The sequence below is a fragment of the Telopea speciosissima genome, chromosome 1 (assembly GCF_018873765.1).
Source record: "Telopea speciosissima isolate NSW1024214 ecotype Mountain lineage chromosome 1, Tspe_v1, whole genome shotgun sequence".
In the NCBI taxonomy this organism is placed as follows: domain Eukaryota; kingdom Viridiplantae; phylum Streptophyta; class Magnoliopsida; order Proteales; family Proteaceae; genus Telopea; species Telopea speciosissima.
In genome coordinates, this window is record NC_057916.1 from 53,493,065 (window position 1) to 53,637,243 (window position 144,179).

At 40.4% G+C, this 144,179-nt stretch overlaps 2 protein-coding genes and 1 non-coding gene across 4 annotated transcripts; 1 reads left to right on the plus strand and 2 right to left on the minus strand.

The window, feature by feature from the left end:
* The first annotated feature begins 15,629 nt into the window (after nt 1-15,629).
* LOC122639982 (myosin-2-like) lies at nt 15,630-70,573 on the plus strand. Of its 2 annotated transcripts, XM_043833054.1 has the most exons (24): nt 15,640-16,319; nt 17,571-17,672; nt 17,766-17,909; nt 18,009-18,159; nt 18,267-18,294; nt 18,444-18,609; nt 18,826-18,889; nt 19,035-19,048; nt 19,134-19,218; nt 20,314-20,417; nt 20,532-20,670; nt 23,846-23,964; nt 24,137-24,289; nt 24,376-24,465; nt 32,221-32,298; nt 33,135-33,293; nt 34,746-34,949; nt 38,906-39,111; nt 39,191-39,326; nt 43,399-43,528; nt 44,824-44,970; nt 45,114-45,229; nt 46,523-46,735; nt 69,591-70,573. In XM_043833054.1, exons 1-24 carry the CDS (start codon nt 15,843-15,845, stop codon nt 70,068-70,070), a joined length of 3,705 nt encoding a protein of 1,234 aa, XP_043688989.1. In that variant the 5' UTR covers nt 15,640-15,842; the 3' UTR covers nt 70,071-70,573. The 2 variants fall into 2 exon arrangements, with proteins under 2 accessions (XP_043688998.1, XP_043688989.1); XM_043833063.1 differs by lacking the exon at nt 69,591-70,573 and having other exon boundaries at nt 15,630-16,319; nt 45,114-45,235; nt 46,527-46,729.
* A 1,360-nt stretch (nt 70,574-71,933) lies between these two features.
* Nucleotides 71,934-73,842, minus strand: LOC122642636 (chlorophyll a-b binding protein 13, chloroplastic-like). The gene is made up of 3 exons (XM_043836172.1): nt 73,579-73,842; nt 73,297-73,458; nt 71,934-72,620 (listed from the first exon to the last, which is right to left on the minus strand). The coding sequence occupies exons 1-3, from the start codon at nt 73,714-73,716 to the stop codon at nt 72,111-72,113; spliced, it is 810 nt and encodes a 269-aa protein (XP_043692107.1). The 5' UTR covers nt 73,717-73,842; the 3' UTR covers nt 71,934-72,110.
* A 53,996-nt stretch (nt 73,843-127,838) lies between these two features.
* Nucleotides 127,839-127,945, minus strand: LOC122649331. Its single transcript, XR_006331290.1, has one exon. It is a non-coding gene; the product is annotated as a small nucleolar RNA R71 (small nucleolar RNA).
* Between the last annotated feature and the right edge of the window lie 16,234 nt (nt 127,946-144,179).

Sequence of the window (144,179 nt, forward strand, 5' to 3'; positions counted from 1 at the left end):
AATACACATACGCCACTTGCCATTAGGCTTGGGCACCATAACTACATTAGAGAGCCATTCAGGATAAATGGCCTCCTCAATAAATCCTGCCTCCAGTACCTTGACAACTTCTTCCACCACTTTTCCCTGGTACTCGGGTGCAAAGGTCCTCCTCTTCTGGAAGACTGGTTGCAACGCTGGATGAACATTCAACCTGTGCTCAGCTAATTCTCGGTCAATCCCAGGCATATCAGTGGTTGACCATACAAAGACATCTGCATTGGCCCTCAAGAACTCCACCATGCGCTTCTTTCGCTCTCCCATCAGGCATGCGCCTACTTGCACGATGTGGCGATCCTCCCCCTCAACAATATCCATCGGAACTAGGTCCTCGGCTTGCTCTGATCTTTCGTGCTCGGTATCATCATGGGCATCTTCGAGTGTTACTTGGAGCATCTATGGCTCCTTCCCTTTTCCTCTCAGGTAGGCCTCATAGCATTTTTTTTAAGGTTATTTGGCTTCCACGACACTCCCCCACTCCTCCCCTAATGGGAAATTTCATTACGAGGTGGGGAGTGGAGACTATGGCATACAGGGCATTGAGGCCTAGTCAGCCGAGTATTTCATTGAAGGTGGAATTAACCTTCACCACTAGAAAGTTCATCATCACTGTGGACTAAAAAGGCTCAATCCCCACAGTCACCAATAGCTCAATAGAGCCCTCTACATGCACATGGGCTCCATTAAATCCGTAGAGTGGGGAATCCACCCTTTTCAACATCTCGGGTCTCAATTGCATTTTCTCAAATGCATCATAATAAAGTACATCTACCGAGCTTCCATTGTCAATGAGTATCTTGGCCATCGACCAATTGGCAATGGCCATCTTGATTACCAAGGCATCATCATGGGGAGACTAGATATCAGAGAGATCTTCATCCGAGAAGGTAATTTCCTGCTCGGTTTTTCTTTTCTTGTCTGGCATTTCAGCCCGGAACACGCACCAAGCATGATGTTTTATGGAATTCGAGGACTCTCCCCCCAAACCTAGTCCTCTAAAGATTGTAGCTATCTCTCTGAGTGGTGCATTCTTGGTATGGCGCCTGCGTCTAGCTAGATCCCCCTGTCTTCAGTGCCACCCAACCAAGCAGGAGATTTTGCCCTCTCCTCAGGTTCTCGGGTTCGGTTCCCTATCTTCTGTCGCCGCCCTCCTTCCCAAATCTGCTTAGACGGTCAATCTGGATCTGGGCTTCTATTTCATCCTTCAGTTGTCTGCACTCCTCCATGTCATGGCCATGATCTTGGTGCAATCTGCAGTATTTGTTCTTATTGCGCTCATGTGCAGGCTTTATCATCTTTGCTGGCCAGCACAGGGTTACCTGGTCCTTAATCTCATTAAGGATGTATGCCCAATTGTGTGTGAGGGCAGTGTATGTGGACTCCTACTTCGGATCGCTTCTAGGAACCCATGCCCGATCATCTCTCTTTCTCTTCTTGTCTTTCTAGCCATTTCCCCCATATTGGGAATCTTTCTTTTCCTGACCTTTCTTCTCGGGCTTTGTCTCTTTCTCTTGCTCGGCTGCAAGAACTTCTGCAAGATTGATATGTTTTTCGCAATGCGAGAAAAGTTCAGACATATCAACTAGCTCGTCCATGATTAGGGACTTCTTCAATTCAACATCTCTGATGCCACTGCGCAGGGCTTGGAACTTCTCAATCGGGTCCAAATTTCGTACTTCCAGCGCCTCATTGTTGAACCTTGTGAGAAAGTCTTTGATTGTTTCATCAGAGTGTTGCTTGATGGCTAACAGATTGGTTGTTGTCTTCTTGTGGACTCTGTTGCTCATGAAGTTGACAAGAAAGGCCCGTCCAAGCTCCACGAAGCTAGAGAGCGACCGTGGCGCACGAACCACTGTCTTGCCGAACCCTTCAAGATAGAGGGGAATGCCCAAAACATAATAGCGTCTGATGCCCCTTGAAAGAATAGTAAAGATTTGAAACTTTCAAGATGGTCCTCCGGATCAGTCGTGCCTCCATACTGCTTAATGGTTGGCATCTTGAAACCTTTAGGTAGGCGCTCCGTTCTGATCTCGTCTGTGAAGGCGAGATCAGTGGTGAATTGGAAGTCGTGGCTTGGAGCGTGATACTTTCCCTTCAGAACTTCTTGGATCTGCTCTTACAACTCCATCACTTTGTCATTCAAGGCCTATTTTGCCTTGGTCATCTGAGATTATTGTCTCTTGTTATCTCCCAGGGCTTCTTTACCCTTTCCCCGAACATTGTTTGCATCGCTATGATTTTCATTGTGTTCTAAGGGCTAGGTTCTCTCCTTCGTCTGAGACGGGTGCGGAGGTGGTAGTGGTATTCCTTATAGGATGTTACGCTGCATCTCCATCATCTAGTTCATCTAGTCTTGCCATCGAGTTTGCATTGCGTCGAATTGTTCCATCATCACATACCGCGGTGGATCTCCAAGGAGTCTTGGTTGAGAATCTTCTTTCTGGGAATCGTCCTCTTCTATGATTACATCGTCCCATCCATCGTGAGGGCCAGAGGGTCCCTCCGGTGCCCCTTCTTGAGCAGCGGCACAAGCGGTGGCCGCGGCGGTAGCAGCAGCAGCCTTCGAGATCTTCGACTGGTTGCGAGTGTTGGTAATCGTGGGATCTTTACAGGTTTTTCATGCTTCGTTCCCACAAATGACGTCAAAAATGCTGCACAAAGAAAGGTGCCTGCTAGGCTATGAGGTTTCCCTCTCTGCAACACTGAAACTAATAATGGAAAACGAAGAACTCTCTTGAAACAGTCTAGATTTCTTAATTGATTGATCTCCCTTAATTGGGGCTCAATAGCCTATATTTATATAAGTTTCACCCTAGTCTCCTTAACAATGATCTTCCCAATAGGTTTCCTTCCTTGTCCAGAGATTGAGTTGTTCTCGGTTAGGAATCTTTTCATACGTGGATTACGGTTACCATTCATAACACCTTTAGGACTTTCCTTAACCGCCTATGCTGATGTGGCTATACCGGTTTAACCGCCCTTCACGTGATACGTAAATCTTAGACGAAACGTGTTTCTTGGGCTTCACGCTTCCAGGTGTCACCCTAGGATTGGGTGGATAAAATATGGTGTATCAAGCCTTTTATTCTCTCTATCACGATTCTCACTTTTTCTCCTCCTTTGTTTTTGGTTCTTTGAAATGCTATCTAATTACATTTGCGATTTTCATTCTTTTCTGCATCATTTTGGATTCCTGATTCTACAATTATATGACCTAAATATTACATTCTAATAAAGAATCCTTATGATGTTGTCCCCTAGAGGCACTCATGAAGCCTAGGGTTGTCAAATAGTACAAACTTCCTTTTGTTTAAAGAAAAAGCAAAATAGGCATTTCCCTTCCCCTATACTTTGGCAAAACATTTGTAGAGTCATCCCTGATGCATTTCTCATCACTAGTCATGACTAATTAAATTTCAGTGGGTAGCCCTTCATTAAATCATTTTCGGTCATGACCCTCCTAACGCTTATTTTGGTTAAACTATATACATTATCTTAATACATGAAAAAGCAAGGAAGGAAAAGAAAATGAATCTTTTTTATGGTAGAGAATATAATGAATCTCATCAGACCAAATTCCATCGACAACCTTATTTGTACCTTAAAGTGGAGGAGTGGGGTACATTGTAGGGTACATGACAGCAGGTGTGGAAGAAGTAAATGGTGGTGGGGTTTCTTTTGCACATGGGTACATGATTATATTCTGCGTCCCAAGCCCTTTCCTTTAAGATACAGTTTGTTTTTATTTAACAAAAAGCCTGAAAAGAAATTTTCTACTAAAATAATATTTTTCATTATTTTTTAATGTTAAAAAAATTTTAAAAATAAGAAATTTAGGAGAAGGTTATTTGAGCAAATGGCATAGAGAAGCACACCAATGAGGTGTAAATGTCAAAATAGTATCGAGTATGAGAAGACAGTAAGGTCATTTCATGTTTAGAAGAGAGATAGATACATCATACATGGATACTAGTGTACCATGTGCCAGCTGCTTAGAGTACCTTTTTCCAAGAAAAATATTACATGAAGAAAATATTCATATAAAATATCATGTGCACCGAACTATTACAGAAAAAAGGGAACTAGTTTTCTTCAATCTATGGTGATGGGAATCCATTCAGCGAGGGAGGTTTTAGATAGGCACAGCAGCACAGGGTATTAAGAGGGTATTTTAGGGAATATATTAAAACCTTGGAAAATGTTCTCTATGAGGGATGCATAGGCCATGCCCACACATAGTGGGAGGTGAAATGATGGCCCTATCCACATGAAAGGCGGGAATCATGTCCCTCGAGATGCTAGCGCATACATTCTCATTAATTGTCATGTGCGTGTAGCCCTTGCGCTGCGCTCCCCATAAAGAACTCTCCCCCCTAAACCTTATAGGGATTTGTGAACCATAGAATGGTAGCTGAACCTTCACCACGTGGTGGAAGAAAACTTAATTTCACTCCATACTTGAATTGAAAAGTACAATGCCCTTGAATAAAATTGCAATGATAAAATAATATATGGGAAACAGTTTTTTGTTAAAGAGTCTGGCCTAGACTCCCATGAATCAATCTCTTTTCCTCAACATTAGGGGGCAGAGATGTCTTTTCATATATAGAAATGAGTTCTTTTTCCCATAATATATACATAACCAATTTAATTTATCTGAGGACTCAGATACAGATTAATTTAAACTGGATTGAATAAAATATGAAATATTGTTTATGAGTTTAAAACCTGAGGTCGAAGGTCAACTTAACTTATATATGGCCTTTGTTGCCGGCACATACACACACCTTTGAAGTTGATTTCCCAATATAATTTTGTTCTTCTCGGTCTACACACTACACACTAGACGAGATATTGCATGCATGAACATTACCCTATATTTATTGGAACACCTCCAACCGCCCTCTTCCCTAAAAATTTATACTTTCTTTAAGATCTCGCCGATGGTTGGGTTAGGTAAGGGGGGAGGCAGAGACATTCATTCCGGCCGGTTCTGCGTAGTTGATCTGCACGTCTCCGTCTGTGTGGACCCTACTTCGCCTCTCCTATACGGTGTCAATTGTCAACGTCAACCCACTCCTTCCTCCACCTCGCTCTCTTCGTGCGTGTAGATGGTTTAGCTAAAGAGATCTACAATATCAAACATTTTGGGTTACCAATTCGGTTCATTGAGTCCGTTGCTTCTCCCAGTTAAGGCTGTGGTTGGTTTTTTATTGTATAGTTTCTTTCTTTTCTTCTTATTTTTTTCAGCTTTCCCTGGCTTCTATTCTAAGGGGCCTTTTTTTAATTGGGCTTTGTTGAATATATTGAGTATTTATAATAAAAAAAAAATAAAAAAATTGGGTTTAAAAGTTAACACAACAAAATTCTCCATTCCATGGTTTTAGATTTTTAGTGCATGATGTTGGATCGGGTATTGGTCAGTTCTGAAATCGATATCGATATCGATATTGATATTAATATGTATTGGTTGTATTAGAGCATTTTATCTCTCAAAAAATCAATACTTAAGCTTTTTCTGACCGTTTTATCCTCTTTTGTTCCAATACCATCGATACAATATCAGTAAGATATTAATATAGGTCACAACCAAAATTGATATGAATTAGCCAGTTTTTGATGGCCTGATGTATCAACCCTTTGGTTCTGGATTATGTACTAGTGTTTGTTTGACTTCACTAAGCTGGCTTTTTATTTTTTTTTGGGAGAGAATTCTCTGAGCAAGTAGTCTTTTCTAAGGGCGTTAAATTTGAATTGGAACCGAAAATCAAAACCAGATCGAATAAGCCAAATCAAATCGGTTTGAGAATTGGATTTTAGAACCGATTCAGTTCTCGGTTCGGTTTCGAATCTAGCATAGGGACTAAATTTTAGAATGGAACCGAATTTGGATACTAGTATATTATAGTATATTATTTTATTATAATATATTAATACATTATAATACTAATATATTATAGTATATTAATATATACTATCGTTAGTATTAGATTTTATGCTACTACTATAATATTATAATATAATAATAGATTATACTATATGATACGTCATAGGACCGGCACCCAATAAGGTATTGACACGTGGAACCCCCCCCCCATGTGAGTGAGGACGAGGCGCTCCCACGGTCAGTTCATCCCACTGGGGACGAGGTAAGGTGGACCGACCTGGGGCAACTAGCGATCCGATCCCGAGAGGGGTCGCCCACCGAGGACGAGACAAGGAACGACCGACCTAGAGCAGATAATGACCCCCACGAGGGGCTGACCTCACCCCGACGCCGAATCCGGATAGGGCGATAGAATCAAACCCCGAAAATAGCGCGGGAAGGCCCTAACGGCCCTAAATCAATGCACCAATCTAAGCCTAACGTGGCATGATGGGCTGGAAAGCTTATCCCCAGCCCTGAAAAGGCTCTAAACCACCAAAACCCGCACCGAAAAGATTCCCTTTCCTATTAAGTCATGTCGCCGTCTACAAGACTCTCTCAATCACCTATAAATAACTGGCTAACCTCCTTCTATGATCATCTGATTTCAATTACTATCATCTGTTGCTAGAGAGTTCTGACTTAGGCATCGGAGTGATCAAGCCGGCTTAGCCTGGTCCTCTATTGCTGTTTTCTTCCTTGCAGGAACGGCATGCCCCCTCTCAGTTCTTGATGCAACAGATTGGCGGTGTCTGTGAGAAAGACGCTTGCAAACCTACGAAAGCTCTCATGGCAGGAAGTCAAGAAGTCATTCCCACCAATCCAGATGTATCCCAACAGGAGGGGGACCAGGCAATCCGGTGAGCGGCAAGAAACGCTCGCGGCAGAGCACATGGGGTGCGATTGACAACGCAGCAGACAATAGCCGTCGCGACAGGAGTGCAACCAGCCACTGCGGCAGCCATGGCAGGACCCAGCACAACCCCGGGGGAGACGCAAGTCAATGAGGAGTCCCTTCCCCCACCGCTGCCTCTTCCGGTGGAGATCTCGGGGGGTTTGGATCCAAATGCACCTGCAACCATTGGTCAGATCGACGACCTGCAACAGCAGGAATGCCCTCTTCAAGGACATGCTTAGGGAATTGTAGGTAGGAAGGGCACTCAACCTCGCGCCTGCCGCCATGCTTGCTCCTACCCTTCCACCACCTCCCCCGGGTATGTCGGTTCCAGCCCGAGAAACAGTAAGAGTCCCCAGGGGTGAAGGTACCCAGAGAAGCCTGAGCAAGGCCGGATCATCCCAGCTCAGTCGAAGGAGCGTGTCACCTCCGGGAGTAGTCCGAACCGGAGACCAGCCAACGAAGACACTCGAGAACCTGGCGCGCACTATAGAGCCATTTGTCACGACGAGCCAAGAAGTGCACAGCCCCACTAAACAGAGCCGTACTCGGCAAACCCACCAACGCACGCCACTGGAAGGGAACTCCAGACTAGTGGATCAAAGAAACAGGCATAGAGAAGATGGTCACAACAAACATAACAGCCAAACTACAGATGCTGGCACCAACCTGCTCGTAGGGAACGCGCTTGATCGTAAGCTCAAGGAGATCAACGACAAGTTGAAGGCCCTAGAAAAAGGGACCGACCCCGAGGAGTACTTTAGGCCGGGTCAACACCTGCTCTCGGCCGAAATAATGAAAGCAAAACTCCCTCGAGGGTTCAAGCCACCCAGCTTTGAAGCATACGATGGGAAGACCGACTTCAATGACCACATAAGCTACTTCAACGTGATGATGACAGTCTACGGAGGGACCGCCGTCGTATCGTGCCAGTCATTCCCAACATCCCTGAAGGGACCAACGGCCTTGTGGTTCTCCAAGTTAAAGTTGAACTCCATAAAAAACTCCATGGGGCTAGCTCGAGCGTTCGTGAGTCATTTCCAAAGCAGTGTGAAGTAAAAGAAGACAGTGACGAACCTCCTAGTAGTGAAACAGTGACCCGATGAATCCATACGCGATTACATCACTCACTTCAATGGAGAACCCCTAGAGATAAAAGACCTAGATGATGGAATGGCTTTCAATGCCCTGCAAAATGAGGTCACAAACCATGACCTGGTTCGATCCCTAGCCCTAGAGTCAGTCTATAATATGACCGGGCTACTCGACTGGTGCTATCAGTATGCCAACATGTTCGACATCATAAAAGCATGGAAGACGACCGACACTAAGGGGCCAGAGAGAGAAATACGAACGAGAAGGAGGAGAAGAAGGATGATAACAGACAGAGGTCAGATTGGTACTAGGACCGAGACCGAAGCCCAGATTACACCCCATTGACTATGTCCAGGACAAACATACTGATGGAAGTCCATGACAGGGGTCTCCTGCAATGGCTGAGGTCGATGTTCTCGAAACCAGAGGACTGGAAACAAAAGAAGTACTACAAGTTCCACAAAGATGTCAAGCACGATACTGAGGACTACCGGAAATTGAAGAGAGAGATAGAAGATGTAATCCAGAGAGGCCACCTTTGACGGTACGTAAAGGAAGAAGAGCAAAGGGACGGCTCGCGTGGTTGAAGGGGCATGAGCACGGAGACAAGCAGAGATGACCGAGCTTGAGAAAGGAATGAGCGAGACTAGCGTGGTGATCGGCGAGGCGAATGGCCAGATGACTGCAGGCCAGGGGCCGAAGAAAATAAGTCAACAGTGCCGGCAATTCTCACGATAATCGGGGGCCCTAGATAAGAGTTCACCAGGAAGACCAAAGCAAAGGCACGGTTCGTAGGAATGACAGAGAGAATAGAGAAAAAAGCAAAAATTGCTCTGACTATCTCTTTTTCAGACGATGATGTGGAAGGGCTTAGTTGGCCACACGATGATGCAGTCATGGTTCAGGCAGTTATAGCGAACAGGCCTATGCACCGCATCGTCGTAGATATCAAGGCCTCGGTGGACCTGCTGTCGTACAATGCATACTTACAGTTTGAGTTCGAGCCAGGAACTCTGAAACCAGAAAGCTCGCCACTGTATGTCTTCTCTGGGTCCCCTGCCCCAATTGAGAGGTCAATAGAATGGTGGTTCAAGTCGCGATGACTTGCAACGTCATCTTGGGGAGACCCAGTCTGAATGAGATAGGGGCGATAGTCTCTACTAAACACCTCAAGATGAAGTTCATCACAGAGAATGGTGTGGGAGAATGCCAGACCGAGCATAAAAAGGCCAGAGAATGCCATCATCTTTTTAAAGTAGATCAAAGGCAATTGCCGGGGGACGGCCTATGCCGTTGAAGTCAGCAACAACTGGGATGAATAAAATCGCCCACGGGGAGAACTAGTGGAAGAATTGATAGAGGTCTCGATTGATGATAACGACCCAACCAAGAAGGTCAAGATCGGGGCATTGCTAAAAGAGGAGGAGGCGAAGGAACTAGGGTCCTTCCTTAAAAGGTCACGCCGATGTATTTGCTTGGTCATCCGTGGATGACATGCCAGGTATTCCATGGCAAATTATTGAGCACGCCCTGCACTTGGACCCTGTGAGAAAGCTGGTCCAACAGAAGAGGAGAAGCTTCGCCCCAGACAAGCAAACAACATTGAAAGAGGAAGCAGAGAAGTTGAAATCATCGGGCTTTATCAGGGAAGAACAATTCCCAACTTGGCTAGCTAACGTAGTCATAGTACTAAAAGCGATGGAAAGTGGAGAATATGCATGGACTACACTGACCTGAATAAGGCATGTCCCAAGGATGAGTACCCGCTCCCCCGGATAGACCTACTAATTGACGCCACTGCTAGATACAAGAGGCTGAGCTTCATGGATGCATACTTAGGTTACAACCAAATCCTGATGAAAGAAGAGGATGAGAAGTATACAGCATTCAGAACAGATAGAGAGAACTTCTGCTGCCATGTCATGTCGTTTGGCCTAAAGAATGCCGGGGCCACATACCAAAGGATGTTGAACTCGATATTCAAAAATCAGATCAGGCGTAACATCGAGGTATACGTGGATGACATGCTCGTGAAGAGTGTTCGAGCCCAGGACCACATAGCCAACTTGAAAGAAGTGTTCGAAGTACTTAGAGAAAATCAAATGAAGCTAAACCTGGAAAAATGCACTGTTGGAGTCAGCTTGGGAAAATTCCTCGGGTACATGGTATCCCAGAGAGGCACGAGGCCAACCCGAGCAAAATAAAAGCAATACAAGAAATGACTCTGCCAAGGATGGTCCAAGAAGTTCAAAGATTGAACAGAAGAGTGGCATGGCCAGATTCATGTCCTGGTCTGAGGACAAATGCTTACCATTTTTCAAAACCGTAAAAAATCTTAGAGATGCGAAGGATTTTGCCTAGACTGACGCCTATCAAAAAGCATTTGAGGATCTAAAGGAGTACTTGATGAGACTGCCCCTACTGGTGCGACCTGAGCCAAAGGGGGAGCTACTGGTCTATCTGGCGACCTCTCCCGTGGTAGTAAGCATTGTACTCATAAAGGAAGAGACAGGGCAATAGAAGCCGGTCTATTACGTGAGCCATGTCCTCCTAGAGGCAGAGAGCAGGTACCATAAGATTGAGAAGCTCGCGTTCGTATTGGTGATGGCGGCGAGAAAGCTCAGACACTACTTCCAGGCCTACCCCATAGTCATGATGACTGATCAGCCCCGACGGGTGAAAAAATACCACCCATCCAAATTGCACTTCTTCAACATGAAATAAAAAGAAAAAAGTGGTAAGCTTGGCTCGAAGCTAATCTGCTTAAAGAAAATGTAGAATCCGAGGATGATCCTCCAGGAATTCGGGACCAACTGGCAAGGAGTTAGAAGCCAATGGTTGAATATCTCCTTTACGAGGCCCAAAACAGGAAGCCTTAGTCCATTATAAAAGGACATTTCATATAGACTGACCCAGGGACCTTGGGTGTGGCAAGCCATCTCCTCCTTGGAAGGAACCCTCAAGACAACCTCATCTAAAATCGCATACTTCTTCCTAATTCGAACTAGGTCGGATTGACGCAAAATGCTGGACACAATATACACACTCTGTTCTGGCTCGTCTGGCACGGACTCGTTGCTATCATCATCCTCATCTTCATCTTCATCATCATCCCCTTCGTTAGAGCTGACCTGATCATCTGGGGTGACCTGGCCTTGGATCCCATGGTTAACCGAACCCTGGCTCTTTGCAGCCAAAATGTCTACTTCCACATCCTCATCAGCCTCAACAACCAGACCAACAGTCTGGACATGTCTTTCTAGGTTGGGATGGGCAACTAGTATTTTATGGATTTCACGATTGGGCTCCACTTCTATACCCTGGTCAGGACGAACATTACCAAGGTCACCAAAAGCTGAGTTGAGGAGATCCTCAGCATTTAGACTACTGGGTGAGTCGGGGTCAAAACCCCGACTATAGCCCTTCATAGAAGCGCTTACCTCGGGCAATCTGTATTCACTACCGCTATAAGCCATGAGCAAAGAAGAACTTACTTGTAGCAGACCCGAGCAAGGATACTTCATGAAGCAAGAGGAGAGAAAAGCACTGATCTACTGACTACCCAAGCTAAATAAAAGTAATCGAGCAAGAGAGTAGCGCGACCTTCAACATCGAACAACAAATGAAGAATGAAGTCCAAATGCTCTCCTAGTTATAGCCTGAAGAAATGGAGATCCAACGGTCAGCAGGTGATGCGATGGACGGACGCGATTGAAAGACATTCCAGTTACCCGAAGCATAATTATGACGCCCCGACATGTGGCTAAATGATGGCACGCTACTCGAGAGCGAGTCAGAAAGAGAACCCCCAAATGAGCACGGCTCGGTATGACCCGACCTAAAATAAAAAATAAAACAATAGCAACGATGAAAGGGGCTGCATCGGAATTCGCTCAGACCACAATTGGACTAAGCGAGTGGAGGGCATTTGATACAACCAATCTTACTCAACCACTGACGCGATGACACGTGTCAACCTTGAAGGTCAAGTCGATCGGGCTGACCTCGATCTAGGGGTGACCAAGCCGACCAATGAGACACAGTGATTCAAAAGGAGTCGAGAATGACCCGAGCTTGAAGTGACCAATGTTCAGGGTGCCCAGTGAGAAGGTCAATACAATCATGACCGAACCGACCTTACTATGACCGAGAGGCAGTGCACTCGGTGATGGTAGGATTACTTCACCCAGGTCACGCGAACCGCGTGAGCTAGGGTCATGCGTCTGGGATGACCCTCCTAGACAGGTGTCAGCCCAGGTATAGCTCCACCTACCCATCCCCTAAACCAAAACGAAGGTCTATCAACAGCAAAAGCCTATGACGGTCCAAGGCGCAAAACCTATAAATAGCCAGACACCCCACAGGTAAGGGGACGATTCTAAGCTCAGGTTTCTAGATCCTAGAGTTTATCTGTGTGCACGATCTAACTTAGGCATCGGAGTTCATTTCGTCGGCTCAGACCGACACCCCCTACCCGAGCTTATTGTTTTACAAGACGGTTAACGACTGCAGATCAACAAGACTAGATCACGTCATAACACAAACCCCTTTTTTTTTTTTTTTTTTGGGTAATACACAAACCGAGTTACATCCGACTCTTTTTCGTTTTTTTTTCTTCAGGATAATCATCCAACCATATCCCGCCCTCACCAACGGGCACATATAATCCTATCTTATCTCCTATTCGTAACAACCCTATAACCTAATTGTGTATTGAGACTTGCAGTTCGGCATTTAAGCTCTAATAAGAGTCCAAAAGGTGCGATTGAGCCACTGAGGTGCAATTGCAACAGAAAGACTGAAAAGGAATGAAAGGGAACATCCCAAAAACAATTTTGGGATTTGTTGGGGCCTTGGGGGAGATGATAAGAGGATTAGGTAGAGTTGGCGGGTGGCCAAGCCCCACTCCAACTTTTGTTTGTTGACTTCAACCTTAACTCTTTTCCCCTTAATATTGGGGGTCCCACATTACTGCTATGATTATTATTATTATTATTTAATATAACCGTTATGATTAAGCACCTCCTTAATTATTTAACTTATATCGAAATTACTCAATTACCCTTTTCGTCTGTCACAATCATCATCATGGTTGGACAACTTTGAGTTCTGGCAATTTTGTTGTGTCAACTGTCAACAACTGCGAAGACCGAAGAGACAAAAAATATTTGAAAATCAAAACATCTAAGTTGCGCGCCTTCTATATTATGCCATCGGACGGTCTAAATTAAACCATAAAGAATCCAAGATTATCTACAGAGACAAAATGCTCGGTCTCTCGTTTTCAACCGTCAGTTTCAAACCTGCTTCAACCATCACCGTACGAGTTCCCTACTTAAATAGAATTCCCCAATATACCCTTAATCCTTATCCCAAGGGTACATTGGTCTTCCTATACTTCTTAACTCTTTCGATGAGGAGGGTACATTGGTCATTAAAAAAATTAAAATATTAATTTTGGTAATTTTGTTCAGACGTGAGGAAAAATCGTAGTTTTCCCCTCTCGTTCTTAAAGAAAGTTTCAAGACCAATAGTGTTACTTCGTTTGAGAGCTATAGGGGCTTGGTTAGTTGGTCTGTTCGGATTATTTTCCCTTTTGCTCCTTTTACAGATTTATTTATTTATGGGATAAATACACATACCCCCCTAAGTGGACCAAAAAGGACAGATGCACCCCTAATTGTCTGACAATGCCACCTGGACCCATCAAAATTCAAGTATACATCCCTAATTCACAAAATAAGGTCATTTTGGTCCATTCTGTTAACTGCAAACAGAAACTACTAACTGAACAACTATGAAAGGACAATTATACCCTTAATAAAAACAAGAAAATGAAACAAGAAAAAAGAATTTGTAAAATACCAAAAATACCGAAATTGCCCTCCCTTATTTCCCTTTCATCTTTTCATCTTTTCTCTCTCACTTTCCCTTTCACGATCGAGAGACGCTGTAACCTAACTGGAGCTTAGCCAGTGGCGTTCCCCCCATCTCTTTCGTCTTCTCTCTTCACCCTTCAAGGACATTCCCATATCCCTAAACCGTACTTGGAGGTTTGGAGTTCGATTTCTGTAACGATCAAATTGGTGGAGGTTTGAACATCACCGGCTCTGCTACTCGCCGGAGACAAAGAACAGAGACATTCCCATATGGGATATGGGATGTCTGATAAAATATCGTACAAATTTCTGCGGTAGGGTTTAGGGATATGGGATGTCCCTATACCGATAAAATACCGTACAAATTTCTAGCGGCTGAGACAAGTTGGAGTCTAAAGCCAAATTGACATCGCAAACAGCTTCGACAAGCCACACGATATCTCCATGTCATATCCAGATATCCTTTCTCTCTCATCACGTCCTTATAAAACTTCAATTCTTTAATTTATCTGGATAATGCTGCGAAAGGAAAACAGAAACATGTTTTAGGTTTCAAATTCTTCATCACAGAGCCACTTATACCTTTTTTTTTCCCTGAAATCTTTCTTAAAATGTCAATTCTAATGTCGTAGTAGACTGGTTGTCAGAAATTCATTTCCAAAGTTGCTTAAAAAGTCTTGATTCTATTTGGATAGATTTGTCTTGGCCAATTTTCATTAGAATTCAACTATAATCTTCACTATAATCTAAAGCTGACACGTTCGTCTCTTAATTCTTCTCTCTGGAGTAGAAGATGAAGATTTGGTGAGTTTCTTCGATTTGTTTATCTGATTCGACGATGTTGCCTGTTTGCTCAGCCACCCCGATTTGTTCACGGTGCTGCTACTCGACGTTCGTCTATTAATTCTTCTCTTCGAATGGGGGGCACCACTGAACTGCGGTAGGGTTTAGGGATATGGGATGTCCCTGTTCTTCGTCTCCGTCGAGTAGCAGCACCGTGGAACTCGAAGGAACATCGATTGAACACTTACAGTCGGGTGAAGAGAGAAGATGAAAGAGAGGGGGGGGGGCGCCACTGGCTGAGCTCCAGTTAGGTTATAGCGTCTCTCGATCGTGAAAGGGAAAGTGAGAGAGAAAAGATGAAAAGATGAAAGGGAAATAAGGGAGGGTATTTTAAGTATTTTACAAATTCATTTTTCTTGTTTTTATTAAAGGGTATAATTGTCCTTTCACAGTCGTCCAGTTAGTAGTTTCCGTTTGCATTTAACGGAATGGACCAAAATGGCCTTATTTTGTGAATTAAGGATGTATACTGGAATTTTGAGGGGTCCAGGTGGCATTGTCAGACAATTAGGGGTGCATCTATCCTTTTTGGTCTACTTAAGGGGGTATGCGTATTTATCCCTTTATTTATTTATTATCTCTATGAGAATGCGAATAAGCGGTTTCTACAAGGGATAAAACTGGCCAAAAAATGGGACCTATCAGGAAGTTTTGAATTTCTCATTAAAGAAAAGTTTCCTTCGAAGGAGGTTTAGGATTCTTTGAATGAAACGGAAGATAGGTTTTGGAGAACAAAAGTGTCAGTTTTTCTAAGCTTCAATTGCCGTGGAAACCTCAAAGAGCGTTGCTTTCAATCCGCCGTTGATCCTGTGTTCGTTGGAGCTCGTTTTGGCAACCTTCCTCCATGTTTTATTTGTTTACTTCTTGGACATTAAAATGGCGAGAAGATTCTGTCGTCTTTGTCAGCTAATGCAGTGAGAGAACGTGTCTTCTTTTCTGGGTTTTTTCGTTTCTTCCGAAGAAATGATTTGCAATTCGTGCTGAGGGTACTCTCTGTAAGAAATTTAGGGTCTTTTGGACGAAGTTTTTGAAATTCAGTGATCGAATTGTCAAGCGAGGCTTCAAAAAACGAATTCTGGGTGACGTTGGAAATTCGCGGATGCTTTTCTCTGAGGAATTCTCTTCGTAGGACGATTTGAGATCCGTTATAAGAGGTTTCGGAATCATGTTGTCCGCAGTATCGCCTTCGACCGCTGCTCGTAGTTCGCTGGAGGAAATGCTGGAGTCTCTCCGGCGAAGGGATGAGCGGCCCAAGGACATACCCCCAGCATTGCCCACTCGCCCCACCTCTAGAGCTCGGCTTCCCACAGCAAGAAGGTCGTTACCTCTTAACTTTAAAGTTGGTGATTCTGCTAATGAGTGCCTGCCTAATGTTTCCAAAGAGAAGGAAGAGAAGGGGAGAGATCGGGGTCTTCGCAGGGGAGACAGAATATCAGCTTCCAGACGAGTCAGTTTTGGGAGCAAAAAGATGAAAGTTGACCGGCCTTCAGAATCGCCCTATGCTAAGAAGTCAGGTGATGAGGAGAATTATGGTGAAGTGATAGCTGAAACTGGTTCTAATAACGCAGCTGCATCATCGACCTTGCCACAATCATCTGAGGAACCTGAGTGGGGGGACAATATTAGCTATTTTCTGAAGAAGGTATGTCATCTCGTGCTTCTAAGCGAATATAGGGCCTTTCAAGCTCAGTGCATTAAATTTATATTACTCCAAAAAACAACGGATGAGTACGAGTCAGGGTTCTTTTTTTCCTCTCTAGTTACTATGCTTTCGGCTATCTCAAAAGTACTACGATTTGGGACTCAAGTTAGAGTGAGGAGTGAGGACTAGTTTCCAAACTCTATGTGTAAACATGGTCTCTGGAAGATTCTTCGCTATAATGATGTATTGGATTTAAGTCTTAATTATACTTTGGCAGTCTCCAGAAATATTACCATATCTTTGCTTGTGTCAGGCATATGTCGAGAAGGTGACATTCAGATTGTATAATCCTTCTTGGCTGAGGCTTTGTGATAAAAGGAAGCACAGAGCAGTATGGGAAATGTAATTGGACCGTATGGTCACTGTCTAGTTCAGAGAGAGATTGGGTTTCTGCTTTTATAGTTACTTCTTTTTCTTAGACTGTCTTTGCATGTTGAGAGATAGAGTAGCCTTGTTCCTGCTTTACCTTGTAGACATACTTCCCCTGTTGTTTCCATGACCTTTTATACGGAAATTATAATTCTCAGGTGTGTGTACTTGTGGGTGGGTGCAGCATGATTGTGTTAGAGCATAGTATTTCATTTGGGCTGATAGTTTATCATGGTCCTTTATTGTGTGAAATTTTTAATACACATTTTCTTTATAGTTTTTCCAATTAAAGAAGTGTCTTCCTGTCTGTTAGGGATATTTACCGAATGAGATGAATGGTAATCAGTGATTGAATTCAGTATAGATGAAATAAAATATTGATAAATTTTAGTAAAAGCACTGAAATATTACAGTTTCAACTTTCAAGTGGGACCGATGATAGAAACTAAAACTATTTCTATACTTTCTTCAAAATTAACTGAAGTTATAAATGTAGCTTGATATCAACAGCTATCATCAAATTTTTAACCAAACTGAATGAAATGTTTTGGTCGTGGCCATGACCAAATTAAAGCTTTAATTGGTAGGTAATATAACACTGTTTGAACAGCACAATGAAGGCCATCTTTTTAATTTCTTCCCATTTGCTGCATGGATACTTATGCCTCACTATTATGTACTACTATTTTGTTGCTGTTGAACCATGAATCTAATAACTGCATTTGGTAGAATTCCTTACCCATTGTATCTATCCTAAACTTGGTCTTACTTGTTTGATTGCTTTGGTAAACATGAAGATAATTTGAAAGTGCTTTGTCTCAGAAACTTCGGGTATGGTGTCGGCTCTCAAATGGCCAATGGGAATCAGGAACGATTCGATCAACTTCTGAAGAGGATGCTGTTGTTTCACTTTCAAATAGGAGTGTGAGTTCAAATTGTGGCTATCTTCTTAAAAGTTATATGAATATCCATTACCCAATGTCAAGCACTTTATTTATACATTGACATTACCCTCAGGTTGTGACGGTGCCCATGGGAGATCTCCTACCTGCGAACCCTGATATCCTTGAGGGTGTAGATGATCTTATACAGCTCAGTTACTTGAATGAGCCATCGGTCCTTCACAATCTTCGATACAGATATTCTCAAGACAAGATTTATGTAAGTGTCATCTATGATCTTTTTCTTGCTCAAAGATAGAACTTGTTCCTAGTTCCACTGCCATACTTCTTTTACCAATTCATGTTTTTTGTTCTGTAGAGCAAAGCGGGACCTGTTATGGTTGCCATCAACCCCTTTAAAAATGTCCAACTTTACAGAAATGATTTTGTCACAGCTTATAGGGAGAAACTTACTGACAGTCCTCATGTCTATGCTATAGCTGATACTGCGTTCAATGAGATGATGAGAGGTACTAACCTTCTAGAATACCTCAATTGCTATGCTGCCATGCATGAAATATTTATGACTCATTAAGCCATCTTTTTTTTTTCCTCATGCTTTTATTTGTTCTTGCAGAAGAAATAAACCAATCTATCATCATAAGGTAAGTTGTTTGAAGTGGGAAGCTCCGTCTTGCCAATCTATCTTGAGATCTTTTAGTGTCTGTCTCCCTGTTTGTTTGCCTTGAATTTGCTTTTCATGTTCCATGAACTAATCATATCTTGGTGAAAAAATTGTGATGGTTTATTGCAGTGGGGAAAGTGGAGCTGGAAAGACTGAAACAGCTAAAGTTGCGATGCAATATTTGGCTACACTTGGAGGTGGCAGTGGAATAGAGTATGAAATTCTTCAGACGAATTGCATATTGGAAGCATTTGGCAATGCAAAAACATCCAGGAATAACAACTCTAGTCGATTTGTGAGTTCCCTTACCCCCCCCTCTTCATGATGCAAGGTACTTTGAGATTTAGTGTTGTTTTAAGCTTAGCGTTTTATGTCTAATTCAGAGCAGGCGTGATATTTGATCCGTAAGATTTCTGGATGGTTTGTGTCTTTTATTTCCCTTAGTATATTCATTAGGGCTGATAAAATTCTTGGACTGATAATCGAACACCCTTTCCATGATGTAATACAGGGGAAGCTGATCGAAATTCATTTTAGTAGAACAGGGAAAATTTGTGGTGCTAAGATTCAAACTTGTAAGGATGTTGATACGATTTGTTTGCCATATTTGCAAAGCAAGTCCATTGTTGGTGCTTTTTTTCTTTTGAATAGTAACTGACTTGAGTCCCAATTGTGTTTCTGTTCTTCAAACATCGTCTGGCTTTTGAAAATTTTGGACAGTTCTGCTTGAGAAGGTACTGTTCTATCTGAGCTTTGGCTTGTCTTTTCCATTCATTTTCGTCTTGCGATTCTGAAAAGTTTCTTGTCTCTTGTGAGCAGTCTAGAGTGGTTCAGCTAGCTGAGGGAGAAAGATCATACCATATCTTCTATCAACTTTGTGCTGGTGCTCCACCATTTCTAAAAGGTTTTAATTCATTCTTATTGTGCCATTGTTGTTTCCGTTTATTCTCAAGTGTGTTTGGGTGCGAAGACTTGGTACATTTTTGGTCTGTTTAAGGAGTCCTTTCTTTAGGGCTAAAGTTTCAAGCAAATTTCTACCTTTTTGCAATTTATGATTTGATGTTGATGAATAAAGCCATAGCTTTGCTTTGCTGCATATCTGACAGAAGGTTCTAAATCTCGGTTTCGAGGCTTGTTTCGTTCAGGCCCGAAACCGAGACGTGCTGGATCTCATTTCGAGGTTTTGACATTAGGTTTCGACCTTGGGCCGCCCTGGGTTAGAACCCATGGTCAAAACTTGGGTTTCAACCATGGGTTTCGTTTCGTCAGGCCTGAAAGGCTGAAACCTAGACAACTCAGAGATTTCGGTCAGTTTCAGCTGAGATTTAGTTCCATGATTGGACACACATCCAGATAGGCCAGTATTCCATTATGATAATACCAGAGCTTCTAGGTCATGTCTCAATCATATTAGCAGATTTTGATCATCTAATTAGTGTACATTTTTATGGATAGTTTATTATGTTTGATTGGAGGACAAGGTCTTCCAATCAGGTTATGGCCAAGAGTATCTTCCTGGGGGATGTGGATCTGACTGCTGGGATATCTTCCACAAGTACAGAGAGGCAGAGAGGATGGTTTTATTCCATCTATCTGAAATGACCCCAAACTATTTTCATATGTCTGTACTTCCAATTATTATCTAGTCCTTGTAATCCTTTAACTTAATTAGGTTACATGCATTCTTATACCTCCTATTGTCTCTCCATAGTCGTCATTTCTGAAGTATCAGAACATATGTTTCTATTTGAAAAGCTAGAATTGTTGCTATTTTTTTTTATATGAAGCAGGCCTTCTCAAGTTCAAGGGTCTGAGTTAGAGGAACTTTAAATGTGTTGGTACAGGATTGTGTTATGATTCTATGATATTTAGGTTGCATATTGGTTGTGTTTTTATCTTGGGAAATCCTGTCACTGTATTTGGCGTTGATGCTAATCTTTTAGATCCATAGAGAATGTGTTTTATCATACTCAATGTCTACTTTGGTACAACTTGGCAGAACGGTTGAACCTTAAATTGGCAAGTGAGTATGAGTATCTTAAGCAGAGTAATTGCTTGACAATTGATGATATTGACGATGTCCAGAAGTTTCATATTCTAATGGTAAGTTGATAAATGGTATTTAATCTGTGCATATGCTGGGGACCCTCAGTCTTTGAGTTCTTGCCTTTAAATATGATGATTTATTTCTGTTTTTTTTTTCTTTTGTTTGACCAGGAAGCATTACATATTGTTCAACTTGGCAAAGAAGATCAAGAGAATATATTTGCAATGCTTGCTGCAGTTCTATGGCTCGGAAACATTTCCTTTCAAATAATTGATAATGAAAATCATGTCGATGTAGTGGTAGATGAAGGTAAATTTTGATTTTTTTTTTTTTTTTTGGGTAAGGGTGTTTAGACATGAAAACTTGTGCTGCGTTTGGTATGCATTCTTGGAACGCGTTCCAGGTTGATTTAAAAAATTTGGATGATAAAAATAGTTGTTTTTATCATAGTTGTCACGGCGTCATGGCGATCCAAGTCGGTGGAGGGGTGTCACGTCGATATATCGACATGTCGCCCGCCATGGCGAGCATGTCGACCATGTTTTATTTTTTATTTTCTCTATTTTTAATGGTTTAATAGATGTATACTCAAGCCATGTTTTATTTTTTCTCTATTGTTTCTCAAGTTTTAAGGATGGCAATCTTGTAATTAAGCAGAATCTAAGAAACGGCATAAAAGGGTTTTGATTTAATGACTAAGGGTAAACTTGGAGGGATGTGTAAAGTATGGACAAAGGGGAATAAAAGAAGAGAATGTTACTTTAGGAAAATGGAAAAAATAAGGGTTTGTAATAACCCACGATCGGATTTATGGTTATCTTCAACCTGGGACGGAAAAAGGCAAAGTACGAAGGAGATAACTCCTTCAACTCTTCTTGGTCCAGTCTAAACCTTCAAGCAAAGCATCGCCACATCAATTCCAGCAAGAACTCATCACAGAAATCAACTAAGCAAGGAGTATTTAATTCCTGGAATCAGATCTGGCGACTTCTTAGTTGCAAAACAGAGACAGAGAGACAGGAAGAAGAAATCGAAGAGGGAAAGAGAGACAGGAAGAAGAAATCGAAGAGGGAAAGAAGAAATCGAAGAGGGAAGGCAGAAATCGAAGAGGGAAAGAGAGATAGGAAGAAGAAATCAAAGGACGCCATGGCGTAGGTCGCCATGCAGGCTTCTCCAGCGCCAGGACGCCATGGCGACGCCATGACAACTATGGTTTTTATCATCCGAAAATGCGAAATTAACCTAGAATGCATTCCAAGAATGCATACCAAACACAACATTGGTGTTCTTTTCAGGGAACCTTCTTACCTGGGTTCTTATTTTATTTACTAGGTCCCTCGACTCCCCCTCTCTTTTTTTTTCCATGCACCAACACTGGTCCATGATGGATATGGCAATACTACCCTCCTAATTTCTTGCTAGAAACTTGAAGCAAACAAGTCTACATTTTCCAAATAGTTACTGATTATGTCAGTGCTGAGCATACTGCGTTGTGGATCCTGGTGCAAGGTCAATTAGGTCCAATATCTTCTCAACTACTAGCAAGTCTACTAGTTCATATTAAAGTAATAAAAGTGTTTTTCATGTTAAAAAGTAGCATTAATCTGGAAAAATAGAAGTATTGGAAAAAGGTGAAAGTAAAATATCGCAAAAAGGTAAGTAGTTTTAAATTGATCCTGTATTGGTGGACTTCAAGTCTTGTAATTTTACTCGTGGTTACTTTCTCTATGCTTACATAATCCCTAGGTTTTCCTTATTTAGGTCACGTGCTTTAGATTTCTCCATTTCTTACTTTTCTGTCTTATTTTGTCTAAAAAAAGGGCGTACCCAATGCACGAGGATCCCGCCTGCAGGGTCTGGGGATGGTCATAATGTCCGTAGCCTTACCCCTGCTTTCGCAGAGAGTCGTGACCACTTGGTCACAATGGAGCAACCTTACCATTGCGCCAAGGCCCGCCCTCTACTGTCTAACTTTGTCTCATTTTCTTTAATTTATTTAACTTATCCATCAATACGATGTAGTATTTTTTTTTCTTGGGGTGTGCATTCTTTTAATTGTGTGATCATTCTTTAAGTCTTATCCAAGCATTCTGCAGTTCATGCCAAGAGTAGTATACAAGAGTTCAGCTGTTATTAATGGATATAATGTATAATCTTTGATTCTGTTTATACAGATGCTAATTTTAATATAAAAATTGAGGCATGTTAGCATATCTCTTTTACTCTTTGAGAATGGTAATGATCTTCCTAGCGTTTAGATAGACTACGATGATCATTTCATTCATTTTCCCTTCCTTCTGAATTTGTCTCCTCGCTCTCCGTCTCTTGGAATCTTTATTCTTGCACTGGTGGCCTCACCATTAGTAATTCCTTATGATCTGTTCTTCTTCCTTCCCTTTCAGAAACCTGTAAAATCTACTTGTTATCTCCCACTGATCTGGGAGATTAGAAAAATAAGGAAGTAATGTCAGGAATTTGAATGCCCAGAAAATTCTAATGAAGGATCCCCAATGTTTTTGTGGGAAGTTTAAGAATTCAGAATGCTCTCATACTCTGCGGCTGTTCGTAGGAGAAAACTAATTGGAGGACAGAGATTCATAACTGGATTTCTGTTGATTCCACTGCTCATTTTTGGTAGCGACTGGAGGCTGTAGTTTTTCAATCACTGGAATTTTGTAATGATTGTAGATGCTTCTGGAGAAAAATTTGGATTATGATTTGATGATTGCAGCAAGTTCTTGTCAGTGTTGTTGATGATGGGAGGACAGGTGGTGATGTCGTGAAGAAGTGGTTAGTGGATGGCTGTAGGGGAGTAGACACTGGTAATTTTTTTGAGTGGAGAGGAAATATAACGGGGCAAGAAAGGGGATTTAAAAGATGATAACTCATGTATTCGTAGCATTGTCAATCTCAAGGGTACTTTGCTCTATACAACATAGGGACTCTGGTACCATGCCTCGAGTCTCAACTCTCACATATGTTAGTGTTGCATAAAACTTGGGAACATTGCTCTGTGCATGTGTGTGTGTGTGTGCATGCTCATGCAGTTTTAGAGGGTGGGATTGGTAAGTGTTGTCAAAGCCCTCATTGAAGAAGAGGGCTTTTTGCTGTTGTGAAGAACTCGCTCATTAGGACGAGTGCTTTGATGTTGGTGCTAGCGCATGCATCCTTTTTCAGCTTGCTTTCTTGACATGAGCGCCTGAGGGAGAATGAACAGAGTGGTTGGGAGAAAGACAAACTAGCAGAAGAGAGTGTTTTGGGTGGTAGTACTCAAGGTGCTCGTCACATTAACAGTGGCTTGCTTATTCATGCTAAAATTTGTGTCTAGGATTCTAGGGATGCTTGCTCTGCCCTCCAAGCCCATATCTTACCATAATTAAAGGATTGCAATAGTTTATGTAATTGTGAAAATATATGAGTAGTAAGATGTTTCACTTTTTATGGCTGCATCTAGTTGATTATTTTGTCCTAAATATTGTTACAGCTGTGTCCAGTGCTGCCAAATTGATGGGTTGCAAGGACCAGGACCTGATTTTAGCTTTATCTACTCATAAAATTCGAGCTGGCAATGATGATATTGTGCAAAAGTTAACACTACAGCAGGTCTGTTAAGTGCTTAACAACAGCCTAGTCTCTCTCTCTCTCTCAGACACACACACACACACAAAACACAAGGTTATTGTTTCAATTCAACTAAGCCTTTCCCCAACTAAATTTGGCACAAGGTCTTTGTATAGATATAAAATCTCCTTATTTACTGTTTTGTTTAGTTCAGGCCATTGATACAAGGGATGCATTGGCAAAATCCATCTATGCAAGCTTGTTTGACTGGCTTCTTGAAGAAATCAATAAGTCTCTTGAAGTAGGGAAACAGCGTACAGGGAGATCCATTAGTATCTTAGATATCTATGGATTTGAGTCTTTTGAGGTATGCTTTTTCTGTTGCCGCACAACTTAGTTGTGTTCTGTAACTGAATATAGTTTTCCTGATTATTCTGTCTGCACATTTTTCAGAAGAATAGCTTTGAACAGTTTTGTATAAACTATGCAAATGAGAGGTTGCAGCAACATTTCAATCGTCATCTCTTAAAACTAGAACAGGAGGTAAGCAACTACGCATCTTAGGTCAGTTGTTTCATGTTTGTAGGACATAAATAATGCCAAATTTCTTTGTTTGAGCTCAAAGAAACTTTTTAAGAGTCTCATTTCAGTGATGTGGCTAAGAAATTTGAACATAAATATGGTTTTCGTCATGCCTTGCCAATTCTTGTATCCCCCCCCCCCAAGGTTTAAAGTATCGGTATCGGGTATCGTCTCGGTCGGGCGATTTTAAGAGACGTATCGTATCGTATCGGAGATACGTATCGATCGGTGCAGAAACGCATGAAAATGATCAAAATACACATGGAAATACACTTTTGGACACAAAAAACAATATAAACAAGCAATTTGTGTCATATATCATGCATATATACTAAGAATTGTGAATAATCAATAACCAGACAAGTGCAGCACTTAGAAATTGTTATAAAAGATTAAAAGATGAGATTTCTTACATGTAGAGTCACTCTATTGCCATGAAGAATGTCGAGGTGGATCAAAGTCATGTCTGTAAGGGTCTTCAAGAATAGGAGCGACTAGGATGATGTTGTGTACTGACCGAACATAAGCACAACACTGAGCCCAGTCGAAATACTGATGGTAGTGACTCTCCCACTCATAGTAGAATCGTATGTACTGCTCTGAAGTGACTAATGTCGTGAAAGCACTAGGTTGTGGTTGTGCTTGTGCCTCTTCGTATCCATAACTTCCATACCCTATAGAAGCCCCATGTCCATAGCCTGAAGAAGAACCTGATGCATAATGCCCATAGCTTGATGAAGCACCGGCATAATCAGAACTAATGCTAAGTGACTCCATGCCACTCATAAGCACATCACTATCATATGGATTGTGGGAACGCTTGCCCTTCCGCGGCTTCCACGAGTAAATTTTATGGCCAGTAGGCCAGGACCATGATCCATATCTTGGGTAGTATGTGTGTATCCTGCCTCACATGTGAATTGAACCCTAGCATGATGTTGTGAAGCCTCATGGCCACCATTACCACCAACACCACCACTACCTCTAGCACCACCACTACCTCCAGCACCATGGCCACCACCACCACTACCATCATCATCATCATTATAATCGTCATCATCAGCAGCAGCAACACAACCACAACCACCACCACCACCACCACCACCATCACCATCACCATCACCATCACCATCACCATCGTCGTCTTCATCCTCATCATCAACATCTTGTTTAGTTCCTCCATACGGATGACTTGACCTCGTCCTCCTAATTAAACCTTCTTCAGAGCTATTGTCGTCCTCTTCAACATTAGGACAAGGATCTTGTGATCGTGGCTGTGTTTCATCATCATCCATCTGTTGAATGATGCTATCTATGACTGGATCAGGTTTGGTTGTCTGGCGATCCTCACCAATACCTTATTGGTATCCTCTATCCATGCTCTAACTGGATCTTCATCGTCAAGTAGCCCATCACCAATACCTTATTGGTATCCTCTATCCATGCTCTAACTGGATCTTCATCGTCAAGTAGGTGGTTGATGTCGATTGAGTTGACATCTACATCATCTCCTTCTCTTTCCAGCTCTAAATATTTAAGCTTCAGCTTCATGTTGTAATGGACATACACTAGCTTCTCCAATTTTGAATAACTGAGACGATTCCGGGGTTTGGTGTGTATCAACCCGAATGTACTCCAGTTACGTTCGCAGCCACTAGAGGATGCCGTTAGGGATAACACTCGAATTGCAATTCGAGTTCAAGTGTGGAGCAGTAGTACCCCCATAATTGAGCCACCAATCAGCTGCACAATAATAAATGAAATATTAAAAGATAAAACCTTAAAACAAATTTTAAATGATATAATAAATTAGGTAAACCTAACTTACCTGGGCGTTGTGTGCTCCTAGCATGGATAGTCATTCTATTAGCAAAACCACGAGTGGCCTCTCGAAAATACTTAGTCTAAAGAGGTATTAAAAATTAAAATATTAGTTCCACCAATCACCACTGAAACTCTTATTTGACATATTCTTGGTTTCAATCATTTATACAACTAATTTAGCTCTAACCTCATCCAGGGCAAGTGTAGCCTTGGCCACATCTGGCTCCATTCTATTCACAACATTCCTTAGGGCACGCAATAGATCCGGTCTACACCCTATATCATTGGTGTATTGGATATCCGGATTCAAATAATATGCACATGGTTTGTAATTGATGGTTAGAAACCTAGAAATTCTAATAATAAATAAATAAATAGTAACTTAGTAAGTGTTTAAAATGAAACCAAAGTCATCTACTTATAAGATTACCTGTCCAATGAACATCTTGAATCAACATCTTTTCCCATCGATCGGATATAATCTTCAAATACTTCTTGTTTGATGTTAGGCTATTGTCATGTATTTTTTTCTTCACTACTCCCATGGCCTCTACCATCTTACCCATGGTCTGCTCTTTATCCCCATCAACCTCTCGAAGAAGACAAAAGAGTGGCATCATAACATTATAAAGTCGGCCCATCGCAGCCCAAAACTGTGAGGAGGTGACAAGATCTTGAACAAATCTCCCAATTTCAGACCTTGCATAATTGCTAGTCAACCACTCAGTAGAGGTGAACATCTGCAGCAGCCCATGCTTTCGGGAAATGAGGCTATCAATTGCAATGTAATTTGTTGCAAATCTTGTTGTTGCAGGCCTCATTAAATCCTCTTGTGTGTAATTCCTCATCAATGCCAAAACCCAACTATGGTTATAAACATAGTTGTCATGGCGTCACGGCGATCCAAGTCGGTGGAGGGGTGTCACGTCGATATATCGACATGTCGCCCGCCATGGCAACGGCGAGCATGTCGACCATGTTTTATTTTTTATTTTCTCTATTTTTAATGTCATTTAGTATGATATAATATATATATCCTATAACATCAAAATCAACATGAAAGTGTACTACTAATATACTATGGTTTAATTCATGAAAGTGTACTACTAATATACTATGGTTTAATTCATGAAAGTGTAATATCCATTAATGCATATGAAAGTATGAAAACATAGATTAGTGACTGTGCAAGCTTGCAACTGCAAGGTAAGAAGAATGAAAAAAAAAAAAAAAAAAAAAAAAAAAAAAAAAAAAAAAAGAGAGAACTATTTGCTGTAAATCTGTAATAAATCCCTGCCCCCACCTTCTGCCTCTCGATTCTTTCCCTGTCTCTGTGTGTGTAATTGTATATGTGTGGTTGTGTGCAGGGCAAGAAGAAGGGAAAAAAAACACCTTCTCTGTCTATGTGCAAGCCTGCAACTGCAAGGCAAGAAGAAGAAACAAAAAACCGAGAGGTCCATGATTGTGTGCAAGCCTGCAATTGCAAGGCAAGAAGAAGAAAAAAAAAAAAAAAAAAAAACAGCGACTGTAAGCAAGCCTGCAACTGCAAGGCAAGAAGAAGAACTGAAGAAGAAGAAGTTAAGAAGACGAAGAAGAAGAAGAAGAAGAAGAAGAACTGACGGAGAGAGTTGCCGGAACTGAAGAAGACGAAGAAGTGAGAAGAAGAACTAAAGAAGAAGAAGAACTGAAGACGAAGAAGAAGAAGAAGAAGAAAAGAAGAAGAAGAAGAGTCGCTGGAGGACGGAGGAGATTGGAGAAGAAGAAGAAGAACCAAATAAATAAAAAATAAAAAATAACTTACCTGGAGGTTGCCTTTCTTCTTCTCACTTCTTCGTCTTCTTGACTCCGTCAGTCTCAGTCTCAGTCTCCGTGTCTCTGTCTCACGAAGTCTCTCCTCTGTCTCGACAAATCACTTTGTGATTTCTAAAACTCCCAAATTCCAATTCCAATTCCAATTAGGGATTTAGGGTATAGTAGTAAAGTGTACTGTTTAATGTTTAATGGTTTTAATTTTGTATGTTAATGTGACCAATACAAATCAAGGAAAAAGCATTTAAGCTTTTAAATGGTTTAAAAAAAAAAAATATTAAAACCTAAGTTTTTTACACAAATATCGACCGATATGCCCATATATCATGGTATGGTGTCCATGGCGGTGTCATGGCGACGCCATGGACGCCATATCGGGCGATATTTATACATAAGCCATGTCGAAGCTCGATATGCCATCTTCTCTAGCGCCAGGACGCCATGGCACCGCCATGGCGACGCCATGACAACTATGGTTATAAATAAAGTTGGTGATTTTCCTTGCATTACCAACCAACCGTTGGACCTTGGGCAATTCTCCTATGTCCTTGAACATCAAATCTATACAATGAGCCGCACATGGTGTCCAAAATAGATGTTGCCTCTTTAATATAAGCAACTGACCAGCTTTTTTGAAATTTGTTGCATTGTCAGTTACTATTTGGACAACATTTTCTTCTCCTATCTCCTCCACAACTTCATCCATTAACTTATACAAGTAATTGGCATCTTTGATTTCACTAGATGCATTAACCGACTTGTGGAAGATCGTCTTTCCATCACAGAGATAAGAAAATTGATGATGGATAATCTTGTTGGTCTACTCCATCCATCCACATGATAGTCACTTTATATAGTGGCCATCTCCTGAACCTCTCACATACTCATGCACCTTGACAATATCATCCAAGTAAGGCCCAACAATCTCATAAGGTGTGGGTGGCTTAACATTTTTCCCACACGTGAATCTCCTTTACCATGGCCTGAAGTGGGATCTTGGCCTTATGTGGTGGAATCATAGAACGTGGAACCATCCGGAGATTGCTCGCCTATCCTTTTACTAAGTGTTTTGGGTTGAAAGCTTTCTTCAATCCTCTCAGATCCTTGGTCTGTAGACATTAGAATCCATGTCTCTGATATTTGGGCTCTTCTTTCTCTTACCCTTACCACTCTTTGTAAACCGGTCAAACATTCCCTTCACACTGGTTGCTCTACTAAGGCCAACAGGCTCCTTACCCTTACCTACAAATGGACGACAAGAGGAGCCAATACCAATATCTACAGGGCCCTGGCTGGGTCGAGCTGATTGACTTCTGATCAATTGCTCAGCTCTCCATTGTTCCTCTCTTGCTTCATGTCTTGATTGTCTCATCGCCCATGCCAACTCTGGGTCCTCCTCTGCTTCCATATCCGATCCTTCATAAGCTTCAAAATCTTCCATCAAATTTTCCACCAATACATCCTCATCCTCATGTGCTTGCTTGGATTTTTTTTTGAATCTCTAAGGTGTTTTTGCATTGCCCTGCTTAACTCTACAGGGCACTTTGTACACTTGGCAACATTTCCATATCCTCCTGCCATGTGCTCTTTTTGCCGAGTTACCCCACCTCTAAGATGTTGAGTGTCACAGAAGTTGCACTGTGTATGCAATCTGTTGTTGTTTATCTTGGTACAATAAGACCACCCAATGTCTTGTTGTCGCGGCATCGTCCTAAACACCAAACAAAAGTAGATAACTATATAAGTATTAAACTATATTAAAATCCACACATCAATAATTTATACAAGTACATGTCTATATGATGCATGTCATGCATTGCATCATTGCATGTACTTACTACTTAGCAAAGTTTCCCTAAGCAAAATTTAAACATTTTTATATTTTCTACAATTAGTTTCACATTATTTAATTTTTCAAATGATGAAAAAAATGACATAATAATCTAATATACTACATTAGCATACAAATAATATGAATCTAACTCTTCTCTTCTATTTCAGCCAATGATACATTTTATCAAACTATAATGAAAGAGTAAAGATGAAAAAATTATGATTTTTTGCATTTTTTAAAGTATTTTATAAATTCAGAAAATAACAAAAAAATAAAATAAAAATACAGATTTTAGGGTAAAAATATAATCTTCATGGAATGTGATAGATCTATACATAATGTAGTACATATATTATATACATTAGCATATGTTTTAATTTTTTGAAGGAAAAAAAAAAATCATTTTATGGAAGCAATTTTCGGTTTTGGGTAAAAAATGCAATGAAACATGGATTTTGAACTCAAATCTTTGTAAATGTATACAAAGAATGCAATACTAAGTTAGTTTAACACATTCCCTTTGAATCATAGCAAAAAAAATACCAAAAATCAAAGATTTAAACAAAAAAATCAATTTTTTTTCAAAAAACCTACCTTTCCCTTCAAGAACACCTTTTGATTTCGAATGTGGGTTGTTGGATGCAGCAAATGCTCAGATTTCATCTCCTTTAGGATTGTTTTTGGCAAAGGAATCAAAGCCCTAAACAAATCTGCTCGAAAAACCAAGTTTAGAGATGGATTTTGATGGTTTTCTCAAGGCTGGAAGTGAGTTTTTTCCGCCAAGCTGCTGCTGCTCGAGTTTTTCTGCTGCTGAGAAGACTTTGGCATGTGTTTTTTTAAGTGGTCAATACGTCTCGATACGTATCGATATGTATCAGTACGTATCGATATGTATTGGTCGATACGTATCAATACATACCGATACGTATCGACTGTATCGTATCGTATCGATATGTATCGGTCGATACATACCGATACATTCGAGACATTTAATTTTTTTTAAAAAAAAAAGACGTATCGGCCTGTCTCGTCTCGACCACGACCGATACGATATGAGACGGTCCGATACTTTAAACCTTGCCTCCCCCCCCCCCCCCCCAAGATCAAATCTGCTCTCTAAAGATGAAAGATGAAAATGGAAGAACTTTTGAAATCCAATGACTTGCCTTTGCTTTGTGCAAGCAACCAAGCACTAAAGCAGAATCATTAGAAATAATTGCATGAAAAGTGATATTTACCTGCAAGGTTCGATAACTCTTTTCGCTGTTTCGGTCAGACAGAGATGAGCAAAATACCGAAATGTTCACCAAAATTTTGCCGAAACAGTGTATTTTTTCCCATGAGTTTCGTTTGGCCATTTTGGAGGGCAAACAGCCAAAATGAGAGAAATACTGAAACAAAGTGACTGGAATTTCGATGAAATAGTGCACTTTTTAGACCGAAATGAGCAGAATTTCGGCGAAATAGTGCTGATTTCGTTTCGCCTCCTGTTTCATCTCGGACATGCCGAAATTTCGAACTAATTTACCTGTTCTTTTGGTTTCCTCTTCAGCTAACTGAGGTTTCTGTTTTAGGTTTAACACCTTAGGTCTTGTTGCTTTTGCAGGTGTGGAATATCACACTTTTGCTTTCGCTGTTTGTTTTTGAAGATTGAAGAGTAGATTATAAACATGCAGATTTTAAGAAACAATATACCTTCTTTATTCATAATGATTCATGAGGTATAGGAACCAAATGACATATGAGTAAAGTGACCTAAAGGGCTAGTAGAAGTGAACTATAAAGACCAACTGACCAAATAGCCTGCTCAAGCAAGTCCAAATTTAGGTTCAACATGGCATAGCGGGAAGCCATATCGGGGCCCAATTGGACTAATTGGGACCATTTTCTAGACTTCTTTGAGGTTTCATGTGGCTCTGCTCCTGCACCATTTTGTTTATCTGAAGTTTTTGCTACTGATGCCTATTCCTGTAGCCATGTTATCTTGTTTGGTGTGGGTGATGTCAGCTTCTCTATTTATTATCTCTTAGTGTCCTTCTACTTTCTATGTGCATCTTGTACCAGCATGTGTAGGCAGTGTAGCTGTATCATGTGAAATATGAAATCATAAATGCTCCACTGTGGTTCTGACTCACCTTCAAATACCTTTTTTGGGCCTTCCTCTCATGATTTGCTTGCATCAATTTCATGTGCTTGTTCTTTTGTACTTTGATGTAATAGTAAAATTGCACATTGTGTATCTAATACAGGAGTATTCACACGATGGTATTGATTGGACACAAGTTGATTTTGAAGACAATCAGGACTGTCTAAATCTCTTTGAGAAGGTGTCTCTTTTAAACTTGTTCTTCATATCCTTTTTTAAAATCTCCCAGTTTAAAGGCTTAATATCAAACTGTTAACACTGAATCCTGGGTAAGAACCCAAAATTGATCCCAGTTCCAGGGTTGACTGAACGGGTTTAAAAATGTCAGGTTGCAGTGGTTTGACCCAATGGTGTCAAAGAGTGGATGCCATTATGTCCCACTGATGTCAATAGTGGGAAGCCGATTGAGTCTTCCCAGGGGCGATTCTACTACTTGATATTATACTTTATATAAGCACTTTCCATCATGGAGCATGATGGAGGCTGAGATTTCATTACTTTGCAGATAATAGACAACAGCCCATTTAATTAAGTTTTCAGAATGTAGAAAATTATCTATTTGGGATAATCAATATGCTCATTAATGAAGTACTAGTTAATGTTATCTTTACCTTTTTTCTTTAAATTGAAAGTCCAAACTAGTTATGACTGATGTATTGCCATGCACTAACCAGGACGAAGGGGTGCAAATGTCTGGTTGAACTGTTTGCCAAAAACCAGGATGGCTCAGCAGCCAAACAAATCAAAATCATGTGTTGCCTGTGTGGGTTTTTGAAACTGCTTGACATTTATAGACGATATAATCTCTAAGATGCTTTCAGTGCACTAAACCTAAATATATTGGAGTCTTAATTTTGCACTGTTACAGGCTTCTCAATTTATTTTTTAGTATTCTTGGTAATTGTCCTGCTTTTGAAAACTCCTGTTTCTGTAGAGTATCTGGTGTTAATTAGTGTTTCTTAAGTGGCTTGATTATTTTTTATGTACTAATTATCTTCGCCACAATGTGTCTTGCAGAAACCATTGGGCTTGCTCTCTTTATTGGATGAAGAGTCAACTTTCCCCAAAGCTACTGATTTGACCCTTGCCAATAAGCTCAAGCAGCATTTAAATGCTAACCCTTGTTTTAAAGGGACAAGGGGTGGGGTTTTCAGTGTTCGTCATTATGCTGGAGAGGTCAGTCACAAGTCATGCTGACAGCTTAGAGATTCTTAAACTTGGGCCTTTTGTTTCTGGCAGGGGCTCAATTTATCAAAATCAGACTATGACAAAGTCAACCTAGTCATATGGGACGAGTTTTGTATCAGTTCTGATTTTCTAGAACACAGTGTTGATTCTTGATTCTTGCTGTGATTCTTACAGCATATGAATATATTTCGCAAGTGATTCCCACAGAACTGTGGAAGGGGTTCGTAGGATTAAGAAGTGAATGAAAGAATCGCTTGTGGAGACGCAAATTTGTGGCAAATATGTTTCTGGTCACAGTTGCTCCAGAGATTCAAAGCCCCTTACAATCACTCTGGGGAAGTGATACAATGCACGTATTCAGTTTCCTGCCAAGCAAAAAATAAAAAATAAAAAATAAAAAAATCACTTATGTTTATGTATACATTTACACTGCCCTTCCCTAACAGTTCGAGCTTTTGGGTGAAATGGTAGTGAACATGGAATCAGAGCAGAGAGGTCAAGTGTTCGACCCCCTTGGAAATGCATTGGAAGAGTTTTCCCGACATTTCTTCCCTCCTCAGTGCCCCGCGAAGGAAATGCCGCGTGAACTCCACGTGCAAGGACCATGGGATCTTGGCCTGTACGTGCGGGGGAGTGTTGATGTATACATTTATGCTGCCCTTCACTAACAGTTTGAGGTTTTAGGTGAAACGGCAGCGAACAAATTAATTGACTATTTGGTGCTTGCAACTTTCTTGACATTTGGAAAGTGGTATTTGCAATAATTGTGTTTAAAAAACTGATAGTTAAAGAAAAAGATCCTTATACTTCATATATGAGAGAAGACCATTATGTAGGCAGAAGAACTCCAAAGAAAGTATTGTAGTGAAATTTCAATCCATAATCTTAAAGTTAATGACATGGTCATCAAGTGGTAAACACTTGAAATTTCATAGTTGCAATCTGTCAAAAGGAAAACTATTCCATGGCTGTATGGATGTTTGCCAAGTCCAGTACTCCCTTCTCAAATTCCTACCTTTCATTGGTTTATTTGTCCTTTATGTAACTTAATTCCACCTAAATTTTTTATTCTTTCTTCCTTCTTGCTCTAATTAATTTTGAAATTCTCAGGTTTACCCATCCCTCACAAACACCGGGAGTTCATTTTACTTTTAAGATTCATAACTGTTCACAGAAACTCAAATTGTTTCAGAAAAGTCAAGGGGAAAATGATGGAATAGGAAGTTCACATGAAGATAATCTAAATATGTAAGCTGGACCAAAAAAGATACTCATTGGCATAAAAGATTGGGGATAGGGGTAATGCAGAGCTTGGTTAATCTGTGACGTCTGTGACTTCATGATCTTTACAATTGCAATTTGAAAACTTTCTGATTCAGCTACCTGTTGGTGCAGTTTATAAGCTTTCCCTTTCAGCTGCTGACATGGGATTTTTATCAGGTTCTGTATGATACAAGTGGCTTCTTGGAGAAAAATAGAGATCCCCTGCACTCTGATTCCATTCAACTTCTTTCATCATGTAGTTGCAAACTACCTCAGTTGTTTGCTTCCAAAATGCTTAATCAATCTCAGAAGCCAGTAAATCCTGCATGGCGGTTAGGTGCTTCTGATTCCCAAAAGCAAAGTGTTGGGACAAAGTTTAAGGTAATGATACATTTATATACTTCATCTGGAGAAAGTTACACAAGTACAAAAATTTTTGATGTTGAATATCATTGAATCCAATGTTTTGACTAATCCTTATAGGGAAGCCTTTTCTTGTATGGAACTGAAAATTACTCTGTTGTGAGGGCATGAATGGACATGGTCATCATTCTGATTAAGGGTAAAGGTACATGCATATGGTGTTTGGATAAACATTCATTAGGTATAATAAGAATTTTGAGCATTTGACATGTATATGCAAAACTCTTAGGAAGCATATTTGGTTCTTATAATAAATTTAAAGCACTTGTTAGAAGCATATTTAACTAGATTCAAGGTCTAAATGTTGAGGGGCCATTGCTTGGAACAATGGTAAAAGGTTCAGGCTTCCAGGGCAAATGCTAGGGTTCGAGTCTTGAGCATCCACTCTGCGCAAAAAAATGCCGAAGGTTAGGACCCTCTCCAAACTCACCCCTCTCTGAACCCCACATAGGAGGGATCAGCACTGTGTGATGGACTTTTTTTAAAAGGTCTAAATGATGGATATTTGTAATGGATTTTCTGATCTTTTGCATGATCTGAATTCTGAAATAGGATTAAGGTGGTAATGATTATTGCTACTGGGCAATTCTCGTACATATTTTCCTGAAAGAAGCTAGCCATGAGAAAGAAAGAAAGAAAAGAAAAGAAAAGAAAAAGGAAATAGTCATGCACAAAACTTGACATATGCTCACAAGGCTCTTAGCATCCACTTGCTTATAAGTGAAGTGAGTAAAAGTGAACTAAATGAACAGATTTTTTTTTTTTTTGGGGGGGGGGGGGGGCATTTACTTCCAATGAAACACCCCATTTCATTGCAAGTTTTCTTTTTTTTTTTTTTTTCTTTTAGCATTGCATTTTACTTGACTTAAACCATGAAAAGTTCATCGACTTCACTCTCCGCATCACGCCATCACCTTTACCAAATGGTGCCTTAGGAAATGTAAAACACTTAATAAGTGGTGTGTTTGACTAGATATAAGACACACTGAACATAATTCGTATTTACCTCTTCTATGAATTTACTGGATTTTCTGATAGCAGGATTTAACCTTCAATGGTTTAAGGCTATTCTACCTTGTGGCAATCATCCTACACGATTTTATTGTGAAAAGAGCTCCCTCCTCCACCCCCCTAGTAATTAAAAGATTAAATGGAAGTCCAAATCAACTTACCAAAACTAGGTAGGGGGAAAGAAGGAAAAAAGAACTTTGTTACCAAGAAAATAAAAAATAATCGTAGCTGCACAACTGATATTAGCAAGAAGCATTCAGCTTCCTAATCATTGTTATATTGGTAGGTTGAAATCAAACACAAATTGATTGCATTTTGGGGCATATTAGTAAACTACCTTTCTTGTGACATGACCCAACTTGGTGCAGGGATGTACCACCCAACTAGATATCCATGTACCCACGGTAAAGCTCATGGAAAAACCCAGGGCAGCATACACTTTCATGTTATTGGAATCCCTATATCAGACAGTCTTCTTGTGGTTGTTTGGTACTTTTATTCTGTATCTTCACTGCATAGCTTGAAAGCAGTTCATAATAGCAATTAAATTCTAGATGATTAAGGGTTATTTAGAATGTCATTGTAATGTTAAAGGTGTACGTTAATCCATAGTTCAAAATTTTGATCAAAATACTGAAATTTCGATGGTTTGTCGACGAAACGAAATTAGTAAACCACCAGTGGCCATAGTTTGAAATTTTTGTGAAATACCGAATTTTGATGATTTATCTCAGTAAAAACCCTAGTCGAAATGAAACCACCAACCCCTTGACAGGTTACAAGGTTTCGATTGAAATTTTGGCGAAATGATTGAAACAGTTTAAATTTCACTTGAAATGGTCGAAATTGTGTGCTGCTTTCCAGTGTTATAGACCTCTTTTCTCATCCCTACCTTGTTTTGTTTGGATCCGTGTAGCCGACCCCATTAAGTTGGGATATGGCTGAGTTTATTGTTGTTGTTATCATTGAATGTTGTATGGTATTGAACTAAATTATGTGTAAAATAGGTTATGGGAGAGAGAGTTCTCTGTGGGGGAGCATGGAGCCCTGTGTGCACGCGGTGCGGGCATTTCCGCCTTTCTTGGGTGGCAGGTTGGTCATTACACCTCCTCTGTGTCTGGGTGCAGTGCGCACGCTCCCCCACAGAGGTCGTTTTCCCATAGGTTATATAAGGGAAATGATACAGCAGGCTAAGGTGTACACTAGCAAACTACCACTTTGATTTTTTTTCTTCTCCCAATCTAATGATTCAAGCATGTGTAAATATGCATAAATAGGCACTACAAGAAGTTTCAGAGTAAAATTCCATTATTCGGCCACCAAAATTGTGTGCTGCTTTCCAGTGTTATAGACCTCTTTTCTCATCCCTACCTTGTTTTGTTTGGATCCGTGTAGCCGACCCCATTAAGTTGGGATATGGCTGAGTTTATTGTTGTTGTTATCATTGAATGTTGTATGGTATTGAACTAAATTATGTGTAAAATAGGTTATGGGAGAGAGAGTTCTCTGTGGGGGAGCATGGCGCCCTGTGTGCACGCGGTGCGGGCATTTCCGCCTTTCTTGGGGGGCAGGTTGGTCATTACACCTCCTCTGTGTCTGGGTGCAGTGCGCACGCTCCCCCACAGAGGTCGTTTTCCCATAGGTTATATAAGGGAAATGATACAGCAGGCTAAGGTGTACACTAGCAAACTACCACTTTGATTTTTTTTCTTTTCCCAATCTAATGATTCAAGCATGTGTAAATATGCATAAATAGGCACTACAAGAAGTTTCAGAGTAAAATTCCATTATTCGGCCACCAAAATTGCCATTCGAGTTTACGTGCAAAATGGATCAAATTTCGAGCCCATTTTGCAGGTTTCGACGAAGGGTTTAAGTCTTCGGTGAAACCAACATTTGGAACCTTGCCAGTGACTTAACAGGTTTACGAGGTTTTGGTCGAAATTTCAGTGAAATGACCAAAATGGTTGAAATTCGCTCAAACTGGTAAAAATTTTGCTCAAAATAGTCAAATTGGTAATGCTTTTCAATTTTATGGTTCTTTGTTCCTATTGCATATTTTAGCTTTCATTGAATGTTGTATTTTATAGAACTAAATTATGTGTAGAATAGGCTATATAAGGGAAATTCAATAGGCTACGACGACGTACGTAAGCAACCTAGGGTCTGAAGCCAAACTACCACTTTGGGGGTTTTGTTTTGTTTTTTCCATTCTAATGATTTCAACATGTATACACATGCTTAAATAGGCACTACAAGAAGGTTTAGGGCAAAATTCTTTCATTTGGCCACCAAAATGGCCATTTCGAGTTGACCTATGAAATAGACCAAATTTCGAGCCCATTTCACAAATTTGGAACCTTGCCTTAATATCCGTGTTATGGCCTGGTCATTAGAAGTTGAAACTTTTATTTTGGCTTGATTTTTGTGAGACTTGATTTAGCCTGTTAGAAACTTTACTTGAATTAATATTGCATGGAGGTAGTTGTTTTGATGTTGGAAATTTTTTAAGGTCGATAAATATATTGGGACTATAAAAAGAAAAGGACATATTTAGATGGAGAAGAAGTTTAGTAAAAGGCATTGTGCAAAACAACTTTCTACCTCTTAAATGTGAGGCAGCAATAGTTCTTATGATCACTTCTTGTTATTTTGTATGAAGTGTCTTTTTATATTTGAGAAATGTTGGTGGTTTTCCTGGATTGACCTGCTTAATAAAGCAGTTGTCATGGCCAGGAATCTTATGCAGACATTATACTTTGTAACGTTAAAAAATGTCCATTTATTTCCCATCTTCCATCTACCCCTTGGCAAAATTTTCTCTCTGTTTTACTGCCCTGTTGAAAAGGCTGTCACAGATACATTGATTATGCAAATTCTAAATATTCTGTTGATGCTTGTAGGGTCAACTGTTCAAACTTCTGCAGCGGTTGGAAAACACCACACCTCACTTCATTCGTTGCATAAAACCAAACAGTAAGCAACTTCCTGGTCTATATGAACAAGATCTTATCTTACAGCAGCTCAGATGCTGTGGAGTCCTGGAGGTTGTCAGGATATCAAGATCTGGTTACCCAACACGAATGACACATCAACAGTTTGCAACAAGGTAGTGATAAAAAATCGTAGTACTATTTTTCTTTACCATCCTGATAAAATGAATACTGAGTAATTCCTTTGTCTTTCAGATATGGGTTTCTTCTTTCAGAGAATAGTGCATCCCAGGATCCATTAAGTATATCGGTTTCCATTCTTCAGCAATTTAATGTCCTTCCGGAAATGTATCAAGTTGGTTATACAAAATTGTTCTTCAGAACAGGGCAGGTGTGCTATTTTCCTTCACATATTTTTTACTTTATTCCTCAGAAAACAGCTAGAAGTTGTATGTCTCCTCCTGAAATTTTATATTATGCTCAGTAATTGTAGGTGTTCTTGTCTATCGCTGATCGAACTTTTAGCAGTCGGCCAATGCAAACCTGCATCATTTATTTAGGCTTTCTGATCTGTCATATTAACGTCACTGTTAGAATTATTAGTCTTGTGGGATTAGAATCTTTCCTTTTTCTCCAATGTGCGTTTTGAGTTCTTTACGAGTTTCTTAAAGCCAATTTCACTTGTACAGAAACATATTATCAGTGATTAAATTGTTTATTCTTCTAATTATAAATCCCAATTCTGTGGGAAATTCTTGATAACTCTGCATTACTCTTCTGAGCATAAAGAATCAATTTCCTTGCAAGTAGCTATGTTATTTGGATACTTCTTACTATGAGTCAAAACTATATTGACACCTCCCTAAAGTGCATATGCTGTATCTGAGTTGTAACCTTGGCCTTTACAGCTAATGTAAGCAAGAAGTTTCATTTCTCAGAAGCAGGAAAACATTTAAGCGGTTTTGAAGATCTAGGAAATTGTTATTAGATTAAATTACACGGACCTCCCCTGTAACTATGCCTAATTCAAGGGACACCCCTGAATTTGAAAAAACTCCACAGACCTCCCCTGTAACTATGCCTTGGTTACACTCGGCCCCAACTTCGTCCGTGAGTTGCTGTTAAGTAATGACATCATATAGGAAATAAATTATAATGACTAAGTTACCCTTATTTGGAAGTAACATTACCCTTTTGCCCTTTCAAATGATTTGCCCCAAATAGCCAAGGCTTTTCGTTTTTTCACTTCCTTCTATATGCAACTCATATGGAAACTCCTTCGAGGAAGAAGATCGACCAAACTTAAAGAGCTGCAGAGCTGCTGTGTTTGTTGCCCCAGTTGGTGAAATACATCCACGAAACATTTCTCTGCAACTCCTACATTACTTCAAATCCCTTGGATTCACCATTCATCGTCCTAAGTACCTTCCTTTAAATCGTGTGTCAACTGACGCCCTGCAACTGTTTCAATTCGGTCTCGATACTCTTACTAGTTGGACCTGCAACCCTCAGTGCCCTACAAGCCTCTACCACTACCGTTGCAAGCCATACCCAACCCACCGTCCCTACCATCACCCTGAAATTTCTTCACCAGTTTCTATTATCATACCTAATCAGATCTAATCATTTCAAGCATCAGATTAGAATTTTATTCTACCAATCCTTACTTGAGCCCATCACTAGCAGATCCATCTATTTGATCTGTATTAAATGGTGTTGCCTCTGGAGAATTGATATGTTTAAAACTGATTTCGCTGGAGGTAGATGGGTTGAGATAAAAATGAAGTTAGGATTTGGGATTAGGAGATGGGAAAGAGAGAGAAATGGGGAAGATGACGGTTGTGGGTGAAGTTATAAAAAAAAAAGAATATAAAGAGAGGAAGATGGGTTTGGTAGAGGTTATGGTGCTGATGTGTTGGTGGTGGTTTCAGTAGGAAAGGGGGAAAATCAAAATCAAAATAAAAAAAAAAAAAAGGCAGCAGAAGGAGCAGAAGAAGTGGAGAAGAAACCGTGACAGCAATGGATTTCTTCCTGGCTCAGGGGCTTCGGCGTTACATCGCAATGGGGATCGTCTTAGGATTTTCAAGGAAACAACCACTAGCTCAATGAGGAAATCACAGGTCACGGGGGTGGTCGTCCCGGAGAAGATGATCGGCTTAGGCCAAAGTTGTTTGATACACAGAAGGAATAGAGAGCACGGGAAGGACTCGAGAGGAAATGCAGTCAGAACCTCCGTTGATGGTGCTCATTCAGCTTTTTAGGTCGAAGTAAGGAAGAAGAAGAGAAATAGGTGTTTTAGGTTTAAGGGTGGTAGGGTCATTTCATGATTTTAAGTGGTTTTGGTGGAAGGGTAGTAGGGTCATTTCATTATTCAACCTAACAGTCTCACGTTTTGGGGCCGACTATAGTTTTTAAACTAACAGGGTTGTCCATTGAATTAGGCATAGTTACGGGGAGGTCCATGTAATTTACTCTTATTATTATTATGGTTTCAAGTATTGGGATTGGATTGATTGACTCAGCCGAGTCATGGGATCAGCAGAGCACGACCTAGGAATCCAAATGGTAGACAAGTATCGAGTCAAATTGGATTGGGATGGCCTAGTGTGATATGATCTTCAATCCAAAGCTTTAAATACTTGTGTTAAGTACCCCCTACCCACTGGCATGGTAGGAAATTTCGGTCGACACGACCAAAATTTCGCGAAATATTTCGGTTTCGATTAGAATCGAAATGAAATGACTATCGAAATTGCAGTGTCAAAATGGACCAAAATTTCACCGAAATATTTCGGTTTTGGCAGAAAAGGAAATGGGATCCAAATACGAAATTTCAAACCTTGTGCACTAGGTCCTATTATAAGCTTGATCACTTGGTAAGGTGGATTCTTGGCTGTAGATTGGTTTTCAACTCATGCAAGTAGGGGTGGCAAAAAATTGGACAAGGTCAACTCTAGCTTGGACATTGAGCTGGGGTTTATGATGTTACCAAGATCAATCCAAACCAGGATTCAAAAAAGGGTCCTATTTCCGAGACTGACTTGGCTTTGATATTCGCTGTCTGGATGACCTAGGCTGTCTAAATTAGGACATTTATAATTTGTTTGTGATATGAGTGTCACTTTTTGATGCAGTCTGGGAAGTGAAAGAAGAGAACCAAGCAGGAAAAATTAAGAGAAACTGTTATAGCTGCAAATTGAATCAAGCAATACAGAAAACCGTACTCAACCCTAGATTGCTTTATGCTAAACACCCTTAAATAAAGACATAGTTAACCCCTACTAATGACTTACAACAAAGGTCAAAATAAGTAATTTAAGCAGAAATAAAACTGGGCTCAAAACAAAGAAAAATGGGATCTGCAAATTGGACACAGCGGAAATCCTTGCTTTCATCACTTGGACTGAAACTCCACCCAATCTCTCTCTTGCTTCGATTCTGTCCTGGATTGATGGGAAAACCAAAAACAACATTGAGGCAAGAAACAGGTGTCAATTTGGTCATTTCGAGTTGCTGTTACTCCTTCTTAGAGCTACTCTGAATGTTATCTGTAAATAATCTTCAATCTGGTTCACTTCACTTGTTAAAACCTTTGTACTATGGAAAGTGTTAGTTCAATGGTAGTGCAAGGCCTAGTGCAACTGGAACTCTGGAAGCTATAATCTGCCATGTGACAGCTTCTGTAGCACCCAATTTTGGTGCAAATGTAGGTCCATTCCCTCCTCTAATCCATGTGACAAGTCTCTGGCAAGGAAGAGTTTAAGTTTTGATGGTATATTAAAGCTTAAATGTGGTTATAAGGCAGGTCCTGTCGATTCGGATCCAATTCTGATTCGAATCGGCTGATTCTTCCAAGTGGCCTATAAATCAGTCTAAAACTAGTAAAAAAATTTAAAAAATTGAAATACGGATAACTTCAGGAGAAAAAGAGGCATTTACCTATTACGTAGATGGTGTGATTAGATTTTTTTTTTTTTTTTTTTTTAATTTTTTTTTTTTTTTATAGTTATTTTCCGCCTTCAGTTTTATGTGAAAGATATATGATTCAGGATAGAAAGAAAATTGTTATCACAAAAACCAGAAAATCCAACCGTAGGTCTAGGATCTATGCACCACATAGATGAAGTTCATACAGAAATCAAAGGCCCAATGCATACATAACCCCACCCAAGGCTTATTTCCAATAAAACATGCCCATTATGTGACTTATCTGCATCACCTAATGCAGGAAAGAGTGATCCATGTTAGGTGAGAGGTTGCTTATTTATACTTTGATTTCTTTGCCCTGGAAACAACGCTTCTATCTGTGCAGTAATTTTACGATTGCTCATTTTTTAGGTTGAAATGATGATTGACCTTAACATGTGCATATTTTAAAGATTTTGTTTCTTTCTTTTTCAAATTGTTATTGTTAGTTCTTCCATCTGGCTGTCTAATTTTCTTATATTTTGGGTGATTCATAGATTGGTGCATTGGAAGATAAAAGAAAACAATCAATGGATGCAATTCTTGGTATCCAAAAATGTTTTCGTGGTCACTTAGCGCGCTGTTGTTTCCATGATCTCAAGAGAGGAATAACCACAATGCAATCATGTAATGCACCTGTACCTTTCTGTTTTTGATGGTTCCATCTGAAAACATTCATTTGATGGTTCTATGATCACATTGGTTGCATGTCATCTTCACATTGTATGACCTTGTATCTTTGACATACAGACTGGGTATCCGCCGTAACTGTCGAATTATGTATGATTTTGTCTTTACAAAGGAACTAGGCATTACCTTCAACACAGTTGCCAAGGCTGCAAGGTAACCCAAGGTGGTGGAGGGGTGCCTAAGCGCTTAGACGACAAGGCGCCCAAGTGTTATTTTTTTATTTCCCCTCTTTTTTAACATTATTTAGTATGATACAATATATACCTTATATCATAAAAAAATCAACATTAAGCCACATCAAGTCATCAAAATAAACATTAAGCCACATCAAGTCATTAGAAATCAAACATTGTCACCTCAAGTCATCAAAAATCAATATTAAGCCACACCAAGTCATCAAAAATCAATATAGAACTAGAAGACAGGAGAACTGAAGAAGCAAGCTATTGGAAGTTTAAAACAATCAAAACATACATTTGGTTTACACTGTTCTTAAAATTGGTCATTGTCCTGGTATAAGTAATTAAACTACTCTCGATTTAGAGTTTTACTGGTCAAATGATTTTCATTTTACAAGAGACTTTTTGTATTAGGTAGAGCACAAAACCAGATTTCCAATAAATCCAAGATTGCTTAAATCTGATTTATTGATGGAGTTATGTTTCGGTCAAACCTTATTTGATGTGTGCGAATGTTGTCAAAATAGCTCTCTGAATGAAAATATTTTTTTATATATCAAAACAAATGAATATTTTACAGCACTTTTGGTTTTTTAGCAATGTTTTATTATATTAAGATTTATCGAATTTTTAGATATGAGAAAACTCCAGCATTAGAAACTTGCAAATTTCACCTACAGCCAAAAATCCAGTTTTTGTTCTTGAATTGGGGGGTTGACTTTTTTATCCTTTTGGAATTTGATTTTTTTATTATTTTTATTGGATTTAAATAGGGAGGTATTTGCTTATTTATGAATAATATCTCAAGTAAAAAACATTTACTTAAATGATATTTAGCATAAATAAGGGCCAAACCTAGGTCAATAATACTAAGGCGTTCAATACCACTAAGGAGGCAGTCTCCTAGGCCCCCCAAAATCCGCCTGGATGCCTAGGCGGCACCTTGAGAAATATGACCTTCATCTTTACCACCTCAATTTGCAGAGACTTAGTGCAATTTTGTTTTATGGTTTCACACATTTTTGTTCTAATTGAAACAAAGATCCCATGCAGTTGTCAGGGGTGAAAATGCAAGAAGGTGTTATCAGATTTTAACAAAGAAGCAGATGGCTGTTGCTCTCATACAGAAGCATATGAAAGAGCAAATTGCTCGGAGAACAATTAATGATCAGCAGAATGCAGTCATATGTTTGCAATCTGGTATAGCTATTGTTGCTGTTGTTTGTGTATTAGTTTTTGGCTGGTCAATCTCACATTTTGTGCTCTTTAATTTACTGTTCTTTCTTTGACTCTTTCTCATCTCTCTTGTATAATTCTCATTCACAGTATTTTTGTTCCTGCAGCAATCCGTGGTTGGTTGGCTAGACGATGTTTTAATGGCATGCAGAATACAAAAAGATCAAACCTAAACAATATAAGTGTTGAGAGGAAGCCAGACTGGAAGATTTCAGAAATGAAGGTAATCATAAATTAAATATCTGGAAAACAGTACATTTATTTTGTTTCAAATAAAGATACATTTGTCTTATAGATAACTGTTTTGGGTTAACACTATAATGGGTCATGGCCTCATGGATGTGCTGTCATTTCTGTCACTTATTTGAAAATCAAGTAATTCGTTCATATTATTGTATTAAATCTTTTGTTATATAGGAGTTCACAACTTAAAACCACAAGGAGGATTTTTGAACTTAGTTTGCCAAGATTTTTTTTATTGTGAATCACAACAAACCTAGACATGGATGGGATGGAATCTCATTGTGTTTGATGTTTGTTGATAGTGTAACTTTGGTTGATGAGACTAGAGGGGTAAACACTAAATTAGATCAAAGAATGTTTTAGAATTCAAAGCCTTTAAGATAAGTAGATGTATGACAGAATAATTGGAGTGCATTTCTGTGATATGGGAATAAGGATTGAGTTGTCAAGATTGACACTGAATGGATCCGATAGAACCACTCCCATCGCTAGGCCTACTAGGCCTTTAGGAAATCGCTTTAGGGCCGCGCAGCGAGCCAGGGAAGATGCAGCCGAAGTCTCTAAGAGTGATTATTCTTATTATCTTGGTTCATTTATGATTAAATAAGATAAATTGTAGGCGTTTCTCATAGAATTAGAACTTGATGATGAAGTAGAGGGGAGATTCATAAGTGTTGTATAATCAACATTTCGCATTAAAAAGAGTAAATTTTGTGGGATGGCTATAGACCTGCAACGCTGTATAGTGCTAAATGTTGGTCCTCTAAAGTGTTGTGTAATCAGCATTTCTTAGTAAAAAGAGAAAAATGTACTTGAAATGAGTGTATAGGAAATATGGATATTGAGATGGATTGGTGGCAAGAATAGAAAGATACTATATATATAAAAAAACATTGTGGAAACTTAGGAGTTGCACCATTTGGAGAAAAATACGGGGGAGGTTCGATAGAGATCGTTAGGAATTGAACAACAAAGACAACATAGACAAGAGAAAGCACCAGTAAGGATTGATATATGTACTTGAAGGTGGTTAGAGGAGGGAAAAGCCAAAGATGGTTTACATTATCCACCTTTTCTGTGGTGATTTTATTTACATTTTCTGCATGTGGCTTTCCTCTTGATTCTTGCAGTTAGGTTTCTGAGGCATCTGTTTGTGTATTTCTTTCGGTCTGTATAAAATGATTTTTTGCTTTTGAGGGTATGACTAGTGATAAAGGGATTCATATGTTTGTATGGTTTCTTATGCCTTAGAAAACAAAATTTTCTTTGACAGGTACTGGACCAAGATCAAGTTCAGGCTCAATCTTCAGTTTTGGCAGAACTCCAAAGGCGGGTTTTGAAGGCTGAAGCAACAATAGGACAAAAAGAAGAGGAAAACGCTGCATTGCGGCAGGAACTTAAGCAATTTGAGGTGAGGTGGTCAGATTATGAGGCAAAGATGAAATCCCTGGAGGAGACATGGCAAAAACAGATGACATCTTTGCAGGTACCTACTTCCCCTCTATCTTTCAAAAGTAATTTTTAAAGGAAAATTTAGTTGCAAGAAAGTACGTAAAGAGAGTATAGGTAGTTCTGTGATGCTTTGGCATCAACGCTTAGGACATCCCTCTTTTGTTGTTATGAAAAAAAATTGCCCCACTTGTTTTCTTCTATTTCTAATTCCCATGTATTTCAATGTGAACCATGTTTGTTTGCTAAACATTGTTGTTCTCATTATCCTTATCGTGGTAATCAGTTTACTATTCTCTTTTATAGTGAGTGTTCTAATTTTTTGAGGACATGCTCCTACCCATAGAACTAAAACTCGGAACTCGACCCCAACTCGACCCCTTGGAAAACCGAGTTGACTCGAGATATCTCGAGATCTCGATCGAGTTGGTGCATTTCCAATTCGAAACCTGGTTTCGGTGGGTTTTAGACCTAGTTTGGGTCTGAAACTTGGTACTCAGCCTATTTTAGGCCATTTAAACACAATGCCACTATTAGATTTGCAAAAACAAAGTCCAAATATGAGTTTCACTTTGGAACCTAGGTTGGTAGGTGACGACGTACTAAAATACCCTACTCTACACATAATTTAGTAATAGAAAGCAATCAAAACATTCAATTAATGTAAAACAACTTAAATAAGCATTAGAAATGTTAAAGTGTACAATACATCAATCTGTTTAACAATGTTACATTACATAAAATGTGATTGATTAATGAATTCAATCCCAAAACTACCCACATAGAATTCCCATGGCATAGTGTTGCTGTAGTGTTGCACTTAGTTTGCCACAACATTCATATAAGTGTTGTCATCAACATATGCCAATTCCCCTATCCTAGGGTACATGGGAGGCGGTTGCCATGAGGTGTGAGATCCACTGCTACTGTCATATTGAGGCATGTATGGGTGTGGCTGGTTTGGAATTGGGAATATGGGCCCAAAACTTGACCTTTGTGAAGGCTGTGAGCTCATTTTACCTTTGAAAAATGCTTCAAATTTGAGATGAATCCTTCAATTTTGTAGCTGAATCAACTCTCCGGTAGGTTGTATGTTTAAATCCAGAGGTAAAATGAGCTCACAGACTTCACAGGGGAAGAAAAGAGGTTCTGGACAGAACTCAATCGAGATATCTCGAGTTTGTCAAGTTACGATACTTTTAAAGGATAAGATGGGTTGAGATCTGGGTCGACCCGAGATCTCGACCGAGATATTACACTTTTAGAACTCTTATTAAGTCTCGTCTCGACCCCTTGGAAAACCGAGATCTCGCGAGTTTTAGTACTATGCTCCTACCTCTTCTTTAGTTGCTTATCGCTATTTGTTTCATTTGTCTGCACCACGTGAGTCTTCTTGTTGAAACATAAAAGTGATGTCTATAATGCTTTCAAAAATTTATACCAGATGATTTGTACTCTATTTGTTACTAGACTCAAAATTGATCGCTTTGATAGAGGGGGAGAGTATATGTATGGAGGGTTCCAATTTCTTTTTAACCAATAATGATATTGTCCATCAGCTTGCTTGTGTTGACACCCTAACAAATTGGAGTAGTTGAGCAGAAAAATTATTATTTATTGGAAGTTACTAGGAGCCTATTGCTTAGTATGCATGTCCCAAAGACTTTCTAAACTGGAGCTCTCCTTACTGCTGTTTTCTTGATGAATCGTATGCCTTCTAGTATTCTTGGTTTCAAATCTCCTATAGAAATTTTGTCTCCCCATCTGCCTTCTCTCTTCCTCCCAAAGTATGTGGGTGTGTATACTATGTGCATGTTAATAAGTTTGCTTGGACTTTAAACTTGATCCTAAAGTTCTTAAATGTATTTTCCTTGGTTATGCCCATTTTACGAAAGACTATAGGTGCTACCAACATCCTCAAGGAAGCGACTTCTCTCCAAAGATGTCACATTCGTTGAATCTGTGCCCTTTTTTACTCCCCATAGGCCACCTCTTCCGGGGGATAGTAGTGAAAGTAAAGAGGTTGCTATTGTTGTCCACTCTTTTTAAGCTTTGCCTATTCCTCCCTTTTTTTTATGTGGGAAAGCATGAGGATGTGGATGTTGTTGATATATTAGACATTCAAGGGGTAGCTGGTACTGAAGGGGAACCTAGCATTGAGATGGGAAGGTTGACAAGGAGGAGGTATTTGTATACACAAGAAGGGAAAGGAAGACCTGTCAAGAATCCTCTTTGGATCCACATCCTGAGCCTTTCCTTTTCGAGTCTGGTAATACTTCTTCCCTTATCTTCCCATTGCTGTTCGGACAGGAACAAGAGCTTGTACTAATCCCATAGACAAGTTTGTTTCCTATGATGCAATCTCTCCTACAGGTGATGCTTTTTCAGTTGCTCATTCCTCAACTCCTATTCTCAAGAATGTCACTGAGGTCACGTCTGGCCTAAACTGGAAGGAGGCTATGAGTGAGGAAATGATGGCCCTTGAGAAGAATTGCACTTGGGAGATTGTTGATCTTCTAAAGGGGGGGAGCCTTCTCAATCAAATACCGATCAGATGGCACTATTAAGAGATATAAGGCCAGATTGGTGGCCAAAGGATATAGTCAAGTGTACAGAATTGACTATTAGGAGAGATTTGCCCCTGTGGTAAAAAAAAATCGATAAGAATCCTTTCATCGTTGGCAGCCAATCGAGACTGACCATTGTATCAGTTGGATGTGAAGAATGCATTTTTGGATGGTGACTTGGAAGAAAAAGGGCACATGCAAACCCCTTTAGGATTCAAGTTTCCCTCAACTGAAGGGAAAGTGTCATCTTAAGAAAGATCTATGTGGCTTCAAATAGTCCTCGAAGGCTTGGTTTGGGAGGCTTAGACAAGCTATTCTGAAGTATGGATACACCTGGAGTCAGACTGACCATACTTTATTTACCTGAGGAGGTAATGGTACCATCACAGCCCTAAGCGTCAATGGGGATATGACATTATGGTGGGTGGGAATGATCGGGAAGAGATAAAGAGACTTAAGTCTTACTTAGCTCAACAATTTGAGATTAAGTACCTTGGACCCTTGGAATATTTCTTGGGAATTGAAGTGTCAAGGTCACAGAAGGGGATAAAAATCTACCAGAGGAGGTTTGTGTTGGATTTGTCGAAGGAGGCTGGATTGTTGGGTTGTAAACCAACAAACTCACCTATTCATCAAAATCACAAGTTATGTGAAGACTGTGCACCATCCCTAATTGATACAGGGTAGTATCGGAGGATAGTGAGGAAGTTGATCTTTCTCTAACTCGCTTTTCTTACGCTATTGGGGTAGTAAGTCAGTTTATGATGCTCCCAAGAGTGGGCATTTTTGGATGTTGTGTGTCACGTCCTCAGGTGTTTGAAGCCCAACCTAGGAAAAGGGCCATTGTAAATCAAACACAACCATTTGGGGATTGAAGACTACATTGATGCTAATTGAGCATGATCTGTTTCTGATAGAAGATCTATATCAGGATGTTGCACATTTGTAGGTGGTAACCTAGTTACATGGAGATGCAAAAATAGTTTGTTGTGGCTAGATCAAGTGCAGAGGTAGAATATAAAGCCATGGCTCATGGAGCTTGCGAACTTCTATGGTTGAAAAGGTTGGTTTAAGAGTTGGAATTTGATATTGAGGGATCCATGTGGCTGTATTGTGACAACAAGACTGCTATAAGAATATCTCGCATTCCTGTGCAACACAAGTGTACAAAGCACATTGATGTTGATTGACATTTCATAAAATAAAAAATTGACCTTGTCTACATCTGCACTTCTTTTGTGAGGACAAGTGACCAATTGACCGATATCTTCATCAAAGAGATTAATTCTCTCTAGTTCAGTACCCTCTTGACCAAGCTGGGCATGTATGACTTTTATTCCCTAGTAGAGGGACTGTTAGGGTTCATGGAGTAAGGGTTTTATGGGTACTTTGTTAAATAAGCTTGTATTTTTTACCTCCCTAGGTATTCTTATATTAGTGTAAGGGTGTTGATGTGATCTTACATGGTTAGTAAATATAGGGGAGAGAAATTGGTTGTCTCCCCAAGCATTCTCATCTTATTTCCTGTTATTAATTTGAATTTTATAGTATTCCTAGATTGACATATCACCCTACTTTATAGTGATGATCTTTTGGAGAAGATGATAGCCCTTAGCTGATCACTCACTCGATCAAATGCCGTGGCAACACTATCCCAAATTTCTTTTGCTGTAGCTTTACATATGAACCGTCCACCAATTTCAGGTTTTATAGAGAAAATCAGCCATGTCATTATAGTGTAGTTTTCTGTTTCCCATTTTTGCATGTGGGATCACTAGAACTTGGAGCCCTGATGTGACGACCCAAACCCGGGATAAGGGTATGAGTACAACCCTCGCGGGCGGTGATCTTACGATTGGTTTCTTAACTTAGCATGTGTCTAAAAGTTGGCTGAAATTTTTTTTTTTATTAGCATACAAGCATGCCACTTTTTCTAACTATGCGGAAGATTATCAAGCAACATATCATCGAATAAATATATGTTTTCATCCAAATTTGGTGGCAATTCCAAGTAATCATTATATGTTCATCCCACAAGCATAAGAGCTAACATAAAAAAAAAAAAACAGTATCCAAGTCAAATTGTGCTTCATCTAACCATTAGATCCAAATTCAATCAATAAAGTATCCTAATATCAATTATTCAAATCTTCAAAACTATCAAGCATCATAATCGCCATCCTGCTGCTCTTGGTCACCTGTGCAGTCTGTGCACTGACATGTTCCATCAACTGTGTCTGAAAAATAAAGGGGTGAGCTCGACAGCCCAGCGAGACAAAGCATAGATAATATATGCATTACTAGGCACAACTTATACATACAAACAATGCATGAACTATGGTAAAAACTAGATACATTAATGCAATTCTGTTTGGTTCTACTGCATGTGCACATCTAGTAAAGGTGAGGAACACGACCGTTGATCTGACGGCTGCCATTTCTTGCATTACCCGGCTGAACACTATCAGGAGTCATTTTTCTTTTACCCCGGCTGACCGGACTGGGTCTGGGATCAAGTACGCTCCCCTGTGGGAGGTCTAGATCCGGTTCTGGTTCTGGAGGACAGTGTGCTCCCCTGTGGGAGGTTTTATCCTCAATTCTGTTCTGATGTCCTCATCCAGCACCTAACCCCCTGCTGGAAAGGGGTGCGGTCTGGGTTCTAGGTCTGAATTCTAAATGTCTGATTCTAGGACCTTATGTCCAATTCTTTTTATATTCTGAATGAGGTTCTATCACATGCTGTCATGTGTTTCATCACATCATATAATTCTAAACTCATGATACATACATGGCATGTCACTCATATTAAAGCATAAAACAAACATCCAATACTTGTAAACATCATAAACAATCACAAAGCATCTGAAATATAAGAGATAATGGTTCACTCACATAACATAGTATAAGAGGAATATTAATCCATGTAAAATCCATGATTATACTCACCTTGGTACTTGAATAGAATTACACTTTTACCAAGTCTTTAGTTTCTCTCCCGTACAATGTACAATCCCTAGATATGCTCATCTACCACATCATATTAATCTTCTTAGATTCTGTCCCATTCTGCACATAGTCACTTCCTAATGCCATAACTTTTAACACAGACATCCAATAGGTGTAAAACTTATATACTATTAAACTAGACTTAAAATACCACAATTCATAAGAAGGACCCATCTCCAGAATAAGCCTCCAAGGCCCTTCCAATCCAAACCCAAACTAGGGTACTGACAGGAACTTTTTCTACTAAACAGAATGCCCTTTGTGCACTAAAAGTGCATTAATCAATTGTTAACAATTATAATGGATTTCAGTTTTTGATATGTTAAACTAGACTTATAAATACACAAATCATCAGAAGACAAACTTAATTTAAGGTCTCTAAGTCTGCTAAAAAATTGAGCACAACTCGGGTTCATAACTATAGCAAAACCTGCACTCAGGATTGTGTACAGAGCAGTAAAAATATAATTTGTCCATCTTCCAGAAATCAATTCAATCGGGTCTTTTTATGGGTGAAACTAGACTTATAGGGCCACGTTTCTTCAGAAGGGGTCACCTTCAAATTTGGCCCATAGGTAACCCGAAAATTAGTCACAAGGACAGACAAGTGTGCTGGACAGAATTACATTAACCTCAATGTAATACCCAAAATACATGCACTTTCGGAATGGATTAGGGTCTTAAAATACATGCATAGGAAGGTCTATCAGTCTATTTTGTAACCATATAAATTTAAAATCCTAATCCTAAGCCGTTTAAAAACTCTGATTTTTACAAAAACGGTGCACAGAAAAATCTGTGCAGAAAATATCAAGAATCATAGTCTCCTAAAGATTATCATCGTTGCTAAAGACGCAATACAAGGTCTTAGAATACGATCTTATAAAATTAATCTAGGTCTAGTATCTCTTACCCTAGGCAAAAATTAAATTAGGTTTAGAAGAACTTACTTCTTGTTTGTGTAGTCCCAAATTTACTTGAACTCTCTAAGCTTTCACTTCTTCTATCTTTCTTCTCTTTCTCTTCTTCTTCTTTTCCTTTCTTTCCTTACTTCCACGATCTAGGTTTGGGGTTTCCTTGGAGTCAACCCTTTTATTTCTATCTCCTCTTAAACGGCTACTCCTTTCCTCTTTCTTGTTTATCTCCAACTCACGCTCTCTGTTATCTCTAACTCACTCTCTCTCTCCCTCTCTCTTCTTATCTCTTGTGAAGATTTGTTTCCTTTTGTGAGTCAAGTTTCTTTTATTTATTTATTTATTCGTATTTTCCTTCTTATGTGCGATGACCCTCTTTCCTTCCCTCTCGATTGTTCTTAGTCTATCTCAATTTATCTCTAATTTCCCTTTGATTCCTAATTTATCTCTAATTTCCGTAAATCTCCCAATTGGACTTGCTTTCTTCCAAGTAATCCGCCATATAGTCTACTTCTCCTCTTTTTCTTTTTTTATTATTTTATTATCATCATTGTTTATTCTTCTTTTTTTTTTTTTTTTTTTTGGCATCAAGTCACGAAATCTCAAGGTGGGGCCCATAAGAGGGTTCTTCCACCAAGCTGGCCGAACTTCTCTCCTTCAAAATTGAATTTACCTCAATTTGATAATAATTCTATTATAAACAAAAATTATACTTAATGTGTTGCACACAAGAATTGAACCTTGTACCTTCCACAAACAAAGCAACTACACACCGATAAGCCATGACTACATGTATGTACATAAAAACCTAAAATTTTATAAAACATTACTTTTTGCATTAAAACACATTTAATGACTAAAATAATAAACTCTAATTAATCATATAGCATAATTACCATAATACCCCTGGGATGAAATTACTATTTTATCCATAAGGTTGAGACTCAAAGTTTATGAAATCTGGGGTTTCACATCCTCCCCACCTTATTTAAATTTCGTCCTCAAAATTTGATGGTACTACTCTCTTAAATGTAATTTAATGTCAGTAATTTATTCTTCTCGGAAAGAACAGTTGGGATTCTAATAGATATAAATAGAAGTTCCAACCTTTCGGTTATGATCTTGGACCTGTGGTTATGGGCCCACATACTCCTAGATTAATAGAGTAGAAAAAGACAAAATTATTAATGGTATTCTGAAATTGCAACTTTAGGAAAGAGTAGAAAATTAAAGTGTACCTCAATTTGTAAATATCTCAGGGTATTTAGCTCGCATATCTTCCTCCCGTTCCCAAGATGTTTCTTCAATGGCATGATTTCTCCAAAGCGCCTTGACTAGGGGTATCGATCGATTGTGAAGCACTTGTTTTTCCGGTCTAAAATCTGAATTGGCTTCTCTTCATAGGTCATGTCCACCTTTAGGTCGAGTGGTTCGTAGTTCAGTGTGTGTGAAGGATCATGAACATATTTCTTCAACATTGATACATGGAAGGTGTTGTGGATGTTCTTCATGGCATGTGGGAGAGCCAGCCTATAAGCTAAGTTACCGACTCACTCTAGAATCTCAAACGGTCCAAAGTACTTGGGGCTTAACTTTCCCTTCTTTCCAAACCTCATCACACCTTTCATGGGTGCCACACGAAGAAACACCATGTCACCTTTATCAAATTCAAGGTCCTTCCTCCTGTTGTCTGCATAGCTCTTCTGTCTGCTCTGTGCAACTCGAATCCGTTCACGAATCAGGGCTGTCTTCTCACAGGTTTTCTGAATTATTTCTGGTCCTAGTATGCTCCGTTCACCTACTTCATCCATGTACAAGGGTGACCTACATTTCCTGCCGTAGAGTGTCTCATATGGTGCCATACCAATTGTAGCCTGGTAACTGTTATTATAGGCAAACTCTATTAGTGGTAGATGCCATTCCCAGCTTCCCTGTAAATCTAGTACATATGCCCTGAACATATCCTCGAGAATCTGGATAGTCCTCTCAGATTGCCCATTTGTCTCAGGGTGATAAGCGGTACTGAAACTCAGTTTCGTGCCTATAGCTTTCTGCGGACTCTGCCAAAATCTGGAAGTAAATCGGGAATCCCTATCTGACACGATGGATACCGGTATGCCGTGCAATCTGACGATCGCACCAATGTAAATGTTGTAATATGGGTCCAAGGGTAAATCTGTCCATGGGGTATTCTTGTATGTGGGTTTTAGTCCCACATTGCTTAGTTATATTTTTTGTCATATGATTTCAATATTATAAATAAAGGCTGGGCTATGATCATATTGATCAAGCCAGTATTCACGGAATTCCACATGGTATGAGAGCAAAAAATATTCCGGGGATATGGGAAGTAAATTTTTTTCATTTTTTTCTCTTCTCTTTCTTTTCCGCCATTCTGCCCTAAAACCACCCACAGCTAGCCCCTCCACCACTTCCGCCAGCCACCAACAGCTACCGCAAGCCATTGCCAACCCTCCACCGCCTCCGCCAGCTACTGCCAACCACTGCCGGCCCTCTCCCTTCCTCCCGCCACCTCCGCAGGTCCCTCCCTCCTTTTTCCGCCACCTCTACACACCTTGGGGGAGGGGCTTCCACCTTGTTCGAATTTTTTTTCATCCCTTGGTGGTGAGTTGACTCCCACCAAGGGTTCGTTTTTTACCCTATACATGTTCTGATTTTTTTTGGGGATTTGTCTCTGCCTATTTTTCTCCAGCCACCATGGCTGACGAGTCCGAGATCACGACTGTTTCGACTGGTTCTGATGATTCCAACCAACGGGACTTTGTTCCCTTTCCGGTGAATCCCATAAAGTTGAATGGCAGCAATTATCTTCTATGGTCTCGTTCCTGTTTATTTGCTATTGGTTTCCGTGGGCTCTCTGGTTATATCACGGGCACTAAGGTCAGGGGCCTACAAAGGCTGGATCGGCTCAGGATCGATGGATGAATTTCAATTTTTTGGTGATGTCCTATTTGGTTAATTCCATGGACCAGACCATTGCTGGTCGATATCTGCTCCTTGACACCGCTGCAAAAATTTGGAAGACGGCTCATGACACATACTCTCAGGTTGGGAATGCAGCCCAATGCTATGAACTCCGTCAAAAACTCCATACTACCAAGCAGCTGGAGTTGTCTCTGTCCCAATATTGCAATACCATGTGCACACTGTGGCAGGAATTGGATTTTTTGGGCACATTTAAGGATACCACGGATGTTGACGCGACGACTTTCAGGAAGTGGGAGGATGGTCTATGGCTGTTTGATTTTTTGGCCAGCCTCAACATTGAATTTGATAATATCAGGTCCAATATTTTGAATCAGGATCCTCTTCCCTCTTTGGAGCAGGCCTATGCCATACTTTTGGCTGAGGACACGAGGCGCACTGCCATGGTTCATCCTGTCACCCAGGAACGATCAACCCTTGTTTCTGGTTCTCAATCTTCCCGTGGAAATTCCTCTCGTCCTCCTCCTACCGATATACCATCTAGTGATCGCCCGCCTATTAAATGCGATCATTGTGGGAAGGACTGGCACACCAAGGACCGATGTTGGAAGCTTCATGGTCGTCCTGCGGATACTCGTGGGTGTGGAAAGGGGGGTTCCAATCGGCTCAGTTCCTCTCGTGCTAATTAGGCTGCTACTGAAGATCCATCTGAACAGTCTCTTTCCTCTGTGATGGCTGAGTTGCACAATCTGCGGGATATGATGAATCGCTTGGACACATCTTCGGCATCTGTATCTCCTTCCATGGCGGCTTCAGCTTTGTCTCTACCTGCTCCTTCCAGTGCACCTTCTTCCACAGGTATTTCTTTTGGTGGGAATCGCACCTCGGTCATGCCTGACTCTTGGGTTATTGACTTAGGAGCAACTGACCATATGATAGGTTCTTCCTTTGTTTTTACCGCATATACTCCTCTTTCAGGCCAGTCAAAGGTTCGGGTTGCTGATGGATCTCTATCTTCTATTTCTGGGAAGGGATTTCGTTCAGTGCACCTCCTCTCTCACTCTTTCCTTTGTTTTACATGTTCCTAAGTTTACTACTGACTTGCTGTCCATTAATAGTCTAACTAAGGATTTGAACTGCAAAGTAATATTTTTTCCAACTCATTGTTTATTTCAGGATTTGGAAACGGACAGTACGATTGCATGTGGTAAGGTGTTTGGTGGTCTGTACGTGCTTGAAAGTTCCCGGACAGCATTGACATCACAGCCAGCATCTTCTACTTTTGATTCTGCATTGCTTGAGTTGAATAATTGGCTTCGTCGTTTGGGCCATTCCCCGATTGGGGTTTTATATGCTTTATTTTCTAGTCTGGTAAAACAATGTAATAAACATAATTTTTCTTGTGATGCTTGCACTTTGGCAAAGCAAACTCGGAGTATTTTTCCTATTTCAAACAACAGAAGTTTGAATCTTTTTGGTTTAATTCATTCTGATGTTTGGGGCCCTGCCCGTTGTGTTTCTACCTCTGGGTTTCGATGGTTTGTCACATTTATCGATTGTTTTAGCCGGACGACTGGGGTATATTTGATGCATAGTAAGAGTGATGTGTTCAATTGTTTTATGTTATTCCACAAAATGGTCCAGACGCAGTTTGATGCCAAGGTGAAGATTCTTCGCTCAGATAATGGCAAGGAATATATGGATGGTGCTTTCCGTTCCTATTTGGACAGCCATGGGATCATACACCAGACTTCTTGTGTTGACACTCCCGCTCAAAATGGAGTGGCTGAACGCAAGAACAGACATCTACTGGAGGTAGCTCGTTCCCTTATGTTCACCATGTCTGTCCCTCCTCGTTTCTGGGGTGATGCCGTGTTTACAGCTACTTACCTCATCAATCGACTTCTATCTCGTGTCTTGGGTGGCTATTGTCCCTTGGATATGTTGGTTGGCAAATCCACCTTTGTGGTGCCCCCAAGAGTGTTTGGCTATGTTGTGTTTGCACGAAATCACCACGTCCATGGTAAACTTGATCCCAGAGGATTGCGGTGCATTTTTCTTGGTTACTCACCGACTCAGAAGGGCTATAAATGCTACCATCCTCCTACCAGAAAGGTGTTGGTTACCATGGATGTTGTCTTTCGAGAGTCGGAGGCTTACTTTCCACCTCTGGTACCTCTGCAGGGGGAGACTCAAAGTAATGAAGAGGTCTTGCTGATTGCTCCTTTAGATGTTGAGATACCAACCATTGAAGATGTTTCTATAAGAACAAGAAGTGGGACGGAATGAGCAACAGGTGTAGGGGGAGAGACTTTTGAAACAGAAATACACTCGGGGAACTGATTTTCCTACAGATGGTCCTCGGTACAAAGAGAAAGAAACCACCACTGCTGCACCACCTACGCAATCGGCATCTGTTCCTACTCCAAATCTTGCTCCTAGTCATACTGCGGGTAAGCCCCCTCTTGATCCTAGTCTTGATTTACCCATTGCTGTTTGCAAACAAAAAAGAAGTTGCACTCAGCATCCTATCTTAAACTTTGTGTCCTACTACTCTCTAACTCCTACCTTTCATGCTTTCATATCCTCTTTATCCTCTGTCTCTATACCAAACACTTGGCAGGAAGCAATAGCCGAACCAAAATGGAAGGAGGCAATGAATGAAGAAATGCTTGCCCTTGCGAAAATCAGACCTGGGATTTGGTAAGTTCTCCATATGGGAAGAGGCCTGTTGGTTGTAAATGGGTCTTTGTTGTGAAGCACAAGGCTGATGGTTCTGTGGAGAGATACAAGGCGAGATTAGTCGCCAAAGGTTTCACTCAAACCCAAGGAATCGATTATCAAGAGACTTTTGCTCCTGTAGCGAAGATGAATACTGTACGGGTCATCATTTCTTGTGCTGTTAATCAAGGATGGGAACTTCAACAACTCGATGTGAGGAATGCCTTCCTACATGGAGACTTGGAAGAAGATATCTACATGGAGGTACCCCCGGGTTTTACCTCTTCAGAGACTCAGGGGAAAGTGTGCAAGTTAAAGAAGGCCCTGTATGGTCTGAAGCAGTCCCCAAGGGCTTGGTTTGGCCGATTCCATAAGGCTATGATCGCATATGGGTATAAGCAGAGTAATGCAGACCACACATTGTTTGTTAAAAGAGTGGGACAGCAAGTTACCCTTTTGATTGTCTATGTTGATGACATAGTAATTACAGGCAGTGATGCACATGAGATTCAGAAGCTAAAAGTTTATTTGGGCATGGAGTTTGAAGTCAAGGATTTGGGCAAATTGAGGTACTTCCTAGGGATTGAGGTTGCCTATTCAGCCAAGGGCATATCTCTCTCTCAAAGGAAATATACCTTGGATTTATTGAAAGAAACAGGGATGCTTGGGTGTAAACCAGCAGATCCCCCTTTGGAGCCCAACACACATTTGAAGAGTAAGGAAGGTGAACCAGTGGACAAAGGCAGCTATCAGAGGTTAGTGGGTCGATTGATTTACCTCTCACATACCTGGCCAGACATCACATTTGCTGTAAGCCTTGTCAGCCAATACATGCATGATCCTCACTCTTCTCACTTGGAAGCAACATACAGAATTCTCCGTTACCTCAAGTCAGCTCCAGGGAAAGGAGTATTGTTCTCTCCACACGGCCATCTCCGGATAGAAGCGTACACTGATGCAGATTGGGCTGGCAGTCCTGATGATCGGAAGTCCACATCTGGATATTGCACATTTGTTGGAGGTAACCTAACTACTTGGAGAAGCAAAAAACAAGCTGTTGTGGCTCGATCTAGTACTGAAGCTGAATTCCGAGCTATGGCACAGAGTATTTGTGAGCTTCTTTGGCTCAAGGGGCTTCTTCAAGACTTAAGGATGAGTGCTGATCTTCCTATGCAACTCTACTGTGACAGCAAGTTAGCAATCAACATTGCTCATGTTGGACCAAACATGTTGAGATTGACCGGCACTTCATCAAAGAGAAGCTGGAACAAGGAATTATTTATATTCCATTTATTCAGTCTAGTGAACAGTTGACTGATATCCTTACCAAAGGAATCAGTACAAAATTGTTCTTTCCTGCTGTTAGCAAGTTGGGCATGTTTGATATGTATGCACCAACATGAGGGGGAGTGTTCTAATATGGGTCCAAGGGTAAATCTGTCCATGGGGGTATTTCTTGTATGTGGGTTTTAGTCCCACATTGCTTAGTTATATTTTTTGTCATATGATTTCAATATTATAAATAAAGGCTGGGCTATGATCACATTGATCAAGCCAGTATTCACGGAATTCCACGGTAAAGTTGGGCAAACTTGTCCATGTCATAAGTCATCCGAACTGGCAGAAAGTGAGCTGACTTGGTCAGTCTGTCAATTATAACTCATATCGCTTCATGACCTTTGGACGTCCTCGGAAGTCTTGTAACAAAATCCATGGTAATATGCTCCCATTTCCATTCTGGAATAGATAGTGGTTCCAACAACCCAAATGGCCTTTGATGTTTTGCCTTAACTTGTTGGCAAGTTAGGCACTTCTCTACATAGTGAGCAATTTCTCTCTTCATGTTGTTCCACCAGTACGTGGTCTTCAAGCCTTGGTACATCTTGGTACTTCCATGATGAACTGTATAGGGCATACAAATCCGGTCACCCAATCTAAGAGTTCCATTTTTCGTGATGACATAATCCATCCTCTTTCCTTCTTGAACTTCCGTCTTGATTTTCTCTAGGCACGGGTCTTCACTTTGGGCAGATTTTATTTTCTCTATTAAAGATGGTTGTACTATCAAGTTGGATAGTATGGCTGAAACATCTCCTACCATCACTTCTAGGTCAAGTTTTCTGAAGTCGTTAATGATGTGTCGTTGCCTAGTCAAAAGTGAAGTGGAGTACCCCTAAGGATTCCTGCTTAAGGCGTCCACGACCACATTTGCCCTCCCTGGATGGTAATTAATTGTGCAATCATAGTCTTTAAGTAGATCCAGCCATCTTCTTTGCCTCATGTTGAGCTCTTTTTGTGTGAAGATATACTTAAGGCTTTTATGGTCTGTATAAATTTCGTACTTCTCACCGTAGAGATAGTGTCTCCATATCGTCAGTGCAAACACCACAGCTGCCAATTCTAAGTCATGAGTGGGGTAATTTTGCTCATGAGATCTTAGTTGTCGAGAAGCATAGGCTATGACTTTGCCATTTTGCATGAGTACACAACTTAAGCCCTTGCGAGATGCATCAGTGTACATTCCCTGATTCTGGAGGAACTGTTAGCACTAGTGCCGAAACTAGCCTCTTCTTTAACTCCTAAAAACTCTGTTCACACTCTTCTGTCCAATCGAAACAGGCGTTCTTCCTGGTTAGCTTGGTCAAGGGTAGTGCCAAGCGTGAGAATCCTTCCACAAATCTCCTATAGTAGCCACCTAGGCCAAGAAAACTTTTGATCTCTGAGGCATTTCTTGGTTTAGGCCATTTGGTAACGGCCTCGACCTTACTGGAATCAATAGAAACCCCTTTTTCTGATACAATGTGACCCAGAAACACCACTCTATCTAGCCAAAATTCACACTTCTTGAACTTGGCGTAAAGTTGTTTTTCTCTCGAGATTTGTAAAACTGTAGACAGATGTTGTTCATGCTCGGCCTTACTCTTAGAGTAAACTAGTATATCATCAATGAATACAATCACGAACCGGTCCAAATACTCATGAAAGACTCGGTTCATAAGATCCATGAAAACTGCAGGTGCATTTGTCAATCCGAAGGGCATAACCATAAACTCATAATGGCCATATCTAGTTCGAAAAGCTGTTTTAGGCACATCTTCACTTTTAACCTTCAATTGGTGATACCCAGACCGTAGATCAATCTTGGAAAATACGGCAGCTCCTTGCAGTTGGTCAAACAAGTCCTCTATACGGGGTAGAGGATACTTGTTCTTTATGGTCACCTTGTTCAGTTCTCTATAGTCTATGCATAGCCTCATCGACCCATCTTTCTTCTTAACGAAAAGTACCGGAGCACCCCAGGGAGACACACTAGGGCGTATGAATCCCTTGTCAAGTAAGTCTTGCAATTGCTCCTTAAGTTCTTTTAGTTCCGTTGGAGCCATTCTATGGGGTGCCTTGGAAATTGGTGCTGTACTCGGAAGTAAGTCTATAGAAAATTCAACTTCCCGATTCGGGGGTAGTTCTATTAGATCTTCTGGGAAAACATCGGTGAAGTCCCAAACTACCAAAATATCTTCCTTCTTCGGTGCAGTTATCTCTGTGTCAATCACACTAGCTAAAAAGCCTGTACAGCCTTTTGCGAGCAATTTTCTAGCTTGAAGAGCTGAGATCATAACTGGTGTCGGTGATTTGGACTTTTTTCCTTTGAATCGGAAATCGGGTTCCCCTGGGAGGTTGAAGGAGACTTCCTTCTCACGGCATAAGATCTTGGCATGGTAGTTAGACAACCAGTCCGTACCCAAAATGGCATCAAAATCTTTCATATCCAGTAGTACCAGATTAGCAGATAATACCCAATCACCAATTGCTACATTACAAGTGTCATACCCCATGTTTGATGTCATAACCTCTCCCGAAGGTGTGTGCACTGATAGGTCATATTCCAATAGTCGAGGTGAAACAATTAACTTTGTTGAGAATGCATGAGATATAAAAGAGTGTGTGGAACCAGAGTTAATAAGTACATGAGCTGGAATACTATGAATAGTAAGTGTGTACCTGTCACCACCGATGGTGAAACCTCTGCATCTTCCTCAGTCATAGCAAAAACTCTAGCCTGTGTATTGGGCCTCTGGTTAGCTTGATGATGACCTTTCTGAAATGATTGTTGTCCAGGCTTGTGCTGATGGCCTATTGCAGTCTGGTTGTTCTTCTATTCAGGGCAATCCTTTGCCATGTGACCCTCCTTGCCACACCTAAAACAAGCATTCGATCGGGCCATGCATTCTCCAGAGTGGGATTTCTTGCATTTGGGGCAAACAGTCCTCTCTTGATAATGGTGAGTTGTCCTTTGCTACTTGCTGTGATTGTCATAGTTTTGAGTTGGATAATGGTGAGACCTTTTCTTCTGTGTGTTTGAAACACTCGGAGGTACAAACCTCGAGTTGTCTTCAACAATTTGTGCTCTCTCCACTACCTCTGCATATGTAGGGCACTTATAAGCTGCTACAATCCTCTTCAGGTCAGAACGAAGGCCTCTCTTAAATTGTCGAGTCTTCCTCTCCTCGGTATCAACTAGGTGAGGGGCAAACTTACTGAGGTCCTCGAATTTTAACTCATAATCTATGACAGAGAGATTATGTTGCTTCAAGGTCAAGAATTCTTCCTCTTTCCTTTGTCTCAAACTGGTGGGGAAATATTTCTTGTAGAAGACCTTTTGGAATCTGGCCCAAGTTAGGGGTTGTCCATCTCTTTCTTCAATGCGATGTGTAGATTGCCACCAATCATCTGCTTTGCTCTGTAGCTGGTACGTAGCACACGCCACCTTTTGCACATCAGTGAGATTCAACAAAGTGAAGTTCTTTTCTAACTCCCTGATCCATTTTGTTGCCTTCAGAGGGTTAGAAGTGTCCCCTTTGAAATATGAGGGTCTAAGTTTCCGGAACTGCTCAATAGTGCAAGTAGTGTCTGCCATAGGAGGTTGAGGAGGTGCCCTACCTGTTTGTTGTTGATATATTGCGTTGACCAAGTTGCCGATGGCCTGTACCAGATCAGGTTGGCCACCCGGAAAAGCCCCTGCCAGAATTGGTGGAGGGGAAGGAGGAGGAGGCGGCAAGCCTAAGTCACCTGAACTGCCTGATTGGCCCCTTCCCATAGAACGAGGACGTTCACGAGGAGGCATGACTACCTATAACAAAACAAGACTAATGAATTACACAATACTAGGTTTCATCATAAAGATAGTCCTAGATATGCATGATTATGAAGAACAACTTGTGTCTGTACAGTATGCTTTTCTTAATTAGGTTCTGTTTGGTTTAGTGATTATGCAGCAAAAGAGACTTTTGTATTGTTTTTTTTTTCCCCTACGCCACCAGTCTCTAGGTCCAGTTGTCTAAACTTTTGCTCTGATACCATGTTGTGACAACCCAAACCTGGGATAAGGGTATGAGTACAACCCTCGCGGGCGGTGATCTTACGATCGGTTTCTTAACTTAGCATGTGTCTAAAAGTTAGCTGAATTTTTTTTTTTTAATTAGCATATAAGCATGCCACCTTTTCTAACTATGCGGAAGATTATCAAGCAACATATCATCGAATAAATATATGTTTTCATCCAAATCTGGTGGCAATTCCAAGTAATCATTATATGTTCATCCCACAAGCATAAGAGCTAACATAAAAGAAAATAAACAGTATCCAAGTCGAATTGTGCTACATCCAACCATTAAATCCAAATTCAATCAATAAAGTATCCTAATATCCATTATTCAAATCTTCAAGTCTATCAAGCATCATAATCGCCATCCTGCTGCTCTTGGTCACCTGTGCAGTCTGTGTATTGACATGTTCCATCATATGTGTCTGAAAAATAAAGGGGTGAGCTCGACAGCCCAGCGAGATAATACATGCATTAATAGGCACAACTTATACATACAAACAATGCATGAACTATGGTAAAAACTAGATACATTAATGCAATTTTGTTTGGTTCTACTGCATGTATACATCTAGTAAAGGTGAGCAACACGACCGTTGATCTGATGGCTGCCATTTCTTGCATTACCCAGCTGAACACTACCGGGAGTCATTTCTCTTTTACCCCAGCTGACCGGACCGGGTCTGGGATCAAGTACGCTCCCCTGTGGGAGGTCTAGATCCGGTTCTGGTTCTGGAGGACAGTGTGCTCCCCTGTGGGAGGTCTTATCCTCAATTCGATTCTGGTGTCCTCATCCAGCACCTAACCCTCTGCTGGAAAGGGGTGCAGTCTGGGTTCTAGGTCTGAATTCTAAATGTCTGATTCTAGGACCTTATGTCCAATTCTTTCTTATATTCTGAATGAGGTTCTATTACATGCTGTCATAGTGTTTCATCACATCATATAATTCTAAACTCATAATACATACATAGCATGTCACTCATATTAAAGCATAACAAACATCCAATACTTGTAAACATCAATCCATGATTATACTCACCTTGGTACTTGAATAGAATTACACTTTTACCAAGTCTTTAGTTTCTCTCCCGTACAATGTACAATCCCTAGATATGTTCACCTATCACATCATATTAATCTTCTCGGATTTTGTCCCATTCTGCGAATAGTCACTTCCTAATGCCATAACTTTTAACACAGACATCCAATAGGTATAAAACATATATACTATTAAACTAGACTTAAAAGACCACAATTCATAAGAAGGATCCATCTCGAGAATAAGCCTCCAAGGCCCTTCAAATCCAAGCCCAAACTAGGGTATTGACAGGAATTTTTTCTACTAAACAGAATGACCTTTGTGCTCTAAAAGTGCATTAATCAATCATTAAAAATTATAATGGCTCTCAGTTTTTATATGTTAAACTAGACTTATAAATACACAAATCATCACAAGACATAAACCTAATTTAAGGTCTCTAAGTTTGCTAAAAAATTGAGCACAACTCGGGTTCATAACTATAGCAAAACCTGCACTCAGGATTGTGTACAGAGCAGTAAAAATATAATTTGTCCATCTTCCAGAAATCAATTCAATTGGGTCTTTTTATGGGTGAAACTAGACTTATAGGGCCACGTTTCATCAGCAGGGGTCATCTTCAGATTTGGCTCATAGGTAACCTGAAAATTAGTCACAAGGACAGACAAGTGTGCTGGACAGAATTACATTAACCTCAATGTAATACCCAAAATACATGCACTTCCAGAATGGATTAGGGTCTTAAAATACATGCACAGGAAGGTCTATCCGTCTATTTTGTTACCATATAAATTTAAAATTCTAATCCTAAACCGTTTAAAAACTTTGATTTTTACAAAAACGGTGCACAGAAAAATCTGTGCAGAAAATATCAAGAATCACAGTCTCCTAAAGATTATCATCCTTGCTAAAGGCGCAATACAAGGTCTTAGAATATGATCTTATAAAATTAATCTAGGTCTATTATCTCTTACCCTAGGCAAAAATTAAATTAGGTTTAGAAGAACTTACTCTTTGTTTGTGCGGCCCCAAATTTACTTGAACTCTCTAAGCTTTCACTTCTTCTTCTTTTCCTTTCTTTCCTTACTTCCACAATCTAGGTTTGGGGTTTCTTTGGAGTCCACCCTTATATTTCTATCTCCTCTTAAAGGGCTACTCCTTTCCTCTTTCTTGTTTATCTCCAACTCACTCTCTCTCTTATCTCTAACTCACTCTCTCTCTCCCTCTCTCGTCTTATCTCTTGTGAAGATTTGTTTCCTTTTTTGAGTCAAGTTTCTTTTATTTATTTATTTATTTGTATTTTCCTTTTTATGTGCGATGACCCTCTTTCCTTCCCTCTCGGTTGTTCCTAGTTTATCCCAATTTATCTCTAATTTCCCTAAATCTCCCAATTGGACTTGCTTTCTTCCAAGTAATCTGCCATATAGTCTACTCTCTCCTCTTTTTCTTTTTTTATTATTTTATTAACATCATTGTTTATTCTTTTTTTTTTTTGCATTAAGTCACGAAATCTCAAAGTGGGGTCCATAAGAGGCTTCTTCCACCAAGCTGGCTGAACTTCTCTCTTTCTAAATTGAATTTACCTCAATTTGATAATAATTCTAAAATAAACAAAAATTATACTTAATGTGTTGCACACAAGAATTGAACCTTGTACCTCCCACAAACAAAGCAACTACACACCGATAAGCTATGACTACATGTATGTACATAAAAACCTAAAATTTTATAAAACATTACTTTTTGCATTAAAACACATTTAATCACTAAAATAATAAACTCTAATTAATCATATAGTGTAATTATCATAATACCCTTGGGATGAAATTACTATTTTACCCATAAGGTTGAGACTCAAGGTTTCTGAAATCTGGGGTTTCATACCTGACTTCTCCAGTCATGTATCCTAGTTTCCCATGATTTCTCGAGGATACATACCTTAGGAAAGCTGGTTGGATACCCTAACCAAATAGGGAGTCCACACCCTTCTCACACTTCTTTTTAGATGTAGGAAGTTTGATTTCAGATATCGAAATTACATCACAACCGTGAAGTAGCTCCAACCATATTAATATCTCAAGGTAGAAACCAAATCTTTCACAATTTTTAGTCTTCAAACAACAGAATGCATCAACCAAAAACAACTTCCAAACAAGAAAAATCACTGAGATGCACAGACAGAGTCCACAAAACCAGAAGAAAATATTTGCAGAGTTTGGGGTTGTGGAGACTTGCGACCAAATATCACATGGTGCAGCTAGGATTTCCAAAGAAAGGACTCTTGGGATACCCAAAGGGTTTTGGTCTTATTTCCAACAGACTTCAGACGAGAAGGAAAAAGAAAAAATTTCCTAGGCCTGGTAGTAACAGTGTAGTGCTCAGGTCTTCCACAGATTTGATCCAATCATCCAAACATCATCTTCTGTTCTTGTTGATGAAGTTCTTCGTTCTCACACTAAGATCCTTACAAACTGCTTCTTCAGTGCTGTCCTTGGAACCCTAAGTTACAGTTGGGTTCCGAAGTTTGAAGGAAGAACAGGATCACTTGATCGACATCTAAAACCAGCTTTGCTCTGATACCAAGATGCAAGAAAGCACGTAAAGAGGATGGAGGAAGGAGGAAGTATAGAAGAGAAGACGATTTCGGGAGAATAGATTTGAGAGAGCTATTAACCTCTCTCCAAATTTTGTAATAAGAGTTCAAAATGAAATACCTATTATACCCCTACATACAGAAATATTTCTCCATAAGACAACAATACATACAAATACACAATTCCCATAATACCCAATAGTAAGTATTCTAAAAAATTTCGATCTCTCCTCTCAACTATGCTGACAATTATAGTATCTGCTTTACCATGCCTATTTAGATTGCCACTTGAGAAGTAAATTTGTATTTCAAATTTGCCGTGCACTCGCTTTAAACTGGACAATATGGTTGTGTGTGAAATAGAAAACACATCTTTTAACCATTCAGACCTATGCATATGACTGATGTGACATAGGACTTGCCAATCTATGGACCTGTTTAAAGTTTTTTCTTTTGAATGCAAACATCAACTTCGGTGGCTAATATTTTTTTCCTCCCTTTTCTTTTTTCCCTGTTAATGTAATAGATGGATCATTGTATCTACTTATCCATATACTATTGCAGGAAAACAATAATGCCACCATCTAGAAGTTTTGTTATTTATTGTCATGTCTATATTTGTGAACTATATATTGTAGGTGGAACACTTTGTGTTTGGTCCACCATCGTTCCTATATTAGTTGTATCTGCTATTTCTGCAAACAAAATTAAATACAGTTCGATAGCATGTTGTGATAACTGCTTCCAGCAAATAGGGTTCCCTTAAATTTCGTTGAAAAATATTTATTTATTTGGGAAAACTAAAAGGGTTAGATACATATTCTGACTTGGAATAGAATGTTTAGACAGTGAATGTTGATTTTTAAGGTGGGGTAAAACCATCAAAAAAGAATTTCCGTGGGGAAATTTCAAGAATAAACTTTGGACTATCCTGTAGCAATGTAAAATAAGCACTCAAATGAGTAGAAGTTATGATCGTGATATATTTTAGGGGAGCGAGGGAACTTTCCATTTGGTAGCCACTCAGTCAAAATTTGGATACCTATTCTTTTGATTTTTTTTGTTTTTGTTTTTGTTTTCCCCCCCTTTTAAACAATTGTATGCCTTGTTATAGGAGAAAAGGTTTTCTGGATGCCTGCTTTGATAGGTTTAGCGGGCTGGGTTGCCTGATTTGAGCAATATTTTCCCAATCAGAACTTTTGGATAGATAGGGCATCCTATTTATTAGCCACATGTCAAATTTCAATTTCATTTCAATAATATGGCCCAAATTTTTTTTGTCTTCCCCTTGTATATTAAATGATACACATCTTGACTTTTTAGGTCAAAATAGCCAAAAAGTTAAAAGAGGAGTTTACCTTTTCCTTGTGGTGAGATCCATTTGGACAGAAAATATGACTCATGTATAGAGGGCGAAGCTTACCTGCTTATGTTTTTTTGGTGCAATCTAACCTTCCAAGTTGTGGATATGGCATCCATCTTGCTGAGCCTTGCAAACTGTTGGTTAAAATAAAGTAAAAAATCTGAAGAATATGGTTCTGAAAATCTCCATATATCAGCAAAAGATGCTCCAGAACACCTATTCTTCAGTGATTAAGTGGCCTTCCCTTAAAATGACTAAAACTGATTCTCTCTTGATTTTGTTCAGCGTGTCTTTCTGGGCTCCCCAACTAAATAATCCAATCTAGCACATGACTAAAATTACAGTTTTGTGGTGATGATGCAGATTAGTCTAGCTGCAGCCAAGAAGGGTCTTGCAGCTGATGACATTGCAGGCCAACCTGGAAGGGCTGATGCTTCAGCATTGCGTCACTATTATGATACTGAGGATACTACATCTATGGGGGCCTTGATTCCTGGTGGCAGCATCCCTGCCAAGTTGCCTAACCACACGTCTGACTTTGCACCTGGACAAGGGTCTAATGGTTTGCTCAATGCAGTGAGCCACCTGGTAAAGGAGTTTGAACAAAGGAAGCAGGTATTTGAAGAAGACACAGGGTTCCTTGTAGAAGTAAAGTCAGGGCAGTCTGCTTCCAGTCTGAACACTGATGATGAGCTCCGGAAGCTCAAGCTGAGGTTTAAGGCATGGAAGAAAGAGTTCAAGATTAGGTTACAGGAGACGAAGGCAACACTTCACAAGCATGGGAACTCGGAAATGGAGAAGAGCCGTAAGAAATGGTGGGGGAAGGGCATGAAGTTCATGTAGAATATTGTATTTCATCAAGGTTATTTGTCATCTTTACTGGCTCAGTTTTAGGCTGTGCAATCTGCACTGGCCAGGGTAAGAAGTCTAGAGTCAGGTTTCTTGCAGAGTTGCAAGGCATGGACAGAAACAAAGACCTTTGAGCAGCATTGAGCGGTAATTAACTAAAATGATGCACAAATGTGCTGTTACCATTTTCTCGTGCAGTTCTCATCTTCCTGCAAGCATTTGTGATGTAAACAGATGGGTTTGAGAGATTATGGGGAGGGGGCATTCGGTTGTATATTTACCATTTTTGTTACTTTGTTGTGGAGGGATCGAAAGTGTTTGTTTATAGTCCAAAGGGTTTTTAGGACTTCTTTTTGTATATTATGTTTCAGTTTATGTAATCTCCGATAGATCGTATTTGTAACCTGATAGTATCAAAGGGAGATGATGTCTTCTATACCATCCTGCTTTGTAGGAAGTATTACATGATCCATTATGAATCACAGGAATCAACTTTATAGTTGTCATTTCATACGAAGTTAGAAATCTCAATTCTTCATGTAGACCATTATACTTGTTTAAATCATATGCTCCAGAATCCACTTGGGTTATCATGTGGCTAGTCTTGTTGAGACATTTTCTTTCATGTATGTTTTAATGTCTTTGCTGGGTTACAAGGAACTTGATTTTTGAGGAAGATGAAGCCTTCAATGGTCCAACCTTGAAATACTTTGTAATTGCAGCAATATCTAGGCTTCTTCACAAGGCTCAGTTGGTTTTGGGTTGGTTATGTGTCAAGTACATGTAACATGGTTAAAATTGTCATTCTGTTGGGATTGAAGTTTATAAACTGTATATTTTCTTTACGTGGAAAACCCAAGAGACAAGTAAAGGAAATCACATAGTGAGTTGGTGAGGTAGAGTTTTTCTACCTAGTGAAAAATTCTCTGATTCTCTCATATGGATGTATGCATTAGTAGACTTGCATTCTGGATGTATGCATTCTTAAATTCCTTCTATTTGTGTGTGATTGTTTGTTTAGTTTTTTCCTTGTGTTCACGCATCCCTGCCAACGGGCTCAACTTTGCAACTTGCGATTGATTTTCAAATGGAGACTAATTAAAATTTAATGTACTTTTTTGAAACCATGAGAAAGTTGTAGCTCAACTTTGCAACTTGCGATTGATTTTCAAATGGAGACTAATTAAAATTTAATGTACTTTTTTGAAACCATGAGAAAGTTGTAGCTGTCAAAAAATATTTTTGTCTGGTATTCAAAACAAGGCAAAAAGTTTTATGGATGGTCATAGCAATAGAATATTATAGGTGACTCATCTAATTGTAACATGTGGATTGATGATGTGCCAATTTTGACAATTGGTTATCGTAAAGAATGGTTTGAATTGACTAGTTGCCAATCTCATATTTACATTCAATCATATACTCTCTCATTTACTGTCATGCACATTCTTAGTAGTCTATGCATTGTCATGCATTCTCTTGATAGCTCTGGAATTTAAAAGTTTTATTTTGTCACTTGGCCAATTCCAATTAGATGAAACTTAATATGTGAGTAGGGGACCTTTGCGGCTTTGCTTCCCATGGGATTGCGTGGCTGATGTTTTGCTCTTACCTTGATCAATCCAACCAAAACTGTAACTTTTTAAACAATCCTCCAACCTGAACCCAACCATTTCCTGGGTTAGGTTTTGCATCTTTTCTATTGGATTAATACATGCTTTGGGGGATTTACTGTTTGTTACTACCTTCATTGTTTTCAACTAGACCTCACCTAATCCTACTTGGTCCATTGTTACTTCTTCATTAAGACAATAAAGAATGAGGAAGAAAACATGTGATATATCATCAATACCGCACCAAATCCATAATTTTTACAAAATATATCCATTCTTAGTTTCTTACTGATACAGATGAGTTAACAAGATCATTCTTCAAATCCTATCACTTACCATGATAATTGATAGCGTAGATAGACACTGATCGTTCATTTTCATAAAAGAATAGGGAGCTGAGTGAGTAAATGACATAATTAATCTAGGATCCTGGCACAAACTTGGTGGCATAGACCCAGGCATTGTTGGCCACAGGGTTGTCAAGGTGATCCAACAGGTTTTCTAGTGGGCCTTTGCCAGTGACAATGGCTTGGACAAAGAACCCAAACATGGAGAACATGGCAAGCCGACCATTCTTGATCTCCTTCACTTTGAGCTCGGCGAAGGCGACTGGATCATCAGCAAGTCCCAAGGGGTCAAAGTAGGTTCCACCAGGGTAGAGATTGTTTCCCTCACCCACACCTTCAAGGCCATTGATGCGGAAGCCTTCCACAAGTCCCATGAGCAATACTTGGAATCCCAGCACTGCCAAGATGCTCTGAGCATGAACAAGGTTTGGGTTTCCCAAATAGTCAAGCCCTCCTTCTGAGAAGATCTGAGCTCCAGCTTTGAACCAAATTGGTTCCTTGAAGTCCACTCTCACCCATTTCTCAAGCACTTCCGGAGTGATGCACCCGAGTGCCCCCAACATTGCCCATCTCCCATGGATTACCTGAAACCTCATTTAATTAATAATGCATAAGAGAGAGGCTTCATCCAACCAAGCCCATCAGTCAATGTTAATGCAAACACCAAGAAATACAAACAAACAAAACAGAGCAAGAATGACACAAAGTTTTGACGTGGTTCACACACTAATTTGATGTGCTACATGCATGGGAGAAAGTTGTAGATGATTCGTTATGTGACGGAAGAAAAAATACAACGGAGATCTCTCAAGGGCACCCAAAACTCGCAACAAGAACATTCCCCAGAAAACCCTAACTAAAAAATGCCTAGATCTCACTTATCTCTCTCGCTTACACAACAAGACAATAAAACAAGATTATACTCCTTCAAGTTGAGTCGATCCATTGGGTCGTACCGTAGGGGTAAACCACTGCACCCCTATACAAGATCAGTGATGATATTGGAGGCCTTGGGTCCAAGCCCTCCACTACCATCACAGACCTCACCAAATTTCTCCGTTGGGTTGCCACAAAAAATTGTGGGAGTGCGACACACTTGGAAACGGTTACAAGAATTTAAGACCAACACTCATCCATTAATCTATATCCATATAATGATTGAATGCTAGCACACACATGGGGAACACATTACAAAAACCAATAACCCAATCAAAATCAAGGAATAAGTACTATTAAGAAGGGAAGATGTAACTGAGTCACCTCAAGAGCCCTGTTCCTGGCAAAGGCCTCAGGATCGGCTGATAATCCGGCAGTATCCCATCCATAGTCACCAGGAAATTCCCCGGTGAGGTATGAAGGAGTCTGAGCAGAGAAGGGTCCTAAATACTTCACACGGTCCGGTCCATACCATAATTCATTTCCCTGTTCGAATTTCAAAATTGAATCACTTGCAGGGACTTTAAATCGAATAAGAAGCAAAAAAGATGATTCTTCTTCCAATGAATTAATCCAACAAGAAGGTGGCAATAAGCAGTAGCTTACCATGGTGAACTTCCCTGTGCCCATAGAGACAACTTCTCTAAGTGAGGTAGCGTTGGATCCTCGTGTCTGGCCCAGAAACGGGGTTGGTCTAAGGACAGTGCTGGAGCTGGCGGTTGCTGCCATTAGTGTGGCCGCCATAATTGATTTCCTTTCTGGTTGTTTGAGTTGCCGGAAAGCAGCCGGCGGGTTGAGAGATAGGTTAGTTTCAGTTAAAGAGTTTTGTAAGAAGGTGGTGGTGATGGTGGTGGTATGAGAACTGAACTGTAGACTTAAACTATGGAAAGGGAAGTTAAGAGTATATATGCTCAGAGATGAGGGGGACTCGGAGCAGAGTGGGTGGTTTAGATCTGGAACAGGAGGAGGGAAGAGGAATTGTGGTGGAGATTTTGAGGTTCTTGGCAACCAATGAGAAGTCCTTAAGGATTTGAAGTATCTCCCCACTCATCATCTTTCTATCCACATTTTATCTGTTCTGTATGTTTTTCAATTCTAAAAAATCATCAAATGCTTGGAACATTTGTTGAAGAAAAATATGCCGATTGAATGGTGGGAATGGCACCTTTACAAGCCAATCGAGTTGTGCTTGTGCCTCACAAGAGATGGACATAGTTTTACCTTATAAAAACAACAATAGTAGACATAGCAAACCTTCCGATGATGGTCGCAAAATAGGGGTGCAAATTTGGCCTTGCCCACTCTAAGCCTGAATAGGGCCTAGGTTGAGATACACTTGTACCGAGAGCAGGTCAGGATTGGAAATTTATGGCCCTGAGCCAGGACCGGGCCGGGCTAGGGTTGATGCCTTGCGCTGAGCCCTGCCCTGTCATTTTTTTTTTCTTTTTCTTCTACATCCTCCTCATGTTCTTTCTCTTTTCTTTCTCCTTCTTCTTCTTCTTCTCCCTGGCCTGGCCCAGCCCCTGCATTTCCCTCCCCCTTCCCCATGGCTAGGGCCAATCAAGGTCAGCCTGACCCAACCTTGAGGGCGGGTTAGTGTTAGATTTTTTAGGCCCTGAGTCAGGGCTTGAATGGGTCTAGGCCAAGCTAAGGTGACTCAGGATGGGTTGGGGTTTTAAAAAGCCCGGCCCAACCCGTCACTATTGCAACTGTATACAAATCATGATATTGATTGATAAAAGGGGCAGTTGGCCCTCTGGTTAATATGGACCACCAAGTTGGCCTAAATTTGGTGTATGATGATGTTGCACAAAATGGTCATAGGCATCTGTTGTACCGCATCACCTTTCAATCGACTTGGTCCCCAAGCTTAGCTTGATTGATTAAGTGATCTTAATAACACATTGATCTCTTTCTTTACCATATCAAAATCTCATCGTTATCTCCTCTAATTCGCTGCCCCCTCCAATTCCTCACATGGGGGGTGGAAATGACCATCCTACCCCCTGCCCGAAAACACTGCCCAAGGTTGAGTCCACTCCCCCCTATTAGAGGAATTGGAGGTGCCCGCGAATTGGAGGTGATAATTATTTGTTCGCATAGTCAAGGTGGGTGGAAAAACATGGAGGAACATCACCACCATTATAGGAAATAAGAGATAAGGGACCCGGATCCTCTCCAACGCATATCCAAAGGCTTGGAGCACCTGGGCATGCACCTCGAGTTCTTCTAACCATCGGATGCACATTGGAAGGGCTGGCATACTAGAGAGGAGCTCTTTCCAGAAATAAGGATTACCACGACTAAAAAGTCAAAAACAACCACTAAATCTTTTTCGAGCAGTTTTCTTTTTTAATTGTCAATAATTCATCGCTAAATTGGTGTTGCTATTGCAATGTGGCCCTTTTTTTTTTTTTTTTTAGTAAAAATCTAGTAGACCTGCTAAGGTTTGTTCACCTATCTTGTAGCCCCCCCAGTAATATAAAATTTACTTATAAATCCATATGATGGACGAAATACTCGTTCTGTTATAGTCAACAGGTTAAGTGATGATGTCAGCATTTTATATCCCAAAAATACCCTTGTACATCTTTAATGAAAAATGCCAGAGTGAAAATTACAATTCTATCCTTATATCATCTTTAACCTTAGAATTAAGATTTGGAGATGCTGACCGTTGGAAAGAAGACCGTTGGAGTTGCAGGCAAAGCGATGAAGCTCTAACACCATGTTAGGCGATTAAAATCCATCTCTTATTCTAAAATCTGAAGCTCATCTATGTTAGCTTCATCCCTTTCTGAAACTGAAGCTCCTACACATCCATGTTAGGCGATTGAAAACTCCAACTTCTCTCTCTACTCTCCGGCCACTGATATTCCAGTGATAGAAGATCCTGCAACTTTAAGGTGAGTAAAGTAAACCCCTTAACCCTTCTCACTCCAGATTAATCTCTAGTCTCTACTCTTTTGCCTTTTTGTTTTGTTCACCTCATCAACCGTAAGGGAAAGAGAATGGAACCCTAGGTTATTTGAATCCTTTGAATTTTTCCCAATTGAGAAATTTTTTTTTCTAGGCTAATCCCATTTGAATTTTTTTTCCTGTTTAATATTCCCTTCTCACTCTAGATTAATGTTTCGAATTTGTCCCACTTTGGTTCCATCGACTAGAGTGAAAAATTGGAACTTTTGACACTATATTTTGAATTTTTCCCACTATTGCAGATAAGAATGGCCTCAGCTTCTAGTACAGATAGTTCCTTAGGTTATATCAAATTTGAGAACAAAAAACGCCACTGTGGACATAGAGCTATAGTGAAGATATCAAAATCGGAGAAAAATCCAAGAAGGCTATACTACAATGTGAAGTGGATGCCAGTAACTTTTAGAAATGGGTGTATCCAAATGATGCTCCAACAAAGTCAGCTCTGATGATAGATTCACCAAGAAACAACCCTGTGGTTGGTGGAAGTGAAAATGAATAGCTCCAGTTGAAGAGCACAGTGAATCAAATGCACAAGATGCTTGTTATAATGATGTTTGCGGTTCAATTTATATTAGTGTTGTCTATTATTAACTTTGTAGTGATGATTGTAAAATAATAGATGGAAGTTGTATTTACATTTTGTTTGATGTTCTATAAATTAGTGTCTGGTTCATTGTCAAAGATGGAAAATAACAGGTGGTAGATCCCCTCCCAACATCTCAATCCCTTTAAAAATTTTAAAAGCATGAAATCCATTGGCCTTATTCTTGCATTTGCAAAACATAACAGACAACAAAACAAGTGCAGCAGATACAATTGTCCATGAAAGAAGAGTAGTCCACACTTCAGGACTACATAGCTAATTCCTTGTTCTCTTCTGGCTGCTATCATCCAATGCCATGTGAGGAGAAAGCAAGCAAGCTGTAGGAGTGTGAATGGTACCTATAAAATAGTAACTTTAGAGGGAGTGTGAATGGTACCTATAAACTTTAGAGGGATTGTGAATGCTACCACTAAACTGTAGGGATTATAAGTACATTTCCCTAAGATGATAATTGGTAATCAGAACATAAATTGCCTACCTATTCTTAACTACCAAATATTGTGATAAGAACAAGTTATTTATTGCATACATGGTGAGGATGTTTGAAATCAGAACTGAGCTAATAGCTTGCATACTGAACCAAGTAGCAGTAGCAACAAGCAAGCAGCAGCAGCAATAGCAGCAATAAGCAAGCAGTAGCAACAAGCAAGCAACAGTAGCAACAAACAAGCAATAGCAGCAAGCAAGCAACAGCAGCAGTAGCAACAGCCCCCCATCAATAACCCTATTCAAATCCTAGGCATATGCCCATCAATATCCCTATTCAAAACTTAGGCATATGCCCATCAATATCCCTATTCAAAATAACCGATGAAAATAAAACCCTAATAATATGCATTCAATCCAAGGCAACACTTGATGAAATTCCAAAGTCACACCATTACAAAGTCTAGTATACCACTTAACACAAGAGTCACACTTCCAAAGTCATGATAAAAACCCAATAAAGAGTCAAACTTCCAAAGTAATGAGACAAACAACCAATCCAAAGTCATAATACAAACATCCACTTCAAATTCATAATACAAACCCAATAAAATTCTAGTAAAACTAAATAAAAGAAAGTCTCATTTCTTCTTCTTTGCTGCCATTCTCTTTGCTCTAATCTTTGTTGCAGCTGCATCCATTTTGGCTCGTGTTCTTGGTTACTCTTCACAGTGGTAGCTGAAGAAGACTGTGACCTGGTCACTCTCTGAGAATTGCTGATATCACCCTGGCTCATATTATCATGATTTCTCTATATAAGCAATAAATATATATGGTTAGTTAAACATGCAAATACAAGTGTTACAGGTATATATTGAAGCATAAATAGTTATACCTTCATACCAACTGTCTGACTAGCAGATGTCCTTTTGTCCTTCACTGGAGGTCCCGTACATTTCCACTTATTATGACCTACCATGTTGCATCTGCTACATCTTCTCTCATCTATCTTGAATTGCTTCTGAAACCCCTCTTGCACCATAAAATCTTGTAGGGCAGCCCTGAACTTGGTCACATTATCAAATACCTGACCGAATTGCAATTTCACTTTTCCTTCATCTTCATTTACATCTTCATTGGCAAACTGTCCATAAAATTCTTCAGAATCATACCCATCCAATCACCATCACTCATATCTCCTTTCATTTCATATTCAAAATCATCTTCATCACTCGAACTATCTTCTTTTTCATGTTCTTCATCCCATTCATTGTCACTATTATGTACCCATTCATCATCAGTAACATCACTCTGGCTACCAACATCAACATTTTTTGTCAAACCCATTCTGGTACATGCTACATTCTCATAATTATCGTTCAACCCCATGGGAGTTGCACCACTTCTATTAGGGCTCCCTGTATATCCAATGGCAACACTACTAGCCCTTGAATTATCAGTAGCAATAGGCTTAGCAGTAGTAGTGGCAGTAGTAGTATCAGTACCACTACTAGTGGCACTGGTAGAAGCCCTACATACAGCTGAACCCCTTCTCACTGGATGTTTTTCCCTTCTAGCTAACCGAGGTTGTTCTCTATAAACAATGTGATTGGGGTGCCCATTAATTGTATAGAAGCCTTCAGTGTCAGACAGACTATGTTCCAGATCATAAACATATAGTCTAATCATATTCACCCCAAAATTAGTATATATGTTATAGACCTCTACATCATTTGTCAACAGCTTTTCCTCATTATTCGGAAGTATAGCTTTCACCTTGAAGGTCACATCATGTTCTATAGGGACATGTTTGATTACTCCATTGTATATGTCCAAGATCATGTCCAAGTAGCCATATGTATCATTGTCAACAAATTTTTTTTTCTTACCATATACCAATTGTACTTAATTTCATGTAACACAACCATTGCTGTACAATTGACAAAGTGTAAATTATAAGAAACTACAATTGTACTAAGCTACCCTAATGCATGTTAAAATATCATACAAGCAAGAAGGAAGCAGATTACAACACTATGGTATTCAAATAGAACTAAGCATTAATGTATAATAACCATGAGATAAATCAAATATATGGTAGCCATTACTGAATATCAAGCAGGTATAGGATTTATGGCACACGAATTAGGAAATTAGGAAACATAATATACTTACAACGGCTACTGTCAATTGAAGCAGGATAGTAATTTAGGGAAATCGGCAACGGATACCTTCAATTGTCTCCAACCTTGAATGGGTACCTTCGATTAAGAGGGGAAAGTGATTTAGGTTAAAATGGAATAGTATTTAGGGTAAAATTAAGGAGAGATTTAGGTAGGGCAAAGTGTACCTTCGATTATGGAATGCGATTTACTAGTCCTTCATCACAGCAATGGTGACAATAGCAATGCACAACACTTGAATGAAGAAGAGGTGAAGAAGAGGATGGCGGTGGTACTTCACAGTGATATGGCTACTGTAGGATGAAGAAGAGATAGAAGGAAATAAGAGGAAATGTCAACATCCTGGTCCTTCCTCACGGTAATGGCGACAACGGCAGTGCACAACACTTATGAGAAAGAAGAAGAGATGAAGAAGATGATGGCGGTAGAGGGCAGAGGGTTGTTTGATTTCAAACCTAGTAGAGGATGAAGAAGAGGAAGAAGAGTACAGAGAAAAGAGGATCGATTAAGGAGGAGGATAAGAGTAATTTTGACATTTACTCCTTTATGGCTTGTTGACATCATCAATTGACCTATTGACCATAACGGAACGAGTATTCCGTTCATCATATGGATTTGTAAGTAAATTTTTAATTACTGGGGGGGCTACAAGATAGGTGAACAAACCTCAGGGGGTCTACTTGAGGTTTACTCTTTTTTTTTTTTTTTAAAATTCGCCCATGTATGAACCTTTTAGCGGCGGCTATATGTTCTTGCCACTAGAACAAACCTTTAGTGACAGTGTTTTAGCGCCAGTAAATGTTTTATTTATATTTATTGGATAATTTTTTTAAGGAGAAAGGAGCTTTTATATATAAATAAAGAAAAGAATAGGTATTTACATTCTAATGTATCTTCTACCAAAGGCATCCTTCTATAAGAGAACAGTTAGAGTCTCAGGTAGGTTGTTTAAACAAAGATCGATCTCCTGAGGAGTTTGTACAAACCCAGCAAGAAAGTCCACACATCTATTAGTCTCTCAAACAAGATGACTAGAGGTGCATCTATTGAACCTCTGTGATAAATCCAACATATCTCCAATAACATGCAGAGCATGCCATGGGCCTTGGTAAAGGCCATTGATCATTTGAATTGTGAGCTTGATCATTAACACGATTTAGAGTAGGGTTTGTGCACAGGGGTACCCCTCCCCGAGCTTTAATCATGTATGTGCGTCGCTTCATTGTCGGCTTGGCCTTGTGCATTTGATGGGTCACAATCTTGCAGGGCTGCAAATCTATTGCCTTCATTCCCATAGGAACCCGAACCATCGTCCAAGGACTTCATGATGGCTTGTACAGATGTGTTGTGCACGGGCTGCTTCTCATTTCGACAAGCACTAATTTGGGAGGAACGGTTGGGAGACGTGGATTAATCATTAACATGGAGAGGCGTGGGCGACGTGGTAACGTTGGGAGGCATGGGTGGATGGGTGACAGGGAGAGGTGGGGGTGGAGTGGTGACTGTAGACGCTGGATTTTGCCACCCCCCAGCGATGACGACAACCGGATGTGAAAGACTGGCAATGCCCTTTAAATACTCTTTCCCTTCAGAGTGACTTGGACACCCCCTATTCCACCTAGTTTCCATCTGTGGTCCCCCCGCATCCCCGGAATGACCCTACACGATGCCCTCTCTTGAAGCCTTGACCCTGTGGCATCGTGTGCAGTCACGGCATTGCGCAGCAGCACTGCACCCTGCCGCGACGATGCCGCATGGCTGCACCGTCAGGTACCCAAAGTGAATTTTTTTTATTTTCGGAGCTGCCGCCGGTTATGTCGCAGCACCGCCAAATGGAAATTTTGCCTATAAATACCCCCACCCTTCATTTCAACAAGTTCCAAGTTGAGGAGAGGGGGGACCCCCAGAGCTCCAGTTTTCAGTTTTTTCCCTTTTTTCGAGTTTCAGGACCCTTCCCCTATCCGATTTCGAGCTTTCAAGCCTTGTTCCTCTGTCTGGAGTCTGGGTCCTCCAGACCCGCCTTTCCTAACCCGTTTCCTCCCAAAACCCCAAAGCCTCCCATGGCCTGGTCACCCTACCCGACATCCTAATTCCTAGTTTCTGAAGTGCTTTTCGACGCCGTTATTCTGTCCAAGATCTCTGTACTTGACATCCGTACGCCGTTACGCTGCCCGACATTCAGGTGATTACTCTCCAAATATTTCCGATGCCATTATTCTGCCTGATATCCAGGTAATTACTTTCTGATGCCATTACTCTGTCTGACGAAGGACAAAGCCAGTCTTTTCCCTCCACCTGAGCTGGTGGACGCGATTCACCCTGTATAATTGCATTGGTTTAACGCATACAAGTATTTAGTCCTTTCATTGCTTTCAATTCTGTAACAATGTAGACTTTTAAATTATGCCCTGGTAGTGTAGAGTAGTTAGTTTAATTAAGCAGTTTGTGCATCATTTTAGCTATACATGTGGAAATAGGACATTTTATGAAGGAAGAATATTCGAAAACCAACATCTAGTAGAAAGATCGATTTTATCGGGCGAGGTGGGTGCCTAACACCTTCCCACTCTCGTAACCTGACCACTTACCCCGAATCTCTGACCAGACCAAGCAAAATCCTGTAGCCCTTCACAGGGCTACACCAATGGGTCCTAGGCCCTAATCCTAGGTGGCGACTCCATTTCACTTGATTGTATGATCCCCATCCCCCGATAAAACATAACCTTCGAGAAGACGCATTCCTTCTCTCTCCAACCGAGGAGCATAACCCAAACCCTCGGTCCGAACCAAGCACCCCAAGAGGGAAACACGGGCGTGGTTTTGGGAATGGATCCTCACAGTGACATGGAAAGTCGTGGGTGGATTGGTTACGGAGTGGGAAGTGGAAGGCTTATCATTAGAGTGGGGTTTAGAGGTAACTATCTCCAAGGTAGTTGGATCAGTTGATGGATTGGGCTGCACACATGTACCAGGCTCTGTAGAAGTTACATGAACATGCCCAAGAATCGTGGGAGTGAAACCTAGGACATAATCACTCCTCCCTTCCACGGTGGCAGTAACCACCTTGCTCCTATTACTGAATGGAGACTGGCGACTTGCCGAAGATGAGCTGTTAACACCATCTACAACGTTGGCTGCTGGACGAGTGGAGGATGGCGAGGCCTTGGTAGGTAACACATAGGACTCTAAATGAGGTTGGTTGTCAAAGTCCCTCGGCAGTGGACATTTCCCTTTATTCCGACGATGTTGTGCCGATTGCCATTGTATGCCCTCCATCAGGGTTTTTTTTAATGGATAATAATACCTTATAACAATGGTTTTTTACCATTAAAAATTTATTTTTTAAAAAATAATTTATTTTAGTGATAGTTTATTTACTGCCATTAAAAGTAAATAATTCATTTCTAAAAAAAAAACCATCTATCAAATAGGCAAGGTATGGGCCATTACATTCCATGACCCATAAAAAATAAAATTGACTCCATGACAACTCCAATGGGGAGGGCTACCAAATTGTTAGGGTACAAGTCATATTATGGTCCAGAGAAGGTGTTAGGTATCCTGATTTGCCCAGTTAAACTGGTCTTCCTACTACTTGGCCAAAATATAAAATAAAGTGTAAAATATAAGAAACCATATAAAACATGAATAATAAATATATGCAATTATAATGGTCAGTATACATGAATTTATAATCATAAAACATTAAACAATATAATAAGTTAACTTAGACTACTGTTTGTCAGTAAAACTAAAAATAAAAATCCTAATTTATAATATATAATATTATTTTAATGCCATTGTATACAACAAAAACCTTAAATCTAATAATATGGAAAAATGAACTAATCCTAACATATAAAGACATGAAAAAATTAATTAAATGAAAAACCTAAATATACATATTTATCCTAAAAGAATAATAATAGAAATAAAGAGGGTAAGATGACCAAAATATCCCTACATGCAAAATCTAATCTCACACCCAAAATAAATTTGCAAAAAATTATGGAATGAAAAACTAACATATTATATCATGTTTGACAGTAAGAAACATGAATAAATCTTAGAAAACAAAAATATAAATTTAGGAAATTCGTACATAAAAAATAGCTTACTTCCTCGAATGCAAATATGCATGGAATAAAGAAAATAATGCAAAACAAAATCTCTAAAAACTATTAAAGAGAGTCATGTACAAATCGCAAGACTACCAATACCCCGCTTTGGCACAACGGGCCTCTTGGCCACATGGTAAAATTATTCCTTTCGTCCTTGACATTGCACGGAACTTCATTAATTTTTGTTCATATTTAGATTGTGTTTGGTATGCATTCTTAGAATAGATTCTGGGTCTTAGACGCATTCTGAAACATTTTACCTCATGGCCGCAAGGTAAAATTATTCTTTTCATTCTTGGCACAACAATTAAGTTGTGCTATTGCAATTTGTTGGAAACAGGATCAAAACTTGGAAAGCCTCTCCTATGAAGTAGGGGTAAGGCTACGTATATTTTCCCCTCCCACACCCTACAGTAATGAACCACGTGCACTGGGGACATTTTTTTTATTCTTGAGATTGTATGAAGTCTCATTTAAGTTGTATTTGATACATATTCTTGTAATATACTCTGGATCTAAAACTCATTCCTTAACCTAATTTTTTTCAATTTTCTCAATTTAGAATATTTTCTTGATCTGGAATCTATTCTAAGAATACATACCAAATACATCCTAGAAAGATAAATGGTTTAATCTGATATGATTTTCCAAACACAATCTTAAATGATAATTAATAACTGATTTAATTCCTAACTTGTATTTAAAACTTTCTTGTTTCTTGTAAATTTGCAGACCCTATTCAATGCCCGTGGGATTCGCTATAAGGAGGAGAAGAGAGGTCCGAGAAACAATGAGGCCTTCTTGAAACCCAAAAACGTTATCAAGAAACCAAAGTAATAAGATAATGATGATGGGGTAATGTTGTAGGTGGAATAAAGGTTATCTATAAAGTGCATGAAGAATTAAGGCCAATTGAGGACAGGTAGGAGGTGAGGATTGGTTGTGCCTTCATGGGTAGCTTCTTATTGGCTACTGAGGAGCCGAGGTAAGGGATAAGACTGTAAATAAAGATGTTCAGTTTCTTTTCTGGCCTATATTTATGGAAAATTATTACTTCCCTTTCCTTTCTCTGTCTTAATGATCGATGCCCAGATGATCTATATAAAATCGGTTCGCAATGAATCTTCTCTCCAAAACCTCCCTATAAATAGGGCACTCTCTCATTTGTTCCTCAGCATCATCTCAGCTTCTCTCTCTCTCTACCTGGTTTCCCCATACATTTGCTTCTGCAATAGAAAGGTCGTAAAGACTCTCTTTGTCACACCCCAAACCACCCCTTGGGAGGATTAGGTAGGTGAACCGAATTGCGTAACGGCAATCCGCCAAATCCCACGGATCTAGAAGTAGTTATTACATTCATGGTTCCACATTCATCACTTTACCATAAGCAAGATCAGAGTGCTGCAGATAAACTACAATTACAATAACGAAGAGAAAGCGTAGCGATATGGGAAATGATGATAATATATACATACATATGTTTGTTCTGATACATTCCCCAAACTACCCACAAACTGAGAAGTAAAGCTGACAAGAACAAAAGCCAAAGAAAATACATACATATATATATCGGGTGAGCTGACTCAACCCCCAAAAAAAAGTAAGAAAAACCACAACTAAACCACAAGCAAGACGGGGATAAACTCCTAACAAGAACAAAAAGGAGTCCCCAAGACAAAAAGCATCAAGTGCACTCTTCAACAGTCTTCATCAATGACCACTGAGAATGCACGCATCATCGGCACGACCTTCATCGAGGTCCACACCAATATCATCATAATAACCAGGGCTCTCCTCCTCGTAATGAGCCTCCATGCCACAGCGGCATCCACCTACAGAATTATCTAAGAAAAACATGTATAACAGAGTGTGAGCCCCACTAAGCTCGTGAGCAAAACATATCATCATGCATGCACGTGTAACCACAATCCATATGATCCTACATGATATGCAAGTCCAGATTGATTATTAGCCACCTAGCAATACAACTAAGTCAGGTAAGTGCTACTACAATCCCCAATACATGTATCCTTGGTGCAGGCTTGGTTACCTCTTCCCGCGATACACCCATTGAGTTGTCGGAGAGGACCAGTCAGCTCTCGCATTCGTTCACCAAGGTCAGCCCGACCAGCTCTCTGTGATTAACCTGTGGGGCAATCCATCCCTTTTCTCTTTTCTTTTCTTTTCTGGCTTATAGCCCATATTCACCATTCCGGTGCAAACATATTTCTTTTCTTTTCATTTCTTTCTTTTTTTCATATATACATATGGTCACCCTCACAGGCATCCAACACCTTAACCCCTGTTGGCAAGGGTGTGTAGCACGGGTGATGAAACTCTAACCCCATGTCTATATGGCATCGTATGAGTCGGGCGGTGTCAACCGTATCCCATACTAAGGGCTACCACCGGCCTCATTTCCAAGCCGACTATGACAACTAGTCTAACATTCACAATCATCAAATAAGATTCATAGTGTTGATCAACAGACAGTCAATGTGTAGTAATTTGAGTAATTGAACAAAATTAGATAACACAGCATTTATAATTTAAGACTCTTAACTGCCGGCATAGTAGCACAGTTACACATACATATATGATAATACTTCACTCACCTGGGTCTGGTTCTAAGAACTCGGTTGCAAATTCAGTTCCAACTACGGTCTGGTTATAGGCCTCGAGCGCGGGATCAAATCCTAGGTATAAATCAGAAATTTTCATTTTAAATATTCCAATCTATCTTTGGAGATCCTAGGGTTGATCTAAGCTTACTGAGTTGACCCGGTGTTCAGTTGGTCTTCACTTGGAATTCTCTGGGCCTTGCACTGGGCCTTAGGTCTATGTCCCGGTGCATCATCCAGAGATGGTGGCCTAGGGGTAAAATGGTCATTTATAGTATTAGTACCTGACCCTAGGTCATAATAGGCTTACAGTGCTGTCCCCAGCTTGACAGTGCTGCAGGACCAAGCACAGGCAGGGTTCCTAAGTCTTACAGGGCCCACTTGGGTTCCCAAGCATTCCCTCATATGGATAGATGTGGGGAGGGGCATTTAGGTCATTTTCCATCTTCCCATGCAGTTACCTGACCAATGGGTGTGGTCCCCTAAGTCAGAACATCAAAACATCAGCAATTCATTCACTGGGCGATGTCTCTGGGCGTTGGGTGCATCGCCCAGAGATTTCAAAATGAGATTTGGCCGAGTTTCCAACATTGCTGGTTATGGCCAGTGATCAAATCCTTCCCCTATACATGTTAGGGTATTAGGTGACCCCAGGGGTGATCTTCATTTTGGTCCATGTGGATTTTCCACTGGGCCCACTACTTGGCTGCCAGAGGTTGCCCAGACAGCCCAGTGAATAGTATCACAGGGTTCTCTACAGTTGCAGATCTGGATTTTGGCCACATGCAAGGCTGTATTCACATATGAAATGGTAATCTAGGGCTACCACCTAGGGCTAGGTCCCATGCAGCCAGGGCTTGCATCCAGGGCTCCAAACAACCAATTATCAGTGCAACTGGGCAGTGCAGCCATGCACAGCCAGATTTCGGCTCTAAGACCAGCATAACAGACCTGTAAAATTACTTAAAATTCCCAGATCTTCCATGCTTCATACATGCATGGCAGATCTGGTCTAGTTCTAAGCAGTTACTAAATGTTATGGGCTGCTAGAGAGTAGAAACTCATTGAAATAACAAGCATCCAAGGGAGCAGCAGGTAGGGGCAGAGATATATACCTGCACAGGTCTATGGCTGCTCGATTCTAAGCTTTGGATGCAGAGCTGGTTCTCTTCTCTCCCTTCTTCTTCTTCTTCTTCCTCTCTTTTCCCCTCTTTTCTTCTCTTTTCCTTCTTCTCCCTTCCCCATGATTTGAATAGTAGCCAAGGGTTTAAATGAACCCATGGCATTGCTATTTATAGGCCTAGGCTGACTAAGGCCTGTTTGGCTGGTTAAGGCCCCTTTTGAAAATGCATTTTTGACTGCATTCTCAGCCATTCTGGGCACACTGGTGGGGTCGACAGTGGTCCAGGGGTATGAGGTGGTCCCTCAGACTCCCCTCAACCTTTGGAGGGTGCCCATGTCCAATAGGAGTGGTCCCCATAATTTAAAATCATTTAAATATGCTGTTTTGCACTCTGGGCGATGTCTCTGGGCTTTGTCTGCATCGCCCAGAGATTTCAGCAAGGCTGAATCTCAGTGGGGCTTGCACAGGGGTTTAACCCATGGTTAGGGTATTGTCCCCACATGCCAATTAGAGTTTTTTACACAACTTTCCAGGGGTGGGTCTCACAGTTATGGAGAGGAGAGAGATTACCTGGAGTCTAGGCCATACATAATGTTGTGAGCTGTGCAGTTGCAGGGGTCAGCTGTCCATCTTCTGACAGGTATGTAGGAAGACATGCACAGGGTTTCTTCATCAATCCAAATCACTGGAGTGATACTCCACAGTGTTCTTGGTTGCCTGGTCATGGATTCTTGTCCTTCAATCAAAATTTGAGCCAGTCAGGAGTAGGGTTTGACACTCTCTCTCTCTCCCCCGTTTGTAACTTGAAATGCTCAAATGGGTATTTTTGGATGAGAAACTTCAAACAAGGGAGTTAATCATTTTTCAAAGACGGCCATGGGATCACTCAACAATTGGAAATGGATGCTTTAGGCTTTATTAATGGAGTGAAAAGAACTATGATATTCTATTACTTCCAGTGTTTTGGCCCTCTCTCCTTTCCTACAAACCGTGTCCATGCACGTGGGCTTCTATTGTGTCAGGTTTCCCTGCTACTTTTGATTTTAACATCGATTACTGCCGTTACAACCTTGCATGGATTCAGCTCCTCTCCAATGAGGAGATTGCCCAATGAATGCCCAATGAGGTCTGTGTGTGTGATTGGCACTCTCCAATCCAACTGTTAGGAGAAAAGAACCCATTTTTCTCAGTTCTAAAAGCCACTTCCCACTTTACCCGACGGATCTATCCAAACCCGATTTATCCACTTCCCATTTCCATCCTTCATCATCATCTTCTTCTCCAATGACATCACTTGACCCTCTTTAAATGGCAGTGCTCGATCTTGCTGTAGGGATTAATCAAACCCATTTGTCTAGTGTGAATTGAGAAATACCAATAATCCAATGTAGAATTTCCAAGCAAATAAGAGAAATAAAATTGCAAGAGAACAATCACACAATCAACATCAAGAATTTTTACATGGAAAACCCTCCAGTATAGAGGGAAAAAACCACAAGGCAAATCTTGCACCAATCCACTATGAGAAAAATAGGAGTACTATGTCTCTCTCAAGTTTTTGCCCAAACTTGAGATTTACAAGCAATTGGAGACAATACAAAAGGGATTACCTCACAAGAATCCAAACCAAGTTCTCACCACAAACACCACAAATATCTCACAAAGTCTCCTTGCTTTGAAGAGATCTAAAAATTATAGTAGAAACACCAAGGGTCCAAAACCAATCCCAAGCTACTTGCTCTTTCTTTCTCCTTCTTGTCCTTACTTTTTTTCCCCTCTTTCTTTGGTTTTTCTTTTCTGCTGTGAGTTCTTCTCTTGAGAACCGTACTCACCACAAAAAAAAAATGAAGCCAAAGAAAAATGGCTTTTCAAATTCCACTTGCAAACCCCATTGATAATTTGATGATTCAAATTCTGGGCATGGGCTGGACAATAATTGTCCTGGGCCCCACCAACATCTCCTCGTCTAGCCCATGAGGAAGGAGATCCATCATGTGACTCCTCTTGGAGTCCATCCCAACCAAAGCTATGCAAAGCTCAAGCTTCTCCTTGGGAACAACCTTGGTCATCATATCTGAAGGATTCTTCTTAATATGAATCTTCTGAAGTTGAAGTAATTGCCTCTCCACTACTTCACATAGCCAGTGATATCTCACATCAATATGCTTCGTGCGGGAATGATATATAGCATTCTTGCTTAAGTCCATAGCACTCTGATTATCACAAAATACTACATACTCTTCTTGCTTCAAACCCAATTTACCAAGGAAATGCTTCATCCACAACATCTCTTTTCCTGCTTTTGTAGAAACAATATACTCAACTTCAGTTGTTGGTAGAGCAACACATTTTTCAATCTGGACCACCATAACACAGCTCCCCCTGGAAACGTAAATAATATCCCTGAAGCGGGTTTTTCTATCAAGGTCACCTGCCTGCATCTGTAAAGCCTTCTAAGACTGGTTTGGAACCCCTAAAACTCGAACACAACTTGTAACTACCTCTCAAATAACTAAAGATCCACTTCACTGCTTCCCAATGTTCTCTACCAGACTTAGCAAAAAATCTGCTCACTGCAATAACTGTATGGGCAATATCCGAACGCGTGCAAACTATTGCACACATTAAGCTTCCAACTGTAGATGAGTAAGGAATAACTGCCATCTCTTCTTTTTCTTCTTTAGTGGAGAGACAAATCTTCTTACTCAGCTTGAAGTGACTTACAAGAGGTGTGCTAACTAGTTTAGCACTTTTCATGTTAAATCTTTCAAGAACTCGCTCAACATATTGTTCTTGTGACAACCACAATTTCTTTACTTTTCTGTCACGAACAATCTGCATTCCCAAAATTTTTCTTGCAGGACATAAGTTCTACATATCAAAAGACTTGAACAATTCATCTTTCAACCTATCAATCATCATGCAATCTTGTCCTACTATTAGTATATCATCAACATAAAGAAGAAGTACAATGAAGTTACCATCAAAGAATCTTCTAAAATAAACACAATGATCTACAGAGGTTCTTGTGTAGCTGTGGTTCACCATAAATGAATCAAATTTCTTGTATCACTGTCTTGGTGCCTGTTTCAATCCATATACAAGCTTTTCTTCAACCTATAAACCATGTGCTCTTTCCCTTTAACTTCAAAACCTTATGGCTGAACCATATATATTTTTTTCCACCAAATCACCATGGAAGAAAGTAGTTTTCACATCTAACTGCTCCAACTTAAGATCCAAACTAGCTGCCAAACCCAAAATAACTTGAATAGAACTCATCTTCACAACTGGAGAGAAAATCTCATCAAAATCAATTCCTTTCTTCTAACCAAAACCTTTTACCACCAATTGAGCTTTGTACTTCACTAGATTTTTTCACCATCTTTCTTGAGCTTGAATACCCTTTGTTTTTCAATGCTTTTCTTCCTTTTGGGAGCTCTACCAAATCTCTTTTTTAAGGAAATCATCTCATCCTGCATTGTCTTGATCCAATTCTCTTTGTTTTTATGAGATTGTGCTTCCTAAAATTTTTTTGGCTCCCCTTCACCAATAAGTAAAATATATCAGAACTAGGATATTTGGTTGATGATTGGTGCCCTATTGTAAACCTTCTGACATGAGGTTTTGTAATCTCTGATGGAGGGGGCTACTCCCCCTACTCAACCCCTTCTGCTTCTGGCATATCTTCACCACCAATTGTCTCTGACTCATCATTATCACCATGTTCTTCTTGCACCTCTCCCCCATCTGTGATACTATCTGATGGAGAAGAAATTGGTGTGGGATTAGGAGCACCATGAGCCTTGATCCGAGGCTCTGTAGTCTTCTCAAAATCTACTAAAGTCTCATTCTTATGAAAGACTGCATCCCTGCTTCTAATAATTTTTTTCTTTTCTGGATCCCATAACCTATAACCAAACTCTGCATCTCTATAACCAACAAACACATATAGAACTACTTTATCATCAAGCTTTGTCCTCTGTTCTTTAGGTACATGTGCAAAAGCTTTGCAACCAAATACCTTTAAATGAGAGTATGAAACATCTTGACCTGTTCACACTTTCTCTGTAGTATCAAACCTAAAGGCACTGATGGAGATCTGTTGATTAGGTAGCAAGCAGTATGAATAGCTCCACTCCAGAATGGCTTAGGCAACTTAGCCATTTTTACCATGCATCTGACCCTTTCCACAATAGTGCGGTTCATCCTCTTAGTCACACCATTATGCTGTGGGGTATCAGGAACTATTTTCTCATGTCGGATTCCATACTTTGAATAGTAGCTTTCAAATTGAATAGATGTGCATTCACATCTTTTATCAATATGAAGATACTTCAATTATTTTCTTGTTTCTCTCTCCATCGTGGCATGAAATCTCTAAAAGTGCGAAAATACCTGGTGTTTTGTTCTCAAAATATATACTCACACTTTTCATGAAACATCATCAGTAAAAGTAACAGAATATCTATTGCCACCTAGTTACTCTACCTCAATGGTACCACAAACATCAGAGTAAACCAAATCTAACACATTAGATTTTCTAATGAAAGACTTATTAAATGATACTCTATGATGTTTCCCAAATAAACAATGATCACAAGAATTTAATGATATACCTTTGGCAAAGGGAATGAGAGACTTCTTTGCCAAAATTTGTAACCCCTTTTCACTTATGTGAGCCAGCCGCTTATGCCATAAATTTGATGAAGAATCATCTTCATTTGCATTCAACCCATCCACACACACACCTTCATGTATGTCTTATATAGTGTATGGCATGCTTCTCCTATAGAAAGTATCAATGATCCCTTGGTAAGTTTCCATCTTCCATTGCCAAAATAGTTTTAATATCCGAGCCGATCCAAAGCATTGACGGAGATAAAATTTAGGAGTATGTCTGGAACATGTCGCACACCCTTCAAAGTTAATGTGCACCCAATGCTAGTCTGAATCCACACATCACCAATTCCAACAATTTTTGAGTAGCTTCTATTTCCCATAAGTGAAGAACTCCATTGTGGAAGTGGCATAAAAGGATACCGCTGAATCAACAACCCACTCAACACCATAGTCTGCAACATGGTTACATTCCTCTTCTTCAAAAGAAAGCACCACCAAGTCTTCAGAATCAAACACAATGGCTATAATATTTTTATCATTTGAATTCTTTTGATTTTTCTCCTTTTTCTGTTCCTTTTTCAATTCCCAATAGTTTTTTTGTCATGTGATCTTCTTTACCACAGTAATACCACTTTCTGCCTTCTTTAGGTTTTGACCTGCCCCTGGATTTACTACGATTTCTTGGTCCCTTACTATTACTCCTACCCCTGTTCTCTGTAACAAGAGCCTGTGAGCTATCCAAACCCATATCTTTTCTTTTGGTTTCTTTATTGAACATGCTATCTTTTACCATGCTTAGTGATTACAGATCATCTGGAGTAGATTTGTTTAATGAAACAACCAAAGTCTCCCAATTGTTAGGAAAAAAGCTCAATAGCAGTAATGTTTGCAGTTCATCTTCCAAAGTCATCTTCACTATAGCCAACTAATTCACTAGGCTCTGAAAAAAATTTAAATGTTCGGCAATAGAACATCCCTCTTTGAACTTCAAATTGACAAGTTTTATAATCAAGAAAACTTTGATTTGTGTAGTCTTCCACTCATAAAATGTTACAACCGTGCCTAATCTAGGTCTAATTTGAACTTTGTATGTAGGCCTAACAACGGAGTAACAAGATGACACCGAAACCACTTCCGAATGGCTGATGGTGAGTAACTGACCATGACTTATTTAAATTAACCATACATGGTAGTTAATACATTTGAACCATTTAAAACACTTTAACAAAGTCCATGTGTGTGTACGAGAGCATCGGATAAAACCCTGGGTCAATCGGAGCTAAAATCAACTCTTGAGGACCATGGGCAGAGCCCTATGGATGATGCATACATCAACCTCAGGCATTAACCGTAAGTGCTATCATGCCCAGAAATGGGTGTTTGTGAGTGTGGGCCCCACATGGGTATGAGTGGTGCTTGTCCCCCCTATGTTCCTATGAGGTGTGGGACATACCTAAACCACCTATACCCTTGCGACACCCAGCCTATGGGTCCACCTAGGCCAAACTAAGGTTTGAAGTACTTTTAAGTTAGTACTTAAGTGGACCAACCCAAACAGGCCCTAAATGAATGGGTTTTATTAAAGGCATCCTCATTCCATCTCTCTCATTTCACACTTTAAGAGAGACAGAAAGGGAAATTGTGGTAGAGAAGAAGGGAAGAAAGAAGGAAGAAGATGGAAGGGAGGGGAAGAAACCTTGCTGTCTCTCATCCCTCTTGAGCTCTCCTCCATTCACTTCATCACTTAGGAGCTCAACCAAGCCAAGGGAAATCGTGGGAAGGAAGAGAAGAAGAAAGGAAGGGAAAGAAAGGAAGAAGAAGGATTGGTGAGGCTCACTCAGCTATCTCACACCCCTACTTGGTAAGCACCCTCTCCTTTGATTTTGACCTAGGGTTTTAGGATATGGGGTGGGGATCTAGGTTTTAGCCTAAGGGCTATGTGAAACCTATTGGGAAACTATGGTGTGGATTGTCATTATTGGAAATTACACGCATGCCTGTAGTGGTGTTCATGTGATGGAAGTGTCTGATAGTGGCTTGGCAGCTCAGAAGAGGCTATGGTAGTGTCCAGTGACTCAGGGAATTTTTGGTAGCAATACAGAGCATTGCAAGCATGGACAGCAGTGATACAGAGTGTTTGGAGGTGTTTGGTAGCTTATGGATGTTTTGAGTTATGTACCAATTCATTCTTGTGTCCTAATTCACAGGTCACCACGGCTATGGTACTTTTAGGGATTTTCTCAGTGGGTCCCATGGTAGAATTTGGAATATCTTTGAACTGGATAAAGTTTGTTTATTGAGTCCTCTTTTCATTGGTTTAAACAGTTTATTATTCTGATGTTAGATAAGGGAGTTATGAATTTTTTTCGTATGGGTGCGCAGAATAGAAGTAAACTTGAAACAAATTTGAGCTTAAATCATGCTCTCGGCAGCAACGCAAGTTTATTTTTTTTTCTCAGGGGTTGAGATTTAATTATCAAAAGTTGGATGAGTGTGTAAATTATGGTGAAATTGAAGAGGGCCTCATTTACAATTTTAAAAATTTCTTTAATGTTCCAGTACCTAGAAAATTCCATTTTGGCTTCATCTAAGCTGCTGTTGTCCTAGATCGTATAGCCAGGTTTCTATGAGGCCTTTTGTTATACCCATACCCCAACCATAATAATAGAACAACACCTTGATGAGTTATGTGTGATAGTTATATGCCAAAGGTACCCAATTATACCCCTCTCGTGTGTATGGACCCCCTCGAGAAGACCCCACCCCATTTGGAGTGCAATTGCCTTGAACTTGCCTCAGCGGATGATCCAGCAGGAATCCAACGGATGATACATCGTCCGCTCTATACTTCATCCACTGGGTGTAAATTTCCCAAAAATTGTGTGGCCTTGTGTTGGGTCATCAAGACTCGAGCCTAGGGCTCCACCTTGGGTTAGCTGACCTACGAATGACCTAATGTGACCATCTTAGAACTAAAATTAAAACCCTACACCCTATTTGGGACCCCAAGCACCTATAACCCATTTTGGGCACTAAAACAGTCCAAACCCAAACACACCTTGATTCCCTCAGCTAAGCTGAGCTAAACCCTACCCCTCCTCTCATTTCTCTCATTTCCAAACCCTAAGAAAGAGAGGAAAACGTGGAGAGCGCTTGGAGAGAAGAAGAAGGAGAAGTGAAGGAGGAGAGAAGAAGGATCCTAAGACCATTTTGAGCTGCTCTTGAGCTCATCTTACTCCCTCCACTCAGCCTAGCACCAACCTTGGACTTGGAGCTCGTGGGAGAGGTGCATTGAAGCCCAAATCTAGCCTTGGAGCTTGTTCCCTTACTGTACCAAGCTCGCCTCATTGTAAGCATGTTAAACTATGAAGCTCCTAGTCTAATCTTATAGCATTTGATAGAAATGTCACCGAATCTCTAGCCTAAGCTTAGGGCTTCTTATTTTATAGTAGTTAGAACTTCTATTATGTTGATTTAATGTCAACTAATGACCTCTATTGGCTGGTTCCCTATCCCATAGCTAAGCCACCATGAAACCCCAAGCTTGAACCTTCTAAATTGGGGATTCTTATTGAATGGAACCCACACACTCATGGGGATCCTAAAAGGATCAAATCCATAGGATTAGTAGCTCCTATGGAGGCTAAGAACACCCCTCATAGACCTTTGATTGGCCCCTTGGCCATTGACCAAGGACTGGTTCAAGCTCAAGCCAAAACTCGACAGTTTTGGCTACATCGTTCGCTCGGTGAAATTAAGCATCGTTGGCTCTAATAACTTTGGACTATTGCCTACATAATCCATTATCCTGTGGATGATGCACACAGTCCGCTTTATGCCATCGCCCGCTCAGGCCAGTGAATGCTGGTTTGGGAGTTTGACTTCAAACTTGATGCCCAGACCTTCTCTCACCTATTGTATGATTGTTTATGGACATGTTAGGGTAATATACACCTATGGCAGAGGGTGTATACTACACAAGATCCATGATTTCTTACGCTTTGATAATTATGAGTGGATTGAACATTTGATCTATTTTATGGAATGTTTCTCATTAGGCATGTGCTTAGGATATGCATAATGATGTGATGTGCTTGTTATGCATGCTATGATTTATGGATTGATGCGAACATGATGGTATATAATTATGATATATGATACTATGCTGAAAATTTATTTTGAATGTTATGCGATTGATGATATGAAAGATATGGAACATGAATGAGTGATGGAATCTAAGTGTTGTGAGTATGCGTCGGACTTGGGATTGCCATGAGAGTGTTGTGAGGAGAGTGATGTGAATAATAATGATTATGATTTGTGTATGATGGATTGGGTTGGGATGTGATTGACCGACCGGCATTTTGGCATCACACTCAACATGCTACTATTATCTAGTATATGTGTGTAAGTTAAAGGGGACGAGAGGGTAGCTGGGTCACTGTGATTGGCACTACAGACTCGACCTCTAGGCTACACATGTGCATACCTATGCATCTCAATAGTTGTTTTCCAGTTAGGATATAATTTACCCAATACTACGACCCTTTTTGGTAAGGATTTAGGTGTCGGGAAAACCCATGGGTCCCGACCGTGTTTTTTGGGTAGCCCACCGCGAAGTCCAAGCACCGATAGTAATTAGGGCTGGGCACCAGGACGGGATTTGTATCGGGGGTTAACGAACAACCTAGTGGAGAGGTCCGATCTCGTAGGCTTCCATTGCAGTGTGGGTTTAACATTGTTGGAATGTCATCCAGATTATGGCACTGCTTGTCGACGATGCTACCTGTGCTATAGTAGTACTTGACCCGACTTAGAATCTTATTGTTAGGGGGAAAATGAACAAAAACATTCATGCATCATATGTGATTTGCGTACTTTAGCATGCATTATTGATGTATCTATTGATGTATGCTTGTGTATGGTTTAATCGCTCACTGGGTTTATGGAAGCTCATCCCTCGGGAACCTTTGTTTTTAGATGCTGATACAGGACATGCTGTGGAGACCGATAAGGAGTCCCGATGGCCATACTTGGCTAGCATTGATGTTTGGGGAGACCCTGGTTGGACACTCATGCCTAGTCATGACATTGTGGGGAGACCCGATAAGAAGGGGCATGAAGGTGGTCATACTTGCAAGATGGATGCTCAGGGAGAATAGTGGTGTATGATTTGAAACACTGTTTATATCTTGTTATGAGAATGCTATGGATAACTGTAATTAAATGATGGTGGATATTTACATTTGGTCCTTTCTTTATATAGTAGACCTTATAGTAGTTGGTACTTATTAATGCTTGGATAATTTGATGCAAACTGTATAAATAAATTATATGATATCATTTAGAAATCCTTAATCATATGTTATTAGTATCTTAATTCTTCCGCTGTAACTCTGAATTTATTTCTGATCTTTAGTCTTGGAATGGTGAACACGGTATTGCAATGTATCAATATTGTGATTAGGTGTGGAATGCGAGGGTATTCTCATCACATGGCCCTAGTTTGGGTTTGGGGGTGTGACAACATGGTATCAGAGAACTTTTGCTTTACCCTATTCACCGTTCAATTCATTTCATCTTAACCTGATATGTGTTAGGAATCGAAATAATAAAAATCTTTAACAAACAAATATAAGAATATGATAGAGACATGATGTTGATTGTAAAATTAAAAGTTCTATTAGATAGAAGCCATCCTTACATATTTATGGCCGTCCAAGGCCGACATAATTCAAAAGAAAGAAGAAAATACATTAAAACTATATCTATCCTATCACTCTAAGAACCTAGAAACCAACTTAATAAAATAAAGAGCATAATAAAATAGGAAAAAATAAAGGGAAATCCTAAAACTACTCTTGCTGGGGTCCTTTTCCTTTGTCCTTGCTCTGAGCTTGATCTGCCCCTTTAGAATGACGTACTGCCCTGTCTGGATCTCTCTCCATCATCAAATGGGACTTGATGTCAGTTAGTCTGTCATCGGTGTCATCAAACCCTACATTCATCAATGCAATAACATCATTGTATTGATCATTCATCTTCCTTTCTAGGGCAGCAAACCCTTGCATCATAGTCTGCTACATGGCAGAGAACCTCTGCACCATATACCCCTAGCCTGGTACACCTGACATATCACCTTCGTCGTCGTCGTCAGATCCTCACGAATCTATGAGTTGGATGCCCTAGAACTTCTCCGTCCATGACCCCTTGTGGATGATCGAGTTGCTCTGGCAGTGGGTGCAGCTGGTGGTCCATTTCCACCTCCTTGACCCTGGCCATCACCCCCATTTGACCCATCATGGTCACTATCATCATCACCTCCCTTTAGAGCTTCTCTAGCCAACTATGCCCTATCAGGCGGCAATTATGTAAACTTCCCTCTCGCCCTGTCATGCCCATTTTCTTTAGGGCTGTCATGTTGAAGGGAGTGACCTTCTTACCCCTTCAATCATTATCTAATGGCACATGGAAGTGGTGCAAGAGCTTAGTTATCAGGTTACCCCTCGAAGGGATGATTTCCCCGATACCCCATGGTTCAGATGATGATAATGGGGAGGCATAAAGGGAGTCCTCTGTAGAGGCAGAAAGCACAATAACTTTGTATATTGGACACCTACCAAGAAAGAAAATAGACATTAGAAATAATAACATTTAAGTTGAGATGTAACTTAAATGGATGAGAAGATTTATTTCTATCTGATCTTTATGCCCACCAGATGGGACCACATTTAGCTGTGCTAGGCGTGCTAGGATGCGCAAGGATGGGTAGTAGTCCTTGATAAGGACTCTATCATCTATTTCTATGGGCCGCAAGACTTTGAGAATATCAAGATACTCCTCATCCGAGAGGAAAGCCTTGTACTCACACTTCGGAGGCCCATACCAAAGTGATCCCTCCATCGATACCTCCAAGATCGCTCCCAACTCGATCATAGAGAAAGAGATGTCTACCCCATTGACCCGAGTAGAAATCTGGCACCCCACATTACCATTGTCCACCATCTCGGGGCTGGCATAAAAGTAATGCACCAACACTAGATAGAAGTCATCCTCGGGATAAAGTATGTTTGACCACCTAGGGTGGCAAACCTCTCCTCCACTCGGAAGGATCGAAGGTCCTCCGGGACAACCTGCCTCTCAGGGGTAACTTGGATGTGCTGAAGATCACCCCATAAGTCTTGGTTCTCCACCGAGGTGAACCAATGAGCATCAAACTCACGAGGAGGGGACTGTGGTCCCCTTGAACCTCTTCTTGGGGCCATTAATCTATACAAACAAAATGCCAAAGACAGGAGAGCAATTAGGATTTCAGAATTTAGAAATCATAAATTCATTAAAGGCAAACCATTCAACAATCAGAATGTATTACGATGTAGTTGTGCCCTAGGAATCATTTTATGATACAAAGAATCGCCCAATTTGGGGTAAACCCATAAAATCCCTAAATTACAAAATTTGGGGAAAACCTAGATTTTGGGCAAAACGAGGAAAAGTTAAGATGATTTGAAATCTAAACACATGTTAGCATGTAATCGATGTGTGGACGCCTAATCAATAAAAACATTAACCTGTATTGCCCTAAAAATGCAAAAATTTTGATTTGGGTATAAAAACATCTCAAAAACCTAGTTTTGGTTAGGGAAGAACAAGCAAAACAATAAACATGAGTCATAACCAACCCAGGTTTGCAAAGATCACATGTATTCATGGATTAATCATGTATAGACATCAATAAAGATAATATACCTCAAAGAAATCCAAGTAAGAACACACAAATCCAACCTAAAATCGATTTCAAGGGGTTGAAATAGCAAAATAGGATTGGGAGATGAAGAACATACCTAGAACAAGGATTTGAGGTGTGGATACGATGCTGAGCTTTGGATCACAAGGCTTTGGATATTGGAAGTCCTCCTTGGTCGCCCTAAGTCCTCTCTTAAAGTTAGAAGGAAGAGATGTGGAGTTTTGAGCCTAGCAGATTGTGTTTTTAAAAACAGAGTTCAATCTGAGCGGATGATGCACATCGTCCGCTAGACACACATCGTCTGCTCCTCATATCGTTCATAGGAATTCATAAGAATCCTTTGCCTGCATCATCCTCTCCCTTGTGGATAAAGTCTATCATCCGCTCTATACAATTTTTGCCAGTTTTAACCCTTTTCAAATTTTCGACTTATGTGCACTATTCCTTAGGACTTGTGCCACGTGTATCCACCTCTGTACCCTACATTATTTGTTAAACCTGCCCCAGACTGACTGGAACTTTGCTTGAAGGATATGAGCCTGTGACCAATCACCCAAGCACATTGTGGTGTGTCACCCCTGTGGTTGAATTCAGTGGAGAACCTCCAAAGATGTCATCCATCATACCTATGAGGAAATGGGTTGCAGACCCATGCAACTACTCAGCCCACAGCCTGATGTATAGCTCCAACTCCAGGTAATCTCTCTCTCTGACACATACATGGGGGCCATGCCCATTCAGATGCCTATTTTGTCTTGGAAATGGTATTGGTGAATTGCCCAAGTGGGAGCCTCAACCTTTGTTCAAGGCCAAAGCAAATACAACAGAGATCCATTCTCTGGGCGATGCACCCAAACGCCTAGTGAAACACCCAGAGTGACTGAAACTCATATTTTTGATTCTAGACAAATGAGAACAATGCATACAGCCTATGGACACCCCCTAGAGGTAGATGGGAATTTTAGAAACCATTACCCACCTCTGGAACCTAGTGGACCCCACCTATGTAGCTGAAATGGGTCAAAATGCACTTAAAAATGCATTTTTAAAAGAGGTACAGCATGGCCAAACATGCCTTAAGGCTAAGGGAACTATAAATAGGAGGGCCCAACCTCTCTATCTTGTTCAACTATTCCTACAGCAAAGAGAAAGAAAGAAAGAGAAGGAGAAGGAAGAAGAAGAGAAGGAAAGAGAAGAAAGGAAGGAAGGAGTAAGGGATTGGATCTGGGCTTAGATTGAACACCTCCATAGCTTGAAGGTAATATAAGATCTAGCTCACAACACTGCTGTCCATTGATGTTGCACCTGATTCTTGTGCCTTTAGGTTGAGTCACTAACTAGTAATGCTATGAACATCACTTAGGTGCCTAGAGGAGCTCTGGATCCTGTATGCATGTACATTGCATGCATGATCTAGCAATTAAAATGAGATTTGAAAGCTGTTACTGTGTAGGAACTAGAAGCCAGTCTTAGAGATGAGCTAAACTACAGAGTTACACCAAGATCATGTAGTATAGGCCTGGATCCTTGCATACATATGAATTTCTTCATGTTTGAGCTTAAAACCAAGCCTGTTGTAGGTGAACACAGGTGATCCATGCCTTGCATGCAGCCAAATTCGAATCCAAATCCTGAGCATACCCATGACAGGCCATTCTTTATAATGTTAGAACCCAAACCAACTTCCAAATGGATAACCAGACCTTGGATCCCTTAAACCCAGTCCATCTAGCTTCATTTTAGGGTCATAATCCTCCTGAGGACATCCCTAATCGAGACCTTGGCCAAACCAATAGCCAAATCCAAGTTTTGGATCCAAAACTCGTGTTTAACAGGCACTGGGCAATGCATTGGGCGATTGACTCAAACGCCCAATGGTGCTGTTTGGGCTCAGATTTGTTTCCAGCCTTTTGGACCTTCACCAACAGGTCTAGAACAGCTTGGAGAGAATAAAAATGCCTTGAAAACCCTAACCCCATTGGTCCTTGCTATCATCCACACCTTGGATGCTTAAGTGGGCCCCATAGAGCCAGGAACCCACACACAGACTAGTCTAACAGAGGGTTGGGAACCTTGGTACTGTTTTATGGGATTGATAGGGCCATGCATAGGCAACCCTGCTATAAAAATACATAAAATATGAACTCTGCATCTCTGGATGTTGCATTGGGAGTTTGACCCGAAAGCCCAGTGCAAGACCCAGAGAATTATAAATAATACTTGTGTGTTTAAAGCTGAATCTAACTAAACCTAGACCAACCCTAGGACATTAATATACTTTTGAACCTTGTTTGACATACTTTAATGATCTGGTTAACTTAGGTTTTGACCCCGAGCTCGAGGTACAGTGTCAGATATCGATTGGGACCGAGCTGACTATAGAGCAAGCGGGACTAGTACAAGGTGAGTGGAATTACACCATGTGTGTAAATGTAACATGACTCACTAGTCATGACAAATACAACAACATTATTTATTGTGCTCAATTATTTCAATTGCCTTATATTCTGTTTAAATACTGAATTCTTGTCTGATGAACAATGAGAATGGAAATGATGCTTGTATGTGGAACTGCTAGATCAGATGCCGTAGCTGGCTAGGAAATGAGGCCTGTGGTAGCCTGTAGAATGGGATTCGGTTGACGCCACCTGACTCATACTATGCTATATAGAAATCATTGGGCTAGAGTATCATCACCAGTGCTACGAACCCTTGCCAACAGGGGTTAAGGTATTGGATGTCTGTGGGAGTACGTATATAAAAGAGAAAAAAAGAAAACAGAAAAAGGAAAAGAGAAAAAGGAAAAGAGGAAAAGGAAAAGAGAAAAAGGAATAGAATTGTGCTACACCGAAAAGGTGATTTTGTGGCTGAATTCTAGAGAAAGAAAATGTTATACCAAAATGGTTATGGGTGACTACGTAGACTAATCCCAGAGGGCTGGTCGGGCTGACCTTGATGATTGATGCGAGAGCTGACTGGTCCTCTCCGACAACTCAATGGGTGTATCGCAGGAAGGGGTTAGAAGCCCGCATCAGGGATACATGTATTGGGGATTATAGTAGCACTTTTACCTGTCTTAGTTGTGATGTTAGGTGACTAATTAATAAAATGGACTGCATTGCATGTAGGACTCATTTGGTTGTGCTTGCATGTGCATGCATGATAATATTCCATTCACGGGCTTGGTGGAGCTCACACTCTTGTATATGTCTTTTTATTAGATGATCTTACAAGTGGATGTTACGATAGTGGGGAGGCTCATCTCGCGTAGGTAGGCCATAATTATGTTGACTGTGTGGGTGTGGACCGGGTCGGAGGTCATTCCTCTGGTGTGGGTGTTTTCAGTGATTGTTAATGATGACCTGTGAAGGGCGGGTAGCTAACTTTTCTTTTAACCTTGGGATTCTTTTGTTGTAGATAGAAATCTACTAACCAATCCCCTTTTTATTGCTTTATTCAGGGCCTAGGTTGTCTTACCCCTTTTATTATTTTATAAAGCTTTGGTTGGAAGAGTTGGGACTACTAGTATATGGAGAGATGGAGAGAGAGAGAGAGAGAGAGAGAGAGAGAGAGAGAGAGAGAGAGAGGGTAAGAACAAAAATAGGATTGTAAATATTTATTTTAATGTTTAATGTAAATATTAGCTTTCGCAGCACTCTGTGTTCCATCTTATTCAATGTTGTGGATGTGTGTGTTTGTGAATGGTATTAACAGCTTCTGGATCCTTGGGGTTTGGCAGATTGCTACGGTGTAATTCGGGTCACCTAACTAATCCTCCCTGGGGGTTGTTTGGGGTGTGATAGAGCTTGGTATCAGAGCGAGAAGCTCTTTCTACATTCACAAATAGTGGAATAGGATAACAAATGATAAAAAGCTAAACAAATAGAAAATTTAACAAACATGAGATAAAATGTAGATAATGAATCATAGGGACTGACATAACACTAGTAAACAAGATTCTATAAGTTCCAAAAGTTTGGCGGAGGCCATTACATCTTGCTTCTATTGGAAGTACTACTTCCGATTACCACTTAGCTGGAAAATAGAAGGGACTGATAATAGAAAACTACATAAAGCACGATAAAAAGAAAAATACATAAAGTAGAGCTGGTAGGTAGGACATGGGTTCCTAAATCAAAAGCATCAAAACTGGAGGAACTACTCCTGAGGTGGATCACCGCTCCGTGGAGGCTGAGCCTATCACGAGTTGACCTGGTAGTAGGAATCTCAGAAGTGTACACGCTGCTCAATAGAACCCACTCTCCCCTCCAGGGAAGTGAAACCATGGTCCATCCTCGACGACATCTGGGCAAGCTGGGTATGTAAACCTCTGAATTGTGCCATCAGATCCACCCAACCATAAGTCTCGGGTGCTGGAGGTGGTACCTATGAACCGGAAGCCTCTGTAGGATCATAAGCGGAGAGATCCCCGAACTGTGTGCTTGGATCCACTGGATCACCCTCCTGATCACCACCAACCCCAGCTTCCTCAGCCACCTCATCTCTCTCCTCCATCTCCTCATCCTCACCCTCATACTCTGAGGTACTCTTAGGCTCACCTAGCATCTTCATCTTCTTGATGGAGGTCTTACTGATAGGCTTCAAACCATCACCTCCCTCATACTCCCCACTAAGGGAAACTCCAAAGTGCATAAAGACCTGGGTAAGGAATATCCCATATGGCAGGTTCCCATTAGTAGGGTTTTGGGCATGGTAGAGCACAACCTGCATAAGAAGATAGGGTAGGTTGATCACCGGACCTCCCTTGCCTACCCTCATCAAACAATAGGTGATGTATGCCTGTAGCATGGAAATGCTGCCCCGATTCCCACCTTTGGGATAGATGTTGTAGGAGATGCACCTACTCAGAATCCTAGCCGTAGGCTTGTAGTCCCCCTCAGATTTTGGAGTCCTTTCAACCCCCATAAGAGCCTTGAACACCATCCTCCTAGTGTCCAGTGAGAATTGATCTGAGATGTCTACCCTGGGCTTGTAATAGCATCTATCACCACTGTTAGGTAACTCCAAAATCTCTGCCAAGATGGTTGGAGTGAACTTCATGTCCACCCCTTTCACTCTACTCTCAAGTCCGAAGCCTTGTACCCCAGAAGCTAGTACAAGATTGCAAAAAAGTACCAAACCAGATTCGGATAGCAAGGTAGTGTCGAAGACAGCATCGGTGCCCAACCTAGGGCATTGAACCTCGCAAAAAGTCTGAACTGGTGGAAGTCTCCCACTTGCACCACCCTTCCATTCACAATATTTTTGGAAGAGAACCTCTCCCAATCACGGGCATGCTCATACCGTGAGAACCAATACTGGTCAAACTCATGGTCTTCGGATGAAGAATCATCTCTGGAAGATGGAGATGGCATGGCCGATGGTGATGGCTGAGATGGATCAGACCGTAGATGCTTGCGGGTCACCACTTTCCTTGCTGTGCTATGCTTTCCACTAGTAGACATTGCTGCAACATAGCAACGAGAGAAGAGAATAGAGAAATTAGGTTTTGCAAACTGAAATAAAAAAAAAGAGAGAAGAAAAATAGAAATGGAAAAAGAAGAGAGAAATCCATTAGAACTTACCTAGGGCACGTGTGGATGCGAGGAAATGGTGATGGAATGCTTGGGAATGATGAGGGATTAGTCAACAAACTCCCTTGGACGCAACTTTGAGGGTCTAGGGCTCTCAAGATGGAGAAGGGAATAAAGGAAATGGGTTTTGGACTGTATAAAAAAAAGCTCCCAATTCTCTGGGTGATGCATTGGGCGACTGAGCCAAACGCCCAGAGAATGGTAGATAGCAGGGAATGTGGTTTTAATGGATGGGCTAATAATACTTTGCATCAAAGGGGTATTCTGGACCCTCTAAAGCACTTGGTTGATCAATATGGATAAATTAAAAAAAATTTATTTGATAAAAAAAAGAAAATAAATAATAACAAATAATATATAGAATAAACATGCTAACGCAATGCAAACAAAATTTTTTTGTAGGGAAAACCTATTGCGTGTATATTTACCTATACATAAACAATGTATATAAGCATGGGTGTATGAACTTGTATGTGAGTGATGTATGTGGAAACTCAAACATAGATAAATAGGAATGTATAGCTAGGGGCATCTATGTCATTTACAAGAATTTAGACCCCACCAATATCACCTCACTTGCATTAGGAGCATAGACCTGGTTCATTGTTTAACCTAAGAGATTATAGGAAGGTATAATTAGTTCATTCACTGCACATGCCCATACCTGAATGATGTGTTAGATTCTGTAGAGTACTGTTGATTTGTGTACATCCTCGAGTTATTCCATTTAAGATTCCTGATCATGTTGCTTAAGTTCTTATAGCGTTAAGGATATTCACTAAACTAAGATAACCATAGGAACCTAATGTCCAAAATTTCTCCATGGCAGGGTTTGACTATGTTGTTCGGACTTGGAAGACCCCAACGACATGCTTTACATTAGGCGATTAAGAAAGAGACTAGCTTGGATCCAAAGAATTAAAACCCAAGCAAAGAAGCAATTAGTTGTCTACCTGGCACTTGCTGATACTAGCCGTGCGGAGGACCGCATCATTTATCTTGCATTAGCAGACAGAGTTAGGAGTGACCTAGGCACATACAGACCTATATAACAGGAAAGAGATTGGAGTGACTCGCTTGCTAGGTACAGGTATAGACCAAACAGTTGTCTTTCCTATCATAAAACCTTGTTCTATCATCGTACCTAATTCATCACGACATAAGAGTTCTTCAATATATGAAATTGTCAACAAACTGCAACCTAGTAGGAAGTTAGCCTTGGTAGTTATTATCCCTTGCTACAATGCTAATGACATTACACCAGAAATATAGCAATGATAGCCTACATGCTTCAGCTGATCTATAACTTTCCCTCACCAAGAGGTGTGGAGATATTAAACATAAAGTTTCTTTTAGAAATCAATCATGGTCAACACAAGATCCAACCGGGGTGGTCATCATGGAAGAGGCCCTCAATTTGTTCCAGAAGTTGAGCTACCGGATAGAGCCAAAGCTCAGAACTTTGAAATATCGGTTACTTCGTCGAGGGTACCGGTAGCTGCCCCAGCTGCTGCAGCTGCACCCCAGCCAGGTATGGCAATTGGAGAGGTGAACACCATCATGACTACCATGATGCGGACCATGCAGCAACAACAAAAGTTGTTAGGCTAGATGTCTACACAGTTCACAACCATGATGCAATAGCAAGCAGTGCCACCACCACCACCCAACCGGCCTCTACAATTTTCACCACCAGTGCCTCAACATGCGGCGGAAAGCTCCACAGCTAAAGTAATGGAAAGATTCAAGAAGCTCCAGCCGCCTGCATTCTCCAAACTAAATTCTGAGGCAATGCAATAGGAAAGGTGGATTAGCGCCTTGGAGAAAGCATTCAAAGTACTCAAATGTACTGATGCACATAAATTGATAGGTGCCGGACCGGGTATCAATTACAAAATGAGGCGGAAGCATGATGGAAGGCAACGAAGCCTAACTTGGAGGCAGTTCATCCCAACCCTACCTAGGATTAGTTTAAAGAAGTTTTCTTTAAGAATTATTTCCCTGGGAGTTTTAGAGACAAGAAGGAAGCTGAGTTCTCTGCTCTCGTACAAGGATCAAAGACCGTGTTGGACTACCAACAACAGTTTGAAGATTTATTTCATTTCGCCCTAGAGCATATGAAGGGGGAAGCCAGCAAAACAAAGAAGTTTGACAAAGGACTTAAGCCGGAGATAAGGTCCATTCTGTCGTTCCTAGACATTCAGGATTACGCACAGAAGGTTGATAAAACAAAGATTATGGAGGATAGACTGAAGGAGAAGGCTACTACGTCACCTGGATTGGGCAAAAGGCCAAGCAACTACCAGAACTTTGGGTGGCCAAACAAGGCATTTCGAGGAACTAGCTCGAGTCCTAGCCCGATACAATACCGTTGGCAAAACATGGGCAAACCCCTTTCCATTCCACTTACAATTGGCCTGCTCAGGCCACTCCAAGCCAAGCGACAACTACTACTCCGCCATCTCGACCTGTAATGAGCCAAGCAAGCCAGGCCTCTTCCCTCGCTGCACTATCTAACAGATGCTTTGTATGCCACAAAGTTGGACACCTGGCTAGGGATTGTGTGAACTGCGGATGCAACACTTACCCACTGATCTAGTCCCCCGCTCGACCCTTTCAGCCACGGGACAACCAGACATAAGGGAAGGTGTTTGCGCTGACTAATGAAGAAGCAGAGGTGAACCCAGAAGTAATGATAGGTAAGTCTGCTTAACACTACTAAATTGTAGGAAACAAACCAACGGGTGCAGGGAATTTGATTGCATCCTTATTTTATACAAACCCTAGGTACTTTGACTATATCGTCCGCCCCCACGCGAGTGTTATTCGACTCGGGTGCATCCCACTCTTTCGTTTCTACTGCTTTCATGGATAGGATGACCACTCGACCAAGGGACATAGGGCACGATTTAGTAGTTAGCAAACCAATTGGAAGAGTTATGAGTTTGAAGGAAGTTTACGACCTCTGTCTGGTGGAAATTTGTGGGAAGAACCTGACTGCCCGTCTGATCAAGTTCGACATGAAGGACTTTGACATAATATTAGGCATGGATTGGCTATCTGCCAATGGGGCAAACGTCATGTGTGCGGAGAAGAAGATCATATTCAAGTTGAACGATGGCTTGGTTTTCACCTATCAAAGTGAACCAATGAAGAAGCCTAAGAGGATAACTCTATCTGCCCTTCAAGCATGAAGGGTGTTAGATGAAGAATGTCAGGGCTATTTGGCCACGGTAATGGACACCAAGGTGAAGATTAAGCCATTGGAAGAACTTGATATTGTTAGGGAATTTTTCGATGTTTTTTTGAAAGATCTAACCCAGCTACCGCCTGATCGAGAAACAGAGTTCGCGATCGATTTAATCCCCGGTGCAGCATTGTATCCAATGCACCCTATCAGATGGCACCCATGGAGCTAAAAGAGCTGTAGGTTTAGTTACAAGATTTGTTGAAGAAGGGACTCATTCGACTAAGCATGTCACCTTGGGGAGCACCCGTGTTGTTGTAAAGAAGAAGGATGGAAGCATGCGAATGTGCATCAATTATCGAGAATTGAACAAACTCACAATCAAGAACCGATACCTATTGCCACGCATCGATGACCTGTTCAATCAATTACAAGGTGCAAGAGTTTTCTCTAAGATTGATCTTAGGTCTAGGTACCATCGGTTGAAGATCAAGAGTAGCGACATTCAAAAGACGGCATTCAGAACCCGATACGGACATTATGAATTCTTGGTGTTATCGTTCAGGTTAACCAATGAGCCAGCTGCATTCATGGACATAATGAATAGGGTATTCCATGATGTGTTGGACAAGTTTGTCATTGTATTCATTGACAACATTCTAGTCTACCCCAAAAGTGAAGAGGAGCATGCCCAACACCTTAGGTTCGTATTGCATCGATTGAGGGAACACAAGTTGTTCGCCAAATTCAACAAATGTGAATTTTGGCTCCACCAGATTGGATTCTTGGGGCATATCGTCACCAAGGATAGCATCAAAGTAGACCTAGATAAGGTGAAGGCGGTTCTCGAGTGGGAGACTCCAAAGAATGCCACAGAGATCTGTAGCTTCCTGGGATTAGCCAGGTATTATCGCCAGTTCATCAAAAATTTCTTGTGCATCTCAGCACCCATGACAAAGCTGACGAAGAAGGGTGCAAAGTTTGAATGGACCGATGCTTGCAAGAAAAGTTTCCAAGAACTAAGGAATCGATTGGTGACGGCATCATTGTTAACCATTCCAGATGGCACCGGTGGCATGGTGGTGTATGCAGACGCATCCCGAATAGGATTGGGCGGAGTACTAATGCAGAGAGGAAAGGTAGTTACCTATGCCTCAAGGCAGTTGAAGGAACACTAGAAAAATTACCCCACTCATGATCTAGAGTTGGCTGCGGTAGTTTTTGCATTAAAAATTTGGCGACACTACCTTTATCGTGAAAAGAGTGAGATCTTCAGCGACCGCAAGAGCCTGGAGTATTTCTTCACCCAGAAGGAATTAAACATAAGGTAGAGGTGGTGGTTAGAGTTGGTAAAGGACTATAACTATGATATTCAATACCACCCTAGCAAGGCCAACGTAGTGGCGGATGCATTGAGCAAAAAATCCCAAACCGTATCCCTCACTTCCTTGGTCGTTAGCGAACAGTTAATAGAAGAAGCTCAAAAGTTCGATTTGGAACTCATGATTGAAGGAACGACTATACAATTGGCAGCCATGGACATACAACCATCGATCCAAAAGGAGATAATTGAGAAGCAGCCCAGAGACCCTGAACTGGCAAAGATAATCTGGGAGATAAAACAAGGAGTTCACAAGGACCCTGACTTCTCATTGGCCAATGATGGGGCACTAAAATTCAGAGACAGGTTGTACGTGCCTAGTGATTATGATGTGCAAGGCTGAATTCTTAGGGAGTCACATAATTCACCTTATTCAATACACCCTAGAAGCACCAAAATGGACAAAGATTTGAAGAAGTACTATTGGTGGATTGGAATAAAGCAAACTGTAGCACTATACATGTCTAAATGCCTCACCTGCCAACAGATAAAGGCGGAGAGACACAGACCTAATGGATTATTGTAACCACTTCTGATTCCTGAATGGAAATGGGAAAAGATTACTGTGGACTTCGTGACCGATTTACCCAACACCAGGAAAGGAATGAATGCAATCTGGGTGATAGTTGACGGGCTAACAAAAGCAGCTTACTCTATTCCCATCAAGATAACTTATTCAATGGAAAAGCTTGCCAAGCTATACATTGAAAATGTGATCCGCTTGCATGGCGTGCCCATCAGCATCATGTCCGACAGGGACCCCCGATTCACATCCAGATTTTGGAAGAGTCTGTAATAGGTGTTGGGATCCCAGCCAAATCTCAGGATAGCTTTCCATCCCTAGACGGACGGATAATTTGAAAGAACAATTTAAACTCTAAAGACATGCTCAGAGCTTGCATATTAGAGATAAGGACAGTTGGGACGCCCACATTCCCTTGGTGGAATTTGCTTACAATGATAACTACCACTCCACCATTGGCATGGCACCGTATAAAGCTTTGTATGGTCGGAAGTGCCGCACATCGTTATACTGGGACAAAGTCGAAGAATGGAAGTATCTTGGCCCTAAAATGAAATAGGCAACCTGTAAAAAAGTAGATGTGATCAGGGAAAAGATCAGAGCAGCTCAGTATAGATAGAAGAGTTATGCCGATAACCGAAGGAAGGACATTGAATTTTGAGTCGGTGAGAAGGTATTTCTCCTAGTTTCTCCAACAAAGGGGTTACTGCGTTTCAACAAGAAATGTAAATTGAGCCCAAGATATATTAGCCCATATGAAATCCTGAAGAGGATTGGACCAGTGGCGTATTGACTGGCACTACTGCCATCCTTACAAGGCACCCATGATGTATTCCATGTGTCGATGCTAAGGAAATATATCAATAACCCGACACATGTACTCTCGACCAAACTTGAGTAGTTGGATGCTAATATGACCTATGAGGAACAGCCGACGAAGATACTAGATAGAAAGGAGTATAACCTCTGTAACCGCACGGTCGCATTCATTAAGGTTCAATTAGGAAACTGCCCAATAGAGGAAGCATCATGGGAACGCGAGGAAGAAATGCGAGATAAATATCCTCAACTCTTCGAGCTACAAGGTAAGCCAATTACGGGGATAAAATTTTTGTGAGGTGGGGAGAAATGTTAAACCTACCCCAGACTGATTGAAACTTTGCTTGAAGGATATGAGCCTGTGACCAATCACCTAAGCACACTGTGGTGTGTCACCCCTATGGTTGAATTCAGTGGAGAACCTCCAAGGATGTCATCCATCATACCTATGAGGAGATGGGTTGCAGACCCATGCAGCTGCTTAGCCCACAGCTTGATGTACAACTCAAACTCCAGGTAATCTCTCTCTTTGACACATACATGGGGGCCATGCCCATTTAGATGTCTATTTTATCTTGGATATGATATTGGGGAAGTGCCTAAGTGGGAGCCTCAACCCTTGTGCAAGGCCAAAGCAAATATAACATAGATCCATTCTCTGGGCGATGCACTGGGTGATTGACCCAAACACCCAGTGAAATGCCCAGAGTGACTGAAACTCATATTTTTGATTCTAGACAAATGGGAACAATGCATACAGCTTGTGGACACCCCCTAGAGGTAGATGGGAATTTTAGAAACCATTACCCACCTCTGGAACCTAGAGGATCCCACCTGTGCAGCTGAAATGGGCCAGAATGCACTTAAAAATGCATTTTTGAAAGACGGACAACATGGCCAAACAGGCCTTAAGGCTAAGGGAACTATAAATAGGAGGGCCTATTTCGTTCTACTGTTCCTACAACAAAGAGAAAGAAAGAAAGAAAAGGAGAACGAAGAAGAAGAGAAGGAAAGAGAAGAAAGGAAGGAAGAAGGAGCAAGGGATTGGATCTGGGCTTGGATTGAACACCTCCACAGCTTGAAGGTAATATGATCTAGCTCACAACACTGCTGTCCATTGATGTTGCACCTAATTCTTGTGCCTATAGGTTGAGTCTCTAGCTTGTAATGCTAAGAACATCACTTAGGTGCCTAGAGGAGCTCTGGATCCTTCATGCATGTACATTGCATGCATGATCTAGCCATTAAAATGAGATTCGAAAGCTGTTACTGTGTAAGAACTAGAAGCTAGTCTTAGAGATGAGCTAAACTACAGAGTTACACCCAGATCATGCAGTATAGGCTTGGATCCTTGCATGCATATGAATTTCTTCATGTTTGAGCTTAATACCAAGCCTGTTGTAGGTGAACACAGGTGATCCATGTCTTGCATGCAACCAAATTCGAATCCAAAGCCTGAGCATAGCCATGACTGGCCATTCTCTATGATGTCAGAACCCAAACCAACTTCCAAATGGATAACCAGACCTTGGATCCCTTAAACCCAATCCATCTAGCTTCATTTTAGGGTCATAATCCTCCTAAGGACATCCCTGATCAAAACCTTGGCCAAACCAACAGTCAAATCCAAGTTTTGGAGCCAAAACTCTTGTTTAACATGCACTGGGCGATTGACCCAAACCCCCAGTGGTTTTGTTTGGGCTCAGATTTGTTTCTAGCCTTTTGGACCTTCATCAACAGGTTTAGAACAGCTTGGAGAGAATAAAAATGCCTTGAAAACCCTACCCCCATTGGTCCTTGCTGTCATCCACACCTTGGATGCTCAAGTGGGACCCACAGAGCCAGGAACCCATACACAGACTAGTCCAACAAAGGGCTGGGAAGCTTGGTACTATTTATGGGATTGATAGGGTCATGCATAGACAACCCTGCTATAAAAATACATAAAAGATGAACTCTGCCTCTCTGGATGATGCACTAGGAGTTTTACCCGAAAGCCTAATGCAAGACTCAAAGAATTATATACAATACTTGTGTGTTCAAAGCTGAATCTAACTAAACCTAGACCAACCCTAGGACATTAATGTAATGATCCAGTTAACTTAGGTTTTGACCTTGAGCTCGAGGTGCAGTGTCAGATATCGACCGAGACCGAGCTGACTACAGAGCAAGCGGGACTAGTACAAGGTGAGTAGAATTACACCATGTGTGTAAATATAACATGACTAATGAGTCATGAAAAATACAACAACATTATTTACTATGCTCAATTATTTTAATTACCTTATATTCTATTTAAATGCTGAATTCTTGTCTGATGAACATTGAGAATGGAAAATGATGCTTGTATATGGAACTGCTAGATTAGATGCCGTAGCTGGCATGGAAATGAGGCCTGTGGTAGTTCGTAGAATGGGATGCGATTGACACCACCCGACTCATACTATGCCATATAGAATGCATTGGGCTAGAGTATCATCACCAGTGCTATGAATCATTGCCAACAGGGGTTAAGGTGTTGGATGTTTGTGGGAGTACCTATATAAAAGAGAAAAAAAGAAAAGAGAAGAAGGAATAGAATTGTGTTATACCAAAAAGGTGATTTGGTGGCTGAATGCCAGAGAAAGAAAATGTTATACCGGAATGATGATGGGTGACTACACAGACTAATCCCAGAGGGCTGGTCGGGCTGACCTTGGTGATTGATGCGGGAGTTGACTAGTCCTCTCCGATAACTCAATGAGTGTATCACGGGAAGGGGTTAGAAGCCTGCACCAGGGATACATGTATTGGGGATTGCAGTAGCACATTTACCTGCCTTAGTTGTGATGTTAGGTGGCTAATTAATAAAATAGACTGCATTGCATGTAGGACTCATTTGGTTGTGCTTGCATATGCATGCATGGTTATATTTCATTCACGGGCTCAGTGGAGCTCACACTCTTGTATATGTCTTTTTGTTAGATGATCTTGCAGGTGGATGTTATGATAGTAGGGAGGCTCATCTCACACAGGCAGGCCATGATTATTATGATTGTGTGGATGTGAACCCGGTCGGAGGTCATTCCTCTAGTGCGGGTGTTTTCAGTGTTTGTTGATGATGACCCGTGAAGGGCAGAAAGCTGACTTTTCTTCTAACCTTGGGATTCTTTTGTTGTAGATTGAAATCTACTAACCAATCCCCTTTTGCATAGCTTTATTTGGGGCCCCAGTTGTCTTGGCCCCATTTGTTATTTTATAAAGCTTTGGTTGGAAGAGTTGGGACTGCCAGTATATATTGTGTGAGAGAGAGAGAGAGAGTATGAACAAAAACAGGATTGTAAATATTTATTTTAATGTTTAATTTAAATATTAGCTTCCGCAGCACTCTATGTTTCATCTTATTCAATATTGTGGATGTGTGTGTTTGTGAATGGTATTAACAACTTCTAGATCCTTGGGGTTTGGCGGATTGCTACGTTGTAATTCGGGTCACCTACCTAATCCTCCCAGGGGTGGTTTGGGGTGTGACATTATACCCTCCAATGAATTTATGTGAATTATTATTTGATATTTTATTGTATATCTAATGTTGTGATCTCTCTTCTAGGAAATTGATCATGGTACACACATGACGTGGCCGTGATCATAGGACACCCCAACCAGATCGATATTTTGTCAGGACCTTCGGTAAAGCTACTCCTAGCAACCCGAGGTATACAACAACCCATGAGGTTACTCAAATAATGGGAGATATGATGAGAGAGTTTCGGGTCCAACAGATAGACTATATGGAAAATATGAGGGTCACTTTCCAACAGCAATAGAGAGGGTTCATGGAACACATGGCTGCCTGAAACGAGGTTGATGCTAGGGCTAGAGCTGCAGCCGACATTCCTCCTACACCACCCGCAGTCTCTTTGGTGGTGGCTCAGCCGGCACCAGCCCCAATGGATGTAGCAAGAACCATGGAGAGGTTTCAAAAGTTGAGACCCATGGAGTTCAATGGTTTGAACAAGGAGCCATTGCACCAACCTGTGTGGATACGGCAAAGGGAGAAGACTTTTGTGGTGCTTGAGTGTACTAGAGATTTCAAGATACGGTGTGCCACATATATGTTGAAGGGCAAGGCTGATGTGTGGTGGAGAACAACTCAGCCTAACCTTCTTGCTGCACATCCCGATCTTACATGGGAGCAATTTAAGCAGGCGTTCTTTGAGAATTATTTTCCGGAGAGTTGTTAGGAAAGGAAGGAGATAGAGTTTATGGAGGTGACTCAAGGACCCAAGTCTATCCTCGAAGATTTATTTCATTTTGTACCTGCTCACCTACAGACGGATATTGAGAAGGTGAAGAGATTTGAGAAAGGGTTGAGGCCGGGTATTAGTTCCATTTTGGTGTCCCATGGACCCCAAACCTACGCCAAGATGGTACAGGTGGCCAAATTAATTGAAGATAGGCAAAGAAACTCTCACTTTGTGCAGTCAAGCCAAGGTAAAAGGCCGGCCACAACTTTACTTGGCCGGTAGACAAACAAGTTTTCTAGGGTGCCCTACTCGTACCCTGCACCGTCATACTACAAGCATGTTGAAGCATTACAACCCACCCAACCTGCTCAATCATTAGCTTCATCACTACCTGCTGGGGGTGGTGTGCGGTGTTTCAACTGTAATATGTATGGACACATCTCCAAAGGCTGCCCTCGCAAAGTTGAGGCATCTCAGGCAGCACCTCAGGAAACATACTCCAGACTTGCCAGACGACCACCCTTGCCTATATAGGGCAACAAGATTTTGGGTTAGGCATACGTGATGACTGATGCCGAAGCAGAGGCAACTCCTGGAGTTTTGACAGATGAAACCCTAACTCTTAATGAAACTATATATGATTGCGAATCATGTCATCTCATTTCATGCATAGTTGGCTATTTTTACATTTGTGTCTGGTACTGTTTCTATAACATCTATTCCATCTTATATTCTTTTCGATTCGAGTGCTTCACACTCTTTTGTGTCTCCTTCTTTTACGAAGAAGATGGAGATCGCCCCCTAAGAGTCTAGCTCGGGGTCTAGCCGTTAACACACTAACTGGGGATGTGGTCGGCTTGGATGTATTGTATGAGCTATGTCCCGTGAAAATGTAGAGTCGAGATATGATTGCACAACTTGTTGAGTTAGATATGAGAATTTTGATGAAATCTTGGGTATAGATTGGTTAGTGGCCTGCAAGGCAAATCTTGCTTGTGCTGTCGCACCCCAAACCACCCCCTAGGAGGATTAGGTAGGTGACCCAAATTGCACGGTAGCAATCCGCCAAATCCTGAGGATCCAGAAGCTGTTAATATCATTCACAAACACACACACCCATAATGATGGAAAAGAATTTAAATACAGAGTGCAATGAAAACTAATATTTACATTAACTATGAAGTTTTGATACAAGCAATACTGTTACTGTTTACACAACACCACCAATTAGGTAATCACTACACCTCCAACCAACAGCTTCACAACACAACAAAAGGGGATAAGACAACAGAAGCCCCACACAAGCTATACAAAAAGGGAAAGTTAGTAGACTACTATCTACATCAAAAGAATTCCCTAGGTTAGATGAGGTAAGCTGCCTGCCCTTCATGGGCCATCTTCAACTGTCATTGAGATCACTCGTACCAGAGGGATAGCCTCCGTCTGGGTCCACACCCACACTGTCATATTCAACATCATCCTCCTGCTCGAGATGAGCTTCCCAGCTAACATCACGTCCACCTGTAAAATCATCTAAAAAGGAATATACAAGAGTGTGAGCTCCACCGAGCCCATGAATGAAAATATAACCATGCATGCACATGCAAGCACAACCAAATGAATCCTACATGAGATGAGGTTCTTTATTATTATTAAGCCACCTAGGATCACAACTAAGGCAGGTAAAAGTGCTACTGCAATCCCCAATACATGTATCCCAGGTGCAGGCTTCTAACCCCTTCCTGCGATACACCCATTGAGTTATCGAAGAAGACCGGTCAGCTCCTGCATGCTCTCCATGGTCAGCCCAACCAACCCTCTAAGATTATCCTATTATACCAGCTTTCTTGAAGATGGGCACCCAGCCAAAATATACCTTTTGGTATAAATTTTCTCATAGACATCCAACACCTTAACCCTTATTAGCAAGGGTGATGATACCCTAGCCAAATGCATTCTATATGACATAGTATGAGTCGGGTGGTGTTAACCGTATCCCATTTTACAGGCTACCACAAGCCTCATTTCCAAGTCGGCTATGACATCTAATCTAGCATTTTCACATGTATAGTATTAGCATTCAATTCCAATAGTCATCAGATATAAATCAGAAGTCAAATAGGAATATAAGCAATTTAAATGAATAAAATAATAAATATTGCTACTATCATTATCATGACTCATCAGTCATGTTACACTACACCCATGGTGTAATTCCACTCACCTTGTGCCAATCCCGCTTGTTCTTCAGCTGGCTCGGTCCCAGTCGGTGTTTGACACTGTACCTCATGTTCGGGGTTATAACCTATGTTAATCGGACCTTTAGAACATGTCAAACACTGTCTCAAAAGGGTCTTATAGTTCAAGGATTGGTTTAGGTTTGCTCAATCATTGTTCAACAATTATGGGAACAGTAGCATGGTTCTTTTCCAGGTTTGGCTTGGGTTACAGTGTGGGTTCCTAAATAGGGTTTGCCTAGTGATTGATGGATTTGAGTTCAAACATCATACAACTCAGTATGTAAGGCTGAGATCAGACATGCAGCCACTCAAACCTCAAAAATACACACAACAGCTGGCATGCACATCCATTACACCCAAGATCCTAAGCCCTAGTATGCAAAACACCTCATGCATGCAAAGATCCATGCCCCTAGCTCATCATCTATGGTTTGCATGCCTGATCAGGCATGAAATCTAGCTAGATGCATGGATGGAAATTAAGATGCATACATTAGTAAGCTAAAATAGTATAGATTCATATAAATTTCCTAAAACTAGACATACATGCATGCGTGATCTACGTAGTCCTGGAGCTCCAGGTAGTGATTCCATAGAGATTCCTACAGAGACAAGTTATATAGCTTTGGTTTTTGGGGTTCAAAATCAAAGAACAGAGATTGGGTCATGATTATGTAAGCATTTCAGGCTGCGTGAGCTTACCTTAAGCTGTGGAAGAATTCAGCCAAGGCTTGCTCAAGCACAAGCCCCCCTTCTCTTCCCTTCTCCTTCCTTCTTTCTCTCTTTCTTTCTTTCTCTTTTCTTCTCTGCTGTTTAGGAACTGTAACAGCCTAATTTCTGATTTGGGCCCCTATTTATAGTTTTTATAGAACTAAGGTCTGTTTGGCTAGGTAGTCCTATAGGAAAAATGCATTTTTAAAGGAATTTTTACCTAGTTTAGCTATATAGGTGGGGCCCACATGGATTCCAAGATAGGTATTGGTTCCTAAAATTCCAAGGTACATATTGGAGTTATTTGAAGGCAATAGATTCAGTTCCCACAAGCTTGGAATGGGAAAACACAACTTTTGGCATCACTGGACGTTTCACTAGAGCTTTAGGCCAATCTTCTAGTGCATCATCCAGTGAATGTTGCACTGCTGAATTTTGCCTGTGGTTCGCACAGGGGTTTGTTTTTCCACATTGTACCTTCGCCACACCCTACTACCCATACAAGGACGATATATTTAAAAGCATGGAACCTTTAGTACTCAGGAGAGAGAAATACCTATGCTCTATGTTGTACAGCAGGTGATGGGCTGAGCAGCTGCAAGGTGTTGCAACCCACCTTCTTATAGGTATGATGGATGTCATCTGTGGGGGCTTCCTATTGATTGTAACTACTGGGGTGATACACCACAGATCATTGGTGTGGGTGGCTATTGATCCCTGTTTTTTAAACAAAGTCTAAGTCAGACTGGGGGCAGGTTTGACATTCTCCCCACCTAACAGAAATTTCATTCTCGAAATTGACATACCTTGTGGTTCAAAAAGTAGAGGATATTTAGTACGCATTTCCTCCACATGCTTCCATGATGTTTCCTCTGGTGGGCACCCATCGAATCTTAACAAATGCGACCGTGCGGTTACGAAGGTTATGCGCTTTTCTATCTAGTATTTTTGTCAGTTGTTCCTCATAGGTCATATCAGTATCCAGCTGCTCTAGTTTTGCTGAGAGTACATGTGTCAGGTTGTTGATATATTTCCTTAGCATCGACGCATGGAATACATCATGGTTGCCTTCTAAAGATGGTGGTAGGGCTAGTCAATATGCTATTCTGCCAATCCTCTTTAGAATTTCGTACGGGCCGATGTATGTCGGCCTCAGTTTTCCCTTCTTGCTGAATCATAGCAGCCCCTTTGTTGGAGAAACTCAGAGAAATACCTTCTTGCCAACTCCAAACTCAATGTCCTTCCTCTGGTTGTCAGCGTAGCTCTTCTGTCTAGATTGAGCCGCTCTGATCTTTTCTCTAATCACATCTACTTTCCCACAAGTTGCTTGTATCATCTCAGGACCTAGATACTTTTGTTCCCCGACTTCATCCCAATATAACGGTGTACGGCATTTCTGGCCATACGGGGCTTTATATGGTGCCATGCCAATGGTGGAGTGGTAACTGTTATTGTAGGCAAATTCCACCAAGGGAATATGGGCGTCCCAACTATCCCTCATTTCTAATATGCAGGCTCTGAGCATATCTTCCAGAGTCTGAATGGTCCTTTTGGATTGTCTGTCCGTCTGGGGGTAGAAAGTTGTGCTAAGATTTAGCTGGGAACTCAAGGCCCGCTGTAAACTCTTCCAAAATCTTGATGTGAATCGGGGGTCCCGATCGGATACAATACTGTCGGGCACGCCATGCATGCGCCAAAAACTTGTTTGAGTTTAAAAATAATACCGCAACCGTACGGGTCAATCGTAGCTACGGGTCGAACACGAGGAGATATACGCCACTCTATTTAACTAACTTAAAAGTAATGCAAAGTGAACCAAATTAAAGTGTTAAATTAAACTAATTAAATTAATGAAAATTAATGCATACTAACTCATAAGCATCTAACAAAATTAAGGGATAAAATTGGCGTCCTAATACATGAGCATCTAACCTATCAAACTAAAGCGAATTGAAAGGAATAAAATTGCAACCACACATAATAACCACATAAAAAGAAATAAGGGAATAAAAGTGCATCCACAAACCACAACCATATAAAAAAAATAAAAAAAATAGAGGGAGAAGAAGAAGAAGATAGAGAGAGATAGAGGAGAGGGAGAATGAGATTAAAGGTTTAAAGAATAAGATACCTTGATGTGCTTGAATAAACTTACCATGGCTTCCTCTTCTAAATCTCAAAGTCTTGTCATCAACATAGGAACTTAGACTAGGAAGCTTTAAACTAAAACTATTACAACCATTAAACTAGACTTATGAAATCAAAACTAAGAACTTGAAAGAACTAATCTTATGAAATCAAAACTAAAAACTAGAAAGCCAAAAATCACAATTTAGAAGGAAAATAAGAAAAGAAATTTCACTAATTAATGAGAAAACTTTACAAGAGAGGTAGGGGGTATTTATAGGGGAAAGGGGAGAAGAAGAGAGAAAAGGAAAGAGGGGGAGGAGCTCCACGATTTTAGGCTGCTCTCCCTCTAAAAATCGTGGAGAGCAGAGAGAGTGTGAGAAGGGAATCCAAAAGTAGGAGAAGATTCACTTCTCCTTCCTCCTTTACAATGCCTTAACTCCTAAGAAAAAGAAAAAAAATAGAAAGAAGAAAATACAAAAAATCCTAGCTACATAAACCTTTCTATTTCTAGAAAAGTTAGTTTCCAATTCTAACTAGTGCTTCCTTTTCTTTGAAGATATCTTCTCCAAGCAATGAGATCAAAGCATCTTTGACTTTTCAACCTTCTATAGGTGAGAAAATATCTTTCAAAATAAATCTATCCCCAGTAGAATTCCAAAAGTGCTCTTGAAAAGTTGGAGGAGAGAGAGAGAGAGTGAGGACTAGGATTCCACTCAACCAAATAACAAAATCCCTAATGTATCCTCTAAAAATTGTGGGCATTAAATGCAGCCCAATAAAAATCGTGGACAGTAGTGGGTCTTCAAAAATAATGGAATCTAGTGGCAGTGTGGGTTCCTCCATGTGGGTAGCAGTCCTTCTCTCTCTTCAAAAATGAGAAATTACCGTAATGGTCCTATACTTGTAGTAGATCTCCACCATTGCTTAGAAATATCTTCTTCAATTTCAAAAATATCCTTGGGCAGTGGTAGAATGACTATGGGCTTGCACTACAGCTTCTTTCTTACCCATTATCTTTTCTTGGGCTGAAAAGAATAATCAACTGTATGGTGGGCTAGACGAATGTGTACTTGCGTTCCGTCACATCCAACTTGCTCCAAATTTAGTCCTCTTTACAGCCATGGAAAGAAAAATGATAACTTTACGTGTAACTTGGGACATGTAGCTCCCGATAGTCCAGAATAACCCAAAATAGCCCAAAACCTGAAAATGTATACTTTATGCCCTAAGATTTTACACATAAATGTGCTCATCATAGGCGGACCACATTTTCAATGTAGAGTTGGGCGAGCTTTTTCATGGAGTAAGTTGTCTTGATGGGAACAAAGTGGGCTGTCTTGGTTAGTCCATCGACTATCACCTAGATTGCGTTCATTCCCTTTCTCGTGTTGGGCAAATTGGTCACAAAATCCATGGTAATCCTTTCCCACTTCCACTCTGGAATTGGAAACGGTTGCAGCAGTCCATAAGGTCTGTGTCTCTCTGCCTTTATCTACTGACAGGTGAGGCATTCCGAAAAATATAAAGCTACGGTTTGTTTCATCCCAATCCACCAATAATATCTCTTCAGATCCTTATACATTTTTGTACTGCCTGGGTGTATTGAGTAGGGTGAGTTATGCGCTTCCTTGAAAATCTGGTCTTGTACATCATAGTCATCTAGCATGCAGAGCCTATCCCTGAATCTCAATGCCCCATCATTGGCTATCGAGAAATCGAGGTCTTTATGAATTCCTCGCTTTATCTCCCAGATGATCTTTGCTAGTTCGGGGTCTCTGGGCTGCTTCTCAATTATTTCTTCTCGGATCGACGGCTGTATGTCCATAGCTACTAGTTGAACAGCCATTCCCTTGATCATGAGTTGCAAGTCAAATTTTTTAGCTTCTTCTATTGTTCGCTAACGACCAAGGATGCGAGGGATACAGTTTGAGATTTTTTGCTAAGTGCATCTGCCACTACGTTGGCCTTACTAGGGTGGTATTGAATATTGCAGTCATAGTCCTTTACTAAGACCAACCACTGCCTTGGTCTCATGTTTAATTCCTTCTAGGTGAAGAAATACTTCAGGCTCTTGTGGTCGCTGAAGATTTCGCTCTTCTCACCATAAAGATAATGCCGCCAAATTTTTAAAGCGAAAACTACCGCAACCAACTCTAGGTCGTGAGTGGGGTAGTTCTTCTCGTGTTCCATCAATTGCCTTGAGGCGTAGGTGACCACCTTTCCTTTCTGCATTAGTAAGCTGCCCAATCCTGTTCGGGACACATTCGCGTACACAACTATGCCACCGGTACCATCTGGAATGGTTAGCACTAGTGCCGTCACCAATCGATTCCTCAGTTCTTGGAAACTTTTCTTGCAGGCGTTGGTCCATTTGAACTTTGCACCCTTCTTTGTTAGCTTTGTCATTGGAGTCGAGATGCGTGAGAAATTTTTAATGAATCAACGATAATACCCAGCTAATCCTAGGAAACTACGGATCTCTGTGGCATTCTTTGGAGTCTCCAACTTGAGAACCGCCTTTACTTTGATACCTTCCTTGGTGACGATATGTACCAAGAATCCAATCTGGGGGAGCCAAAATTCACACTTGTTGAATTTGGCGAACAACTGGTGTTCCCTTAATCACTACAACACGAACCTAAGGTGTTGAGCATGTGCCTCTTCACTTTTGGAGTAGACCAGGATATCATTGATAAGTACGATGACATACTTATCTAGTACGTCGTGGAATACCCTATTCATCATGTCCATGAACGCAGCTGGGGCGTTAGTTAATCCGAATGATAACACCAAGAATTCATAGTGTCCATATCGGGTTCTGAACGCCGTCTTGTGAATGTCGCTACCCTTGATCTTCAACTGATGGTACCCAGACCTAAGATCATCTTTAGAGAAAATCCTTGCACCTTATAATTAATCGAATAGGTCATCAATGCGAGACAGTAGGTATCGGTTCTTGATTGTGAGTTTGTTCAGCTCCCGATAGTCGATGCACATTCGCATGCTTCCATCCTTCTTCTTCACAAACAACATGGGTGCTCTCCAAGGAGACACGCTTGGTTGAATAAGTCCTTTCTTTAGTAAATCTTGCAACTGAATCTGCAACCCTTTTAGCTCCACAGGCGCCATTCAGTAAGGTGCCTTGGATACAGGTGATGCACCAGGAACTAAGTCAATCGCGAACTCTATTTCTCGATCAGGTGGTAGCTGAGTCAGATCTTCCGAAAAAACATCGGAAAACTCCCTAACAACATCGAGTTCCTTTAATGGCCTAATCTTTGCCTCGGTGTCCATTACCGTTAGGACTGCAATAGGGTTGGATTGGGTCAGGCCTTTTAAAACCCTAGTCCAACCTTGAGTCCCCTTAGCTCGGCCCAGACCCACCTGGACCCTGACCCAGGGCCTAAAAACCCTGACCCTGACCCTGACCCTGACCCTAATGGGCCAAGCCCAGCCCAAGCCCGCCCTGATTGGCCCTGATTGGCCCTGATTGGCCTATTGACCCTGACCCTGACCCTAGCCCTAACCCTGACCCTGGCCCTGACCCTGACCCTAACCCTGACCCTGATAGACTATATGCTTTCATTGTATAGAGTGCAAACAGACTATATCTATAAGCCATGACCACGCATGCTTTCATAGAAGCAGATAGCACTCTCTCATTTTATGATATAAAGTTATAAAATTTTCATTATCAAATAACAACATGCATTGCCTGTTAACTGGTATAGAAAAACAAATTTAATGAAAGTAAACCAAACCCCAACTGCAAATTTTATCCCATTACTCACGACAAAGCTAATTAATATCAAACCTACTTGTCAACAATTAATAAGTTATCTAGTTTTCACATTAAAAAATTTCCATCAATGTAATATCTCCAACAATAAACAAACATTTCAAGATAGATCGCATACAAAAGATGCCAAATTTTGACTCAACAATTCTTCAAATGGGAAAGACTAAAGAGAATACTCCCTTGGTCTTCACAAGCCTCCAAGCCCATGAAAAAAAAAACAAAACAATCTTCTTCATCCATAACAGGAGAATGCACGAGAAGGGGGGTACATGTTCAAGAGTCATCCAACAACAAGTACACAAACATCTTGAAGCCACCATTCAACCACAAACCCGCCACTAGAAACAAAAGCAGCCCACATATACAAAAACCACATCAAGAGTAAGTTAAAAGAAAAGCAGCAAACAAGTGTTGGTGGTCACCCACTGAAAGATAAAAGGTTCAGTAATACATCTCCTGCTCATGGCCTTACCTGAAAAGGCAAAATAGGAAGATATAACTATCATCAACATGATCTGAAAATATAACTAATGCACTTAAAAAAGTAGTAAGATAAACCAATTCATAGCACATGTAATTAGATGAAATTCAACAATTTGAAAGTTTGTTACCTGGTACAACCATCACAAGGTCATCTAAGCTTTCTTTGACATCAATAGATGTTGGTGCTTGTCATAACCAATCTTGTGCACACACCAAGGACTCTACAATTCGTGGTGTCAATGAACTACGAAATTGGTCTAAAATCTGACCACCAGTGCTAAATGTTGACTCTGAAGCTACAGTAGAAACAGGTATTGCTAAAATATCTCAAGCCATCTTACTAAGAGTGACAAATCTTGAGCTATTAAACTTCCACCAATTCAAGATGTTGAAATTATCGCCATCATCTTCATCTACAACACTTTCCAACAAATAACGATCTAACTCCATTCCAATTTCTAAATCCACCTTGTGTTTCATCTCTTGAAAAATTTTGGTTGCAAAATCTTTAGCAGAATTTTTTGATGGGACAACAATGGATTTTGGAGTTGCAACAGCTTCCAATGCACTAGATGACTTGATGAGCACATTTATTTGTGAAATCTTAGGGCATAAAGCATTCATTTTACCACATTGGATAGAGTTACTTTGGTGCTTTCTTGTGCTTTTCAGGTTTTGGGCTATTTTGGGCTATTATAGACTATCGAGAGCTGCATGTCCCAATTTACATGTAAAGTTATCATTTTTCTTTCCATGGCTGTAAAGAGGACCAAATGTGGAGCAAGATAGATGTGATGGAATGCAAGTATGCATTCGTTTAGGCCACCATGCAGTCGATTATTCTTTTTAGGCCAAGAAAGGATAATGGGTCAGAAAGGAGCTGTAGTGCAAACCCATAGTCATTCTACCACTGCTCAAGGATATTTTTGACATTATAGAAGATATTTCTAAGCAATGGTGGAGATATACTGCAAGTACAGGACCGTTACGGAAAATTTTTATTCTTGAAGAGATAGAAGGACTGCTACCCACATGGAGGGACCCACACTGCCACTAGATTCCATTAGTTTTAAAGGCCCACTACTGTCTAAGATTTTTATTGGGCTGCACCTAGTGCTCCACGATTTTGGTTGAGGACATGATGGGCATTGTGTTATTTGATTGAGTAAAAATCATAGTCATCATCATCACTTTCTCTCTCCTCCAACTTTCCAAGGGCACTTTTGGAATTCTACTTTGGGTAGATTTCTTTTGTAAAATATTCTCTCATTCATGGAAGGTTGAAAAGTCAAAGATGCTTTGATCTCATTGCTTGGAAAAGATATCTACAAAGAAAAGGAAGCACAAGTTAGAATTAGAAACTTAGTTTTCGAGAAATAGAAGATTTATGTAACTAGGATTTTTCTCTCTCCCTCTTTCTATTTTTTTTTTCTTTTTTCTTAGGAGTCAAGGCATTGTAAAGGAGGAAGGAGAAGGGAATATTTCCTTCTCTATGGACCACTCTCCCTTACACTCTCTCTCCTCCATGTTTTTTAGAGGGAGGGCTCTCCCTCTCCTCTCTTCTTCTCCCCTTCCCCCTATAAATACCCCCTACTTCTTTTGTAAAGATTGTTCATTCACTTAGTGAAATTCTTCTTTTCTTCTCCTTCTAATTTGTGATTTTTGGCTTTCTAAGTTCTAGTTTGCTTTTATGATTTTTATTTCATGGTTGTAATGCTTTTGATTTATGCTTTCAATTCATGTCTTCAATTTGGTTGTAACAATTTAATTCTAGTTCAGATTTAAAGCTTTTTAGTCTAAGTTCCTATGTTGATGACAAGACTTGGAGATTTAGAAGAGAAAGCCATGGTAAGTGTATTCAAGTGTTCATGCAAAGCTTAATTAATTCATGCAAGCAAGTTCAATCCGGTTCAAGCACATCCAGGTTTTTATTCTCTAAACACTTAATCTCATTCTCCCTCTCCTCTATCTCATTCTCTCTCTCTTCTTCTTCTTCTCCTTCTATTTCTTTTATTTTTTTATGTGATTGTGAAGTGTGGCTGCAATTTATCCCTTCAAATCCGTGTTAGTATTGATAGGTTAGATGCTTGTGTGTTAGGTCGCCAATTCAATTCGTTAGATGCTTGTGAGTTAAGATGCGTTAATTTTCATTAGTTTACTTAGTTTAATTTAATACTTTAATTTGGTTCAGTTTGCATTACTTTTAAGTTAGTTAAATAGAGTGGCGTATCTCTCCTTGAGTTTGACCCGTAGCTACGATTGACCCGTATGCTTGCGGTTATTATTTTGTTCAAACAAGTTTTTGGCGCCGTTGCCGAGGAGATTATTGTCCACTTTATTTTTTTTATTTTTTAGTAGTTCGAAGTGCTTTAATTTACTCTCTTTCTCTTCCTCTTTTTCAAAAAAAAAAAAAAAGTTTTTGAAAACCTCGTCTTGCTTCTCTTCTGTTTTAAATAGTGTGCGCCCAATCTAAAGTCTTTCATATGCTCCAACCCTCCATCTTTTGGTGTCCCTCATAGGATTAAGTTACGTATGATGCTATATCTTGGCTTGGTTGGGTGGATTGGCATGTAACTTATCTTTGGAGGTGAGCACTCTTGATAACAGGAAATCGACATAGTGAGTGATTTTGGAGACAAAAATGTATAGTAATCCTCCACCCTACATTAGAATCCACTTGGAGTCGCACGTAGGTGGCTATAGAAGACTATACGGGTTCCCTTGCTATCAACCTATATGGCATTCTTATAGCTTTGGAACCATTGTTTCGATTCTTGAGGGATAGATGCACTATCTACCTTGGACTCCCTCTTGTTTTTGGTGATATTTTCTAAGTCTTTTATTTTTTCTTTAAATTTTCTAAAGGAGACCTCATATCTATTTAGGTGGCTTCGATGTGGACTTGTGATTCAAGTAACCGTCTTATTAGAATACCACCTTCTCAACTACCATTGACCCCACCTTTGACCATGGGTGACCAACAACCCAAAACTCTTAAGGATAGGTTCTACCCTACTAGGATTGCACAACCTTCTTGCATCAACTTACCACCTGTTATAGGGAATAATTATGAACTCAAGACCAACTTCATTAGCATGCTACTCCACTTTCATGGGATGGCCAATGAAGATGCATATCTCTTCCTTTGGGAATTTGAGGAGGTCTATGTTCTAATTAAGGTCCAGAATTAACTGATGATGCAGTTAGGCTTAGGTTTATACCCTTTGCCCTGAAAGACCAGGCCAAGAAGTGGCTCTATGGACTACCTACTAGTTCTATTTTCACATGGGATCAGTTTACCATTGTTTTCTTGAGAAAAATTTTCCCTCTTTACAAGACCAATAAACTCAAGAGTGACATACTCCAGTTTAGGCAGAAACCACATGAGTCCTTTTCTAAAATCATGGAAAGATTCAAGGACCTCCTCTTAGAATGCCCTCACCATGATTTTGACTTATGGCAGCTATGCCAAATTATTTATAAGGATATTGACTTTCAGACCAAGCAACTTGTAGAATCCATGTGTCTTGCAAGCTTTACTTTTTTTTTTGAGAAAAATGATGCATGAACATTCTTAACCAACTTGGCTGAAAAGACTAGGGAGTGGGAATCTTCCCAAGAGGCTGACGGACCACGAAGGGGTATCTTATTGAGGGTACGACAAAGAAAGAGGCCAAACTTGATAGCCTCATAAAAAGGTTGGAGTCCATAGTTCTTAAAGAGTCTATACCGGTTAATCAGGTCAACCATGTGTCAATATGCAGTTGGTGCCAAATCCCTGGACATTTTTTGGAGGAATGCCCCAACACCTTTGTGGGCAATTCCAACACTGAGAATGTAACTGCTCTCAACCAAAACAACCCATATAGCAATACTTACAATCCAGGATGGAGAAATTACCCCAATTTCTCCTGGAATCAAGGGAATCAAGCAGGCCCATCCAACTTTAACCATTAAGGCCAGCTTGGTGTCCAAAGGCCCAATTTTGCATCACAAAACCAAGGGATGTCTCCTAACCCCTTTCCCTCTCGTCCTCATCTAGGACCTTCTATGAATTCTTCTAGGCCTCCACTCCTTGCACCTTATCAGCAACCCCCAGGGTTTACCAATATAGGAGAAGCACCAAGAATAGGTGAGATTGAGAAAAGAATGACCCTTATGGAGAAGCAACTCACCCAGCTTGTCACAATCTTGCATGAGAGGGAAACAAGGAAATTACCTAACCAACCTAAGTCAAATCCTAGGCATCAGGTTCATATTTAGCAAGGTACCCAAGCTCCTCTATTCAACCCGGTACAAGGCCAATAGCTTCAAGGGCCCTCCATCCAAGTTAATGCTGTATATGCTTTAAGGAGTGACCGTGAGTATCAACAAGCTAGTACACCTCAGTCTTTACCATCTCATATTCCTGTTGACTCTCCCCCTTCTGAAGAGGTCGTTGTAGTGCCTACTGTTCCAGGTTCCTCTGATGAACTTGAAGAAATTCCAGATGATTTGGTTGAGGAAACCAAAGATGATTCTATTGAGGAAGTTAAAAAGACCAACCCTGAAAGAATTTATACCCCACTTGCCCCTTTCCTAAATAGGTTGGTTAGCAAGAAGTCTCCTTCTGTGGAGAAGATATTGGATGTGTTCAAATAGGTTCAGGTGAATATCCCTTTGTTGGATGCCATTGCCCAGATCCCTGCTTATGCTAAAGTCCTCAAAGACTTATGCACCCAAAAGTGGATCACCAATGTACCCAAAAAGGCATTCTTGGCTGCTAACATTAGTTCTCTCATCTCACAGCCAGTAGTAGCCAAGCATAAGGATCCTAGAAGCCCCACCATCTCTTGCACTATAGGTAATACCAGTATTGATCATGCCTTATTGGACCATGGTGCAAGTGTGAACTTCTTACCCTTTCATGTCTACAAACAACTGGGATTGGGAGAGCTGAAATCCACCAAAATCACTCTTCAGCTTACAAATTAGTCGGTTAAAGTTCCTAAGAGAATGATTGAGGATGTCCTATTGAAGGTTGGAGAATTTATTTTTCCTGTGAATTTTATTGTTTTGGATACCCAACCTACTGCCAACTTTAAGGACCAAATCCCTATTATCTAGGGTAGGCCATTCCTAGCTACCAGTAATGCTTTAATTAATTGCAGGAATGGTCCCATGAAGTTATCTTTTGGCAATACTTTTGTTAACTTTAATGTGTTTAGGTTGGGCAAGCAGTCTGATATGGATGAAAAGATATATATACTTCAAGGATTTCCCAATGATATTTATATTTTCTTTGAGATTGATTTTGATTCGGGACTTCAGGAATGTATGCAGAAAGTGGAAAGTGTTGATGATACCACCTTATTTTAGGTCTGGAGCATCCAACTACCATTGAAGCCCCTTGGACCCCTATCCACCTCCATTCTCAAACCCTCTATTATTGAGCCCCCCACATTAGTGTTAAAGGCATTGTCCTCCAACCTCAAGTATGCCTTCCTAGGGCAAGATCACACTCTCCCTGTTATTATTACTTCTGATTTGACTTCTATTCAGGAACAAGAGTTGATCAAGCTTCTAAAGGACCATAAGGAAGCCCTAGGTTGGACCATGTCTGACATCAAAGGTATTAGCCCCTCTATTATTCAACATCATATTCATCTGATGGAGAGTTCCAATCCTTCTAGGGAACCCCAAAGAAGGGCTAATCCTATGATGAAGGAGACAATCAAGAAAGACATCCTAAAGTGCTTGGATCATGGCATAATTTATCCTATTTCTAATAGTCAATGGGTGAGTCCTGTGTAGATTGTGCCTAAGAAAGGAGGAGTCACTATAGTTGATAATGCCAATAATGAATTGATTCCAACGCATATCCAAACGGGATGAATAGTGTGCATTGACTACAGAAAATTGCATGCGACAACATGGAAGGACCACTTCCCCTTGCCTTTTATTGATCAAATGTTAGAGAGACTAGCAGGCCATGAATATTATTGCTTTCTTGATGGTTATGCAGGCTACAACCAAATCCCTATTGCTTTAGAGGATCAACACAAGATCACATTCACATGCCCTTATAGAACCTTTGCTTATCGGCGTATGCCTTTTGGGCTTTGCAATGCCCCTGCTACATTCTAAAGGTGCATGATGAGTATCTTTTTTGATATGGTAGAGTACTTCTTAGAGGTATTTATGAATGACTTTTCTATTCATGGCTCTACTTTTTTTAATTGCTTGCATCATCTCTCTTTGGTTCTCAAAAGATGCATAGAAAAGAACTTGGACTTGAATTGGGAGAAGTGCCACTTCATGATGAAGCAAGGCATAGTTCTTGGTCACATTGTGTCCAAAGAAGGGATCAAGGTTGATAGATCTAAGATGGACCTCATTATCAATTTACCACCACCCAAGAGTGTGAAGAACATTAGATATTTTCTTGGCCATATAGGTTGTTATAGAAGGTTCATCAAGGATTTTAGCCAGATAGCTAGACCTCTCACCTCTCTTTTGGCAAAGGACTGTCCATTTGATTTCTCTCCTGAGTGTCATAAGAGTTTTGAGCAATTGAAAAGAGCATTGACCTCAACACCCATTAGCAAGCTCCAAAATGGACAGTGCCATTTGAGCTTATGTGTGATACCTCTGATTTTGCTATAGGGTGTTCTTGGACAAATAATTAATAAATTGCCCTATGTGATTTATTATGCTAGTTGAACTCTAGATGATGCACAGCTCAACTATACTACCACTGAGAAAAAATTTTTGGCTATTGTATTTGCTTTAGAGAAGTTCAGGCCCTAGTTGATTGGCTCACATGTTATTATTTACACTGACCATGCAGCTATCACATATCTTGTGCAGAAGAAAGATGCCAAGGCCCGCCTCATTCGGTGGGTCCTTTTGTTGCAGGAATTTGATTTAGAAATTAGGGATAAGAAAGGTAGTGAAAATTTAGTTGCAGATCATCTATCCCAGCTGCCTAATTCCTTGACTATTGATTCTCCAATCAACGAGAACTTTTCTGATGAGTATCTGATGGCAGTGTCTAGTGAACCTTGATTTGCTGACATTGTCAATTATCTGGTTACGGGTGTGACACCTGCACATTGGTTCACCCATGATAAGAATCGTTTCTTTTCACGGGTCAAATATTTCTTTTGGGACGATCCTTATCTTTTTAACACTTGTCCGAATCAAGTAATCCGAAGATGTGTTCCTGATAATGAGAAACAATCTGTGTTATCTTTTGCCATGATCAGGCTTGTGGAGGCCACTTTAGGCCTAATAAGACTATGGCAAGGTTTTACATTGTGGATTTTATTGGCCTAGTCTATTTAAAGACGCTTTTACTCATTGCAAGGCATGTTCTTTATGCCAATCTTTAGGACGTCTTTCTAGGAGGAATATGATGCCCCTCAACCCAATTCTGGTGGTTGAGGTGTTTGATGTATGGGATATTGATTTTATGGAGCCTTTCCCTAACTCTTTTGGTAAGCTGTACATATTACTTGCCGTGGACTCTGTGTCCAACTGGATTGAGGCTATTGCTTGTAAGACCAATGACCACAAGGTGGTTGTGAAATTTTTGAAGGAGATCATTTTCTTCCATTTTGGTACTCCCTGTGCTATCATTAGTGATCGGGACAAACACTTTGCAATCGTCCTTTTGAGGCCCTCATGAGAAAGTATGGTGTCATGCATAAGTTGGCCACACCCTATCATCCCCAGACTAGTGGCTAGGTTGAGGTTTCAAATTGATAGATAAAGCAAATTCTTGAGAAAATTATCAACCCGAACCACAAGGATTGGTCTAACTGGTTGGTAGATACTTTGTGGGCCCATAGGACCACCTTTAAGAATGATCTTGGTCAATCTTCATACCGTCTGGTGTATGGAAAGACATGTCACTTACCTGTTGAGATTGAGCACAAGCCTTTTGGGCTATTAAAAAGCTCAACTTTGATATACCTTCTGCAGGTGCTCATAGGAAACTCCAACTATCTGAGTTGGATGAATTGAGGAATGATGCATATGAGAATGCAAGGATTTACAAGGAAAAAACCAAAGCTTTTCATGATAGGAATATTTTGAAAAAAACTTTTGAGATAGGTCAAAAAGTTTTGTTGTACAATTCTTGTTTGCACATCTTTCCAGGTAACCTGCGTTCTAGATGGGATGACCCCTCTATTGTTCAAAAAGTTTATCCTCATGGGGCTGTTGAGGTTGTCAATCCTAGTACAGGTGCTACTTTCAAGGTAAATAGCCAAAGATTGAAGCCATACATTGAGATGCCCACTCCACTGGTAGAAGAGATCATGGATCTCCATGAGCCTCTTTACCTTAGAGAATGACCTCTTGGTATGTTTGCCCTCCCTTGTCCTTACTCTTTCTTTTCTGCATGCATTGAGGACATTGCATAAATTAAGTGTGAGGGAGGGGGGATGTGCTTAATTGGTTAATTTTATGAATTTTGATTGTGACGATAGTTTTGGTTTTGTGCATACGTCTCTTTGATTGCAAAGCGAGAGAAAGAAGGAATTAGGTGCCCTAGCATGCGAAAAAATAAAAAAAATCCCTTTTTAAGGACGGTAATTGATTTGTATCCTGTGATGGGGATTGAGTTTGAAAATATGAGTGCTACTTCATTTGATGGTTAGATTCCTTTATGTGTTTTATGGACCCTTTGATCTTTTGGCTGGTAGTTGACACCAATTTGTTTGTGGCAAGGCATGAAAGTGAATGAAAGAAAAAAAAAAAAAAAAAAAAAAGAGAGAAACAGAAAGAAAAATGGAATTCCTTGGGACTAGACAGGGCACTGTGCCTCATGAAACAGGGTGACTTGATCGAAATTCCTTGGAAGGAAACTCAAAAAAAAAACTCTTGCATCAATGTCTCAAAGTCTTATTAGATATATGCAAAAAGCGAAGCTACCAAGTACTTGGGTGTCTGGTGTATGCTCCACCATGTCATTCAGGGAATAGTAGTGGAGTAGAAATAGAGTTTACTGTTGAGAAAAAAAGCTTTTGCCTTAATGCCTGAAAAGAAAGTATGGAAAAAAATACTCAAAACCTAAGTCTTTGGTTCCATCGATGCTATGAGTGATTTAATTGAAGGTGAGTAGTGTTCAGAAGATATGAGGAGATCCCTTAATCTTGATATATGCTAGTTGCTTAAATTGATGTGGGGTGATAAAATTCAAGTGTGGGGGAATCTTTGGCTCCTTAATCTTTAGTTGAGTATTTCTTTGAGATTGTGTGCACTATCTTACTTATGCCATGAGAAAAATTTACATCATTCTTTTTGATTTATTGAATTTTGGGTGTATATTCACTGCAAACACCCATGAGACACAACTCGTCCACTAGGGGTAACCTAGGGGTTTAAAGGCTTGTTGCACATGCTAAGTGCAACCGTGATTCCTACGAAAGTGAGTTAGGATTTTTGCATTTTAGGTTAGTTTTTCTTTTGCTTTACTGAAGGACAAGTAATGTTTAAGTGTGGGGGAATCTGATGAGCACATTTATGTGTGAAATCTTAGGGCATAAAGCATACATTTTACCACATTGGACAGAGTTACTTTGGTGCTTTTTTGTGCTTTTCAGGTTTTGGGCTATTTTGGGCTATTCTAGACTATTGGGAGCTGCATGCCCCAATTTACACGTAAAATTATCATTTTCCTTTTCATGACTTTAAAGAGGACTAAATGTGGAGCAAGATGGATGTGACAAAACGTAAGTACGCATTCGTTTAGGCCACCATGCAGTCGATTATTCTTTTCAGGCCAAGAAAGGATAATGGGTCAGAAAGGAGCTGTAGTGCAAACCCATAGTCATTCTACCACTGCTCAAGGACATTTTTGACATTATAGAAGATATTTCTAAGCAATGGTGGAGATATACTGCAAGTACAGGACCGTTACGGAAAATTTTTATTCTTGAAGAGATAGAAGGACTGCTACCCACATGGAGGGACCCACACTGCCACTAGATTCCATTAGTTTTAAAAGCCCACTACTGTCTAAGATTTTTATTGGGCTGCACCTAGTGCTCCACGATTTTGGTTGAGGACATGATGGGCATTGTGTTATTTGATTGAGTGAAAATCATAGTCATCATCATCACTTTTTCTCTCCTCCAACTTTCCAAGGGCACTTTTGGAATTCTACTTTGGATAGATTTCTTTTGAAAAATATTCTCTCATCCATTAAAGGTTGAAAAGTCAAAGATGCTTTGATCTCATTGATTAGAAAAGATATCTACAAAGAAAAGGAAACACAAGTTAGAATTAGAAATTTACTTTTCTAGAAATATAAGGTTTATGTAACTAGGATTCTTCTCTCTCCCTCTTTCTATTTTTTTTCTTTTTTCTTAGGAGTCAAGGCATTATAAAGGAGGAAGGAGAAGGGAATATTTCCTTCTCTATGGACCACTCTCCCTTACAGTCTCTCTCCTCCATGTTTTTTGAGGGAGGGCTCTCCGTCTCCTCTCTTCTTCTCTCCTTCCCCCTATAAATACCCCCTACTTCTCTCGTAAAGATTGTTCATTCACTTAGTGAAATTTCTTCTCTTCTTCTCCTTCTAATTTGTGATTTTTGGCTTTCTAAGTTTTAGTTTGCTTTTATGATTTTTATTTCATGGTTGTAATGCTTTTGATTCATGCTTTCAATTCATGTCTTCTATTTGGTTGTAATAATTTAATTCTAGTTTAGGTTTAAAGCTTTCTAGTCTAAGTTCCTATGTTGATGATAACTTAGAGATTTAGAAGAGGAAGCCATGGTAAGTTTATTCAAGTGTTCATGCAAGGCTTAATTAATTCATGCAAGTAAGTTCAATCCGGTTCAAGCATATCCAGGTTTTTATTCTCTAAACCCTTAATCTCATTCTCCCTCTCCTCTATCTCATTCTCTCTCTCTTCTTCTCCTTCTCCCTCTATTTCTTTTATTTTTTTATGTGGTTGTGAAGTGTGGTTGCAATTTATCCCTTCAAATCCGCGTTAGTATTGATAGGTTAGATGCTTGTGTGTTAGGCCGTCAATTCAATTCGGTAGATGCTTGTGAGTTAAGATGCGTTAATTTTCATTAGTTTAATTTAACACTTTAATTTGGTTCACTTTGCTTTACTTTTAAGTTAGTTAAATAGAGTGGCGTATATCTCCTTGAGTTTGATCCGTAGCTACGATTGACCCATACGCTTGTGGTTATTATTTTGTTCAAATATGACTCACATGATTGGTAGTACTTTAAGAGCTGGTCCATGACATTCCTTAAAATTCTAATTTTCATTTCAACCTCAGATTGAGAATATATTTCTAAATAACAAGTCTCCACAAATGTTAACTTACAACAAGGATCAAGAACAACAGCAATAACCAAGAAGATGTTCATTTTATCTGTGCTATCCCAATACTTTTTAAACTTTTCCATCATGCCCAATGCCATTTCACGACACATGAGAGCTTCACTTGCTGACCACTCCAACAATAGTGATTCAATTGCATGAACTTCAGAAAAATAAGCATTTGATGTGATATAAAGAGACCCAGACATTCTATTGGTGGCATTGTAAAAAACCTTAAAAAAATTGCAAAGAACTTTTGCCTTCTCCCAATCTTGCTCACTTGGAACCATATCCTTGCAATCCATTACAAAGCTGGAGTCCCTATCTTTTAAGCATTTAAAAGCCTTTTGAAACTCTAAAGCCGTTTGTAACATGAGATATGCAGAGTTCCAACCAATAGGAACATCTGGACACAAGATTTTCTTACATTGAATCTTTTCTTGTTCACAACACAATTTAAACTGTTGTGATCTTGCAGGTGAGTTCCTTACATATCTCACTACAGAACGGACTTTAGTTATAGAATCCCCACAAAATTTCAGACCTTCCTTGACTATCAAATTCAGAACATGTGTACAACATCTCACATGAAAGTAATCACCATTTAACAATAACCCATTTTTCTTGCTCAACCTCCTTTTAAATTCCTACTTGCCACATCATTATTGCATGCATTATCCACAGTAATAATACATAATTTCTCTAAACCCCAATCTAATAGACATAATTCAAGAACATTACTAATTACTTCACCAGTGTGTGGTGATGGGACAACGCAAAAGCTAATAATCCTCTTTTGTAATTTCCAATCTTGGTCAATGTAATGTGTTGTTACGCACATATAACCAAGGTTTTGAATTGAAGTCCACATGTCTGTTGTAATGCAAACTCGTTGATTACTTATCTTGAAGAACTCTTTCAACTTCTTTTTCTCCTCCACAAAAATTTCAAAACAATCTTTAGTTACAATAGTATGTGACACAAGATTGAACCTAGGTTGCAAAATCTTTAATAATCTTCTAAAACCATCCCGCTCTACAAATTTAAAAGGTAATTCATCCATGATAATCATACGGGCAAGCTCCTTTCTACAAAGCTCTTGGTCAAATTTCCAAGCTGAGAGATTGGGGATGTTCTTACCCTCACTCTCATCAATTGAAAAATTCAATAACTTTTATTTCTTGTCCTTCTGACTATATGGATATAGAACACATCTCTCCAAGTGGTGTCTCAATGCACTTGTCCCATGTTGGGTAGCACATGAAAATTCTTTGTGACAAAAATTGCAAGTACATTTTTTAACTTTTGAACCATCAGGAGGTATAATTTTACTAAAGTGATTCCAAACACTGGTTGGTCCCACTATTTTTGGATTAGATGATACCTCAGATGTAACAGGGACTGACTCATTTGTACCATGTTGATTCGTTGGATTTGAATCGACCTTTTCTGACATCTACACAATGATAAATAATGCACATGTGTTAGAACTTTAAACTTTATTCATCAGATTTGATTAGTAAGTTGTAATCTGGGACCACAAAATTCATAAGTTTAAATAAGATACATGATCTTTATCAAAGAATAAGTCCAGATTAGGGAGAAATAATATAACAAAAAATCAGTTGGATAGATGGGGCTGAAACTCAAATTCAGTTCAGTATTTAGGGGGTGGAATAGCTACTGAAAATCTAAGAATTGTATACCTAATAAACACAATAATAGCATTTACTGATGTGCCTAAATATATAATTTGATTGGTTTTTTTTTTTTTTTTCTCAAGCACCAAATTGATTTGTCAAGATCATATAGATACACAAGAAGAGAATTGTACATTATTCGGATAACTGAAAAGGAAAATTAAAAAATAAGCAACTTTGGTACTGGCTTTGTCAACAAAAGCCTAGATTGGCAACTTCTGTTGCACAATGATGCCAACCCCAAAAATTCAGTTCATAGAGTTAATATGAATAATCAATCCAAACACAATCGATCACCCAAAGACCCTTTTAGGGTCTGGTGTCTAAAAGAAAAACAGCAGGTTCCGACTTTGCTGCATAACCAAACTTAGATGTGCTATAATTCCTATATACCCCAGTGAGCTTCCCTATTCCAGCTTTCTGATGGAAACCAATCATCAACTTTGAGCAACGCAAGAGTTGAAAAGAGAAGATATACATGGGGGTTTCGGCTATACCTTATTGTATTAGCAACCGAGAGAACCAAGCCTGTTAGAGTAATAATAGCAGAGAGGAGCAGCAAATCTACACTACAAAAAAAAAGAAAAAAAAAAGAGATTTTTATATTTATGAAAGTCAAGAAGAGGGAGAAAAAACGAATAAAAAGAAATGCAAGCAACAGCCAATCGTTAGATATACAAGGGGGTTTAGGCTATACCTTCTTGGTTGAAGAAAATGCAGGCAACAACCAACAGATTTGAGTCCCGACAGTGGGGCTTTAGTCAAATCGTTGAAGAAAATGCAAGCAACAACCAATCGTTAGAATTGGAAAACCGTTAAAAACTAAAGCCGAGAGCAAAGAGATGGAGAAGAATGGAGAGGAAAGGGTTTTAGAAAAATACCTGAAGGAAACTGCCGCTACAACCGAACGGAGATGGAGAAGAAGAGGAGGAACTGAGTCATCGCCGCTGCAACCGAAAAGAGATGGAGAAGAGGAGGAAAAGAGTTATCGCCATCTCCGTCGCCGTCGCCATCACCATTGAGGAGTTGAGGCTTTGAGTATTGTAGGAAGATTCACCAACGATCGTAGATAGGAGATGGAGAAGAATCAGAAGATGATTGGGGTTTGGGGGCAGGCTGCGGCTGCTAGGGTTTGAATAGAATGGGAAACGAAGAGATTAAGAGAATGAGATTCATTCGTTTTAACTTTTAAGACTTCACTTGCTTAAGCCCAAAAAAGAAAAAGGATTTCACTTGCTTTGGGGTTTTTTAAATAAACTATTAACTTTGAGTTTTGGACCGGTTTCTACAAAAAAAAAAAAACAAGAGTTTTGGACCGGTCTGGTCATTTTATAATTTGACATTTAAATCATACATGGACAATTGAACCAGGTTTTGACTCGGTCAAGACGAGTCACCCAAGTTGATTAAAAAATTATAAAATTTGATCAAGTGTCATGGACTCATGGACATTCGTCAGTTGTCAATCTTAGAAAATGACCAGACCCGGGGTTGGTCAGTCTAATTTTCCCTTGAATCGGTGATTTTGTCCTAATCCAAAAAAAAAAAAATTACTGAGTTGGGTCATTTATGAATAGTTGACCTCTGATTGCAGTCAATCTAAATTTCGTTCTCTCTTACTCTTGCCCTTTGCTTCTGTGACATACTTACATCAGTAACATCTATGTCTTACTTTCCTCGATTTCCCCTGATGCTGTGGAGGTTGATGCCTTGATGGGTATAGACTATAGAGTATAGACGTATAGTACTATAGTAGAGCACTAGAGGTCTAGAGCTAAACCAAATATGGTTCTGAATCGACTTAAGTCACAATTTTACTAATTTAATTCTCTATTGACATGGTTTGATTTTACTGTAGATAAGCTCTGATTCTTCACCAAAGACATTGTTGTCTAGGCGTCGCCTTGTAGATCAAGGTTCTCGACCTCTCACCTTTCTTATGTGTTTTCTTTTTCTTTTTTTTTTATTTTTTATTTTTAAATATAGTAGGAAAATCAAGTCTTATTTGACACAACTCATCTTTCAAAAAAAAAAAAAAAAACCTAGTGACTCAGCCTTGTAAAACTCGGTCAAGATGGGTCACATTTTTTTTATTTTTTAGTGTTATAAATATTAAATATGATTATATTTGTAAGTTTATAACATTATATGACTTGAACAATTTATGACCCTCGTTGTCGTTGGTCCCTCGTTGCTATTGGTCTTTTTCCAAGTTTATCATGACTCAGGTAAAATATCGAGTCTTATTTGACTCGGACAATTTATGACCCAATCTCGTCATTTTTTACCCTGACCTAGTCTACAAAGTATAGACTACAGAGCCTATAAAGTACCAACTCTGCACTTCTGCAATCTACATGACTCTTGATAAGGTTTTCCAAAATTTTGACTCGACTTGGGTGACTCGCCCCAAGTAAAAACCCGATTTGTCAGCTATGCTTTAAAGTTTAAAGTTTAAAGCTTAAATAATTCCTATTTTTTTTTTAAAGGTTTATGTCTATTTGATGAAGTGCAGCCGTACAGGTTTTGTGTGTGAAATTCATGGGATCATCCACTATTCCACTCTTTAATTGAAAAAAAAAAAATCTTGAAACAAAAAGGGGAAATGTGAACAAAATACAAAGGCTGGATAGCCCTAATTGCAGCCTTACGGGAAGGTTTTTGGACAAAATATTTTGCATCATGTTGAAATAATTGTCTCCATCTAAGAATTAATTAATTTGGTTTTTGTTTTGCATTGTGATGTACTGATGTTGCTTTGCATTTGTACTTAAGAGGTCAAATTTTTTCTTGTGTTCCCCTCAGACCTTTAATACCTCTTAGTCACTCACTCTCTCAGCCTTTTATTTGTTCAATGAATTTACACATTAATCCTTCCCAATCTTGATTATAGATTATATAATATATATAATGTACTTAAAAGTCTAATTTATGAACCCTTATTAGTTGTTATTTGTTACATTAATAATTTCTTATATAATAGAATATCATATTGTCATTATACATAATCAGGGTCAAAATCAGGGGTCATCATCTGGGCCAAGATCATGGTCAAAATCAGGGCCAAGATCAAGGTCAAGATCAAGGTCAAGATCAGGGCCAAGATCAGGGTCAAAATCAGGGTCAAAATCAGGGTCAAGATCAGGGCCAAGTTCAGGGTCAAAATCAGGGTCAAAATTAGGGTCAAAATCAGGGTCAAGTTCAGGGCCAAGTTATCCTCAGCTTCTTCATTGGTTAGCGCAAACACCTTCCCTCGTGTCCTATTGTCCCAAGGCTGAAAGGGTTGAGTGGAAGACTGGATTGGCAAGTAAGAGTTGTATCTACGGCCCACACAATATCTAGCTAGGTGCCCAAATTTGTTGCATACAAAGCATTTGTTGGATAGTCTAGAGGAGGGATAGGCCTGGCTCGCTTGGCTCATCGCTGGTCGAGGTGGCAGTGCAGCAGTTGTTGCTTGGCTAGGAGTGGGTTGAGCATACTGAGCAGTTCGATTGTAAATAGGACGGGAAGGTTGAGGGGTTTGGCTCATTTCTTGCCATCGATACTGTATCGGATTGGGGCTTGAGCTGGTTCCTCGAAATGCCTTGTTTGGCCACCCAAAATTCTGATATTTACTTGGCCTTTTGCCCAATCTAGGCAACACAATGGTCTTCTCCTTTAGTCTATCCTCCAGGGTCTTTGCCTTATCGACCATCTGTGCATAGTCTCGAATGTCTAGGACTGACAGAGTGGATCTGATCTCTGGCTTAAGTCCTTTCTCAACCTTCTTCGTCTTACTAGCTTCTCCCTTCATGTGCTCCTGTGCGAAATGGAACAAATCCTCAATTTGCTGTTGGTAATCTAGCATGGTCTTCGATCCTTGTACGAGGGCAGAGAATTCAACTTCCTTCTTGGGTCTGAAACTCTGGGGAAAATAATTGTTAAAGAAAACTTCCTTAAACTGATCCCAAGTAGGGTTGGGATGAACTACTTCCAAGTTAGGTCGCGTAGCCTTCCACCATGCTTCTGCCTGATTTTGCAGTTGGTACCTGGCACATATCAATTTCTGAGTATCGGTACACTCGAGTACATCGAATGGTTTTTCTAAGGCGCTAATCCATCTCTCTGGTTGCATCACCTCAGAATTAAGTTTGGAAAATGTGGTCGACTGGAGTTTCTTGAATCTCTCCATCACTTTGGCTGTGGAGCTATCCACCGCGTGTTGAGGCACAAGTGGTGGAAATTGCAGGTGCAGATTGGGTGGTGGTGGTGCCACTCACTGCTGTATTATAGTCGTAAATTGAGCAGTCATCTGGCCCAACAACTATTATTATTGCTGCATAGTCTGCATCATGGTTGTCATGATGGTATTTACTTCACCAACGGCCATACCCGGAGAGGGTATGGTTGCAGGAGCTGGGGCAGCTATTGGCACCAGATTTAGGATAACTTGGGGCACTCTTGGCGAAGTAACTGATACCATGAAATTCTGAGCTTTCGCTCTATCCGGTAGCTCAACTTCCGGAACAAATCTAGGGCCTCTTTCACAACGACCACCCCGGTTCGATCTTGTGTTAACCACGTTTGATTTTCTGAAAGGAATTTCACATATGAATAATTCTATACTTATCTTTACTAGTGAAAGTTCTAATTTGATATGAAATACACAGGATAGCATCTTCCTAGGTTGTAGTTTTATAACATTTCCATATAGAAAGGAGAGTTATATAACTAAAAAAAAAAACACCACATAAGAGAACATGATCAATTTCTATAATAGGTAAGCATCATTTGGTTTATACCTGTGTTTAGCAAGCAAATTATTCCAACCTTTTTCCTGTAATATAAGCCTATAAGTTCAGGTACACTAGGTCACTCCTAACCTCGTCGACTAGAGCAAGATAAATATCTCGGTCTTTCGCCCGACTGGTGTCAAGATGTGCTAAGTATATTATTAGGTACTTCTTTCCTTGGGTTCTAATCCTCTGTATTTGAGCTAACCTCTTTCTTAGTCATCTAATGTAGTGCATATCGCTGGGGTTTGTCGAGCCCGAACAACACAACCAACCCTGCCATGGAGAGATTTTGGACATTAGGCTCCTATGGTTCCCTATCTTGGATGGATGTACTTAAGGCTGCATGAACTTAGGTAATATAGTTAGGAATCTTAAATGAGGTACCACAAGGATATAAGCAAAACAATAGTATTTCACAAAATTTAATGCATCAGTTAGTCACAAGCATATTAGAAACTTAAAGGATGATGCTAATTATAATTCTCTTTCGAGCTCATGTTGGCACACCCCTCCCGATACCTAAACATGTTCAGTCAGACTCACTTGTGTTTTTTTTTATCTAATTATTTTTTTTTATCCCTACCTATCTATGTTCGGATTTCTACTCACAATATCCACACACAAGTTCTTACATCCATGTTCATATAGACCTTATTTATGTAAATGCACATATACACGCAATGGGTTTCGCTTTACAAAAATCTCTTTTTTTTTTTCTTGTATTGCATTAATATATATATCTTATATTATTACATAGGTATTTTTTTTTATTATTATTTTTTTGAATTTACCCCTAGTGTCATCATGACCAACTAGATGTTTTAAAATGTCCAAACTGCCAATTTATGCAATGTTGATTCAAGCCAAAACTCAGAAATTACATTACTGCTGTTAGTCATTCTCTGGACGTTTGACTTTATGATTGGGTCAAACATCCAGTGCAATCGTCCAGAGAATCAGGGACTGATATAAACACAGTCCAAGACCCATTTCTTTCACTTCTTTCCTCAGTCTTGAGAGCTTTGGACCTTCCAAATTATGCCCAAAGGGTTTTGCAGGTTACCCCCACCATTCCAAGACATCACATCATCGTTCCTTTGCATCTACGCGTGCCCTAGGTGAGTTTGACAGATTTTTCTCTCTTTCCTCAATTTTTCCCTTTTTCCTTTGCATTAGCCCTAACTTCTCTCTTTGCTGTATTGCAACCATGTCTACTAGCAGAAGACATAGCACAACAAGGAAAGCAGCAGCCCCCAAGCACCTACGGTCTGATCCATTGCCGCCACCATCACTGACCTTGCCATCACCCAGATCTGGGGGTGATTCTTCTTCCAAAGAGCTTGAGTTTGACCAATTCTGGTTCACACGTTATGAGTACGAGCAAGAATGGGAGAAGTTCCAAGACAAGAGTATTGGGAATGGGAGGGTGATGCAAGTGGAGGACTTTCAGTAGTTTAAGCATTTCGAGAGATTCAATGCTTTGGGTTGGGCATCTATGCTATCTCCTACCCTTCCATTCTACCCAAATTTGGTTCGGCATTTCTATTGCAACCTTGGTCCTGCAGCTGGAGTGCAGGGTTTTGGGCTTCAGAGCAGGATGAAAGGAGTGGGCATGACCTTCACCCTAGCTATCTTGGTTGAGATCCTACAGATACCTAATAGGGGTATTAGGTGTTTTTATAAGCCCAGGGTGGATATCTCTGATAAGCTTTCTATGGAGACCAGGGCTCAAGTGTTCATGGCTCTTACTGGGTTATAGAGGGTTCCAGAGTCTGAGGGGAGCTTTGTTGGGGTAAAATCCACACATCACCTTATATGGTTTTGATGATAACAAATAAGTTAGTTGAACTAACTTATGTTTTATTGTATAGAGACCTTATAAGAAA

Bases quoted from the DNA above. Each gene is read 5' to 3' on its own strand.
- LOC122639982 (XM_043833054.1), top strand. From the start codon at position 15,843: ATGTTGTCCGCAGTATCGCCTTCGACCGCTGCTCGTAGTTCGCTGGAG. The intron at 16,320-17,570 runs GTATGTCATCTC...GCTTTGTCTCAG, and splicing joins TTAGCTATTTTCTGAAGAAG to AAACTTCGGGTATGGTGTCG. The intron at 17,910-18,008 runs GTAAGTGTCATC...TTTGTTCTGTAG, and splicing joins ATTCTCAAGACAAGATTTAT to AGCAAAGCGGGACCTGTTAT.
- LOC122642636 (XM_043836172.1), bottom strand. From the start codon at position 73,716: ATGGCGGCCACACTAATGGCAGCAACCGCCAGCTCCAGCACTGTCCTT. The intron at 73,459-73,578 runs GTAAGCTACTGC...AAATTCGAACAG, and splicing joins GCACAGGGAAGTTCACCATG to GGAAATGAATTATGGTATGG. The intron at 72,621-73,296 runs GTGACTCAGTTA...ATGAGGTTTCAG, and splicing joins CCAGGAACAGGGCTCTTGAG to GTAATCCATGGGAGATGGGC.